This window comes from Urocitellus parryii, chromosome 10 (genome assembly GCF_045843805.1).
Source record: "Urocitellus parryii isolate mUroPar1 chromosome 10, mUroPar1.hap1, whole genome shotgun sequence".
NCBI classification, from domain to species: domain Eukaryota; kingdom Metazoa; phylum Chordata; class Mammalia; order Rodentia; family Sciuridae; genus Urocitellus; species Urocitellus parryii.
In genome coordinates, this window is record NC_135540.1 from 72,560,099 (window position 1) to 72,704,277 (window position 144,179).

The window sequence follows — 144,179 nt, forward strand, 5'->3', positions numbered from 1 at the left end:
AGTCACGCTGCTTTCTTTGCTGTTCTAACGTGGTTACATTTTTCTTCATTATGCATGTGTCAAATGATGCCTGACAAAAGGAATTTCATTTCAAAATGTTTTTTTTCCTATCATCTATTTGTCAAATCTTCCATTTACCACTGTTTTTCTTTTCCTTTGCTTGTAAGATAAAAGAAGTCATAAACCAACATGAATTTCTACATTTAGGGCAGTGTATAACTTTATTCATCTATCTAAAATGTTTTTATCAAAATTTGCTTTTAGCACAAACTCTAGAATCACCAATATCATTTCTAGGAGGTAACAACATGTCGTTTTAATTGAACATTTACTAAGTTCCAGGCACTGGGCAAAGCTTTATATGTATGAGCTCATTTTATCTTCCCAACAGTATTCTGATGGAGGTGTTATTTCTGTTTCTATTTTATAATAAAGATTAAGTAATATGTTTAAATCACCTCTGATGAGAAAAAAACATGCAGCCTAATCTGAAAGCCTTTCCCCCTGATAGCAATGTTAAGTAGCCATCGCTTGGTATGCATAGGCATTGGCCTCAGGACCCCATATGGATAACAAAATATATGGATGCTCAAAATGTTTTTTTTGTTGTTGGTGATGTTTGTTTTAGTACAGGGGATTGAACTCAGAGGCCCTCCGTCACTGAGCCACATCCCCATCCCTTTTTTTTTTTTGTATTTTATTTAGAGGAAGGGTCTCACTGAGTTTCTTAACTCCTCACTAAGTTGCTGAGGATGCCTTTGAACTCATGATCCTCCCCCACCAGCCTCCTGAGCTGCTGGGATTACAAACATGTGCCACCGTAGCTGGCATGGATGTTCAATCTCTTATATAAAATAACAGAGCATTTGTGTATAACCTAGCATATCCTTCCATATACTTTAAATTATCACTGAATTATTTAACATACCTAACACAATACAAATCCTGAATATGTACAGACAATTTTTTTTCCAAACATATTTAGTACACAATTGGTTGAATCCATGAATACAGAACCTAAGGGTTGGAAGGCCTGCTATACTGTGTAGCAGTAATGTCTAGGGACGTTTAAGAAAGGCCTTGTCTTCTTTTCCTTTGATGCCAGAAAGCAGTGACTTATGTAAATTTGAATTTAAGGTTTGACCTTGCCTAACAGATCCTCCAACAAGGCTGTTAACAGAGTGATAATAAATACCCTTACTTAGGGTGCTGCTCTCTACACCTACCCAATCCAAGACCACACAACTGCCTTCTCCCCTCTGTCAGGTTTGTGTTATTGTTGACTGTCTGTCAAGCTCATTTTTTTCACTAGAGAATATTTCCTCTCTTTTGTTGGCAAGCAAGAGTTCACTAAGGAGTTGTGATTAGTAACATTTTCAACACACATCACAATCAGCATTTCATATATTTATTAATGGCTTATGGATTTATGCAAATTTATGAACTATATTAATGAACTTCTGGTTATAAGCAATATGTTTGAGAAAACAGATTTTTTTATCCTCTTTGCTCAAGGATACTGTTCCTGTCAAAAAATACATTTTTATTACCCAAATCTACATTGTATTTTTGTGTTCTTTCCCTATCATTTAACTCATATTCCTCCATTTCCTTGTATCTTTCTTTAATTTATCTTCACTTATGCATTCATTTTAAGAATTATTGATATAGAAGTGGTAGCAATTTTTCTTCTTAAAAAAGCAAGTTATCTGTGTTCACTGAGAAAATGAAGAAAAACTTGGCATTTCAGCATCATGCTCCACCAGCCAAACATTCCCAGGAATCTGGAAAACACTGAACAGTCTCTATTCCTAGATATAAAGAAAGCACTACTACTAAAGAAACAATTATCAATGTGTTGATTTTAAATTACCTGAAAAGCATATCAAATAGAGGAATACAGATCTTTGATTTCTTGATATTTTCCTAAAAATTACTATTCTCCTTGTATCAATCAAAGTCAAACTAGGAAATTAGGAATCATTTTAAGTACATACAACAAACGGGTGTGGTGCACATGCCTATAATTGCAGAGACTTGGGAGGCAGAAGCAGGAGGATCACCAAGTTTGAGACCAGCCTCTGCAACCTACCAAGAGGCTCAGCAACTTGATAGATCCTGTCTCAAAATAATATAAGAAAAAGGGCTAAGCATGTGCTCAGTGAGAAAATGAAGCGCTCCTAAGTTAAATCTCCCCTACAACAACAAAACAAAACAAGAAACCAGTACACAGGACAGAAAAGAATCTAACAAGGTACTGACATCATGGAAGTTGAAAGATCTGAGATACCAAACAGGCTTAATGAGCAACAACATCATGGAGCCACTGTCATCCCTAAGCCAGGGGAGGGAAATGTAATAGAGCTCAATCCTGGGGTCACTGAATGAAAGCTGGAGCCTTGAAAAAGATACAGGCCTGGTGAGAGATGCTGATAGATGTGATAGATGCACAGAAAGGGTAGGAGCAATATCATGCTTTTTTTTCTTTCTTTCTGCCCAACTATTTCCTGTCAATACCAATTCATTGATTGAAATCAATCAAAAGCAAGATGGCCTGGATGTTAGGGAAATATAGCCTGAAAGGTCATTGCTTCTGATCTAGAGTCAAGCGGGGCGGATGCAAGGGCTGGATTGGCTGGGTTGAGAACCATCCAGCCCTGATTGGTACATTCTCACTCTCTCTTCCACTTTCTGTGGCCTCATAGTCGTTCTTTCCCTGTCACAGAGCTATGACTCCGTGTGAACATCAGGAATTTAAAAACTCACCCAGTGACTGGTCACTTATCTTATGATGGCACATCATGGGTATAAGTTTCCAGGAATAATGTGTTTTAAACTGCTAAAGAAAATCTACTAAAGAAATGTGTGAAGGACTTTGACACAAAGATTCATGCTCTGTTACTCTTATTGAAATTTAGTTGTGGCCTATTTCCTTATTGAGTTTTAGTTTTCCGCTTTCCTGGAATATAGTCATAAAAAACAAATTTGGCAAATTTATACTAGTAAATCACATTCTACCAAATCATGTTATTTCTTTATACTTCCACAGAGATATTTCAGTGACTATTTCAGAATAATAGAAAAGATGATGAGGACTCAAAAACTTAATGTTTTAACTCCAGTATTTTTTAAATTTTCAATTATAAAAAAATTGTCTCTTAAGCATTCATTATATCTTGTTATTTTTAAATATGAATATGTGTTTAAACAGACTTGCCCCCCAAAAAAACTACAAGTCTGGGAATATCACTTAGTTGGTAGAGTGCTTTCTTCATTGCAAAAGGTCATGGGTTCAATCCCTAGCACCTCAAACAAACAAACAAACAAACAAATAAAAAAACCACAAAATTTGGAAGCTAAGAAGCATTTCCAACAATCTTATTTGTTTGTATCAGCTTTGGTCCTTTCCTATATTTAACCACCCCCCCCCCAAAAAAAAATCCTAAAATAAGACCCAACAAAAATATTTTCTTCTTCTTGAATGTGAGGCAGGGATCTTTTGATTTTGCATCTTAACCACCTGGCACAGTACCTCACACCAAACAGGCATTCATAAATATTTTGAATTGTTTAGTCCTTGAATTGGAAAGGTAAGAATGAGGATCTTGGATCATCATATAAACTAATGAGGGGCTGATAATACTTAGTTGTTATTACATAATCCTCCTGCTCAAAACACCTGCACTGCTCTTTTCAATATCTACAGAATAGAGCTTTCCAGATAGAATAAGAGCACCTAGTTACATGTGGGTTTCAGATAAATAACCATTTTATAGTATAAGTATATCCCAAATATTGTTTGCATAGGATAATATGTATATTGAAGACATAGTAAAACATTGTTCCTCATATAACTTAAATTCCTATTTATTCAGACCTCTTCTGTTTTTATTTTCTAAATCCAACTGGAAATCTTATATTTTTATTTGCTAAATGAAGCCCTACTGTCTTATCCATTTGCACTGCTATATCAAAACACTGGAAACTGAGTAATTTATAAAGAACACAAGTTTTATTTTCTTACAATATGAAGGATAGGAAGCCCCCAAACAAGACACCAGCAGGTTTAGCATCTGGTGGCAGCTGTCTTGTTTCTAGGATGGCAGCTTATTGCTGCATCCCCAGGAGGGGAAGGATGCTCACATGATGGAAGGTAGAAGAGCAAACAAGGAGCAAACTCCCTCCAACACAATCTTTTATTTGGGCACATAATCCCCTTGTTGAGGGCAGATCCCACATTTCACATATTGCACTGAGACTTGCATTTTTATTTAAAAGTCTAGATCTTTAAAAGCATTTTTACTTATTTAATTTTACTAAATAGGTAATACATACATTTCGTGGTGTGCTGACTCTTAAATAGCCCCTGTGGTCTCGGTCTCTAAGACTTGATGTTTATGCTTTTGTGTACTTCCCTCCCTTTGAGTATGAGATATTTTTTTTTTGAGTGTGGGATTTTTTAACAACTTGTTAAAAGGAACAGATGATAATAAAGGTGATGGAATGATACTTCCATCTGATTAGTTTACATAACATTTTGAGTTCTATTTTTGCAGTCAGACTTCCCCTTATGACTGTTACACTTTGATGAAGCAAACTGTCCTGTCAGAGAAGGAAGGGTTCCAGCCAACAGACAGCTACGAACTGAAGCCATCAGTTCAATAGTCCTCAAGGAACCAAACCCTGCTGCCAACCATGTATACTTGGAAGAAATCCTTCCACAGTCAAGACTAGATGAAACTCTAGCCCCAGGTGAAAATTTAACCTGATCTTGTGAGAGATTCTGATACAGAAATTGATCCACAGAAACAGATAATATATATATGTGTTTTATAAGCTGGTAATCTTGTGGCAGACATTTGGTAATAGATAGCTAGTGCATACAAGATACAAAAGTTAAATGCTATAAAATTTATTTTTCTAAAAATTGAGTCTCTATCCCTTTCTTTTCTCAAAACAATCAGGTCCCTTTCTAAGCAGCAACCCTGTTACAAACATTAAATCACAAAGTCAATCTGAATCCCCTTAAATTTTAAAAGAACAATATATCAGAAAGATATTGATGTCTTTATTTATGAAAACATTTTCAGATTTACAAGTGATAGGGAAATATTTGAATTAGTGAAAGGGAGAGAAACAGAGACAAAAGCACTATCTCATAAGGGACTCTAAGGAAAAGGAAGGAAAAGGGACAGATAAGTGTCAGATGACTTGCATGTCACATCTAAGTAGGGTTATTTACATCTGGTATAATAACCAAGTGTGTTAACAAGATTTTGTGTAATGTGCTATTCCTGATAACCAGAAAGAGATTGAAGGATCATTAAATACCTATTCCTTAATATCTTTAATTCAGTATCCTAAGCAGACTGTGATGTGAATGAATGAAAACCAAACAGAAAGCTTTGTATTGCATGGTTGAAATTAGTCCCATGCATCTGACACAGCACATAGAATACTGTCCATCATACTTCAAAAATTAATTGAAATAACTAGAAGTGATGGGATCAGGCAAAACTAAAGTGAAGGACTGACTCATATACATGAGTTTAATAACAGACTGAAATAAACATATTTCACATGAAACAAAAGTAAGCAAATTTTTTTATAAAGAGCCAGATAATAAATATTTTGGTCTTTGCCTGGTATATGGTACCTGTTGCAGCTACTCAATTCCACTGCTATTGTACTAAAACAGCCAAAGACACTGTGTAAATGAAAGATGGAGCCATGTTCTCGTAAATGTTTGCTGTGGTTTAGACTTTGTTCCAAGGAGCCCATGCGTTAGAAACTTGGTCTCCAGTGTGTCAGTGTTGATGTGGTGGACCTTTAAGAGGTAGGACCTAATGGGAGGTCTTTAGGTCATTAAGTATAATTTCTTGCTCTCGCACATATTTCTTCCATTGCTGTCCACCATGATGTATAACAGCCAAATGAGCCCTCACCATAACTGAGCTGATCAGGTACCGTGATCTTGAACCTCTAAAACTATACACTAAGTAAAATTTTTAATTAAAAGATTTAGGCTATCTCAGGTATTTTGTTGTGGTAACAACAACAGCAACAACAAAAATACTGGCCAATACATACTTTATTTTTGAAAATAGGCTATAGATGAATCTTGCTTAAGGATTGCCTGGTTCCTGATCCAGAAAGGTAAAGATACAAGATGCATTAATCTGAAACCTTTCAGTTTGGCACTTGATTAAAAGATTAAAGATATTAGAAAAAAAAACCTAGATGCTAAGATGAGACCCTCTAGGTTATAATGATAATTCTAGTATTGCTTTCTGAGTAAACTGAATTAACTACCACTGAGGACTTCCTTTTTTATTTGAACCAAAGTTTCTGCTCTAATCTCCATTTTTTTGTGATTTTTTGACTCTCCAGAACTTGTTGTCTTAGAATTAAAATGGAGCATGAAGTCAAGAGCTACCCATTTTTTCCTCAATGCTCTACTTGGTTGTTGTCCCTCCTTCCAACTGAGAGATTCTAGTTGAAGAATCATTGTAAGAAATTAGAAAGTGCTGTTTTTAATAGAGGTCTCCTCTTCTTTTTTTCAAAGATGACTTTTCAATACCCGAATAGATACAAAAATTTATACCTTTAAATTATAACAACTTAAAATGGTGTTTTTAATAATTTGATACCAAAAAATTATAGTCCCAAAGCAACTAAAATTAATATTTAGAAGCCAATATACAGAAGTAGGTGTTTCATATGTTTATGAAATGTTTATTACAACATATACATTTTTATTGATTTTTTTTAGTTTTTCCCCTCAAATTTCTCAGATACTTATTGTATACTTTTATGTTTCATGAGCTTTTATGAAGAGACTCAAATCCTTTGGCTGAAAGATCTCTAGACAGGTAAGCATATGTTCACTCATTACTGGACAAGTAGAATAAAAATTCCATTGATTTTTATTTTCTGATCCTAGTTCTCCTGCCCACCAGGTTAATACTTAGCATGGAATGGAAGATAAGACCCCAAGAAATAAATCAGTTGTTCAAATTTATAAAAATACTATGAAAGTTAAGTATGTTCCAAGAAAATAGATTTACATATGTATGATTTTATTATTATTATTAAAAACAAGAATGTGAAATGTTTTTCATGTATTTGCACACTAAACAGTCAAGGATTACAAGACTTAAATAAAAATATGTCATTATTTTCCTTCTAAATTCAGAATATCATTATCTGTAAGCTACAAACTGGATTCTTAACAGACTAAGCTTGATGAAACAAGCCATATGTTTGAAATCTTAGGCGCGTTTAAAACACCATAATTTTACTTGTGTCTGAACCAATTCCACATAAACAAAAATAAAACTGAAACCCCAGTCTGAGATGCTTTGAAAATGTCTGAAAGCAGAAAAAGGCCACTTTCTGACCCCAGCCTGCACTTCCTCCCTAACCCAGACAAGTGGGCGTAGGTACCAGCTCTGCTGATAAGCCACACAAAACTTCTTTGCTGCTTCACCAAGAACTCTGGCTCACCCCCTGATCCACAGACCAAAAGACCACTAAGAGTTAGGGAATATCAATAAAATATACAGGAAAAAGTCAAAACTTTAGTTCCCAACAATAAACAGTCTCTATCATGACCTACGGTTTCCTCTAATTATGGTTATCCACACATTAGGATGGCAACTGTTTTTAAATTCTTCAAGTTTCCTAGAATTTACCACCCACACAATATTTGACCTATTGGGAGGCAAGTGAGACTAAAATTAATCTGTAAATATACTTATACTAGTGAACAGACGTCATCTAAAACCTGCAGAGTACATGACATTCAAGTTCTCAAATAAAACTAGATAGATTGATTTTAACTTCATCCCTACCTATCTCTATCTGCTACTTGGTAAGCAGGCCAAAAAGCAAACAATATCAAAATATAGGTAGCCTAACTAAGAAATAAAAATAAATTATTTTGTGAGAACAATTTGCATCAATTTCAAGATCAATTTAATATTTAGTGGGTCATAGCTATAGCCTCTCTCTTCTCAGAGGCAAGCTAAATTAATAAATATTTAATTGAGTTTTTGATACAGGCAATATAAAAGTCAAGTTCTGTTTGCCAACATTGAACACTAACAACTATAACCTACACCAAACTGATTCACCCCTGATAAAAGAGGGAACATCAAAACCAGAATCAAGTGAAAACTCCTATCTGGATTACTAATCGTATCTACTGATTCTGCATACCTTCCTCATTTGGAGTTAAATGTGTCATGTCTTTATTGCATTAAATAATCAACTCCAAATAAACATTAGTAACTTCACATGGACTTATTCTGGGTTTTAGAAATGGGGAAGTACAAATTAATTGTCAGTATATATATGTATAAAATTATGGCACCTAACTTAAATAGTTTTGTGAGTCTAGTGATCTGGAGCAGATGCTAAAGCTAAAACCCTGTATAGTATTGTATGAAGTAATCTAATATCTGCTATTGTAACAGATATCAGGTATTTAATATTTTAATTCAATAGAAACATATTTATTATTCATATAATATCTAATACTAGGGTTTCTGATTAGCAGACAACTCAAACTCTGATGTCCTTGGGGCGCTGCCCTTTAAAAATGGTTGAGTTCTCTCCATCTGGCCATACCGTGAGGAAAAGAATCATGGAGGCACTTCAGCCTTGAACTGGAATACATCACTTTAGTTTACATTTCCTATTTACAGGACCACATCTAAATACAAGGGAGTCTGGGAGATCTAGTCTCACCTTGGAAGCTGCTCCCCAGCAACAAGTCTGAAGACAATGAATCTTTTATATATAACTGGTAAAATCTACCACAATTATTGTGGTAGATAATATAGGGAATTCAAATGTAGTAAGATGAAAGGCTATGCCTTTCTCTAAATACATGGTACCTGTTAAGATATAAGAAATTCACTTAAAGTTTAAAGAATCAAGACAACTATCTTTTAAGGTCATTGTATGTCATGCATTCAGTATGAAGCTAATGACATTATTCCACAATTAATAGAATAGTTCTTCAAATTGGTGATGCGCAACAATTTGAGATTAATAGAGATGTATTGATATTCTCTCACAACATCTCCTGAACTTAAATGACATTAGATGAGTGGGTGGCATATATGGAAAAATAAAGCTTTACATTTTTATTAGATTTGAACTTTCTAGATGAAAGATTATTCACTTTTTACAATATTTCTCTCATTGATACCATTGTAATTGAAAGCTTTTGTTGCATGTTTGCTTGAGTTTTTTTTGTTTGTTTCAACCAAGTTTGGTCAAAGTTAGATGCTTATAATTTTGACTTATAGCTTAAAAGTTAGACTTTTACCAACCTTGGTTGATAGTAATAGCAATAATTATATTTTTGTGAAATACCTATAATTCACAAAATTTAAAAATATGCATTATGTCCAATATTCCCAAAAGGTTTTTGACTTGGGTATTATGACAATCCTCAACTGAAATTATATCTCACATCCTTTTAGAAGATTTTCCTAACCTCATGAGTAGGGTAGAACTAACCATTTCCTCCTCTGGGCCCACTGACCCTGCAAATACACCCTTGAATATTTTTATAAGGAGTGAATAAAATAAGGTAAATAAACATGACTGGCACGGTAAATGGCTTCTAATTATGATTATCTGAAAAACTTGAATTTATAATCTCAAACTTACATTTTGTTAGGAATATTAGTCATAATGTCTATTTTAAAATCATTATGGTTGTTCCATAAATATACAAGTGCTATTATTGTTAGTTTTCTTATTTTAAATATATCCCAGTTAATAAGCAAAGAGAAATTTGGGGCTTGCTCTTTGTTACCACAGAAAATGTATATTTTGAGTGCATAATTATTGTAGGGAAGTATTTATTATAGAAAAAAAGCAATGAAAATTGTGTTAATCATGAAATGCATGATAAGATGGCAGAAATTGGTCACAAACGTGGGTTCTGGATAACTCTCAATTTCATTGGATATAAAGTGAAATTACAAGGTTGTTTATACCAGCGGCATTCAGAAATGCTTGGAAATGAAGGGAATGTGAATGTGGGAAAGAAAAATCTAAAATCATCTCCAGATTATGGGCAGACCTGATATGCCTGGTCTGTTTGGCAATGAAACTGCCCTCTAAAACCACAGGAGTTGTTTTCCAGGAAAGAGACCGCCAACCTCTTCAGTTTCTCCTCAGTCTCTCACTCTTAGTGCAACAGAATCTGACTTATTTTGAGAAAAACGCCTCCAGAAAATTTATATTGTGGGAGGTAGTGATAAATATTCACCATACATGAAGGATTGATTTACTAAAGTCATAAATTGGGAGGAATTTCCTTGCTTTAAAAAAAGAGGGCTTTACTTATACTCATATTATTATAATGCTTATTAATTTTATCTATGATTAAATGATAGCAAAATACATCTGATATTTCACATAAATTCATCTTAACTATTGAACTTTCCCCAGTCTATGGTCATTAGAGATACTTTGTGTCAAACCTTCCCTTCTTATTAACTTGAACTCTTTTTGCACCCTGGATGCCATCTATATTTCTACAACCTATTTGCTCTTACTGTCATAATGTCATTATTTTATTCCTCAGGAACATAAAATAAAAACCATAAAATTACAGAATTTTAGAGCTAAAACTAGCCTTAAGAATAATCTAGGTTAACTCTATCAAGGAACCCAAGGTTCAGACAAGTGAAAGTGTTTATCAGTACCCCACAGAAAAGGGGAGTGCTGAGAGGAAGAAAATGCAGGCTCTTCAAATTCTGCAGCAGCATTTTAAAAAGGTTTGTATACATAATTTTAAGAACCCAGCAGTAGCTCCAGCTCCTTGGAGTTGATACTAAATGCAAATATTACATGTAGCACCCACAAAACTAAGCGTTATTTAAATAATGCTCCTTCATTCACTTGTTTCCCCAAACATTGAGTGCCTCACGGTCACTGAATTTATGAACAAAAATAAGTTTCATGCCTGTAGGTAGTTTACTTTTTGGTGCAATGATATAAACATATAAGACAAAAAAAAAGTATTCTAGGTGCTGTACTAGAGCAAATGCAGGATATACAAGAGGCAAAAGATGGAGTGTTATTTTTATTTAGGTCAGAAAAGGATTTATAGGACGTATTTTGATGCTTGATGTGAATTCAGTCTGGAAAGATACGCAAACATGTCAGAAGTAGTTGGGGGCATATTCTAGGTGTGAGGACAACATGGTATGAACAAAGGTATGGAGACCTGAAGTGGGATAGCACATTCGGCAATCCCAAATGGCACTGCATGCTCATTTTAGGGAGTACAAGGAAAGGATTTGGTGAAAAACAAGATCAAGAGAGAAGGATGCCACACTCCAGAGGAACTCATGCTATATAAGAAATAGCATTCACCTGATCAGTCCTATTTAGGTACAGAACTCTTGCCTGAAGTTCTTAGGTGCAATTCATGCAGCCCAAGATCTATATCTAATGGGATCTAGAGATATTTACTTTGGGGTTCTATGAAAGCAATGAAAAATAATCATCAGAAATGAGTCAAATTACATAGGAATTATATATATTTTATGACAGTTAAATATATTTATTCACAGAATAAATATATGTTGGCATATAAACTATTTTGGGATAGGTACAATATGGAACTTTCAAAGATAAAAGGAAATTCAAATATTAAAGAAGAATAAAATTTTAATTATAAGTTATTTTAAATTACATATTTTAAAACAGAAATACTATGCTATAAGATTGGGACATTAATGTAATTTATTTCTTAACAGGAATTGGCAAAAGAAACAAAAAAAACTTTGGTCAAGTGTAGTGAGAAAAATATCTCATATATCTGCTTCTTTTATTGGCTAGTTTTTGTCTTCTTTCTTCTGATTTTTCTGTTCTGTATCAAACCCATAACCTTTTCCTATCAGTCTTGTAAATTTTTTTAGTTGTAGATGGACACAATATCTTTATTTATTTATTTTCTTTTATGTGGCACTGAGGCTTGAACCCAGTGCCTCACATGTGCTAGGCAAGCACTCTACCACGGAGCTACAACCCCCACCCCTCATATCAGTTTTATAATGGATTCTCTGCCAAAAGTTACCCTAACATCAGATTTTCAATGAGAAATCTCATGTATTTATTTCTAAGAATATTTCTCTCTCCTCAAATACATTCTTCAAAATACCTATCATTGCTTATTGCCACAAAGTGTTCTTTCTATGAAAACAAGGTCCCACAGCTGCTAGATTTTCTGTTTGCTTTTTGCTACAGCTTTCTACCTCCCTCTTTGGGCCTTCTTTGATTATCAGCTCCTGTTTCACAGATTGTGGTGAGTGTAGAATTCTATCTGGCTGTGATGGATATTGGATTAGAAGAAAGACTTCCTCTTTGAGTCCAATCCCATAATGCTTTTCAACTCCTAGACACAGGACCTCTACCACGTGCTTTCTCTATCTAGCCCTCCCATTTTCCCACATACCTCCTTAACTTCACTGGCTACACAATTTCCAAATTTCTTAGTTGTTTTCATTAACAAGTGGTCTCTATGAGGATAAGAATGGAGTCACTTAAGGAAAATATTAGTAATTAAAAATATTAGTAATTTAAGCCCACTTTAAAAAACCTACAATTTAAAGTGTATTAGAATGCCTTCAGAGTTAGTAGTAATATTTTAATTAAAAAAATACTAGGAGCTAGAAGTGTATCTTAGTGGTAGAGTTTGAGCATGCACAAGGCCATTATTTCATCCTCAGAATGACTGTGTTAGTAAGTTTTTCATTACTGTTACCAAAATACTTGACAGAAACAACTTATAGGAGGAAAAGATTATTATGAACTCACAGTTTCAGAGATTTCATCCATGATTATTCAACTCCATTGCTCTGGTCCCAAGGTGAGGCAGAACATCATGGCAGAAGGGTGTGGTAGAGGAAAAATGCTCCACTCATGGCAGCCAGAAAGCAGACAGAGGGTAATAGGTAATAGGGAAGATGAACTCAATGGGAATGCCCCCCTAATGACCCACCTGTTCTAGCCATGCTCCCCTTGCCTTGCCTATGATTATCATCAAATTATTTCATTCAAGCTAGGATGAACTGATTAGATTATGGCTCTCAAAATCTAATCATTTCCCCTCCTGCATTAACACACCTCAATCTAAACCATAACATTCTATCTTTGGCCTCCCAAAGCTCATGTACAACTTTCAATGCAAAATGCATTTAGTGAATCTCCAAGAGTCTCCATAGTCTTAACAGTTCAGCAATGCCCAAAGTCCAAGTCCAAAGTCTCATCAGAGACTCAAAGCAAATTCTTAGCCATGAGACCCTGTAAAGATTAAGAGCAAGTTAAATGCATGCAAGATATAATGACACAAAGTAAACATTCCCATTATACAAGGGAGGAATCAGGGCACTGAACGAAGGAATGGAACCAAAGCAACACTGAAAGCCAGCTGGGCAAACAAGACCTATATCTCTTTGTCTCGCATGTGGGGCACATTATGATGAGATGTTCTCTCTAAAGGATTTGGGAAGTCCAACCTTTTTGGCCTTCCTTTTTGAGCACTCATGGCCTCTCTCTTGGCCCAGGTCTCAGCAGTCAGCATTTTTTTTTTCAGCAGACAGTTCTTGTGATGGGCCTCTCTCAACTTCTAGGGTCTCCATTCTAGCTTCAGTTTTACCCTCATAGCTTCACATTTTGCCCACTCATAAAAATCCTGCAGAGATTCCAACCCTACTACACTTTGCTTGATCTTCTAGATCACTCTTTGAAATCTCTATGGAAAGCTTCATGACCCCCTAACTCTAGCATCTTGCATTCCTGCAGAACCAATACCACATGATTGACACCAAGATCTGCTGTCATCTCAAACAATAGCCAGGCCTCCTTCAACCATGGGTGCAATGGCTTCTGAGTAGGGTGGAAAAAACTTGCTAGGTCCTCTGAGAGTACAGAGTGCCTCAGTGTTCTATTAAATGAATTTTCAATTTAAACCAGTGAGCCTGTAATGGGTATATTCTTGCTGATTCCTGAGATGCCCTCAGGTATCTTTCCTAACTTCTCTGTGCAAAGTATTTACCATCTCTTTAGCAGGTATAGTCTCTTTAACAATCATACCTTCCTTGGCCCCAGTTTTACAAGCACTTCTGTGATCAAAATGGAAGTTTAAAAATTGTTTTGCTCTGCTAACTTCTGCTTCACAGTAAACCTAGCTGAAACCTGATAGCAATATTTATGCTTCTGCCTGAATCCTATGCTGTATTGAAATTTCCTCCACTAGATCAATTAGTCCATCCTTTTAAAATTCAGATTCACACCAAAGTCTCTGCACACAAGAAAATGTTAACAAGTTCTTTGCCAGAATTTAACACAAATGGCCTCTAGTCCAGTTCCCAATGGAGTCCTCTTTTCCCTATAAAACCTCTCAAAAATAGTACTTATCTCATTCCAAAAGGCATTCTTGGTCTTTTGAGCTCCCACCAGAATTTCCTATTAAGCCCTGCTTAGAAGACTCTAAGTTTTCTTCAGGCTGCATCTCCAAACTTTTTCACACTCCTCCTACAAATCAGTTTCGAAGACTTCTGAAGCATGTGGTCAGGTATGACACAGCAATGACTGCACTCTGGATACCAATTTCTGTTAGTCAGTTTTTCATAGATATGACCAAAATATCTGATAAGAACAATTTAGAACATTAAAAGTTTATTTTGACCTCATGTTTTCAGAAATTTAGTCCACAGTTGGCTGACTGCATTGCTCTAGGCCCAAGTTGAGGCAGAACATTATGGAGGAAGGGCATAGTGGAGGGAAGCTGCTCATTCATGATAATCAGAGAAAACTCACAAAACAAAACAAACATGGAGGGAGGAAAAGAGGCCAAAGAGGCCACAGTGAAGAGTGACCCTTCCAGGATAAACCCCCAGTCACGAACCACCACCAGCCATGACCAACCTGCATATGTTTACCACCGAGTTCTTCTATTCGAACTAGGCTGAACTAATTTGGTTATGGTTCTCCTAATCTAATCATTTCATCTCCTGCATTAATAAAGGAGCCTGTGGGAAACTCTTCATATCTAAATCAAACAACTGCCAAAAAAAGGAAAAAAAAGAAGTGCTACATTCTTGAATTGGCAAATATCAGATTTCAATACTTGAGATATACTGTGGATTCAATCACAGTTCCTATATACTATATTCATAAGCAAAAATATATGTTCAGAATTTATTGTTATAGGTGGAGTAGGTAATTGACAATTTATTGAGCACTCACTTTGCAGCATTTCTTTTCATCTAAAGTGAGACTTTTATTTTCATTTATTTCACGTTAAAAACCAACATTTACCAATAATAAAACCATATTTTTCAGGTGCTGAATTTTGTTGCCTATGTTATTGAGCAATTAAATAGATGCTTTTAGATGTTTCTTATTTGTATTTCTGAAAAGTTCTGATTTCATTTCTGAAATTGAAATACTGCTCTCTGATCTTCTACCTTTCCTTCCCTCCCTCTGGTCAATAATGCCCATTTTCCCTAGACTACATATGATGGACATTACACTAGGCTTCTAGTATAATGGGAATTAGCTTTAATTCCCAACATTTTTTTATGACAGATTGGTGGTGTTACCAAGATAATCCGAGTCAAATCTATACCTTGAGGGGTAAATATAATTACTTACAGAAATGAAAAAGTTGAAATAGCTACATGTACTATAATTAGAAACTAAATAAACTAGAAGTGAATAAATATAGTTGGCCACCAATTTAAATGATATTTGGACACTTAAATTGTTCTATGATATGGGAACTTTCATGCAATTCAAGGAGAAAACAATGTATTTTATGTTTTCATGTGTCTTCTTATAGTGGCTATATTTTAAGATCAAAAATGACTCTTTCCATTTCATTATAAAAGCATTTTAATTCCAGTTTTTAAGTGTTTTCCTTTCCACATATAAGATTTATAAGGAAGTTGGGCATTGGGCCTTTTGATTCTAACAGTCAACCATTTGCCTAATCAAAAATGGAAACTGGAAACAGAACAGATCATACCTCTCTGTTTTACATTGTTGAACAATGTTAATTCTGACAATTGAAAAATCATACTCAGGAAAAGTGTCAGTAGCTTGTTTCAGCATAAAATGCAAGAAACACAGACCTCCTCAAAAGTTTGAATGACATACTGTCTATTCCATGGGTTGCAGAATTGTCTCCCTTTACAAATCACTTTATCTTCTCAACTCTGACTCACCCCAGACACATTCCTTAACCATAAATTCACAATGTTGACTCTGAGTGAGACCTTGGGATTAGTAGCCTTCTGAGTGAGTGTAGGAATGGGGAAGGAGACAAGAATGTCAACTTGGGATTGCTAAGGGCATCAATGGAGCAGAACAAGAACATGTTGGTTCTCTTTGTCTTTGTCCCTGATTGCATAGCGAGTCATTGTTGAGAAATGTTTCCTCACCTAACATTCCAAGAAATGGAACTCTACCACTGAGTTGTAGTTTTGCCATTAAAAACATGGACATTCTATCTCCCTGGAATAAGAAAGTTTCTAGAACCAGAATGTGTTCTGAAATCCTTTTCAGAAATGCTGCCATCAAGTGGTACTTTGGAGCCATGACCAGAAAGGAGATTCCTGTGAAGGGTCATGTGGTTCATCTCAGGATGGCTGGGCTCCAACAAAATCTATTCCTATAACTCTCTAAATTCACATTTGAATCATTACTGTGGGCACAGAGCAAACTACAGTGAAAGCTGTGGAAATCTTGTTGTTTTTAGAATTTGCAGACTTCCCTTCACTAAATTGAAAACATGACAAGCTTCTATGGGTCATGTGCTTAAAGGGGAAAAAAAGAAAGTGGTTTTAAAAGCAAGAGTAAGAGATGTTGTTTTTCAACTTTACAACCTGCATGCTTTATATTTTGTCAATATAGGTACCATCTCAATTATTAAAGTGTGCTACTAACCTACAAACCAATGGTAAATATTCATTTGGAATATGTCCAACTCAAAAGAGACATATTTTACCCCCACCAAATGTCCATGAAATCTATGGATTAGTTATACTACTACTAACCCTGCAGGAAATTTTGTAATCTACATATTAAAAGAAATATTTGGCAAATAGGACTGACACTTCAGAGCTAATATAATAATAGAATCATTTATTTGTAATCTCAATTTACACATAATTCTTTTCATGGAGGTGTAAGATAATAATAGTGTGATCTCCATTTCACAACTGAGAAAGGAGAATGAGGAGGATAGTAATCTCGACAACATGAAATATTTAAAATGGGCCCAGAGCTCTGCTACCCTGACTTCTGCTACAATATTCTGTCGTCATCTGTAATTTTCTCTCTCCAACTCCTTTTAAATACTCAAGAAAGTTTTTTAAAATATATTCATTAATTTTTTTTTCTTATCAAGTAGCCAATATTCCTGGGAGAAAAACTAGAAAAAGAAATATGATCTGTTTCTTTAGAAGTGTGCAAATTACTCTTTAATGTACACAATTTAAATATCTCACCTTACTGCCCATCCTGATGACATATTCCACTGAAAGGCATGACAAAGCACTACAACCTCCTCCTGTTATAAATTTCATTAATAGTTAACACACTAATGATCCTTAAAATATGCAGGGCATTTGCATCTAGTGTGTGCCAGGCATTGTTAGTTTTACAAATGGAATTCACTTGAACTTCTCAACAGTCCTGTGAGCTAGATAATAGCATCTGCAATTTATATGTGAGGAAACTGCATAGGTAGCTAAGGGATTTGCCCAAGGCCACACAGGTCATTAGTGACACAGTGGGATTGCAAGTCACAGTCTGGCTCCTGAAGCTTCACTTTCCAGCTCTCAGTCTAAAACAGCTTTACTTCTGGAACATCCAGGGTACATTCCCCCTCTTCTATTTATATAGTCATATAGCTATTAGACTCCTCACCTCTAAACAATTCAGCACAAGATCCATGTCTTTGAAAGGTCACTTGGAAGTCCAACTTGAAGGGCATGAACAAGAATTTCAATGTCGCTAATGTCATTTATCTAGTGACAAGCTGCTGCAAACTTGAAATCACAAAATTGAGCTATTGGGTAGTAATGGAGAGAGAAATGTTTCTGAACTCTTTGTCTGCCTGAACAATAGCCTTCTAACCTAATCAAAGTATAATGGTAGAGACAAATGTGCTTGGAGATATGCCTTATCTATAAATGAAACCAAAAATAAAATCCATCCTATTTCATTTCATTTAGGATTTATTTACATTAATCTTTTTTATCCTACTCATTTGAGAAACTATAAAATAAAATCTTTGTAAGAACTATTTACTTTTTTCTTTTTTATGGAACCCCTAATTGCTCTTCCAGGAGGCTGAGTGCCAATTCCCTAAATGAAAAATCTAGTTAATGATATTGTACATAAGTAATGTTTTAACTGTACGTGTGTGTGTGTGTGTGTGTGTGTGGTTTTTTTTTTTTTTCAACCACAAAACCAGAGGGGGAAGTGTGGGAGCAGGTGGGCTGGGCAGTGGCAAAAACCTCATGACACATTTCTCCGCCTCCCGGAGTTGGTGGAGAACGTCTGGAGCAGCATTTAAATACTGGGAGGTTAGGGTTGTCAGCAGCAGGAAGAGGAGCCAGAGAGCACAGCATCTTCTGGCACTGGTCTCTCAGGTCACTCTCAGCCTTCTCCACCAGACACCAGCCAAGGTAAGCCTGCAGCTGGCTGCTGCGCCGTGGGGTGTGCGTTCAGTTGAATTTCATAGGGAAGTCCAAGTTGTAAGGAAAATAGTATTAACTGTAAGGCTGTAAATCAGACTTTTATTGTTCTAGTCTTTTGAATAAGCAGGTCAGATGTATGACAGGTCTCCTGGATCAAAGGTTTCCAGGTATTTTGAAAGCCGGTCATATTTAAAACTAAAAAATACTTCCAGGGGTTCTCAAAGGACGTGAAATCAATGCTTCCATTCAGAAGGTAAAATTTTACATCCCTTTGGGATAAGTATGGCTACATCACTATAAGGGACCAGATGATCATGGAGGAAATTAAAACAAGAAGAATCTTTCATGCTAATATAAACTACTGATGAGGCTGTTTTAAAAACTATTTATCTCATTTTTAATGAAAAATAAAACCCTTTCTGAATATCTTACTTTTGCATGTTAAAATTTTCATCAACTGTAGACTCGTGATCCCAAACAGAAAATCTGTTAACTGTTTTCAATGTTTCTTTGCTCATTTAAAATTTCTAGAGTACCTTATTAAATAACTTCAAAGATAGTTCATGGCAACTAAGCAACACCTTAATAATGTAAATTAAAATTCACATTTGAAATACATGTTGGGAAAATGGAGAAAGCAATTTTTCTTTTATACTTTTATTTTCTCTTTGTGTTTTTCTTCCCTGAAAATAAGTATTCCATACCCTAGTTTATTTTTTTAATTATTAAAATTGTTGATCTGAGATTTAGATAGATGAACATATCAGCTAGTTGTTGTATAATCTCTGGAACTCTAAATTAAAAAGTTGAATAAATATAGAGTTGTAAAATTTCTCTCTCCCTTGCTAGTGGTGAGAAATGGAGAAAAGGGGTGGCAATACAAATATTAACTCAAAGGATTTGAATATTAAAAAGAAAAGTTTTCTAGAAGCAATAGAAAATATTCTGTAGGATATATTTTATTTGTGATTATTCTGTAAAGTGGCAGCATCTAAAAGTATGTCTTAACCTATGAAAATAGTAAATCCTCCTTACAAATGTTTTGCAGGAAAGGTCACTACCATGAGATTTGCAGTGATTTTCTTTTGCCTAGTAGGCATCGCCTACTCCTTCCCAGTGAGTACAGCTGAATCTTAAAATTCTTGAGAACAAATAAATCATGTGCTTCCCTGTACCAGGAACACTTTCACACTGCAATTTCTTTTCCATCTTTTCTCTCTGAAAGGTTAAACAGGCTGATTCTGGCAGCTCTGAAGAAAGGCAGGTAAGCACGTTTTAGGTTTATCATGTAGTTAAATTATGCAACTTTTGCGAGAGGTGCTGTAAACATATTTGTTGCAATTTTATCTTCATATTCAATCCTATGAATTTGTAAGTATTTATGACTGCTTGCTATAGATCTAAGCCAGTAGCAAGCATGGTATACTTTTTAATGAGTATTCTCATAAAACTAGATGTTTTCATATAATAACATAATGCTCTGGGCCATTGTTACTTATACAAAATTGGTTCTGTAAAATTCTATGAGTTTTTTTTTTTTTCCTACGAGTCAACATGCTGTTGGAGAAACAGAAAATTCCATCCTTTGCTTTATTTTGTGAAAAGATGGGTTTAAAATTTACCTCAGATGTTAGAACTGTTGGTATGACCATAATAGTCACAGCATTGCCTAAGATTTTAATAAGAAGCCCATTGTGAAAGTCTATTTATGCTGTTTTTATCTATTGTGTTCATCAGCTGACTTTAGATCACATTTTCTAACCGAGCATAAGACCAAACCAAATGCTTTCTTACAATTATTTGACCACGATGGCAGAGGTACCTGCCCCTCCACAATAGATGAAACTGTGCCAGAGGAATAACAAGTGGGCCTTGTCCAGAGGATTTTGGACAAAAAGGCACACAGAGTTCAAATCCAGATGAACAGAATAGAGGCTAGTGTAGAGTTGCCTGGGGTCATGGCAGTTAGATTGCTTAATGAAGACAGCAGAGAGGTGTTCTTTCTTAGTCTGTGTGTGATTCAGCTGTGTGTGGTGTGTGAGTGTGTGCAGGTATGTCAGGATGCATGTTTAAAGGACACATGAAGTCATGGTAGTGTATCATTAAATAGTCAGGTAAGTGAAGAGCTCAATGCTCAGCCTTCCAGAATCCCAGACATTTAGAGGAGCTGGTAGGAAATACAAGAAAGTCTGTAAGGATTCAGTCCTGAAGATGAGCACTGGGAGTGTTTCTCTGGGAGTGTGAGGATCACTGATTTTTTTTTAAAGTTTTAAATTTAATTTTATTTTTTATTATTGGGGAAGGAACCTAGAGGGACTTTACCCTGAGCTATATCCTCAGTCTGTTAATTTTTTAAATTTCGAGATAGGGCCTTGCTAAGTTGCTGTGGGTGTCACTAAGTTGCTGAGGCTGGCCTCAAAACTTGCAGTTCTCCTGCCTCAGCCTCCAGAATTGCTGGGATTACAGATGTGCCATCACGCCTGGGCTCTGAATGTTTCTTAGTCTGTTAATTTTGTTTATATTTTCTTCATGTGACTTTTTGAATTATAGATTTAACTTATAGTCTACCTGGGCCTGTATTCATATGCCATCAAGAAAAAACAATATATATCACAGTAAGTTTTGCATCTTTTTCAGGCCACCAACCTCTTCTTTCAGCAAAATCTTCAGAGAAGCCCAATATTAAGCTGCTCTGTTTAGAGTCAGCCATGAGAGAAATCCTAAGTCTTACTGTCTAGTTCCTTCCCTGCTCACCTGTCCTCCATGTGGCTGTGGATGGGACTGTGTGGCACCCCCAGGGTTTTCATTTTCAAATGACAGAGCTGTGAAGTGATTGGGCCAGGGCAATACAGCCTGTCAGATGACACTCACCAGAGCAATTTCTACTTCTCTGCATTGATCTATTGTTACTTTCCAGATAGATTAATTTGGCTAAAGGAAAGCCCATTCCACTTACATTTTTGTCACATTAGAGCAATAGAACTTATGTGCAATGTTGTTTTTGTTATATTTCTCACTACCTAGACACAGGTGGCTATTAATAATTCAAAATGTGGCTCGTGCAACTGAGGAAGTAAAATTTTTAAATATTTAAAAATTGTAATTAACCTAGATTTAAATAACCACATGTGGTTAAATATACTATAAGAGACAGCATTGCCTTAGAGAGTTTATCTTTGTTCTGAAAAGAAAAGAACAGTGAAGATGAATGGAAATTAAGTGCATCTCTGCTCCAGGGATGCTTTATCAGAGAGAGAAATTCATCCAGCAGAGATAGAACAGCAAAGTGTAGTGTTAAAATCAGTTTTGAGGGCTAGTAAGCCTGAATTTGAACTCTGAATCTGCCTTTTATTATCAGTTAACCACATTGTGACTGAGTTTCCTTATTTGTAAGATGGGGAAACTAGTGGTAAACATTCTCATAGTGTATTAAAGGAATCAAGCAAATTAATATTTGTAAAACACTTTGAAAGAATGCTTGGCCACTAGTAGGTTCTATTAAGTTTAATAAATGAATCTACAAGTAAAAGTAAGTTATAAAAAGGGTATCTAAAATATGTTTAGATGAATGCATATTATGTTTATCCATCAGGATTAGTATAGTTGTTTTTCAATAGTTGGATATAGTTGTATAAAATTTTGATATTCTTGGGTTTCTTTTTTTCTTTTTCTTTTTAAAATATTGATAAATATGCACCTTTTCATAGCTTTACAACAAACACCCAGATGCTGTGGCCACATGGCTAAAGCCTGATCCATCACAGAAGCAGAATCTCCTAGCCCCACAGGTATTCCTAAATTTCTCCAAACTAAAACAATAGTGATAGCTACCACTCAGGTCATTCAGGCTGGTAAAATGGTCCTTCCAACCTGTTGGGAAATGCATGCTTGGGACACCAATTGGTCAGCATGTTGGCCTTTTCCACTCTAAGACATCGACCACTGAGGCTGAAAAATACGACCTTCTTTGGATTGAAAAAATTAATTTTGAACCAAAACAACTGAGCATGTATGATGTACACTAACATGTTACCTCCTCCTCCAGAATGCTGTGTCCTCTGAAGAAAGGGATGACTTTAAACAAGAGGTAAATTCTCACTTTTATCAAAGACCCATCACTTGAGAAATGGAAGAAGCTGTTACCTAGAATCTCTTCTGATGAAATTCCATTAGCAAGTTTCCTAGTAAATCAGCAGTCTAAAACTTGCTCAGTAAAATAATATGTATTCACTAACTGTCAGAACTATAGGTTTCCTCAGATAAGTGTAGTGTTGCAGAAAATGCCTACTAATGCCTATTACTTGAAACATTAAGCTTCTTGCCATTTATTTAAGGTTTTTCAAAGATGTCTTATACAGTATCTGATAAACATGGGATTAATGTTTACCAAAGTAAAGGTTTTTTGCCTTTAGAATATTTTTGTTCTTAACATAATAGTTGGTTTGATAACTATTCTTTTTATTAAGACTATTAATGTATTTTTTGAGCAAGGAGATAAATCTATTTTCCATTAAAATTCAACTTGTATATGCTAAAAATCACTAATAAGGAAAGTTAGATGAATGATACATTATTGGCTGATTAGAATTTTAATAGATATTTAATGATTAATTCAGTGGACATATTTAAGCTGTGGTTTATACACATATGCGTAACAGAGTCATCTTTTTATTATACATGATAATAGGGATGTGGTTATAGGTTTTGTATACACATTAAAATATGAATTCTCTGATAGCTTCAGAATTTTCATTTCAAATAGAAAAATCAACCTTACAATTATGTGTCTATTTCTACTACATCATTTAACTTGTAAAATAAATAATGTCTAACATGTATAGACAAAGAAATGTTGTAATATGAACATTATACTCAAATATTTGTCTTAGAAATATCTATGAAAATAATTTTTTTACTGGAAAGTAAGAAAAGTACCCTAGAGCATATTTCACTTATCATTGTGTTAAAAGAGACATTGGAAGACACTCACTTCATAGAGTATATTGTAATTGCAAAGATTGTGAAACTAAATAAAAGAAAAATTAAAAACTAATGCACAATAAAAGCTGAGGGAAAATAAAAACCAGAGACACTAATTTGTTCTACTGTCTTGACTTTCAGACCCTTCCAAGTAAGTCCAATGAAAGCCATGACCACATGGACGATGTGGATGATGACGATGATGGAGACCACGTGAACAACCAGGACTCTACTGACTCAGATGACTCTGATGAGGATGATTCTCACCATTCCGATGAGTCTCACCATTCTGATGAATCAGATGAAGTGGTCACTGAATCTCCCACTGATGGTCCAGACACCCCGGTTTTCACTCAGATTGTCCCCACAGTAGAAACCTATGATGGCCGAGGAGATAGCGTAGATTATGGAGTAAGGTCAAAGTCTAAGAAGTTCTACATTTCTGAAGTCCAGGTAAATCCTTTAAAAGACACATCCAATGGTAATGAAGAGAGTTCAGTTCTAGGAAACCAGAGTCTGAATACTTCTTTATCATTCATCAAGCAAGCAAACATTTATTAATAATCTACTTTATGATCATTAAATACAAAACTTTTTCCACTTGGTGGTTTTTAAGTTCACACAATTTCTTCCAAATTTTTCCACTCCAACACAATTCTATGTGTCCAAATTCTGTCTCCAAAGCATTTGATATAATTACTTTTTTAGATTAAAAAAAGACTTCAGAAAACAATGATTATTTGCAAAATATGGTATTTCACATCTTTATAACTAAGAGGAATTTTAGAGTCACTAACTGTATTGAACCCAGAGGCAAAGGATCAAGATATGGCCTAGCTTCACACTTAGTATTCTTTTCATAATTTAACTCTCAGAGTTGTGTTCTCTTTATGTAAATTGGAGATAATGAGACTACCTCAAAGGTTTCATTATATAGGTAAATGATGTACCTATTAACTCAAGGATGTGACTTATGTGAAAGGGGCTGATAAAGTACTTAGCAACATGCTAGAATTCTGATTTCCTTCAACCAAATTTAGACAATGTTTAGAATAATTTGTCCTAAATATTACAGAGAGCTAAAAAGAATTCTAATGTTCCCATCCTTGACTGTTCATATCATTCTTCTTTTGTCTGTGCTCTGGTTCAGTATCCTGATGCTACAGACGAGGACCTCACCTCACACATGGAGAGCTCAGAGCTGAATGACGCTCACAAGGCCATCCCTGTTGCCCACCGCCTGAAGGTGCCCTCTGATTGGGACAGCCATGGGAAGGACAGTCATGAAGCCAGTCAGCTGGATGACCACAGTGTGGAAACCCACAGCCAAGAGCAGACCAGGGAATACAAGAGGAATGCCCGTGATAACAGCAGTGAGCACTCTGATGTGATTGACAGTCAGGAAAGTTCCAGAGTCAGTCAGGAATTCCAAAGCCACGAATCTCATAGTAAGGAAGACAAGCTGGTCCTAGACCCTAAGAGTAAGGAAGAAGATAAACACCTGATATTTCGTGTTTCTCATGAAATAGAGAGTGCATCCTCTGAGGTCAATTAAAAAGAGAAGGGAAAAAAATGTACAATTTCATACTTTACTCTTAGTAAAAAGAAAACATACATTATAGAGATTGAAAGACAATACTCAATGCTTATTTCTCTGTTTAGTGGGTGAATGGATATGTGGATCAGGAAATAGATAATGTTTTTGATCATTAGCTTGTAACTTTGTCATGGTAACACCCTTGTAACCTAAAAGCTTCAGCATGTTGTCTACATCTTTTCTATTGAAAAAATGCAAACTATCACTGTATTTTAATATTTGTTATTCTTTTATGAATAGAAAGGTATATAGAAGCAAAAGATACTTATACACACTTAAGAGAATATAACATTTTATGTCACTTTAATCTTTTGTTTTTTTAAATGAGTGTATATTTTGTTGTGATTATTTTTGTTGGTGTGAATAAATCTTGTATCTGAATGTAATGAATATGGTGGAGTCAATTGTTTATTTGCTTTCCCACAGTAGTCTTGGAATTAGTAACATGTAACCATTTTAATGAATCTGCTGAATTTCATAGAGATCCTGCTGGGGTCAGAGACAGGATCCACTAACCATTTTCTGGCTGAGCTTAAGTTCCTAGCCAATGAAACCAGGGTCTGGGAGCTGATACTCAGCTATAATGCCTCCAGCCACGCCAAAAAAGTCTTTTTACTAATTTTAACATAGCTGATACAGAAACTAACAAAAGCCTAGATGCAATCACAAATCCGTTGTATTTTTTCTCATCACAACTCATTAAATTTGGTCAGTTAACTTTTTTATTTCCTGCCTTTGATGAAACCTTGTGCAGGTCTGATAGCTATTCTGATCACTCTTAGATAAGAAAGAGACAGACCCTTTGTAACAGAAACATTTTAAATGCTGTTTCAAGTATAATCAGAATTCAAATTTTTATCAAAACTAAAAACTTATGGAAGACCGAGTAGAGCAGGCTTCTTCAATTCCATGTTTTGCTCTTCTGCTGTTTCTGAAACCTGATTTCCATTTAGAAATTCAAAAATTGCCTATTTTCCCTTGGCACAAAAGAGGAAAAAATTAAAACTGTAGAATATTTTAAAAAGAAACATTGAAGACAAAAATCAATAAAATACAGTTAATCCAATAATCACAGGAATACTGATAGCTTTACATCCTTGCAACAAAACAAAAAGAATAAAAATAAGTGAATTGAGCTCTAGTCTTAAAAATTAGAAAAGAGCTACAAAACAAAGCAAAAGAAAGAAATGATAATATGAGAAGTAAAAGTAATGAGATAGAGAACCAGATAAAAAGAAACTAATAAATCAAAACACTAGGACTTTGGGGAAAAAAATCAACAACATAGATAAACCACTAGCCAACCCAATAATGAAAAAAAAGGCAGAAATCACAAATAAGAAATAAAAACAAGGAGATAGCCAATTAAACTTAGAACACCTCAAAAATAAAAAGAAACTATTTGTCACAACTGTATTCAAATCAAAAGGTAAACCTAGATGACTTAGATCTTTTTCTTGGAAAACAACACAGGTGCTTGTTGACTTCTGATGGAGTTACATTCTGATAAACCCACTGAACCTTTGAAATATTATAAGTCAAAACTGTACTCAATGAACAAAATGTCAAATATCACAGCTTAGCAACACTGTATACTGTGCAGCATCAGCTGCTTCCCCTCCTGATCACATGGATGACTGGTTCCTATGGCTCACTGCCACTATCCAGCATCATGAGAGATCATCATACTGTATATCATCACCATGGGAATTCATATTGTGAGTTCTACTGAACGTGTGTAATTTTCATACTGTTATAAGTTGAAAAATCTTAAGTCAAACCATCAGGAGGCATCTCTATACCAAAATCAACCCTGGAATGTTCAGAAATAAACATACAAATTTCCATTGAGGAAAGAGAAAAAGTTAACTATAAAAAAATATAAAGAATTAACTATAAAAAAACTAATTCCAAATAATTTGACAGGAGAATTCTATCAAATTGTGGAAAACTAGATAGTCCTAATGCCACTCAAATTGTAGTAGAAAATAAAATAAAAACATCTCTCAAATGATCTTTATTCCACTATTATAATCAATTCTGAAAAAGATTGCATGCAGATATGCATGTACACACACACACACACAACTACAGACCAGTCTCATTAATGACTAGCACTGGAAAACTCCTAAATAAAATGTCAGCAAGCAGAATGTAAAATCAAGCTCAAAGAACCCCTCAAAATCAAAGAAAATTTATTCTAGCGCAATGGTGCTTCAATATAAGTAAGGTCATTCCTATAATTCACCATATGTTTGTGTCTAAGGAGAAAAATGTCATGTGATTAGATGTATAGATGATAAAAAAGACTTTATATTTGTAAGCTCTTTCAGTGGCAATAATGAGCAGGATACACTCTCAGGGCTTTGCCACAGCTACTATTTACTTTTCTTCTTCCCCAGTTTGTAGTTGACCAGAGTGGTGGTGCTTGAGGGTGCAGGATGGATTTAGTTGTGCTCCACCTCTCTCTCAGTCTGGGAACAGCAACCGTCCCAAGGCAAGTCCTGATGGAAGGAGCAGAAACATAAGAGGAGTGAGCAGAAACATGATGTGTTGCACTCAGAACTGAAACACTACTGTCTTTAATCAAATTTCATTGTTCAAAGCATGTCACATGGTTAAAGCCAGTATCAATGGACAAGTAAGCCATACTTCCCTCACAGTGAATTGGAATAAATGAAGAGAAAAATGAATTAATAGTGAGCAAGTAATAACACGTTATACATTTATTTGTTAACATATTTGACATTCATTCCTAATTTTGTAGCACAAAAGTTAAGGGATTCTTTCTTAATATGATGAAATATTTTATGCCTCAGCCCCCAACCAGTATCATCCTCAATGGAGAAACATTAGAGGCATTCCCATTTTAAGATCAAGGACAAAGCAAATATGCCCCCTATCTCCACCACTGTTCAGCACCATATTGAGATACAAATTTATGATATTAAGCATGAGAATTGGGCAAATTATATTTCTATGTAGGTAAGAATCAATACTGAATATGGTAACTAATAAATTATGTAAGTTTGTATGATATAAAATTGACCTAAAACATGTCCCCCAAATACAAACACTAACCATTTAGAAGATATGTCATTAATATAGAAAAAAAAGATAAAATACTTAACAGAAAATGTATAAACAATGATATTATCAAACTAAAACACTCCTAAAAGCCAAAGAAGAAGACTTGAACAAATGGAAAGATAGCATTTATTTTTTGTATTGCACTATTCAACACCATAAAAATGTCAGTTCTCTGCAAGTAATATACACATGTAATTTGATTCCAATAAACAATGAAAGTAAAAAATTTTCCTGGAGCTATGCAAGCTGCTTCTAAAGTTTATATGGAAAAATAAGCATAAAAATATGAAGACAGATTCTAAAAAATTACAGCAACAAGGGAGTTCTAACCAATATTAATACACACTATAAAGACTCTAAAAGAAATGTTGTGGTACTGGCACATGAATAGACAGATCTGTGGAAGGGAACAGTAAGTTCAGAAACAGATCCAAGCACATGTGGGATATTAATATATGAAAAAGGTGGCATCCAAGACCACTTAGGAAAAGATGGACTTTTCAATATATGAGTTTGAGTGGCTTGATATCCATTTGGACAAAGATAAAATTGGAACCATATCTTACCCATATATCAAAATCAAAACAATATCCAAATACACCAGAGATTTAAATTTAAAAGGAAGCCATTAAAACATTAGACAAATAGATGACTGGGTTCCATTAAATCTGGGTATCAGAAAACCTTTTCTACTATGACAAGGCAATCCCATACCACAGTCCTGGTAGGCATCATTAGTCAAGTGCCCCAGCCTTTTGGGCCCCCAATGTACTTGCTTCAGTTGGCACTTCATCACAATTAACTGCAGCTGATAGCCTAGTAATTGTGTAATCCATACATGCCAGAGAATGCAAGCATCTCATTTCGTATCAGGAACACTGCTCAGCACTGTGCTCAAATCCTAGGGCATCACCAAGTTTATCCCGAAATCACATCTTTCAGTAGTGGTACCAAACACCAGTCTCTGGAACACTTCTTTATCAGTCAAGGTTCAGACAACAGAAAATTCACCAGTAATTTGAACAGGGAAACTTGAACATAAAAAATTATTAACTAGAAATAAGAGGTTAACCAGAGAGGATAAAAGACAAATTTGGTGAGGGCATAGGGATGAGATAAGGAACAATTTAAGCAGAGACTCATGCCTATTGGAAAAGGTGCAGCGACAGCCCAGGAGATGGTAGAGTAGTTTGTTGTGTCAGGTCCACAGCGGGTGGGCTGAAGTTGGTAAACAGGATACTGACCACAAGCGGCTAGAAAACCTAGGCTGGCGAGTAGGAAATCATGGCGCAGGGCTGCTGAGCAGGAAGCTGGAGAGTTAGCACCACAGCTGGCAGCTGCGCCTTAGAAGCAAGAAGAGCAAGGACACCCGGAACCCCTGAGAGGGCCAGTTCTTCAATGTCCCTCCAGCGCCCTCTACTGACAAAGCTCGGCATTGTGCAGCAAGATAAGGAAGCATGTTTGCAGGGTCCAACTCTAGAATCATAAAGCAGAAGAGAGGCAATGGATTTGGAGCAGAATGGTAGTAAACTAACTGTTAGTTGGACAGGCTTATTAGAAAAAAGCCTAATTCCTGGTAAGAAGAGTACAAAGTAAGCCTGGGACATCTTTTTATGATAGAATGAAAACAAGCACTCAAAGACAACCTGGACTCCTATTCATGGTACTAAAGAGCAGAGACTCTCCATTGACCAACACCAGCTATTGGAATAAGTAGTAAAAAGGAAAATGTAGTAATGGATTGTAACGAATTGAATTTTAAAATTCCTTTCTTATATATAGTGATGGGTAGAGAGAGGTTAGGAGGAGAACATTTCTTTACAGACAAATGCAGACTAATAATAAATGCAGAAGAAATGATAAAATTAGAAAATAATTTCACAAGCCACAATGTAATAATTGATTTAGGAAGTTACCACTAGTGAATGTTAAAATCAGTGCATAAAATGTGACTGGGAACAGGTATTCATTGGGTCTCAATATATTACCCCACAAATTACTCAAAAATTTCAAAAGGAGGAAGGTGTTTTTAACTAGAATGATTTGGTAGTAAACATTTTAATCCAGTATTGAACTTAGTTTACCAATGAGACCATTAGATATGTCTCCTAGAATGTGATGAAATCAGAAGCATGCAACATCACCTATGAAATATTTCTCTGAATAATATTAGTGGGATCAGATCACTGAAAAATAGGTAAATACAGAATTTGAACTATTTTATAAAACATCCACCATGGACTTTCCAAAAAGAAGAGCTATCAAATAAAATATAGACTGTCCAGTTAAGTTTGAATTTCAGAACAACAAATCATCCTTTAGTATAGACATAGTACATATTAAACTGAAAGATAATCTATTGTTTATCTGACATCCAAATTAACTGAGCATCCTTAATTTTTATTTTCTAAATCTGTTAATCCTTTAAAAAGGGAGTTGATGTAATGAGACATAAAAGACATGAAGATTCAAAGTCTAAAAGACACAACCAAGGGTATAAGCCAACCAATGATTGTTTATTGGTTCCTGGATTTAAAAAATACATAGAGTTATAAAAAATGTAGAGATAATGGTGATGATCTGTTTGTGCACAATATGAGAGATGATTTTGTAGAATTATTGTATATTTTTCAGGTGATAGTATTACATTGTTTATGAAAGCAAATGTCCTTATTCTTAAGAAAACTATGATGAATATTTATGTATGAAGGTTCTTATAATTTTCTTTCTAATGGTTCAAAAAGGGGAAATACAGTACTAGCAGGAAATGGGAAGAGGCAGGTAAGAAGATACAAAGTAACAGATACAGAGGATGAATAAGTCTAGAGATTCAATGTACAATAATATGAGGGCTACAATTAATACCATTATACTATGTATGAGATCCCTACTAAATGAGATTTTAATCCTTCCTGCCACAAGACAAAACAAGAAAGGATAAAAATGTGAGATCATGGATATGTTAATTTTCTTCATTATAGTAAACTTTTTGAAATATATATGTATGTGTGTATGTGTGTGTGTATCCCATAATATGTTGTATACCTTCAATATACAAAATAAAATTTATTTTAAAAAAATAAGTCAGTAAAGTGGCATACAGAAAGAGAACGTGAGTATGGCAAAATGTCTTATTCTTTCAAAATTGCACAAGGTTTGAAAATGTTCTGAAAATTAGGAGGAGAAGGAAAGAGTAGGCAGAATAAAAATGAGTGTATAATGAATAAAGTCCATAAAAGAATATCTCAAATATCATTGATATAAAAGTGTCAGAACAGTTTCTTCATTGTTCAGCTCATGAAATTATGGAAACAGCATTCATAAATTATTATAAATTATAAAACAATGTTTAAACCAATGTCCCATCACCTTCCATATCTCCATAGTAGATACTCACTTTGGAGTAGTTCTTCTTTAGTCTGAGAATCTATTCATCATTCTCTTATGGCAACTGTATGACCTCATTGTGATTCAAACTCTTTTTTTCTGGTTCCTGGCAAGGCCTCTTCCCTCAGCCACTCCGATTTTCTACACTCCTAGTAACAGTTTCTCCAAATACTGTTTGATTGCAATTGCAGCATTAAGAGCCAAGTCTCCTAAGATGCTCAGTCTAGCCTGTGGAGTCAGACACAGACAAAGAACAGTAATGAGCAATTCTGATATTGATATGTGCCAAGCATGCAAACAGGACTTTAAAAACATCATTGTGGAGATTGAGGAAAAGGCTATTTTCTACTTTGAAAATTCACAACGCAATTTTCTGTACCTCGCAAATTCATACACTAAAGCATAATTATATTCTTCACTTGAAACACCCATTCCCAAATCATAAATTCTCTGCAACATTGCAAATTCAACTTCAGTGTTATTTTTAAACACTTTCTTCACCTTTCCTATTTTTTCCAAATACCATAGTGGCTCATGTCTGATTAATATGATATGGTTATTTTAATCCAACTAGAAGCTAAATATTGTCATTAGACCTAAATCTCTAATAATAAACCTCCTAAGGTGAAATTAATCCTAGAATATGTTCAGCTTGTCACATTAAAAGAAGCATAAGGTAGCCACCAAAGAGATAAAAGATCAGTTTTCTCTGAGGTTCTATAATAAGAATGTGAGGCAGTCCTAAAGAGAAATCCGAAAGTAGGATCCTAAAGTGTTCTATCACCAATGTTGCTCATAACATATCAAGGCGATACTTGAAGTTATTATTTTAATATTATTGAAAAAAGTACTGATGTTTTGCTTTTGGAAGGCAGGGAAAAGTAATACAGGCCTTCCTCTAGGTGCAGCTCAAACACTGGACATGCACCATTTTCCTCTTTGTTCATGAGAGGAATAAAGAGAGGAAGGGGCTTAAGTGCTGATTTGATGCAGTATTTCCTAGACCCCTCATATGGGAAAAACAACCATCTAAGATCCCAGCCCAAGAAATTAGAAAAAGAAGAGCAAAACAAGTCCAGAGCAGGCAGATAAAAGGAATAATAAGGAGAAGAATAGAGATCAATGAAACTGAAAACAAAGAAAATTAAACAAAGTGCTCATTCTTTAAAAAATAAGTAAATTCAAAATATTCTAGCAAGATGGATAAACAAGAAGTTAAAAGACACAAATGTTCACATCAGGAAATAAAGGTAAAAGACCACACAGATCCTGTAGCCATTAAAGGTAATTAGGGAATGATAGTATTATGAGCTGAATGTATTCCCTTAAAAAAGAGATATCAAAGACTTAACATCCAGTATTTCAGTAAGCGACCTTATTTGGAAAGACTCGTTGCAGAGCTAATTAATTTAGTTCAAATGAAGTCATACTGGAGCACAGTGTGCTCCTAAAGCAATATGATAGATATCCTGATACGAAGAAGGCTATGTGCAAATAGAGATGCGCTCAGGGAGAGATGGATGGTACACTGCTGCGAGCCAAGGAACACCACATACTTTGGAAACGACCAGAAGCTAGAAAGAGACAAGGGAGGATTCTCCAATAGAGGTTTCATCATTCTTAGGGATAAATACTTAGGCTAAGTGCCTTTCCTCTAAGAGGGAGGGAAAAAAGCATGGATGTCCACTCTCATAACTCCAATTCAACATAGAACTGGATGCAATATAGAACTGGATAGAACTCACTGCAATCAGACAAGATAAACAAATAAAAGGCACATACATTAGGAGAGAAGAAAAGGCACTGTTTCTATTTTTAGAAACATCATTATGTTGAAAATCTACACAGACACTCCCAGAACTTATAAATGAGTTCAGCAAAACTACAGGATACAGAATTAACTAAAAAATCAATTAAATTCCTGTATTCTGTCAACAAGCAAATGGAAACCCAGAGCACACATCACACAAAGGACTTACATCAAGATTATAAATGTCCCAATTCCCTAGCCACTGATAGGAGTCCGACCATTCAATTCAAGTCTGACACTAAGTACTCAAGAGTCAGTGTAGGCTTCAAAAGCTAAAGGGATCAGTCTCATAAGACTGAACTCACTTCACATACCAGTTGCAAGACTTAGGTCCCCAGGACACCCACACTGATGTCCAGTGTGGCTACAAAATCAGGATTTCCATGACTCTCTTCAGGTTTAATAGCTCATTGGAACAATACACAAAACTCAGAAACATATTTGCCTGTGTTTACTGGTTTGTTATAAAGAGTACAACTTAGGGAAAGCTGAATAGAATGGATGAATCAGGCAAGGCAGGGAGAGGGGGTGTGCAGAACTTCCATGCTTTTTCCAAATGTGCTGCCCTCTGAGGTCCTCTGTGTGATCACCAATTTGGAATTCCTGGAAACTCATGTTTTAGGGGGTTTTAGTGGAGGTTTTATTATGTAAGGCATGATTGATTAGATCATTTGCCAATGGTGATTAAACTGGGTTGCCAGCCCCTCTGCCCTCCACAGAGGTTAGGGAGTGGGGCTGAAAAGTTCCAACCCTCTCATTATGGCTTGCTCTTTCTGGCAACCAGCCCCCTCTTGAAGCTATTCAGGGACCCAGCCACCACTCATATATTTAACACAAGAAAGGCAGTAGTCACTCCTGAGAATCTGAGTATTTTAGGAGCTATGTGCTGGGAACCAGAAACTCGGATTAACTTTTTCAATTATTATTATATCATAATAAGGAGCTCTCAAAAGTTGAAATTTAAAAATCAAACAATGCAACTGAAAAATAGACAAAAGATGTTCCCTGACATTTCACTGAAGAGGAAGTACAGATGGCAAATAAACACATTAAAGAAAAAAAAGTGATGTCAACACTGAGGAAGATTTGGTGTAAGGTACACAGGACTTCCTTGTATATTTCTTTGATCTTGCTATGGATCTATAATTATTCCAAAATTAAAAGTTTGATTACAAAGCAAGATAGATGGCCTGTCTTTTTTGATAGTACCTTTTCTAGTTCTCACTAAAATACCAATGAAGACAAAGAATAAAATGGATATTCACACAACTATGCAGCATGTAACTAATTTGAGTATAACCTCTCCTAAACATAAGATAGGGAAGCATGAATATTTTTCCCTCCAGACTTCCTCAGACTTTACCTCAGGTAACAGAGATCAACGAGGAGGAAGAGGAGGGGAAGTGGGAGGAAGAGAACCAAAGGGAAGAGGAGACAAAAGAAGAGGAAAGGGGAGGACATAATTGCTTATACCTGTGGACATACCTGCCCACTGTCTGGTGGCGAATTCAGAGTCAAAGAACTTGTACGAATCAGAAAGAGGTCCAGTAATTCCTCCATCTTCTACTGATGATTTGAAAGAGAGTACCATTCTGTTTTGTGCCTTTTCCCAGATATCTTAATCTATCAGAGAAGAGAGTTCATTAGCAGAGAGCAATGAATATATTTAAGTATAAAGAAAATTTATTATATTATTGTTTTACAACAAAATGAAAGTGTATAGACTTTGGTGATGTAATATTATTATTTATTTTAAAATGTATTTGTTAGTAGAAAGTATATATTTGATAATATCTTAAGTCAAAACCTTCAGTAAAAGGGGAAACTTAAAAAAATAATACAGACAAGCCAGACTGAAGGAAAATATTTGCAAAAGATGTATCTGGCAAAGGACTATTATCCAAAATACACATCTCTTAAAACTCATCAACAAGAAAATAACCAATCTGGTTTTAAATGGGCCAAATACTTGAATAGACACCTCACTAAGGGAGCTGTATATGGCAAATAAGCATATGAAAAGATGCTTCACATTATATGTCATCAAGGAATTGCAAATGAGATATTACTGCTGAAGTATTAGAATAATCAAAATCCAAACACTGACAACTTCACAGCTGGGGAGGACATGAAGCAAGTGGAACTCTCACTCATTACAGGTGATAAAGCACTTTAAGGTAAGTGACTTGCATGCTTCTATCAAATGATCCAGCAACTGTGTCCCCAAAGCAATTGAAAACTTGGGTTCATACAAAAACTTGCACATGGATATTTATAGCAGCTTTATTTATAATTGCCAAATTATAATTTACTAGATGTCCTTTGTAGGGGTCGCCCTGAACAGGAGCTGAGCATGTCCCCTTAGCCTTGAGTAACAGGGTATGGAACTTGCATTACACGCAATGCGAAACAAGTGGGCCTTATCTTCACTTGGCAAGAAAGTGCAGCTCTGGGGTTGGGCGTCACCCAATGGGACTGGGCTATACCCCCTGTTTGTTGTAAGACAATCCCTTGCCTTATTTGGGTGGAATATTCTATGGAATGTCTTTCCCCTAGTAAAAACAGGGGTTCCCGTGCCAGCCCAGTTCACCTGTAGTGACCCTGATTCTGCTGATGCAGGACGTGGGCTAGAGTTCTTCAGTAGGCAAAGAGATCAAACTGTGCTCCGTATAAACAATGGAATATTATTCAGCACTAAAAGCAAATGAACTATCGAATGTGGTGGCTCACATCTCTAAGCCCTGTGGCTCTGGAGCTTGAGACAGGAGGATCACAATTTCAAAGCCAACCTCAGCAACTTAGGGAGACCCTAAGAAACTTAGGGAGACCCTATTCAAAACAAAAAATTAAAAGGGCTGGGGATGCAGCTCAGTGGTTAAGCTCCTCTGGGTGCAATCCCCAGTACAAAAGAAGAAAGAAAAAGAAAAGAAAAGAAAGAATCATTTGGCCATGAAAAAGTGTAGAGGAAATTCAAATGAACCCTACTGTGTTAGTTTTTTGTCACTGTGACAAAATACCTAGGATAATCAACTTATAAGGAGGAAAGGTTTATTTGGGCTTGTAATTTCTGAATTTTCATTCCTTGGTCACTGGGCCCTATTGTTTTGGGCCTGTAGCAGCAGGACAATATGGTGGAAACACAGAAGCATTGCTCACCTCATGGTGGCCAGGAAGAAAACACAGAGAGGAAGGAGCAGGGTCACAATATCTCATTCAAGGACACACTACCAATGATCTAACCTCCCTTCCACCAGGATCTACCTCCTAAAGATTCTATCACCTTCCTGGCTGGGGATGTGGCTCAAGCGGTAGCGCGCTCGCCTGGCATGCGTGCAGCCCGGGTTCGATCCTCAGCACCACATACAAAGATGCTGTGTCTGCCAAATACTAAAAAATAAATATTAAAAAAATTCTCTCTCTCTCTCTCTCTCTCTCTCTCTCTCTCTCTCTCTTTAAAAAAAAAAAAAAGATTCTATCACCTTCCAATAGTGCCATAAGCTGGGGGTTCATGGGGTTTGAGGGACACTCCAGATCCAAACTATAACAATTTCAAAGAGAAAGAAACCAACCTATATGATTCTAACAGTCTGACATTCTGGAAAAGGCAAACATTAGAGACAGGAAAAATATCAATGGTTTCCAGGAGTTAGTGGAGAAAAAAGGATGAATAGGAAAAGCGTAGAAGATTTTTGATGAGTGATACTATTTATTCTGTATGGGATTGTAATGGTTGACAGATGTCATTACAAATTTGATCATTAGAATATACAACACTAAGAGGGAATCCTAAAATGTCAACTATTGACCCTCAGTGATAATACTCTGTCAATGTAGGTTTATCAATTGTAATAAATGTAGTACTTTGATGAGGCATATTGATAACGGGGTAAGCTGTGTGTGTATGGGGATAAGGGTTGTATGGGAAATCTCTGTATATTCTACTTAATTTTGCTATGAATCTAAAACTAACTTAACAAATAAAGCCTACTTTAAACATTTTTTGTTAACTGATGATTAATATTAAAATTTGCATTTGTAAGTGACTTCTAAATATCATTCAAACAGAAACCCAATATAGCTTACGAATGCTTGCTGATAAACTAATGAGTAGCACTTGGGTCACATCAAAGTAAGGGCTGTGATCACAAAGAATCATTAAATAAAATGACGCCATTGAAATTTACAAATTTAAAATATCTTATGGAGCCAGTAAGCAGCAGTATGAGAAAAGCTACTTTAACCAAGCTGGGATGATGTTAGTAAAAGGCTAAACACATACATCAGAGAACAGAATAGAATATACAGAAATAGACTTACTTGTATATATGTGGCCAATTTAATTTCAACAATGGTATAAAGATGATTCTAGTCTTTTCAACAAAGAGTTCTGGAATTATCTGATATTCATATACCAAATGACCAAACAAATCAAAACAAACCAAAAAAACCTTCATCCATACCTCATATCATATACAAAATTATCAAAAATGGGCCATATGCTTAAATGTGAAACCTAAAATTATAACACTTCCAAAAGAAAATATGGACAAAAATACTTGTGACTTCAGATGAAGCAAAGATTTCTAAGACATGACACCAAAAATAAAACCATTAAATAAAAAAAATTCATAAATTGAACTTTATCAAAGTGACAAGCTTCAGAAAATAATGTCAAGAGAATGAAAAGGCACTTTTAGAAGGTTCTTTGGAATATTAATATAGCAAAGATTTCAAAGTTTCAATTTAATGACATTTAAAAAGAAAAAGTAGAGGTCAGTGTCCCCAAAGTCCCTAACTTCCTCACCTGGTAGAGTGGGAGCCAAGCCAGCCACCTCAATTCCTTCTTTAGCCCCCTCAGCTCAGACAAGGGGCCCAATGACGTGTTTGTATAGCTTTTTATGCATATGTCTAATGTGACTTTTACCAGTCTATAGGATTCACTTCTGTTCAAATATATTATTTAGTGTAATTTTATTTGCAATTAACAGAAATCCTAACCTTAATAAATCAACCAAAAAGGAAATGTTCCAGCTCATGAAATCCAAAGTTCTAACTTTAATTAGTACTTGATTTGGAGGCTCAAACATCATTAAAACATGGTCTTGCTCCAACTCTTTGCTCTCCTCTTTTAAAATACAGATTGCTAAAACGTACCTAAGACATAATAAATCAGGACCCCTAGGGATTAGAGCCTATAATCTGTATTTAAGATAAAAAAAAATTCTACAACAATACCTTTCCAGAAGAGTGTCACAAAGCCCTTGCTGGTTAAATGTTTTATCTGTGTATAGCAAGTTTCTTGCAGTATGCAGGATGAATGGGCAGGTATTCTATAAAGTCTGGAATATCTGGGAATTCTAAAAGCCTCATTTATGTTGGCTTCAAGAAGCATTTGAAAAAAATCTGATAAGCTTTTGGAAAAGTCTATGCTAGTGGTAGTACAGTTGGATTCCGTTTTTAAACAAATACACTCATAGGGTATTAATGACTAAATTAGAGTTGGTGAAGAGAAGAGCTTCACACAGTGTTCCAAGGAGCTCTGTTCTTGGCCCTACCTAGTTCAAAATTCTTTGGAGCTTGAAAAAGACAGATGATAAATAAAATATCTACATCTCATTAAACCAGGTGATGGCACATGATAAAAATGTATATTGTAATGTTCCTGTCTATCATGGCTACCCAAATATTAGTTCAATTTTGATATTCTTCCAGTCTTCACATTGCATGCACTTTATTGTGTATGTGCTCCTGGCTCCATTTTTTGGAGTGTGAACATTTTGGCTGCCAGCTCGTCTGGGCTTACATCCTTACAACTTCAAATCTAATGGTAAGAAAAGCTTTTCTTTTCCAACAACTGGGAAATATCTCTGGCCTGGTTTTCACTGAATCATTTTCATTTTCATTGTTGAATACCATTCAGAGGGGCCAAGGGAACTCGATGTTCCAGCCACGCCTGAGTTCCATGCTCACCACTTGGGAGCTTAATGGTGGTGCAGCCTCACCTGAATCACAGACTTGGTTATTTTATCACTGTAAAGGAGACTTGCTTCTGAGCTGCTCAGCAACAATTAAATAAGTCAGAGTCTCTACTCTATGAGTTTTCACAATTCTTAAGATGATGACAATGTGAAAAAATACTCCTAATATAGGATGCAAATGTTTAGATAAAGGTTTGCTGGACATACGTGCAAGTAAGTTTGGGGCTGGGAACCAAGATCAGGTCAGTTGTTGATGTCTGAATCTAGAAAGATTCACAAGTCTATGTAGGATAGAAGAGGGAATGAGAGAAACATAAGGATGTTTCCCTGCAGTCTTTTGATTCCTCCTGAAGGTAGGCAATCATGTATTATCTTTGTCTCTCCCAAGTCCAACATGGTGTATGGCATCTAGTGGACACTGAATAAATGTTTGATGAACTTATTTTTTCTTGATTAATCTTCAGCAAAAATTCCACAGGGGATTTGAGCAAATATTTAACCTCATTGTTTAGAGAAGAAAACTAAGGAAGAGAGGGTAGGTCCTCAAGACCACAGTGCCAGCCAGCGATGACGCCAAGATAATCCCATAGAGACAGAAACACACAATGGCAAATCCAAACCAAACCCAGACATGAAGAAGAATACCACAAAGCCTAGCCTGCCTTATTAGAGCAGAAAAATGAGAAATAAAATAAAGTCTAAGTTTTACTATGCAGAGCAGTTCTTATAAAGTCCCAAACACCAAATTTTCTTCTAATGATTTCAGATGTCAAGTGGTAAAAAATTTATTTTATGATGTTCTTGAATAAATAAGGACTGAGAAAAAATGTGGGGGAAACATGTTTGTTTGGGTGAATTGCTAAGCAACACCACACATGCCAGAAACTCCTTTTGGATTTCCTTTTAAAGGTGGAGACGGCGAGACTAACGGGTACTTCAGCTCATGTCTGTCTCATCAGTTCTCACTGGAAAATAAAAGCAAACCAGGAAATAAACAGGCAATTCTAACAATAAATAAGTTAGAGATGGGGAGATGATGATGTATCCATTCATCTGAAGTCTTTTTACTGTTGTCTTTTAAAAATGTCCTCTCTAGCACTAAGACTAAGAATGGGGTCTGCACATCACGTCCCCCAGAAACCTACTACACAGATAAAATAAAACTAAATAGCATCCAGGCCAGGTTATCTGTCCCACCCCATATTCCAGACTTCTGGGATTATTAATACTGGTAATATCACAACAGGACTGTGACTGTCAGATGAAGAAAAATGCAACTTTGTGAACTGTGCTTATGTAATAAGAGAAAACTTCTAATGAGAAGTAGAGTTTTAAGATGGATATTAAAGGAAGGAATTCTATGGATAGGGAGAGAAATTTACAGCCTTGGAGATAAGTGAAAGGTAGATAGTTTGCAGGGGTAAACTATTTTAAAGTAAAAGCACAAATGGGGACATTAGTAAGCCAGAAAGAATGGATAAATATTTGGATGACAGGTTTTGGGTTTACGATGCTAAGAGAAACTCTTGGAGTGTAAGATTTAATTAAGATGCAGTGGGCCAAATGCTATTCAAGTTATATGATACAAGAATTGCTGACAGTTTTTTTTTTTAAATTACATTTCTTTTGTGATAATTTGTAAACCAAATTGTGGGTAAACACACATTGAACTCTAAATTATGTATGTGTAGACACATTTTCAAGCAAGATGATTAAATTTTTTTTGAATTTATTCTATCTAGTTGTACATGACAGCAGAATGCATTTCAATTCCAAGATGAATTATTTTAAGGGTGATGTGATAGAATCAGGAAGAATGTGTCTGATTTTCTTTTAAATAATTTACACTGTTAAAAACCCCAGACCTATTAATATTTACTGCATAATAAAATCTGATCTGGCCCTAGTATCTTCCCTCCCACTTCAGCCTGGTAATCTCTTCTCTAAACCCCTTCTTGTGTGTCTCTCAAATAAGAACACAATTCCCCAAAGGATCTATCTAAATAGTATTTTTGTTCTGTTCCTCCTAAATCAAATAATGTTTTTATATGCATAGTAAAAGTATGAAATTTAAACCCAATATATAGATAAAAATTGAATTAATTTGCTTAATCTACTGCCCCTGGATATGATTATTTTCCTATCACTTCTCTCTTCCTTGTGTCACTAGACTGAAGACCCTCTATCTGACTAGATTCATTCATTCACTCAGAAAATACCCGAGGAATGTAAGTCCTCCCCTGTAAGGGCTAGGCTTTTAGCCTATTTTCTTGATTATTCTCTTGCTCATAGTGTTGGGCTTGGTACATAGTGGTACTCAGTAAGTGTTTCCTATAAAATCCTGTGCTTGGCATGGAGCCCCTGTGCTCAAGAAGGTCACAGTCCAATTGGGACAAAGATGACCAAATAAGCAATTATAGCAGTTGAAAATAATTATTGAAGATAGACAAGTTAATACAACCCTAGCACTGCTAGCATTTACCATTGCCAGACAGTGTTCCACATGCCTTACTGCTCTAGTCTGAATGTTAATATTTTCTTAAATTTGTATACTGAAATCCAAACTCACACAGAGATGCTATTATGCAGTGGTGTCTTTGAGAGATGAAAAGGTGGTGGGAATGAGGCCCTTATAAAAAGGATTACTGCCCTTATTTTAAAAGGTCCAAAGGGGCTGTGTTAGTCAGTTTTTTATTGCTGTGACAAATTCCTGAGATAAATAAAGTTACAAGAAGAATAAGTTATTTTTGATAACAAATGTTTCAGTCCATGGCTGATTGGCTCTATTGCCATTGGACCTGTGGTAAGGGAGACCATTATGACCAAAAGTGTGTGGTGGAGCAAACCTGCTGACTTCATGGAAGCCAAGAAGCAAAGAAAGAGAGGAAGGGAACTGGTTCTAACATTCCCTTCAAGGCTATGTCCCAAACAACCTAACTACCTCACTCTAGGTCTCAATGCAGAAAGCTGCCTCCTAGCAGGGCCACAGGCTGACAACCAAACCTTTAACACATAAACCTCTGGAGGACATTAAAGATCCAAACCATAACAGAGTTCTTTTGTCCCTTTCACCTTACAAGTCTACAGCTAGAAGGTTTCCTACGAATCAGAAACGGAAACTTCACCAGACACCAAACCTGCTGGCACCACTATCTTGGACTTCCCAGCTTCCAGAACTGTAATAATTAGATGTTGTTTATAAGCCACTCCTGTTTGGTAATTTTATTATAGCATCCTACGCAGATGGACTAAGATACTTATGTGTATTAATTCACCTAATCCACACAACACTGTGAAATGTGCATTCTCATCATTTCCATTTTTACAGACACAGTCAAGTGACATAACTTGTCCATGGTAACACAGCTCAGAAGTAGAGAGCAATATATAAACCCAGGCAGTCTGCCTCCTGGGTAGAGCACTGCAGTCACAAACCAAAGAATCAGACTGACTTAAAAACCACTGAAGTTTCTTCTAGGACTGAGATTCTAGATGATGGCATCGGTGGTAATAATGAAGCATAGGACAATGGAAAACACATTTATGAAAGCCTTTCCATTTGGAACATATTGTTGCTTCTCAAACTTAGGGTGCTCCAGAATTCAGAAGATTTAGAATTCCAGGTCTGAGGTCCTGGAATTTCTGAACCAATGAAGTTGGAGTGTGGACTTGGAATCTATATTTTTAACAAATCCTTCAAGTGATACTGGAAGTCAAAGTCATATTTAAAAAGCATTGCACTAGATCTTGTTATCTCTTTCATTCCTGGCTCTCCTCTTTTTTTTTTTTTTTTGTAACTGGAATTGAACTCAGGGGCACTCAACCACTGAGCCACACCCCCAGCCCTATTTTGTACTTTATTCAGAGACAGGATCTCACTGAGTTGCTTAGCACCTCACCATTGCTGAGGCTGGCTTTGAATTTGCCATCCTCCTGCCTCAGCCTCCAGAGCCCCTGGGATTACAGGCATGTGCCACTGCACCCAGCTCTCCTCTTATCTCTTAATTCAAAACTGAATTAACATTGCAGTACAGGTGCTGCTGCTCAGGGCACTCCATCTTTAGAAGCCTCTTGAATGACAGGGTTCATAGAATCTGTTCAGGATGGAAATCTCTGTTTTTGGTTTTGGTTGATGTGTCTCTTCTGGAAGCCGAGAACTATATCACACTCTGTTTAATGTGCTTAGATCCTTTCTTGGAACACAGGAAATGTCTTATCTACAGAAGGAACTGATGAATAGCAGGAGTCAGGCTTGTGCTCTGGACCAGTCACCAGTCCTGCCTTTGAGAAGCTTACAATCAGGAGAAGGACACAGACACCTAGATCAGGTGATGGGTAGCCATAACTTTCTAAATATGATCAGCATGTTTGAGTGCATAGGAACCAACAAATAATACTGAATAGACAAATGTACAGAATGGGAAACCATATTAGAAAAGTACCTTAGAGGCTGTAACCAGCTGAATTGTGTCCTCCCATAAATCGATACATTGAAGGTCTAAATCTAGTATTTCAGAATATGGGTACACTTGGAGATAGGCTTTAAGTGAACTTATTAGGGAAGTCCCTAATCCAATATGACTGGTGTCTTTGTAGGAAAATAAGATTAGAGAAAAGATGAGCCATTTTCACGCCAACATCTTGAAAGAAAATAAATTTCCATTGTTCCACCCTGACCTTGGTAGTTTGTTATGGTAGCTCTGTGTTAGCAGAGTAATACAGGAGTAGACCATGAAAATTTACTAAAGCAAACTACAGAAATTAAATGTTATTTAAACTGCTGGAAGTCCACAGAGATGTCTAAGCATCAATATGATAAATTAGCAGCTTTGATTCTGTAATATAATTTGCAAACAGTGGAACACTGACAAGGAGAAAAGAAGTGGAATTGAAGGGAGGTCATTTGATCCAATGTAGAATAACAAGATGTAAATCAAGGCTAGTGGGAACGAAAAGCAGAAATTTCATCAGAGAGACATTTGGGGGCAGAAATAATAAGATTCAGAGAACAAGAGGTGCAGGAGGTGAAGAGCAGACAGATAAGAGTATTATGTAGAAAAGTAGCTTGGGAAGTCAGGAAGGCAGTGCTGATGAATAAACCCTCAACTGAGGGTGTGGGCGAAGCAGTTTTAGAAGTGGAGAAAGGATTAAAAGTTGAATTTGGGGTAGATTTGAGTTTGAACGTCCAGTCGGCTGTATGAGCTGAACAGAAATACAGTTCTAGACTTCTGGCCTAATGTAGGATTCTGTTACTCAGAGGCTAGTGCTGGCTAAGGGGAGAAATAAAGTCACCTTGGAAGCACTAGTGATCTGAGATCCAAGCCCCAATCCTTGGGATCCCCACAATGTGTGGAGAAACCAACTAAAGACTGAAGAAACCACCAAACAGCAAAATCAGGGAGAGGAAGGTGGCAGAAGGCAAAGCAAGTCAGTCTTAGTAGTTTGCTGGTGGTCTCTAAAGAGGGAAAGTTTTCTTTGCTCCTGCTGAGACTTCAGTTTTGGCTGGATTTTACTAATTTACGCTATCCTACCAAAGAGTTTCGATATTTCTCTCTCTCTCTCTCTCTCTCTCTCTCTCTCTCTCTCTCTCTGTGTGTGTGTGTGTGTGTGTGTTAAACGCTTCCATAAATCAAGGCAATAGTGGCTAGCAGTTAAACAGCACCATTATTTGGAGGTCTCCCCGCAGTCGGGCGGATCAGCTACTCCCTCCCTTACTGAGCCTCTATCCGAATGGAACGTGGGCGCCCGCAGGGGCGCCAGCTCCTACTCCACTTGGAACGCGGGCCGGGGCTCAGCAGGGCGCGCGCTGGCCGTGGGGGAAATCTCCTTGCGCCTCCCCAAGCAGCGCGCCACGGCTTCTGGGCAAGGCGAGGCGAGGCTAGGGGAGGCGGGCCGAGGGGGAGGGCGAGGGACGCGGGACTGCGGGGCGGTCGGGGGCGGGGAGCGGGCGGCGGCGGCCCCGGGAAGAAAAGAACATGGCTCCTGCGGCGGGCAGGACCGAGGGCGGCGCAGCGCATCCGCGCGCCGGGCGCCAGTGACCACGATGGTGAACTCCAGCCGCGTGCAGCCGCAGCAGCCCGGGGACGTGAAGCGGCAGCCCCCGCCCCGAGCTCCCGGCCCGGGCCGGCTGATGGCGGGCGGCGCGGGCCTCGCAGCCCCGGGCGGCCTCCGGGAGCAGCGGGGCCTGGAGATCGAGATGGAGCGCATCCGGCAGGCTGCCGCACGGGACCCTCCAGCGGGAGCCTCGGCCTCCCCCTCTCCTCCGCTCTCGTCCTGCTCCAGGCAGGCGTGGAGCCGCGATAACCCGGGCTTCGAGGCTGAGGAAGACGACGACGAAGAGGAGGTGGAAGGAGAAGAAGGGGGAATGGTGGTGGAGATGGACGTGGAGTGGCGCCCGGGCAGCCGGAGGTCAGCAGTCTCCTCCACTGTGAGCTCTGTGGGCGCCCGCGGCCGGGGGCTGAGTAGCTACCACGGTTCTGGCCACCCGAACGGGAGGCGGCGCCGACGAGAGGACCAGGGTCCGCCGTGCCCTAGCCCGGTCGGCGGCGGGGACCCACTGCATCGCCACCTCCCCCTGGACGGGCAGCCGCCCCGCGTGGCCTGGGCTGAGAGGCTGTTTCGAGGGCTGCGAGGTAAGACTGCGACCCGCAGTGGCTGATGCACAAACCAGAGTTGCCACTAGTGGCCGGAGCTCTCGCCCTTGGCGGATAGCTGTCCAGGCCTCCACCTCGCGTTCCCCTCTAGGTCCCCGCCTCCTTTGGAAGCGCCTTCCCCACCTCTGCTAATTCTGCTTTATTTCCGGTACCCTTAGTGCAATTCCACTGAGCCCGTGCTGGTCAGAATTTATTGGGTTCCTCCCTCTTTAGGATATGTCCGCATGAGACATATCCTAAACAAGTGAGAACAAGTGAAAGACAAATTGGGTTTTCGTGGGGGGGGTGTGTGTGTGTGTGAAGATTCCAGTATAACTGGTGATGGTTGCAATTTCATGTTTTCTTAATGTCACAAAATCCAGAACAAAATAAACTAGCTCCCTTGCCTGCTGTTCCTCCGGCGTTGATGTTCCATTATCCCCCCATTCCGTTCTGGAAAGAAAACAACACAGTGTTATCCAAATTATGGGAGGGGTGTCATTAGGTTGTCATCGATGTTGTTTTGATGATGTGTGTATCACAATTTGGGGAGGAGTTGTTGAGAACACCATAAATAGAATAAAAATAATGTCTATGATAGTAGATGTTTGGGCCATTTCTAGTTCTAGTCATTTTTCTAAAACAGTTGCAAAGAACAGATTACATTGCTTAAAAAAAGTGTTTTTAAATAACAATGTTCCTTGGAATTCCAACAAAATGATGAAATCTTCAGATGCCACTTGATAAATGTGTCTGACTTGGGTGCACTCAAAAGGCAGGAGAGGAGTTTTCAAATTATCTGGTGCCTACTAAGAGGACACAGATTTTTTTTTTTTTTTTTTTAAAGAGAGAGTGAGAGAGGGGAGAGAGAGGAGAGAGAGAGAGAGAGAGAGAGAGAGAGAGAGAGAGAGAGAATTTTTAATATTTATTTTACTTTGTTTGTATGTGGTGCTGAGGATCGAACCCGGGTCGCACGCATGCCAGGCGAGCGCGCTACCGCTTGAGCCACATCCCCAGCCCACAGATTTTTATAGTAGCAAGTGAGATCCTGTTTTATAAGTTTTTGTAAGACACATCCTTGGAAAAGCGTTGCATTGACTCTTACCACCAAATTATTTTAATATCCATCTTTACAAGTTTCCAAATTCTCAGTTTTTTGGAAACCCTCCCTACATTTCCCTGTCAATTTTGGAAATGGTTCACAAAAGCTCTACAGATATTGTTATAGCAGTGTAATTAAGACAGGTCAGGCCTACATTGGAGTCCCAGTTCTGCTACTTGTTGTCTATATGACCTTGAACAAGTTTGACCTCTTTGACCCTTAAATTTTGCATCTGTTAAAAAAGAAAAGAGATAATCATAGTACTTCTTGATTTGTTGTAAGAATTAAATGAGATATCCAAAATGGGAAGGAAGCCTTTGCCATGTTGTGAGTGCTTTATAAATATTATAAATTGTGTTTCCTTTTACATGTGTGCTTGTACTAGTTTATTTGATTTAGGATATTTGATTGAGGGTATTTGGTTAAGGATATGATGGAGAACAAAAGATACTTTTTGATAACCTAAATGAGCATGTTAGTAAAGCACTAATAGTTTTTAAGGATCAAAAATATATCAAAATTAATTAGATATTATTTTATACTATGTAAAATGTGATTTTAAAAAGTCAGTGAAGTGAGAGAGAAGTTTCTTTTAAGTTAATAAATACTAATAAGTCACATGATCTTTTAAAACTCAGATTATTTAATAAAACAACCTTTCACTAAACTCAATAATGGAATATAATAAAATGAAATATGTATTTTTATTTGAGGATATATACACATTTATTTCTTTTGAAGAAAAATTTGAGGGCTATTACAGTGAATACTAGTCAAACCATTTCAGTGGGAACTTCCACATAGCTGAACACATGGGACTTCCAGAGTGTGGTGTTCCTGGAAAGGACATGGAGGCTGTGCACCCCTTCCCAGTGGTAGGCCCTGTGAATATGTTCATGTGTTTCCTTGGTAATATCAGTTATATTTAATTGATAAATATAAGAAGGAAAAAATCCATCAGTGGTCTAACTTATAGGAGAGGAGACTCAAACATAATTATTAATTATAGAAAATGTTTTAAATTTTGTTTTATTTCTGTTAGGGAGAGATATAGTTGGCATTCTTGTTGCTTACTAGATAAACAACTTGATAAATATCACCTAGTATGTATATGTAGTTAATCATGTGCTAGCAGCTAGGAAAGGAAATAAACCAGAGTGGTACATCACCATTTTCTTATGGAGAGAACCAAGAAATGCAAAATTAACAACCATAAATGGATTCCATTATTTTCCCCTCTCAGGATATGGATGATGGAAATCTTTTTCGTAATATGTAAGCAGTGCCCCAAGATCAGAAGAAAGTAACTTTCTGATTTTTAAAGGTAGGAGAAATTACTGGAGCTTGGAGTGGTCAGGAGATTGTCTGGAGTTTTCCCGCCTTTGTGACTTTAAACAAGCTTCAGCATACTTGGTTGTTGTTTAATGACATGAATCTGAGATGGACAGCAAATCATCCTTCCTGCTCCTTGGACAATAGATAGATCTGTCTTTCTAGCAGAAGATGGTGAGCAAAGAAGTGCTGAGAGCTGGTTGTGGAATACATTATATCTAAACAAGTCTTCTTAAATATTAAGAAGCAACTGAAGGTTTCTGAGTAGGAGCAGAACATGCTGATAGGAGCTAGGAGTCAGCAGCTTGGAGAGCAGGAGAACTTGTATTTCAGGAGAACTTGAAAAGGGAGATACCAATTGAGGAGACTGAGTAGGAAGTAGCCAGAGTGAAAGCGCTGAAAATGTGGACCAGAGGCAGCAAAGGATGGCTGGAAGATACAGGCAGTGCCCCAGACTAAGAGAGATTCCCAACAATCTTCTTTACTCTTTATTTATATATTTTAAAACTTTCCTTAGTATAAATGTGAAATGTGGCACTCAATAGTTATCATATAGTCTGAATTTCTAAAGTCGAGAATGATTTATGATTGTATCAACTTGCTAAAGTCAGTTTTTTCTTGTTCTTTTAAATATGTATTCTTGGGCTATTTTGGTTCCTAAGAAATTACAAAATATATGTTAAATATTTCTTATCTGAAATACTTGGACTAAGAAGTATTTTAGATTCTGGATTTTTTTTTTCAGATTTTGAAATATTTACATATACAATGAGATATCTTGGGGCAGGACCCCAAGACTAAAGATGACATATATGTTCCATATATACCTTATACGCATAGTCTGTAAGTAATTTTATACAATATGTTAGTGCACTTGCATTTTAACTATGATATATCAAATGAATTCAGGAGTAGAGTTTTCCATTTGAGGGATCAAGGTGGTCCTCAAAGGGTTTCAGATTTTGGAACATTTTGAATTTCAAATTTTTGCATTACGAATGTTCAACTAGTCACATTGGTCAGGGTGAGCTAAGTTACTATAAGGAATAAACACCTTTTTTCCCATTTGGTGGCCTGAAGAACTAAAGTTGATTTCTTATCCTCATTACATTCTAAGGAGGGTGTCCAGGTTAGTGGCAGCTCTCCTCCATGGGGTTATTCAGGGACGTAGGCTCCTTCTTTCATGTGGCTTTGCCAGGGCCCTCTCATGGTATCCATGACCAAAGCTGGATATCCAGGTTCTTGTGACAAGAGCATAAAGATGGCTTGTCACTGCTGTTGACTTAAAGGGTTCATCCTGGAAATGGCCCCCATAATCCCCACTTACACTCCATTGACAAAGTTCATAATCACATAGCAAAGGATACCAGCAAGAGAGGTTGGGAAGTATGATAACAGCCACATGTCTAGAGGGAAGAAATGGATTTGGTTAGACAGCTAGCAGTCTCTGCTATATTGGTGCTAGGGCTCAAGTGAAATATTAGGTGTACTCTTCTAAAGGAATCAGACCCTGATATTGAAATTGGTCTGCTATTTGTATTTGATAAGTGACTTTGCTGTACTCTTATGAGTACTCTTGATTTTCCCTGCCTTTCCATTTGATATCTTTAGGGGAGAATATTCACAGTGATTAAGACTTAAAAAAGATCTGAACTTGGCTGTAGCTGATGGTACTAAACCAGAACGATAAACATAGAACCCACCATTCTTTGTTGCATTTCATGAGAATTCATCTAATTTTCTTAAGGCTTCAGAATTCAGTCTTATTTCATCAACAGCAGTGCATTGTTCTAAATTGGAAGCCTTTAACCTTCAGCCTGGGTTCAAGGGCAGTTTTGTCCTTCAGGGGTCTTTGGCAGGTTCCCAGTACAATTTTTGTTTTTTTGAATCAGGGTGTGAGGTGTGTGTTTGTGAGGGGCACTCCTGGTATCTCTGGGTAGAGGGCAAAGATTCTACTTAACATTCTACAATGCACATATGGTCCCCCGCTCCTACCACAGTGCATTATCTCCTGCCCCAAATGTCAAGAGCGTAGAGGTTGAGAAGCCTTGCTGAAAGTTGATAAATTGAATAATAATAATCTATTCTTCACCGTGTTCCAGGTACTGTGTTGAACTCTTTATTATGTACATACTTTGATTTTATCCTCAGGACAACCCTGTGAAGCAAGTTCTATCATCACTACCATTTTACAGATGAGGTTAGACCACTTGCCCAGTGTCACAACTATTAAATGCTTGAATCAGGATTTAATTCCAAGCATTGGACCCCAAAGGTGTTATTATCCACTATAGTATATTCTTGGAATGCCTGAATGTAACTTCAGCCAGCCATTCTCCTTACAAATATGAATTCATTAGAATATTCCAGATAAATTTGCATATCCAAATTCTTGATCTAGAGAGTAAGAGAGCCTGCCTTTCTTTAAAAAAAAATGGCATATATAACAGAAAAATATTGTTTAAACCATTTTTAAGGCATTTTATTTTATTTTTGTATTTGTAGTTGCTAATGGACCTTTATTTTTTATTCATATGAGGTGCTGAGAATTGAACCCAGTACCTCACACATGCTAGGCAAGCCCTTTGCCACTGAGCCACAACTCCAGCCGCTGTTTTAACCATTTTTGAGTGTATAATTCTGTGGCATTTAAGTAAATTCATAACATAGTGAATGTACTTTACTTTTATTATTTCCAGAACTTTGTCATCATCCCACAGAACCCTTGTATTCATTTAACACTGATTCCCTAATCCTGCTTACCCCAAATTCTGGTAGCCTCTATTCTATTTTCTGCCTCTATGAAATTCTCAATCCGTGGCTATCTAATATAATAAGTGAAATCAAACAATATTTGTCCTTTGCATTGGCTTATTTCACTTAGCATTAATGTTCTCAAGGTTCATCCATGTAGCAGCAGGCCCTTCATTCCTTGTTATGAATGAATTGTGTCCCATTGTATGTCTGTACCATGTTTTGTTTATCCTTTCCTTAGTTAGTAAACATGGTTCCCCTCCAACCCCCACCCTTTGGCTACTGTTACTTTCCCTTATTTTTAACCCAAACTTTATCGCTTCCTTTTCCTTTTTTGTTTGCACCATGATTTTGAACAAATGAGGGTTTGTATTTTCATTACCTGGGGGGGATTCTTTTGAGGGAAGTTTGCTCCCCTTTGGAGATTGTTAAGGTTATGCTAGTAACAGAATTCATGCAATCAATGGTCATATTTTGAGAATCCCTTTTATGGTAGGTCTTAGGGATACAGAAAAAATAACACCAGGACCCAACTTTTTAAAAGGTCAGAGTTGAGTAGGGGTAGTAGAGGTGATAGTAGGTCCCAGGGATAGAAGGAACCCAAAGAAGAGGGGGCTAGTTCTGCCTGAGGAGGTCAGAGACTTCCAGAAGCACGTCAAATTTGAGCTACATTTTAAAAGTATGAGGTGGAAATTCAGGGAGGGAACCACCGAGGGAGCAGGACCAAGCAAACCTGCAGCTAACATTATGGAATTGGAACTTTTTCCAGTAGGCAGTTGGAAGACAGAGAGGATGGGGTGAGGTGGATGGTTCTGAACCCCAGGTCAGGAGCAGGCTGATAGGGAGGGGTGACCAAGGCCACAACCAGACACATGAGGATGGAAGAAAGAGGTTGTCAGGATTGTGGAACCAGCTCCATGTGAGGGCTAAGAGGAGGGCCTATTTCTGACTTGATGCAATTAACCCAGACAGGAAAACTAGTCTTCTAGAGAAAGAAAAGAAAAATCTTTTGGGCCATAAAAGTCTGAGCCACCTATGGAATGTACAATTCAAGTACCCCTATTTTGGATAAGAGTTACATACTTAACTGTTCTTACTTTATCAGTGATATTAAACAAGAGAAATAGTTGACTGCAGGACAGTTATTTTACCCATCAGAATGTAAATAAGTCCTTGTCTCTCAAGGTAGATCCTATATGTATGTACACACACACACACACACACACACACACACACACTGAGTGGGAAAATGGAATGAAAATGTTAAAAACCCATAAATATTTGAGGAGGTAGGTAGAATAGTTTAGAAAAAGTAAAACACTTAATAATTGATCATATAAAAATATAAGTAAGGAGACTTGTTTCTTTCTTAGAAATGCCTCATTTAAGGGCCAGAATTAAATTGCCATAGGTTATTGCAAAATTAGCTTGAATAAAATTTGATAGAAATCTGTTTTTTTTCCATTTAAAGGCCAACAACACCATCTGTGAATATTAAGAATGATTCCTATTGTTTACATGTGGTTATCTGTCAACCATGGGAAAGAATGAAATCCCTGACCAAGTAGGGCAAGGTAACAGCCCTTCCTGATGCCAAGGAGACTACAGTCTTTACTCACATGACTATTTTAGACTGGGGCTCCAAAAGAAGTCTACCAAAAGAAATGGTGTGGTTGTATCCGGGACTACTGAGCTTAATCCTTGGCTGCTTCTGTTATTCCAAGTTGTAATTTTCCATGTCATTTAAATTTGTAATAATTCTTTAATATGATAGAGTTTCAATGAACAAACATTCTGCTTGCTGCATTTCTTTTGAGTGAGTAATTTCTGACGACTACCAGATCTTGGCAGAAGCAAACCTGGTCATAAGTTATGCTCCATTTTCAGAGTGGTAAAACCTGTGATGTGTAACACAGTGTCTTTCAACTCAGATGCTGATTTTCCTAAAGGAAATTGGGGAGAAAGAAAGGAAGGGAAAGGAAAGCATATACTCAAATTTAAGAGTACAACTAATGTATTATCCTAAGATAATACTAATTATGAAGTCATTTCTTCACAGTGAAAGATTCTATACAAAATTTCCCTCTGTTCTGAATGGCTTGATTGTAGTTTAAGTGCCATGTGAATTTCAATTATTGAAGGGGGTAAGATCTGTAGAATAAAAGCATGAAGGGGACATGTAAGGATTATTAACAGCCAATCTAATTCATCAGAAAGGATTGAGAAGTTTGTCTTTTCTGGAAAACATTAAGGTTCTTCCAAGAAACTAGTAATGTGACTCGACCACACTGTTCATTAACAGGGGTTTGGATGGCCACCATGTCTGTCTGCTGGCAGAATCCAAAACTGTGGTAACTCTCTCCAGCAAGCTCACGGAGGGTTATGTCATCTTTACGTAGCCAGCCCAACACTTTTTCCATCTGCTAAAATGTAGAACATAATTGCTGATTTTACTTTTTCTTCAGTGGGGCGGGTAGGGGATGAACTGTTGCTTTTAATTTAAAAAGCATATGTTAATTGGCATTTTAAAAATCTGCTAAGCTAATCAGGCACCATGGAGTTTCTTAAAGGACAATGATGAGCACAGAGTAGCTTTTCTGCCAGCGCCTTAGATGCTTGATGGGTGTTTCCAACTTGAATTGATGTACCAACCAGAAATTCTTTTCACTGGGGTGACCTGAAAAGTCATTAGCAATGCAGTCCTTTATCTACTTAGCTGGGTTTAGTAGTCAGATACCAGGTTGTATTTTTTTCTCAAATAGAAAGAGCTGTGAGTTGTGCACAATTGCTTAATCTCCTCTTTGAAATTACCCTCGTTTCCTGTCTTAAATTTTTACTAAAATATTTGCTAATGGTCTTGGGAGTTGAGAAGATGATTGGATTGTTGCCTCATGTTTTGCACATTCAGGGGAACAGGAGAGCATGAGAAATAAAAGCTACTCCTGCTAACCCCAGCTTCCTAATCACATTCAGAGATTGCTAAAGTGTTCATATTTATAAATGAGAACTCCCCGTACAGATTATACTATTTATTTCATGTTTTTCCCTTTTGTCATTCATAACATTTCTTAAATAAAATGACATCTTCTTTTTTCCATTATTATTTTAAAGGTCTCTGGGGAACAAGACTCATGGAGGAAAGCAACACTAACCGAGAGAAATACCTTAAAAGTGTTTTACGGGAACTGGTCACATACCTCCTTTTTCTCATAGTCTTGTGCATCTGTAAGTAGTCTCTTAGCTTCCACTAATGGAAAAGTTTTGAAAATGTTTGACCTGTCAAAATTAATTAAAAAAAGTATGTAGGCACTGGAAGCATGTTGGCTGGAGCCAAGAGTTCTCATTTGCTTTGTTTTCAATACTGATTTAGAATTGGGTAAACTCTTTTCTATCCTCTAGAAAGCACAGATTAAAAATCAGCATATCTGACTGGCCAGTTCATTGTCAGTTGTGGTCTTTTTTTTTTTTTTTTTAATGAGAAGCATGGAGGAGTCACTTGCCAAACCTGAAGAACCCAAGTTAAATGGTTTTAACATTAGATTTCATAGCAATGAATATAGTGTCATCACTATTAGGAGATCAGTGAATATGAAGTCTTCTGTTTCAGAAGAACGACTTTCCAAGTTTAACTTTCAGGAAACGCAAATAATATTACCTGGTATTATTTTGATATACATTTAAAAGTCCCTTCTTTTGGATTTGGATATGCCATGTCAGTGTTTCATACCAATTCTTTATTTTTTTCCAAATCTTCAATAATTGCTCCACTTTAGCTCAAGGAAACTAGTGCAGGCCCCTCCCACTCTCCCCACTACCATAATTCTGTTTCCATGATTTCAGCTATGTTAGATTTCTCATGTAAGAAATATGAGATTATTGTATAAAACATCCTAGAAATAAAAGCCAAAAACTCAAATAATCTATATATTACATTAAAAATTGCAAAGCAAGAGATGACATCTTAAACTTTTATGTCCCAAGCTGCTAGAAACTTTTATGTTCTAAGCTGTTTTTTACTAGGACTAGTAATCGTCTAACAAGTTTTACCAGGGAATGTCTTCTTTTTATATTTCCTAAGACTTTGCCTACCCAAGTGGAAATTTAAGAAAGAAATGAAGTTTTTTTAAGCTAAAACCTCTGTATATATGAAAAACATAATCTTCTTGGTTTTTTCACACTAAGTTTCTGAAGTTTAGTTTTAAAATATTTGTTTAGGAAGAAATGTCTCATGCTTTTAAAAATGATTTTAGTCCTTTTTTTTGTTTTTAAAGAAACTCATGATACTTTATTTTTTTAAGAAAAAAGCTTTATTGAAGTATAATTTACAAAGCTTTATTGAAGTATAATTTAACTCATCCATTTAAATATCAAATGCATGTATTTCTTTTTATAAATGTACAGAGTTGTGCAACCCTCAAATTCAATTTTAGAACATTTCCATCATCTCAAAAATATCCTCCAAACTTCCCTCTGTTGGTTGCATTTGGCAGAAAGCCCCTTTATCCTTCAAATGCTTCTGCTAACCATTACTTAGTTTTTGATTTGCAGCATTCTACTGACTTTATTTCTTAATTTTTTGAGGGGGTTTTGAAAGGACTTGTTTGGTTTTTATGTCTTTGACTCATTACTCTACTCCCTTAATTCTGTTGCATGAATTTGGCCATGTTAGATTCCTCATGTAAGTGATATGAGATTATTTTATAAAACATGTTATCTAAGAAATAAATGCTAAGATGCTAGAATAATCTATATATTACATTAAACATTGCAAAATAAGAGAAGACATCTTTTAAACTCTTGTGTTCTAAGCCAGTAGAGCTTAGAGTACTGAGGTTGAATTTGTTTCCTGCATGGAAATGATGTTTAAATACTAAACTGCAGTAGCCTATTAACAGGTTGATTAGAACTATTAAACTTTTTCAAGCATTACCTATGCACACATATTTCTTAAGCAAAATAGGCCTTCCATTTAAGCAAATCTAGAATTATAGAAACTGCCTAAACATCAGAACTGCCAAGAAAATTAAAAAAAAAAAAAAAGAAAGAAAGAAATTACAGTTGGCCAAGATCCACTAACCCACCTTCCAAGATATGAGTTTTCAGATGCATCAGTAAGTTTGGGAAATAGGTCAGATAAGTAAACAGAAGAGTTTAGAAAACCTGCCTGCAGTCACATAACAAATTAGTGTTTTTTACTTATTTTAGAATTTTTATATTCTTAGTTTGTTCTTTTTTACCCTAAATATACTTTTCCTTAGTTCAGAATCTACATATTTTAATATGCATAGTTTAATTTTTAGAATATTTTATCATCTCTGGTTAAGATCAAATGTTAGTAGCCATATGGTCAAACTTCCATTGAATGTTAAAATTTCCCCTGCACCATCCCTTCTGAATGGCCATCATCCTGCCTCTGATTGAGGAAGAGGCCAGGTTAAAAGACGGACATTTTGGAACTAGTTTATTTTTTTGTGGCTAAGTTACGGAGTTCTTCCTTCTATCAAGCCAAAGACTTTCCTCTGTGACTCCTTCTCCTAGTTCTACCCTCCAAACTCACTGATGCCAAATACCTTTTCTATGTCTCTTCCAATCTAGCCCTTTCGATGTCTGCAGGCAGACATCCAATCTCTCTAAAGTCTTCTCCAGGATTAAACTTTCTGGTTTGTTCAACTATTGATCCTGTGATTGTATACATGCTTTTGAGGAACTCACACCATGCTAACTCCTAGTAGCACGTGTTCTGTTCTTCAGAGTCCCTCACTATGGATATTGGGGCCGTGAGCTTCTTTCTCCAGATACTGCACTGCCTTCATGCACCCTACCATCCTATTTAGAAGGTTGCTTCATCAATGATTCCCTAGTCTCTTCATCCCAAATCATAAAGTTCTATGTCTTCTGATTAGTATTTGAGGGTTTCCCTTTCAGCTTTTTTTTTTTTAATCTCATTAGATTCTGCTCATCATTCCAGTTTTTTGGAATTATTTAGATTTATTCATCTCACATATCAGCTTTATTTCAGCTTCACAGTATTAGCCGAGTTATCCTTCATGTTCTTATACTTGTAGTTGAGAAGTCAAAAAAGATTGACCTATGAACATCAGTCCATTAATCAACACCCTTTAGATGAAGTTCACTCATTGCATTATCATACAGCTCCGTATTCATGGAAGGTTAATGGTTTATGACTTCTTAATGCCTATCTGAATAACTCCACCATTCCTCTGATCTATCAGCTATTGACTAAATTGAAAAATGAGGATTACCAGGCATGATTCAGTCCTAATAAAGCCTTCTGTCTTCTAATGATGGAATTCTTCAGAAACCATCTTTTTAATCACTAATCCTAAAATTTCGCCATCAATATCAAATGATTATGAATTTTCAAAGTCATTACTCTGTGTGCAAATGAGATCATATGCTTAACCCTATGTATGTCTGCATATTTGCATGTTCAAAGCTCTTTTGTTTCATAAAGATCTGAGTTCCAGTTCTACCACTGAGATGCTAGGTAAACTTGAGTGAATTATTTAATCTTTCTGAACATTTGTTTTTTTCATCTGTAAAATACTTGTTTTGAAGATTAGAAGTAATACATGAAAAGTTACCAGGATACTATCTCTCATACAACAGCAATGATAAGTAAATCTCTAAATCATTAAAAACATCAGAATGACCAAATTAGTGAGTTCTAAGAACTATAAGGTGTTATTATTTGAACCCAGATTCCCAATTCTTTTGGAGTAGCTAAATGCCCATTAAGAGCTTATTTTTCACCTTAACATTGTTAGTTCTGTTTCCTGTTTTAAAAAAAACAGCCTACTTTGTTTGCCAAGAGGATAGAAATAACAAGTAAATTAAGTACGCCTATTTTCTATTTTAGGATTTATTCTTAGTTGAAACCTGAGGTTGATATTAATTCACTATCAAAGTACTTATCAATATATATGGGTTACTATTTTAAATAATAATGGTATCTCACTTATGTGAGTTAGATGCTGGCTGAAATTATAGGAAGGAATAAGGAGTATTTCCACAGATTTTTGCAAAAATCTTTTTTCTTTTCAGCCTCTATGATAAAAATACATCTGTCTTTTCCTTTTTCTATTCTCTTTACTCATCTACAAAGTTGTTCAACCTCTTAACTGTGGATATAATGAAAATTAAAAATCTAGTTGAATCAGTACCATAGAAATACAGTATTTCTGAAAGTCAAAGAAATTAAAATGCAGAAAAATTGCAAAGACCAAGTACAAGGAATATAACAAACTATTAATATTTTAATAAATTTTAAAGTCAGAAACCACTGGGGTGGTTCTGTAAACATTTGCAGGAGAGAAAACGTAACTTTTTTCACAGAGTGGAATATGTAATCCATTTATGTGGGAAGTCTTTGACTTTAAACCCACTGGTATGCAAAGAAGAAATAAAAATGAAAGAATGAGCAACAAAAGTCACAGTAAAATCTGATAGGTCCTAGGAAAGGAGGAGCTCTTTTAAGAAGAAATATGTCTCTCCATTTTTTTTATATTAGAATGTGACTTTCCTTTCCTTCTTAAAAGAAAAAAAAAGGCATATTTCATTTTACTTGTAAAGGACTGCAAGGATGCTATAGATAGTTGCCTGATTAGCAGCAAGTCCACACAGATTGAATTGCTGATAACTATGTTCATTGAAGTCCAGGTCAGTGGTTTATGGCCATACCAGTGGGACACCGCTTCCATTTCTGGTGACAAACATTCTAATAGCTTTCCATGTCGTTTTCCAAAATGGAAACATCACAGGTCACAGTCCCTAGGAAGTAACTGTTAAAGCCTTTGATGGTGGCTGGAAAACTTCTTGTCCTTTCTGGTAAATGACTAGACAAAAATTCAACTTTACAATGACAAGAAAGCAAAGATGTATAGAAATGACTTTAATCATGACCTTTTTTTCCACTTGGCATACTTTTTCATCTTTCTGATGATGCACATTGTAAATTTTCCTCTTGTTTTGAAACAGAACAAGCAAAATGCTAGTCTAGCACTGATGTTCACAAAAGCTTCTGTGTCAACATCTTCTATCCCTTAAATATTTCCATTAGAACTTGTTATTTACCATTTTCTTTGAAATTTTAGCCCAAACTGGATTAAACATGGGAATTTGAATAACTTTATTTCATGAACTCTCTTGTTGATTCTCTCTTCCACCTCTTAAAAGCCCTGAGCCAAGGTCACTGGGGATCTATTTATTGCCAAATTCCATGGGATCTTTTCAGCCTTTCTGGGATTTGGTCCCTTGACATTTAGCATTCTGGAATCTTCCTTCCCTTTTTGACTTCTATAACTTCCTCTCTTCCAGTACTCCTCCTTGTCTTATTTACTTTCTTAGTTTTCTTTGTTCCGAAACCTGTAGGCAGAGTATTCTCTGTGACTAGTTTTCTCTTAGATGAATTTTCCCAAAGTAAAGCTTCAACTAGTACTGTTATATGGTGACTCTCAAGTCCTTCTATCCAGCTCCAGACCTCTCTAATGAGCTACTCATCTTGTGCCATATTCTACTAGACATCCCAATGGCATTTCTCACAGGCATCTTATCCCTAATAGTCCTAAACCTGTCTCATCACACCGCCCTTTCAAGCATGTTTCAGTCACGTCGACTACCCAAGTGAACATTACTATCCTCTGTGAACACCTTAGCCAAAGCTCAAGAGGCATCTGAGACACCTGCCCTTACCTCTTCAGTATCTCTCAAATATGTCTTCTTTTAAACATCAATCTTGTTCCTCTTTTAACCCTCTCTCCTGAATTATTCATGTTTCATTCATATGACTGTTTACTAAATTACAAACAGATTTAGGTTCTGCCCTTAAGTGTTGAGAGCCATCCATGGTTTGGAAGTGTGTCACTGTGCATGGAGCCTTCCTCATGGATAGAGACATCTGGTATCTGGGAATGATGCTCTAAAAATGCACTTTATCTGGTCAGTTGCCCAGGGAAAATGTGAATCTCTTTCCTGCTCTGCCATGGTCCACACAGTACCAGAGACAGGTGTGGCCTGCCAACATGTCAATCAACCTGCTGACTGCAAGACATCTGGAAGCAAGACTCCACCCTTTAAACATATGCCTGCCTTTCATGTACACTTTAAATAAACCACCAGAGCCATTTTCCCTTTTTCTAGTTCCAGAACCCATGTGGACTAGATCTGGCCATAGACTCACCAATACTTAAGTTTAGTGATACGAAAGTTTAAAACTGGGAAAGAGGGTTCACCTACAGGGAAGGCCTTTCTGAAGATTGAAGCAAGAGTGTGAGCCACCCAGATAAAGAGAGAACTTCATGAAGGTTCTGAAGCAGGAAAAGACTCAGAGCATTCCAGAAGTTGAATAAAGCCAGTTACTGGACAATGCCATCTAATGAAGATGGAAAAGTGATCATGGCCCAGACTCTATAAATTTCGTGGGCTTTCATTAGGGGCTAACAGTTTGAAGCCAGGACTTTAAAAGAGTTATGCAGTTCATTTAAGTTTTAAGAAGATGACTGGATGCCAGGTAGAAGACAGTTTGGATGCATACCACTCTCCCTCTGTCTTGACTTTTAGGATTACCATGCCCTGCCTCCAGGCATTAGAGCTTCTAAAACAGATTAATGCAGTTCGATTTCCCAAGGGACAAGGTGTAATCACCTCTTCTTTAAGATAAAATTTTAAATATTTAGATAATGGACCAGCATTTTACTCTATGGTCTTTGCTTACTTTTTTAGAAATTCCATTTCCTATAAATAATGGCACTTCAACCTCCTCAAGATTTGAGAGTCAAATTTTGACTCTCAAAAGGGTCTCCAGGTGTAAGTTTCCCTTCCTGTCAATCTAATTGCTGCTGTTAAAGAAAAACGATGCAGTATTTATCAAGACATAGTAAGGTAGACAGGACCATCATGGTGGGTATAGGAAAGGATGCTCTAAATGCAGCATGGGCACGTGGAATTTATAGCCAAGGAGCAGGGTGGGGAGTGAGGGAATAAAAAGTTCCTAAGAGGAAATAGCAGCTTAAGGAGGATTCTGGCAAATGATGGGCCAGAGTGACCAACTGGGGGAGCTGTAGGATGAGGAACCTGATCAGATACGGAGGATGAAAGTCTTGCTAAACAAATTTAGCAAATTTCTTTGCTGAAGCTGGACTTAACAAGGAAGTACGTAGATGAGCCTAAGAGAAGGGTCAGGATCTTGACTGTAGTTTGACCAAGCAAAAAGTCTTTGTCAATCCATACTCTTCAAGATCAGCTCAGGAGCCAGATCCAGAGAGAAGCCCTGGGCCACCTCTGTCATGCATCCTCAAATGGATTGGCAGACTGGCTCATGGTCCCTCACCCTCACAGGGAGGGAGGAAGCACACTGCAGTGCTGGCATGAAGGCTTCTCACTTACTGTTGACAGCTTTCCCATTTCCATTCTCCCTTTTGTTCACTAGTGCTTCTCATTCACTGATGCACAGAATATTCCCTACAAGTTGATGACAACTAAATCAGTTTAAGCCTAATAATTCTTTGATTTATGTACAGTGCTTGGCATTTCTTTATGATGGATTTAGTTTCTAGAGTGCCTTCAAATATATGTTTTTATTATATCTTCAACATATCCCTATAAGAAGATGGTACAATATGAAGTTAGCGAAAAAGTTAAGCTTCCTGTGCAAAGTGGCCCCTTCACTTTGTGACACATGGCCTGGAATCCAGGACCAATATATCTTAGTTCTACCATCTTTATATCTGGGACAGTTACATTTTTATGGTATTTTGATTTCCTCTTTGGCCCACAACTAATTAAGGGAAAGAAACTTTTTAAATTGTTTCGTGACATAATATTATATGTTCATGCTATATGCATCCTTTTGTTCATTTTCATAATTTATGGTTTAAAAAATGTTGGCTTATTATGTTTTTCTGTTTGTTGTGAGGAGTTCATTTGTCTTGTGTTTTTCCTTAAAACTATAGAAATTTATTGCCTCAAGAGTTCTGAGGCAAAAAGTCTGGAATCAAAGTGTGGACAGGGCTCCCTCTGAACTGTGGTGTCTTTTCTTGTCTCTTGTAGCCTTTGTGGTTGCTGCAGCTCTTGGCCTCCTAGGTATAGCTGCATTGCTCCAACCCTCCATCTCCATGTGGCATTCTCCCTTTCTCTCTGTCTAAACACGTCAGTGTCTTCAGAAGTGTGCCCAGTTGATTTTTAATTTGGGAGATTTACTGATGTTCTTTTTGTGGCCTAGCATATTACCAAGTTTGTAAATGTTCCACAAATACTTGAGGAACAATGGGAGTGATCTCTTTTGATTATACTTGGGTAACTCTTATCCAAAATACTTAGGACTAGAAGTGTTTGGGATTTGGGAGTAGATGTTGGTATATTTGCCTATATGTCATGAGTCATTTTGAGGATGGGACCCATGTTTATATGTACCTTATACACATACCCTGAAGGTAATTTTATACAATATTTGTAATAATTCTGTTCATGAAATAAAGGTTCATAGCATGGAATTTTCCACTTGTAACATCATATCAAGCCCTCAAAAACTTACAGATTTTGGAACAAATTTAGATTTCAAATTTTTGAGTTAGGGTTACTGTATGAAGTTTTATATTTGTATAGTGAGTCATGTGTTCAGTTCAGACACTCCATGTGCCTAGATAATTTTCATCTACTTTCTCTGTCAAAGATTGAAAGATGTAAGGTTAAGTTTCTATGATTTTTGCTAATTCTTACACTACTTGCAAGTATTAGTTTGTATTTGTTGATGATTTGTTATTCAATACACATGAATTCATGATACTTAAATTATTGTGTATGGTACCATTTTCAATATACAATAACTTTATATGACTCAGTGTTTTCCTTATAATCTTTTTTGTCATATTCTTAATCCACTTAATAACTTTAATAATATTTTGTCCCTTTTTTCTTTTCAACTCTACATTGAATGTTTCTTATAAAAACACTAAATATGCCTTTTTTCCTTTTTTAACCAATTATTTAAAACCTTGTTGTCTAGTAGGGGTTTAACCTATTTCAAAATTATTAGTTGTCCAAGATTCTAAGACACCAAGACCCATAGTCATGGTCCCTAGAGCCAGATATTCAGAATGGAACATAGCTAAAATCCTGATTCAAATCATCTGAATCCAAATTCAAGGGTTGTTGAGCAGCCACCAACATGGACTTAAGGCTGTGGCTCACTCCTGGAGTGTGTAAAACTGCCACTCAAAGACATCACATGACAGCTGGGTGTGGTGGTGCATGCCTGCAATCCCAGCTACTCAGGAGGCTGAGGCAGGAGCATTGTAAGTTAGAGATTGGGCTCAGCAACTTAGAAATACCCTGTATCAAAAAGTAAAGAGAGCTGTGGGTGTAGCTCAGTGGTAGAGCAACCCTAGCTCCAATCCCCAGGACAGGGAGTTTTTTTTTTTTTTTTTTTTTTTTTTTTTAAAAAAAAAAAAAAGGAATATGTAGTAGTTCATTCTAGGGCCTGGTGCAAAAAAGGGGCTGACCTGATGAAAGGTCTGTTAAAATAATCATCCTTCAAAGTGAGAATGTGCTGTTTTCCTGGCTGTCCAGCAGTTGGTGCTACACAAGCAGGAGAAGCTTGCTTCCCTTTGAGTGAAGGTGTGGATGCCAATATAAATCCTGAGAATTTAAAAGGCAAAACTCAATATTGGGTCTTATATACATGAGGAAAATGAAAGATAGGCATATTTAAAATCACTGGCTAAAATACTTAAATTTATACATAAAACAGGATCATATTTAGAATTCAGAAGGTATAAGCTATCAAAATTCATTTTTAAAAGCAACGACAAACCCATAGGCCAAAAAAAAAAAAACTCTTTCACAATATTCTTTATTCACACATCCAAAGGAATTATAATTTCATGTTAGCTAAATGATTAATCAAGTTAATCATTTAGTTGGCTTTAGGAGCCTTCATTACTTACTCTTTCATGTTATCTTTGCCCCATTAATTGGCTCTGGATCCGTAGAAGGCCTCTGCAGAGTGTATTGTACCTGTGTCCACCTCTTGGTGGTATCTGGGCAGACAGCACATCCCCTGAAATGCTATAAACTCCTCTCCTGGAGGAAGAGGTCACCTGTTTGTCTTCATGTTTAGTACCTGTTCTGTCAATGTTAATAGGTTAGAATTATAAACCTTTAACGAGGATCCAGTACATTTTGAAAGGTAGCAACTCGGATAACACTCGGAGAAGACTGTTCTTGTCATTAGTACTTCAGGTCATAGGATGACAGGTGAGGGAGCCTGACCAAGGGTCAGGAAATTATTCATACTTCTTTGATGTATTTTTTAATTGTCCATATGTGTATATTTCTTGCTGATTGCTTGGGATGAGCTTGATTGTACTGAATCACTATTATCAATTCCTCTTGTTTAATAATCTGCATTTTTATATGCTGAAAAGGTGAAGAGGGCTATAGGAGAGATTGACTAAATAACACTGAATCCCAACATAATGTAAGTTTTATATACATTTTGTGAAGCCTGAAGATTATTATAAAGTCAGGTAAGTGTTAATCATCTGCTGGGTGTTCAGAGCTGTGTTCAAAAGAAATATAACACATATTTTGTCCCCTTGAGGCTTTTTGTGAGCAAATTATGGGAAGTGTACCATATTGCACTTATAATAATTAGAACCCAGTGTGAGACAATATTTCTTAAATTGCTGAAATTTGCAATAGATAGATTGTAGCAACCCAGCAGGGAGGAAGAATCACCATGATTGGACATTTGTTAGTGTCAGGCATGTAGTGCTAGATAAATCTTATTTTTGTGTAACTATCAGAAACTCTCATGGAATAGCTAATTATCCCATCATACAGAAGAGAAAACTGAAGCTCATGAAGTTTAAGCCACCTGCTCAGTGTGGGTAGTAAGGAGCATGGCCAAGAGTCAAACCCTGATTTACATTGATCTCACAAGTTTATAAATTATTTTCCCACCTTTTCTAGACCATTCAGTGTGATCAGTGAGTGTTCATGGGTTAGGATAGGTCTGTAACAGTGGGCCTCCAGGGAGAGAGATGGTGAAACAAGGTGATAATTCAAGTTGAATGAAGAGGCTCTTTGAAGAGTTATGGCAGCAGTAAGCACTGGAGATGAGGCTCTCCGGGGAAGGTTACCAACTCCAGGATGGAAGAGACTCTGGGAGGGAATGGCCTGGCAAAAACACAGTGTATCTGTGGGAGAAGATTCCTCCAGAAGCTATGGCCAAGATACAGGATCTTTTGCTAAACTGTATCAGATGGTCAGAATGGAGCATATGAGTAGAGGGAAAAACCCAGACCTCTGTCTCCTCTGACCTACCTGGTCAGATGCAAAGGCTCACAGGTGATCCAGTTCACAGTGGTCACCCTCAGGAACTGAGCAGGGAAACAGAAATGGAAAGTTCATCTGAGGGAGCCAGAGAAGGGCCTGTTCATGTTATCCCCATAGCATGGACACAGCCATAGCTTGAGGAGCTTGGCACTGCTCCTTTTGAACCTGTGCACATCAGACTCACCAGCCCGTGGTCTGACACAGGACCACTCTATGGGAGATGACAAACTGCCACATTGGAAACCATCAAGTAAAATGATCTGATCTTAACGTGATGCTCAATGATAAACCAATTTTGTTTCACAGTGGTCAATGTTAATGTTTAATGTGTTTTATAAGCCAAAGATGTAGACATGTCCTAGAAGAATGATGTAGGAAGAAAGGCAAGTGTAAAAAAGACCTAACATAGATGTTTGTCCATTCAAAATGTTCATCAACCAGGCATATTCCACCTGTGGAAGCTGTAAGCTGTGCAAATGTGTGTGCAGGTTGCATTGTGGAGCTCATTTGGCTCTTTCTGTGTTCCAGTGACCTATGGCATGATGAGCTCCAATGTATACTACTATACCCGGATAATGTCGCAGCTCTTCCTAGACACCCCATTGTCTAAAACAGAGAAAACGAACTTTAAAACTCTTTCTTCAATGGAGGACTTCTGGAAGGTATTTTCAAATAACTTTGAAAGTACATATTTATGCCTTAACTTTGTTTATTTGGCCTCAGAATTTCACTGCATGTGTTTCTTCAGGGCCTGCTGAGTGTTTACTACTTTGTGAGATGTTGTAAGTCATGGTGAGTTCTTCAAATCTACTGCTGCTACCTTCAAAGAAGGATAAAGTTAAGATTTATTGAGATCTTTGCAGATGCCTTATGCCACACTGGGTATTTCATACCTTCCCCATTTAATCCCCATGGTAATTTACAAGGTCAATACTGCTGCTGTCCCCAGTTTGCAAATGAGATTCAGGTGTTTAAATGTGCAAGGTCACTTGGCTGGGGAATAAGAGACTTGTTCCTACTATGACAGCCACTTTTCTGCGCCAGTTTATTATTCATTCAGCCATTCATGGTTCAGTAAACATTGAGAATCAGGAGAGCATTTTGGTTGCTCTGTGTTGCTTGGATTTTGTGTTTTGTCTTTGTTGGTGATGACATGTATCCCCAGCTCTTGGGATGATGTTTAATACAAGGGAAGCATATTCTTTCAAAGGTTTGCCAATGTAAAATTCAACCCAGCCCCTTTCCCAGTGTCAAAAATTCAACCATAGTAGCAGAGCATAAGCAAAAAGTTATATAGAACAAATTTTAAGCCAATCTGGGCAATATGGTGCTCAGTGTCTAAGAAAATCTGATGGAAATGGAAAGAAAATGATTGATTCTCCATGGTGAGATACTTTGTAAAATTCTGACTAACCTCTGGGTAAAAACTGTTGATTTTAAGCATAAAAAAAAACTGAGTCATGGGAATCTATTAATAAATAACAGTACTTGGCATCAAAAGCACATTTGTATAATATTAACATTTGCCCCCTCAGTGGAACTGGTTGCTATCTCTGCTGATCATCTGATAAAGATTATATGCTGAGAAGTGGCTAGATCTCTCTTCTCTTGGGGTGTAGCTCGTTGTACAAACTAACAAGAGATTTCTCACACATATACAGTTCTGTGATAATAAATTCCAAGCTCTAAAGAGGAGGAGATATGTTGAAAGGCTCCCGTAGAGCAGGAGTTCAGACATTAAAAAAAAAAAATCCACCAGATGATAGGCTGACAATTGACACTCTTACCTTTTAGCTCAGAGCAATGATTATGTGGAATGCTGTTTTCATGAGGAAGAGTAGAATTGATTGTGGCTGTGGACTCACACAACACTCTCACCTGACTGCCTTTAGTCCCAGAACAGAAATCAGAGTGGCCACTTATTAAGCACCCATCCTGTGCCAAGTGTACTGACAACAGAACCCCCTCTTACTGCTCTACCTTGTTCAGAGTAGCCAAAACCCTGGTAATGCAAATATTTCAGGCAGAGGCAAGACAGTGACTTGGAGATTTTTTTTTTAAAAACCATGCCATTGTGCCGGGGCTGTGGCTCAGTGGAAGGGTGCTTGGCTGGCATTTGTGAAGTTCTGGGTGTGATCTAGCACCAAATAATTATTAAAAAAATAAATAAATAATGATGAAAAAAGGCAAAAGAAGAAAAAAAAAGTTGTCTTTGCTTTTAGTTTGCAGAAGGCCCCTTACTGGATGGGCTGTACTGGAAGGTGCAGCCCAGCAACCAAACAGAAGCTGACAACCGAAGTTTCATTTTCTACGAGAATCTGCTGTTAGGGGTTCCACGCATACGACAAGTCAAAGTCAGAAATGGATCCTGTTCCATCCCCCAGGACTTGAGAGAGGAAATTAAAGAGTGCTATGATGTTTACTCTGTCAGTAGCGAAGACAGGGCTCCATTTGGGCCACGAAATGGAACTGCGTAAGTATCTGGGACTGTGGCCACTAAGTGACATTGACTCATTGACTCATTCTCTGACCTCCCACTGACATTCCATCATTTATTCTCTGATGGTTTTAGCAATTAGAAGATGCCTTCAGTGAGTCCTCAAAGCTTGTTTTAAAGCTTGGGCCAAAGTGACATCTGGTGTCTTTTAAGTTTTCTCTACTTTTCAATTCCCTTCTAGTTTCTCTATGCATATTTCCAAAAGGCTAAATTGTTGATTGTATGATCCACAAAAAACAAATTACCTGAGTCTTTAAAGTTTTATTTAAGATGTTTTGATCCTTTTTTAAATCAGTGCATTATAGTTATACGTAATATTGGGGTTTATTTTGATAAAATTATACAAGCATGGAATATAATTTAATTCAGTACCCAGTACTTCCCCCCTTTACCTTCCTACTCCCTCCTCCCTTTTCCCTTTCTTTGACCCTACTGGCCTTTCTTCTGTTTACTTATAGTTTTTTTTTTTAAATCACTGTGTAATGGATATATATATATATATATATATATATATATATATATAGTGAATTCACTTGTCATATTCATGTATGTACATAGCATAGTTTGGTTAGTTCCATTCCACTGTTTCTCCCTTTTCCCAGCCCTCCTTCCTGCTTAGTCCATTTTCTCTCCTTTACTGGTTTCTTCTCTGTTTTCATGGGATTCTCCCTCAGCTCCTTATTTTGGTCTAGCTGTTGCATATAAGAGAAAACATTTGACCTTGACTTTCCAGGTCTGTTGGCCATGTATATATTGTCTCCTAGGTTATTCAGTAGGAACTTTTCTGATGTAGAAATTCCTTTATTTTTAATATTTCTTATAAATAGCTTTTTGTTTACAGTGCAGTTATTTGAAGTGTAACTTATTTGAAAGTTTTTGAAAGTTGTACATATTTATGGTGCAGTACAATAATCTGACACAGGTTTACAATAAGTAATGATCGAATCAGAGTAATTAATATTTCCATCTCCTCAATCATTCCTCTGTGTTGGGAAACTTTGGCTACTTCTTGTTATTTGGAGATATAGCATGAGTCATTACAGACCCTACTTGCCCCTGTGGTGTGGAATATCAGAAGTATTTCTTCCTATCTGACTGGGGTTTTGTGCCCTGGATCTGGCATCTTTTGTCCCCATTCCATGCTCTCTCCTAAACTCTAGTGACTACTATTCTGTGCTTGTATTTTATGAGATTGATTTTACAACTTTCACATATGGACATAAACATGTAATATTTACCTTGTTCCTGTCTTCTTTCACCTACATCACATCATGTCCTCCAGGTCCATTCACTTTTACACAAATGGCAGGATTGCATGCATTGTTTGTTCTTTCTTTCTTTCTCTTTCTTTCTTTCTTTCTTTCTTTCTTTTTTTCTTTCTTCCTTTCTCTCTCTCTCTCTCTTTCTCTCTCTCTCTCTTTCTTTCTTATTGCTGAACAATATTCCTCTGTGTGTGTGTGTGTGTGTGTGTGATTTTTTAATCCATTCTTCAGTTGATAGACACTTCTTTTGATTCTGTATCTTAGCTAAAGTGAATAGTACTGCAATAAACATGGGGATGCAGAGGTCCCTTCGAAATGCTGATTTAATTTCCTTTGGATGAATACCCACTAGTGAGACTGCTGGCTTATATGCTACTTCTACTTTTAGTTTTTCAGGGAATCTCCATGAAAAGTGTAGTTTTTTAAAGTATGAGCTGGTAAGGCAGCATTTTCTTTCTTTCTTTCTTTTTGTCTGACTTAAAGCCCCTGGTTTAAAATGTATGTTTATAATCCTAAGTATACATTTGTACATGTGCACCTTTGCAGGAGTTTTAGTATACTTTAGCACCCATGCTTCAAATATTTCTGCGTTCTAAACTTCCTAGGTTTAGAATTATTGTAGTTATGCCAGATAAATGGGCAAAGCTCTCAGGCTGTCTCAGGGTGGGCCTCCTGAGGTGGCTGCCCCAGGGTAAGTCACTATGGCAGAGCCACCTTCTAAGCAATGCTGAATGACTAATGTCTGGTCATCTGCATAATTTTCTTGAGAACGGAGTCACCCAGAATCCACATTTGTTATGTTCAATGGGACAAATACCTTTTTCAATGACAAGATAATTTACCTACAATTCAGTGTACACTGTATTTAGTACCAAGGCTCAAAAGTCACAAATTTAGTAGAAATCGGGAGATTAGACCAAAGGTACTAAATAATCTGAAAAGATTTTTTCCAGGTTATGAAAGTGATTATACTTTCTAATGCTCCTTTTTCTAAGTCCTGCAGAATAATATATTTAATCAGTGGCACCTTTTCAAATATTTTACTGTATCTCACATCATTAATAAGAAATTTTTCCAGCCCCTACTCTGTGTGAGATTCTTTTTATAGATGTATTATTTTATCTCTCACAAAATATATGCATCTCTATATAGGCATCATGTGTATTTTATATGGAAAAAATGGAGACCACATAGCAAGACACAGGATGGACTTGTCCCCTTTTATCTGTGATTTTCACTGGGGACTTGGAGTCATGTAGTCCTTGAGTATAGACAATCATCAGGGAAAGTAGCAATGGGAACTCGGGACTGATGGCAGAGGCTCTGTGGACAGACAGCCCCGTGTGTATTCTCAACTCTACCATCAAAAACTTTGGGACTAAATTGATCTCAGTAATCCTTAGGACCCTCAATGCCTTACTGGGGCTAAAAACTGTATGACAATTCAGTAACACTAATGAAGTACCACATCAAGTGTATTACTCAGTATAATAAGACTTATTTCTTTTTTTAAAAAAAATTATTTGTTCTACTTAGTTGTACATGACAACAGAATGCATTTCCAATTCATTGTACACAAATGGAGTGCCATATTTCAATTCTGTGGTTGTGCACAGTGTAGAGACGCACCATTCATGCAATCATACATGTACCTAGGGTAATGATGTCCATCTCACTCCACCATCTTTCCTATCCTTATCTTACCAGGAACCTTGTAACTGCCATTGGTATTTTACTGATTTTACCTGTTTGTTTTTGTTTTTTAAATTAGTTGGATCTACACAAGTGAAAAAGACTTGAATGGGAGTAGCCACTGGGGAATAATTGCATCTTACAGTGGAGCTGGCTATTACCTGGATTTGTCAAGAACCAGAGAGGAAACAGCTGCCCAGATTACTAGCCTCAGGAAAAATGTCTGGTTGGACCGAGGAACCAGGGCAACTTTTATTGACTTCTCAGTGTACAATGCCAACATTAACCTGTTCTGTGTGGTCAGGTGTGTACTGAGGGCACATACTGCTCCCAATTCTGGGGAGTGCCTATATATCCTATTCTGGAGATAGGCCAAACAACTCTTGCTTGTAGCCGTATAAATGAGGATCCAGGTCAATAACAAGGCAGGGGTGAAAACTGAAGTCTTAGTGGGACATGGAAATTTCAGGAAGGGATTTATGATCCTAGAATATTATGATTTGGAAAGAACCTTAAATCTAGTCCAAGTTCATGCCAGTTCAGACCCTTTTCAGAAAAAGCATCTGATTTTCTAACACCTATCCTCAGCCATTATGAGGATGATCAGAGCTACGTGCTCCATTACATGTTCCAAGGCTGTCAAACATAGACTCCCTTCCCTGACCTTCCCACTCTCAGATGATGCCCAAGCTATTAGTGCATAGTCAGTGTCAGGGGCTATACCTTATGGATTCCTGCTCATGCTTAAGTCTCACCAAAGGTACCTGAGGTGAACTTTCCCTTAATGATTCTAAGAGAATTAGAAGAGGATAAAAATAGGCAAGCAGCCAACATTTAAGTCAATGTCTATCTATAAAAACTCTAGCTCTATCTCTCACTTAGTCTTAGTATGTCCTTCCCAGACTTTAAGGGTGATGACCATCAAAGCCAGTTACTCCGTTTTCCTATATAGTTTTCTAATTTTCTGGAAGTGGTTGTCAAGTACAGAGCCAGAGTCAGTCAGAGAGACATGGCTTGACACAGAGCCTCTTCCTTCCCCTTACAGTTGACTCTGAGGCTGTCACCAGGCTCTGCTCTCCATATTGCTCTCTCGAAATTGTGGTCCTCATGGCTACTCTCTAGTCCTACCTGTACCAGAGGAGATAGCAATGCCTAGTAGCTTCCCAAGGGCTTTTAAATGTCTGAAATCATGGAGTTAAAGATTCTGTTTCTAATTTGATAGGAAAATGGTACCATTAAGTGAATCATTTAACTTACTTAATGTTAGAACTGTAAAATGGGAATTTTAGTTCAATCATAGGAAAGCACTGATTATCAGTGCCATTAGTATGAATGAAAACATGTTACTGCTTCAGACAATAGGCCCTGATTGAGAGCCTGTGAACCCCAAAGCACTGGGGAGGGGAAAGAAAGTACCCTGGAGGAAAGTATCTGGTGCTAATTAGGCATTAACTAGTAAATGAATGAATGAATGTGATGCTCAGGCCTATCTTCACATATTGCAAAATATATACCCTACTTCTCAACCCTATCATATGTTTTGGTGCATATTTTGTATTTGGGTATTTTTCATGCTACCTAGTAAAATGACTTGCACCTAATAGTAGCATTAGAAAGATTTCTTTGTTGAGTAACTATCCATTTTAAAAAAATTGTTCAGTATTTTAAACAGTACAAATGCCAGAAAATATAAAGGGAAGCCTGAAGAGAAAGGAATCCTTTGGATGAAGGTCTTGGGAATTCTGGTTCCTTTTTTTGTACAAGATTCTACAAGTGTGTTGGTATTGGCGATAATAAAAATGATTTGCCACTAGCTTGGGTGAGCTATGGTAGCAGATTTATTACGTTGTAATTCAGAGAAGGAAGAAACACCCTTCTGGCTATAACCCTGTGCTGTAGTTGTTTTAATTGTTCTTATTGCTATGCAGGTTATTGGTTGAATTCCCAGCAACAGGCGGTGTGGTTCCCTCTTGGCAATTTCAACCTGTAAAGCTGATTCGATACGTCACCACTTTTGATTTCTTCCTGGCAGCCTGTGAGATTATCTTTTGTTTCTTTATCCTTTATTATGTCGTGGAAGAGATATTGGAAATTCGCATTCACAAACTACAATATTTCAGGAGTTTCTGGAATTGTCTGGATGTTGTGATCATTGTGGTAGGTTGAAAAGCAATACCAATTTCCCTACCTTATCCCAAAAGCATATTAATTACAGTCTTTGATCTCCTCAGAACTGTGGATCTTGATATTTCCAGAAGAAAATCTAAAATGTCCTCTCTCTGTTACATCCACTTCTGCATTACAAATTATTTTGCATGTGAGACCTTACTAATTATGGTGTAGAGGGGCATTTACAGTGAGCTCTCAAATAACCACACTAATCATGAGAATAACTCAGCAATTACTATTTGACTGTGGCCAGCCATATGAGATATAGGAGATAAAATTATTTATTTGGGGTTCAACGTCTATTAAAAAATTATTTACCGTTGCCAACAAAATTGGGATCATCTAAACAAAGTCCAGCTGTCTAATTCTAAATATACTTTCTTTTTTCCAACATAAAAAAAAAAAAAAAAAATTATTTACATTTTTCTGCGTATGTGTCAAGTTATGGCAAGAAGGAACATCCTGAAAATATTTTGAGTGACATAGTAAACCTTCTTAGGTTAAGAATTCCTATGTATAGTCCACAGAGAACAAAATTTAAGTCATGCCCATCAAAGTTCTCTGTATAAGGTACAAGAAATCATGAAGCACAGTTACATAGTCAAGACTAAAACAACTTTTAGATGTTGTGCCTGCCCTTGACTGTATTTTAACTTCTAACAGTTGTTCAGTTTGTTTTCCCTTCGTTGGAGTCAATTAATTAATCACTTCCTTCCAGAGGCCTCAGTGTAAAAATGAATTGTCAAACTTGTGTCTTCCTTCAGCAAAAATAGTCAGCCTTTGCCTAAGTTTTGTTACACATTTAACCATGTAATAATGCATCTAATTATTATGTGCTTAAAATTTTGAATAGCACACTGATGTCATACTTTTCTGTTTATATATTGTTCTATGCCCACTGCCTAGCATAGAAATGAACCTCAGAAATCTCAGGAAATGATTCATTATCCTGTTGGCACTCACTCTTGTCTTAGCCTTCTTGGTGACAGTTATTCTTTCCTTTGCTCCTCTCCCAAAAATTTATTTGGCTTTTGTGAAGCATTTACATCAAGTCAGTATTAAATCATGTCTTATTAGTATTAGTTAAGAAAACATGTCACTCAGTGAAAGGACACTTTAGGCATAAGTAAAACTGCCCAGGTATGTGTTTCATGGTAATGAACAATATTAGTACCAATCATTATAATAACAACAGTCTGCTTGTTAGAAGCTACTGTGTTATGAGCATTTCCAAGTGCTTTCATACACAAAAGCTTAGTTAACTTTTCCATTAATCCTCTTAACCACTCTGCACCTGCTTCTGGAGCCATGTACATTTGTGCTACAGAAAAAGGTCATACTTAGAAAAAAATTCATGCAGAATAGCTACAGTCTGGAACCTAGTGCAGTCAAAACCGCCTCCTTCTTTTATGATGGCTGTGTAACATCACACAGCCCACACAAATCAAGGTAACAGGAGTTGTCCCCCACATTTCCAATGTATTAATAATGAGCAGAGTTACAAAAGAATTTCAGTACTTAAGGAAGTAGGAGAAGCAACAATTCTGGAAATAATTTTTCAAAATATTCTCTACTAAGGGAGGGCAGAGTACAGACCCTATACAGTAAGAATTATTTTGGAACACAGTTATTGTTTGTAACCCTTAAGGATTGAAACTCTCTTTTTGGACTTATATAAATTTATTTGTTATTGAGAATAATGGCAAAAAGGTTAAGTGTGATGTTATACTAACATAACAGATTTCTTTTAACCAGATGACTTCAGTATTGATGAAAGACTAGTTGGTAGGATTCATTGTTTTTTAACTTGTATTTCTATCAGTGAAAACTTTGACTGAATACTATAGTATATTGTGTGTGTGTGTGTGTGTGTGTGTGTGTGTGTGTGTCGAGCGTATTGGGAGAATTTAGAAGAGTAATATAAAAATTAATACAAAGAGAATTTGAGCACTTTCTTCTTACAGGTTTTTATGCCACACTCCAGTGAGTTGCCTTGTACCTACTATGGACATCCCTGGGAAAATAGATGGGGAGATGTGGGTCAAAGATTATTTCTGTATCTTAGCAGTCACAGCATTTTGCAAGTATCTTTTCAAAACTTTTTTCCTGCTTTCCTTTGTTTTGGTTTAACTCTGAGTAGTGCCATGACACAGTTGAGACTATACTTCATATAGAACAGGGAAGGACAATTGCAATTCACCTTCTTATTGAAAATTTTTTTCACCATCTAGAAGTAAGGACATGCTTCCTACTCATCCCCAAATGTACCCTGAGCCAAGGATTTCTGTCATCTAGCCTAAATTTGTTTGAGTTCACCTTAAAACCTGAAAAAAAAATTACATTTTAAGGATCACATCTCGCTGTTACTTTGAAATTGTTTTCACTCTTTTCTCATTCTGTTTCTGCAGCAAATACTCTGAAGTCTACAGGTTTATGTCAGTCAGTCAATTGTCCTAGGCTACAGTATTTTGTAGCTAGCAGAAATATTGAAAAAAGATAATTTACAGGACTAAATTAAAATAATGTTGATTGCTGTGTCGCAGAGCAAAGATGTTTAGTTATTCAACAGATATTTTCCAAGCATCTACTATGTATAGCACTTTTCCAGGCACTGGAGATACAGAGTCAGATAAAATAACTAAATCCTCTGCCCTTATAATGCTGACATTCTAATATGGAGAGAAAGGTCTTTTGTAGATGTGGGTGAGAATCCCAGAGATAATCAGGAGTAACCTAACAACCCACATGCTCACAAACCTCTTTCTCACCTCTCTTCTTTTATTCACTATTTTGGAGGAAGTGTTCCAAGGAAAATTAATATAACATGATATTGATGTTGTATAAACAACCACCACTTCCATGTGTTTATGAACATTTCTCCTGTGTGGAGTAAAAACATCTGGACTAGGTAGCAAATTGTACCATGTGAGAATTGTGTAGAGGGTTATTGTTGGATTTGTTCAACCAACCCCAGCATCTTTATCCCTCTCAGATGAGTCAATGTACAAGAACATTTTCAGAGAGCTCTAAGAAAATGTTCCTACCATCAGCACAAAAGTTCAAGATTGTATCTGGAAATCCTTCACTGATAAGAAAAGAAAGTAAGGTTGGCTTTTTAGCTGTGATTGTCAGCCAGGTGGGTCTTTTCTATGAAAATCACCTGGTCTGGATTATTCTCTCAGGAAGGTCTAATGAAGTGATCTTTGGCCATCATTCAAAAGTAGAGGGAAAGAACAAAGAAGGTCAAAGAACCTGTCACAGCCCACGTAGTGCAGACTCAGATCCCACAGAAAGGCACAGATACTACAGTGAACTGTTCACATAATACACATTAATCCAGTGGTGGTGGGTGGCAAGAAGGGGCCATTGTTCCCTCTGATCTTGTATAGCTCAGACCCAAGAAAAATGTGAAAAGTTGTATGTTATAAATGCAGAGATAGCCATGATTAAGAAGGAACCAGTTTGTTCACATACTTCACTGCAAGTTTCCTTTAGCCTCTCTGACCTTCATTCCCACCATATTCTAGACCAAGCACATTCTGTCCTCTTTTGTGCACTCCTTTTCAGTGTGTCTGGTTTCGGCTTCACCTCATGTTGTGTGATGCCAACTCTTTAGGAACTTTTTGTATTATTTAGCTTTGTGTGTTTATCTTGTCTTGAATTAAGAGTGTGAGTTTTTGGGGAGTGGAGCTTACCACAAGTTCACTTCCATGTGTTCTTCCTGGCCCAGACACTGTTGTATATGTGCATATCTGAAGAGAAAGAATGGATGGCTAGAAACTGGAGAATGAAGAGGCACACAAGAAAATTTAAAAAAATAAAAAATAAAATTAAAACCAGAAAAATCAGGGAAAGAGAGGAGAGGGGTAGAAAATGATTTATATGTGGGTGGCAAAATGATCAGAAGGCCTTCCTTCTCAAGTTTGGGTTTGTTATAGTGACATCTCGGGTGCATCTGTGGGTACTCATTGTATGCACAGGCCCATGGACACATGCACTTACTGGATTTCTGTTCCTAAGTAAGGAAATGCAAGCAATATATATTGTGTATGTCTTTTATGGCAGTGCCAAGCATTGCCATTTGAGTGTGTGACTTTTATGAATGCCATTGGGTGTGCATATTGGCCAGATGTGGCATTTATACATGGTGAAGAAAAATAAACAACTCATTATAAGGTAAGCTTCTTTGAAAGCAGTATAATAAAATAACAAGCCTTTTGTTTTCCAGCTCTCGGTGATGGCTATAGGAATTAGCTTATATCGAACATCAAATGTGGAGGGTCTACTCCACTTTCTGGAAGACCAGAATACTTTCCCCAACTTTGAGCATCTGGCATATTGGCAAATACAATTCAACAATATAGCTGCTGTCACAGTATTTTTTGTGTGGATTAAGGTAATTGATTCCGAACATGTTCTGGGTTTTTAGTACTATTTTTTCTTCCTTTAATTAACATGAGTCACGCAAAATTTTAAAGGACTTGAACTTGCCTTTTTTTGGGCAAATTCTGTGGCCAGCTGCTCCATAATTTATATCAAGAAAAACTAGTGGGACTCATGGGATGGTTCCTCTCATTATGGATGATGCTACTTCTGCTGCCAGAATTCTTTCAAGATCAGATCCTGTAGATGTCATTTAACACAAACAAAAGAGGCCTTTTCAGTGTTAGTTGGGCCTGGGGGACCAGGTTACCCTAACACTGGGGCAGATCTGAGTTTTAACTTATGTAATGTGACCAGGGGAGGAAAAGGATCTGAGAGAGGGGATCATTTGTAGGAATTGGAGAGATGCTGCACCTGGAAATGCTTATTAGAACAATCTGCTCTGTTCCAGGAGGCCAGAGGGAAGCTTTACCCAGAACATCAGCTGGGACAGACCTTTCCTCCAAGGAGGACCTAATTTACTCATTTCCCTCTTTCACAAAATGTAATGTGTATTTTCAGGTGTGTGAAAGGTTAGGACATTTTTATGTACAGTGAGCCTCATTTTTGGCGATGCAGGAAATTTCATTAATTTTGAAGCAGCCACCAACCTGTGTGACCAGCTCAAGTTCTGATTATGCTGTACAGATAATAACTGCTGGCTACAGGTGGCTATTTACATTTCACTTTCAATTAATTAAGGTTACATGTAATAAAAATTTCAGTTCCTCAGTCCCACTAACCACATTTTAAATGCTTACTGTCTCTATGTTAATAGTGTATACTGTTTTAGGAAATGGAACTAGTAGAACATTTCTACCATCACAGAAGTTTCTCTTGAACAGCTGTTGAGGAAGGTGCTTACCAGGAGCTGTGTGCTTTCCTGAATTTATATTTATCCCTGGAAGCACTGAGGTTTAACACAGGGCATAGACCTCACCTTGTGTTTCTCAGGCTGCTTACTCAGCTATATGAGAAAACCATTGCCACATAATTGATGCCCAAATAAAAGATAGCTACTGATACACAAATAGTATTTCCTGAAATGTTTTGTGGTGTTTATTTGTTAGAGATTTTTCTTTTACATTTTAATCCTTTTTTGAGGAAAAATATCACTAGTCATTGAAACTGTGAGGAAGCCCTTTTCCATGATATGTTAATCATCCTGGAAAATGTGACCACATGAGGCTGCAGCTGTGTTCTGTTCCCTGCTTCCAACTCCAAGAACAGATCCTGTCATGGGTTAGGGACTTAGCAGACCCTTTTGGAATAAAAGAATAGAAGAGCTGGTTTTGGAAAACAATAAAACCAAGTCCTTTCGGTCCTCTCTCTTTTGGTCTTACTGTGGTTAAAACACATAACACAGAACTTGTCATTGTCACATTTTAAAATGTGGAGTGCTGTGGCATGAAGGACATGCACAGTGTGGGGCCACCATCACTGCTGTGCACTACCAGAGCCGTATCACCCTAAGGTGCACATCAGCACTAACTTCTCATCTCCCCCTCACCTCAGCCCCTGGTAACGTACTTTCTGCTTTCTATTTATTTTACCAATCTAAGTGCCTCATATATGTGCAATGGTACAGTTCTGGCCTTTCATGACACATAGTTTCCCTGGGAATGATGTTTTCAAGGTGTGCATGGTAATATGTACCCAAATCCCATTCCGTTTTGTGCCAGAATAATATTCTATTGTATGTATGTGCCACATTGTGTTTATCTATTCACCTGTCACTGTCTTTCCTCTTTTACAGCTCTTCAAATTCATCAATTTTAACAGGACGATGAGCCAACTGTCTACAACCATGTCTCGGTGTGCCAAAGACCTCTTTGGCTTTGCCATTATGTTCTTCATTATATTCTTAGCATATGCTCAGTTGGCGTACCTCGTCTTTGGTGCTCAGGTTGATGACTTCAGTTCTTTCCAAGAATGTATGTAAGTATATATGAAATTAAGAAGAAAAATATAATCAGAGATGTTACTGCCTTCTCAAGCATTAAGAAATCTTCACAGTTGCTATTTGAGTACTATGGAAGAGTTAAAAATGTTTATTCAAAATAAAAATGAGTCACTTTTTCCAGAAACATTTACCTACCAATGCAAAGTTGTTAATACCTTCTGAAATGCTGATGCTTAAGATAGCTGCTCTCAGGTACTGAGATAAAGTGGATCAGCCACAGAAAACCACTATTCCAGTCTTCCTGGCTCTCAGAGTATATGGGAGTCTTTTAAAAGGCCATTTTTGTATATTTTCATTCTTGGTAAATAGGTTGCCATACATTTTGAATTTCCAGTTATTTTATAAGTAGAATAATATATATTTCTAATATTCTAGGAGAAAATTCAGAGTGCAGAAATTTTCAGTCTTTTTCCAGAGTTCCCAGGTACAGGAAAAACAAAACCAACAAAAGAGTCGGTATAAGATTCCTGTGCCATTTACAAAGGGATTAGTAGTTAGGAAAGGAGAGGAATAACATGACATTGAAGTTGATAGGGCTTTGTGCATGGGGAGTCCTAATTCACCTGCTGTTTGATAAAAGTCAGTGAAGGAAATGATTTTACTAAAACCTAGCACCCAAAATGTCCAGTCACTTTCCCTTCATTTTGAATTAATTTGAGATTGTTGAATCTTTGAACACATGTAATCTAGCCATCCTTTAAAAAATCTTTTCTTTTTTTCTCTTAAGAGATATTGTCTTCAGGTTCAGAATGACCATTGTGGAGATATAGAAAGGCCATAATTTAGCCAGATTATGTTTTAGATTGTTAAATCCAGTTGCTATACAAGTTACCTAATAATAATTACATTTAATATTAACCAGATGTAAATAATATGTAGCACGAAAGCATATTATTATTCCAGAACACTTCCATTGCTGACATAAGCAGCAAGATTTTTCTAAAGGACTTGAATTTTTAATTATTTGGGAGCTATCCACACTTCCACAATAATCCTAAAATGTGAAATCATCTTTAATAAATGTTGCATCAGTTGTGGGACATTCTTTGTTTCTGTATTGTGGTGTTGTGTTTTGTTTTGTTTTGTTTTTATAGCGTCACTCAATTCCGTATCATTTTGGGTGATATCAACTTTGCAGAGATTGAGGAAGCTAATCGAGTTTTGGGACCACTGTATTTCACTACCTTTGTGTTCTTTATGTTCTTCATTCTTTTGGTATGTACACTTTTGTTTATAGTGAGGGGATTTAGATTTAATGTTCAAGAATCACCATCTTCTTTTTTTTTTCATGCTCTATTCTTCATTATTTTAAATAGAGACCAGGAAGTAGAACAAAATGTTGATTTGGCGAAATTTTTTTATATTTCATTCATTCAAAGTTTTAAGTCTTAACAAAATATTTATTTTCATTGCCTTTCATTTATTCATATGTGTTTCTACTCAAAGAAAAAAAAGGTTAAAACTTAAGTGCAAATTTATTATATTACTTAAGACAGTACTTTGCCTCTAAAGTAGAATATGCTCACTCACACTTTTTTTTTTTTTAACACAAATGTCAACACTTCATAGTCACTTGCTAGCATTACTTTTAATCTTACTCTTCTTTAAAAATAGTAAAATAAAAGGAAGGGACAAAGAAAGCTAGATCCAGGATATCACGAGTAGTATTTGAGTGAATTATTGCATTCCAAGATTAAGATTTTCTGTTTTAACTTATTCATATTTAACACTTTGTAGACACCTAGTGACTAATATGAGGACTATTACCTGTGAAACTCAATCCAACAACGAGTGTAAATTGCTTTAAAATTATTTTTAGGTCACTTTTTGAGTTTTTTTATTTGCTACAAATTAAATTTTACCACTTTCAATCTAATAAGGTAGTTTTAAAGGTTTTTTGTGTGTTTTGTCTTAACATTTATATATTCACTTAGTCTATTGAAAAATATTATTAAAGTAACTCAGCTTAACTTAGGCACTGGGTATTTTTCATATAACACTCAGATTTAATGATTGCCTTAAGAGTCATCTTAAGAAAAGAAGTCATTTCCATTTTCAGTAAATTTTATAAAGATCCTTTGTAGAAGGTTGAATGATGACATTTGCAGTAATTGAGGGTAGCATTCTGAAGGTGGGCCCAGGTATTCCTGGTTAGGAGATGACATTCACTGATGGAGTCATGATGCTCTTGAACAGGCCCTGAAGGTGCAGCAGTTTCAAGCAAGTCCATTTGTATCTTGCTGTGTGCAAGCATCCTGGCTAGGTTGTGAACTGAATCCTCCCAAGTGCCTTCTTCTTGTTATAAATAAATTAGCAGAAGCTTAAGCCTTTGTCACCCTCTCACATTGGTGGTGCTTTGGATTCTGGGGCACCTGAATGTCTCCTCTGATAACAGACCAGGAATTTAGAGTCCTGCAGTAGATCCTTCGGTTGACCTCAGGCCACCTAGTGTTCTCAGTGTTCAGTCTGCCAAATGAGGGACAAAACTATGATGATACGAACTGCTCAGATGAGGACTCATTTCAATATTGTACTTCAAAAGGCAGCACCTTGAGATCAGTCAGTCATTTTATTGGATCAATCTGCAGAGCAGGAAAACAAGCTCTTAGTTTTTGTATTTGTATTGAAATATAACTTTTTCAGTGCTACATTAGCAGGAACTGTTTTCCCTGTATCTCATAGACATACGTAGATGGGTAAATGGATAGGTAATAGACAGGAGTCTACTTTTAATACAAACTTGTCTGCTGAGCAAATAACAAGCTAACTGTAGTATTGGCTCTCTTTGCAAGCTGACTGCCTGGTATTAATTCATTGCCTCTGTTTAAAAATAATTCACATTGGTGTGAAAAGGCTTATTTGAGTCAGAACCAGAATAACTCTCCCACATCCCCCTACTCACAGGGAATGATCTCCTAGTACAGAGGCCCATCTGACAGCTAGGTGACCCTGCTAAGACTGGAAGGGGAGGAAGAAAGTGAACCTCATCTCCCACCCTTTCAGGAACCTTACTCTGCTACTGTACTTTTCAAAATGTCTACGGAGGAACCCCCGCCCCTTGAACCCATTTTAAATAAGACATTTGCAAGCATCATGTAGCCACTGGAAAGCCAGAATACAATGGTAGATGCCTGGGTTGGAAAGAAGAAGGTGGAGGACATTCTGACTGAAATTACCCTCCCTTCAAATGGAGCCTTTAGCAAGGAATTTATTTGTATTCTATATTCTGTTCTCACAGCTTCAGAACACTAGTATTCTTTCTGATGGAGAATCAGTAGCCTTCTAAAATGAGAGCCCTGTTTTGTTCATGTATCAATGAGTCAATAAATATTGACTCCATCACTTTATCCCTATAATATTACATATAGTGTATAGAATATATAATGTATATTGCACAGTAGAAGGCATATGGGTGATACCAAGGATGTCATGGTAAGGCAAGCAGAGCCTGACTCTGCCCTGATGAAGAGTTCATGGACTTTTATGTGGGGAAACAGAAAAAATTACACATACCACTCTATCCTTGCAAACCGAAGTTAGGTACAAAGAGGAAGAACGTATGAAAGACCTATGGTTTGCAGTGCTTGGAGATAGTTAATTGCAATCATATGCTGTGACTAGAAAGCATTACCACTGGGGAAGGAAAACTCAGGAGAGTGGACAAAGTAGCAGCCACTGAATAATAATAATAGGTGCAAATAATTTAGCCCTTGCCTTGCAGTAGGACACATCCTAAGCATTTTGCATAGTGTTGCATTGTCCCATACTACTAATCTGTAAAGGGAAAAACTGTAACTTGCCATTACATAAATGCAAAACATATCCTAAAAATGAGACTTAAAAAAGTTGAACCATATAGTCTTAGCAGTTGCAAAACTGAAAACCAATTTTACTTGACTATAAAGTCTATATCTTTTTGCAAAGTTTTCTTCTTTATTTTTCTTAACTCTGTCTACTGAGTCTATTATATTCCTATTTGCAGAGATTTTTTTCCATATTTTTATTGGTGCATTATTGTTGTGCATAATGTTGGAATTTGTTATTACATATTTATACATGCACATAATATAATAATTAATTTGGCCTGTTATTTGCCATGATCTTTTTAACTCTTTAAAATATATTGTATAAATCTCAAATATGATCATGCAAAAAATTTGATATAAGAATAGAATTCTACTTGTTTGTATTGACTTTTGATATTTGAAGAGCTTTTTACAGATCCACACCCATAATAGTTTATGTGACTTTTTTACATGTATGGAACAAAACAAGCAATTTAAAATAATCCACTCTTCCTAGGTAAAGATATTAATATTTTTCTGCCATTTTCCTGTCTCTTTTTGTAAAACATATCAAAATACATGGTTTTATAACTAATAAAATATAGTGTATTTTCCTTTGCCATGACTTAATGGGGAAATTTTTTGAAGAAGAAGATGATAGCGAAACTACTTATGACTTCATAAAGTCTTCTAATTGAGGGAAAAAATGTGAACAAAAAAGCATGTGTCATATTGAATTAATGTTTACAAAATATGTTTAGGCTTCGTCTCTTAACCTCTACCTTTCTTTGATTTACAAACAGAACATGTTTCTGGCCATCATCAATGATACCTACTCTGAAGTGAAATCTGATTTTGCCCAGCAGAAAGCTGAAATGGAGCTCTCAGACCTCATCAGAAAGGTAAGATATTCCTAAATTCTCTGAATTTTAAAATTTACTACTTAAAATAATAATTGTCTCAAATTTTTCTAATCAATAATGATCCATTGAAATTATTTCAAATAAGGAGTATATTACTATATCTTAGAACTAATTTAAATATTCTCTATCTTGGAGGCTTGAAAGCTGTGCTGCTGGCTTGAAAATCAGGGAGTCTTTTTATGTCCTGAATTCAACTCTTTTTTTTTTTTTTTTTTTTTTGAGAGAGAGAGAGAGAAAGAATTTTTTTAATATTTATTTTTTAGTTTTTGGCGGACACAACATCTTTATTTTATGTGGTGCTGAGGATCGAACCCAGGCCGCACGCATGCCAGGCGAGCGAGCTACCCCTTGAGCCACATCCCCAGCCCCTGAATTCAACTCTTTATTACCTTGTTGACTCTTAGGGTCTGAGCTCCTTTGTATGTTCAGACATTTCCTTTAGTCCACTGTCACTTCCAGATTCTGAGCTCAGAATAAACTGGAAGGCAAGATTATATAAACCCATTTCCAGCTTTTCTATATTAATTATCATATTAAAAAAGAAAAGGTTTTAGATGCCAGTATTTAGTGCCTTTTCCTTTACCCTTGACCTTCTAAGAACAGTTGTAAAATGGTCAAAGGAAAAGGTCCTTGGATATAGGCCACAGCCTGGTGCCTGAGGACTTCCACTTCCTTAGCTTCTCAGGCAGGGTTAGATGTTGAAGAGAGGGCAGGACAAGGAGTGGGGCAGCTTCATTCTTCTACACGTGACTTCTTTATTTGGTGGAAAATAAAGTTTCACAATAACAAAGTCTTTTGTAGTATAAAAGCGTGTTGTCCAACATCATGCTTGTAAATACAAGGGCTCCTTGACCCTGTTTTCTGTTGGGTCAAGCCCTGGGACCATATTAACTGTGGATCATGATGTAAGGGAAAATTCCAGCTTCTTACAAGTCCCTTGCATGAAACCTAAAATCCCTGTTATCTTAAATTTAGCATCATGGTTGCCTACATTTTAGCATACCTCCATCATGTACAGAAACTCTCCACATTGTGCACAGTTTTGATAACACACAATGTTCAGGTACTACACTTTTGTTACATAACACCAAATCCTTAAAAATCTGGTTCAAGTTTGCATTATCACTGCTCATTAACAGTGAGTAAGAGCACAAAGTATGAACTCCACTGCTGCCTCTTTAATCCCCACATTAATTCCTAAATAGCAGATGTTCCTCATGCTTGGGGACCTTTGGTGACACTGCTTCCTGTCTGCTGCTGATTGGTCACTGGAAATCTGCTGTTGGGTTCATGCAGTGACAAAGTGTGTAGTGTTGCTTTCTTGTCCTCGGTGATGAATCTATGCGACATTTACAGACATGATAATAGAAAAAAGTGAATAGGCCAGAAAGATGAAACGCAGGAAAGAAAGGAAATACACAAACCTGAAAGTGAAATCTAAACAAATGCCATGGTTTTCCAAGAAGTAGCTGAGCACGGGGATGTTGACACTGCCAACACTGGAGAGATCCAGATGGACACCCAGAAGAACAGTTTTTCAACATCAATAAGAAAAGAATGAAGCTGTCTTGGAGGAGGGGATGCCAGCAGAAATCTTCAAGTAAAAAGAAGAGTTTGTAGAGATATTTCATAACAGTGGAAGGGCAAAGAACATTGTCAGAAGGTGATCCATAATTAGAAAGCAATATGACAATCCACTGATGTACAGAAAACACATTCAGTTCACATTGTAGGGGATAATATTATAAAATATATGAGAAGGTGACGACAAGCACAGTTTAAACTGCCCTGAATCCTTTTTTTTTTTTTACAAAGAATTATAACAATTTACTTTTCAATATTTCTAGTGTTTTAAATTTCAATGCACTAATATTCTATTTTTAATGAATTTATAGCTGACACTAAGAGAGTTTGAATGTTTCATCAAAATATCTTAAAGTTCTCAGAACAATTAAAATTCCTGCTATTAATTATTTGGTTCACTTTTCACAATTTCAATCTTCAAGGTCACTTTTACAGACCTGTATTACCATGCAAAGCAACCTCTGACTATAATTTATTGTTTGTTTGTTTGACTCTTTGGTGTTGGGGATCAACCTGGGGCCTCACACATGCTAGGCCAGCATGCTACCATTCACTACACCCTAGCCTCAACTCTATATGTTAGTGAAAAATCCTCATCCATATTTCACTGGGATTTTTTTTTTTTTTGTATATCTAACATATATAAAGAAATTACTTACTGTGAGACAAGGAAAAGATAATTAATCCATGACTCAGATTTCTTGGTATTATTTTTTTAATTAATTTTTTAATTTATATATAATAGCAGAATACATTTCAATTTTTTTTTAGAGAGAGAGAGAATTTTAATATTTATTTTTTAATTTTCGGCAGACACAACATCTTTGTTTGTATGTGGTGCTGAGGATCGAACCCGGGCCAGCCACAACATTTCAATTCTTATTACACATATAGAGCACAATTTTTCATATCTCTGGTTGTATACAAAATATACTCACACCAATTCGTGTCTTCATACATGTAGTTTGGATAATAATGACCGTCACATTTCACCATCATTTCTAACTGCATGCCCCCTCCATTCCCCTCCAACCCTTCTGCCCTATCTAGAGTTCATCTATTCCTCCCATGCTCCTTCTCCCTACCCCACTATGAATCAGCCTTCTTATAGCAGAGAAAACATTTGGCATTTGTTTTTTGGGGGATTGACTAACTTCACTTAGCATTATCTTCTCTAACTCTATCCATTTACCTGCAAATGCCATGACTTTATTCTCTTTTATTGCCGAGTAATATTCCATTGTGTATATATGCCACATTTTTTTATCCATTCATCTACTGAAGGGCATCTAGGTTGGTTCCACAATTTAGCTATTGTGAATTGTGCTGCTGTAAACATTGATGTGGCTGTGTCCCTGTAGTATGCTGTTTTGAAGTCCTTTGGGTATAGACCAAGGAGAGGGATAGCTGGGTCAAATGGTGGTTCTATTCCCAATTTTTCAAGAAGTCTCCATACTGCTTTCCATATTGGCTGCACCAATTTGCAGGCTGACCACCAGTGTATGAGTATACCTTTTCCCCCTACATCCTCGCCAATACTTATAGTTGTTTGTCTTCATAATACCTGTCATTCTGACTGGTGTGAGATGAAATCTTAGAGTGATTTTGATTTGCATTTCTCTAATTGCTAGCAATGATGAATATTTTTTCATATATTTGTTGATTGATTGTATATCATCTTCTGAGAAGTGTCTGTTCAGGTCCTTGGCCCATTTATTGATTGGGTTTTTTGTTTTTTTGGTGTTTAGCTTTTTGAGTTCTTTATATACCCTAGAGATTAGTGCTCTATCTGATGCGTGAGGGGTAAAGATTTGCTCCCAAGAGGTATGCTCTCTATTCACCTCACAGATTGTTTCTTTAAGAACTGTTGCATATACCTATATATTTGGGAGCTGATAGCTATAGAATATGTAGTGATTTTTATTTGTCAACCAATCCAAAAACACATGTGAAGGAAAGGACCTCAGTCCTTGGTTTATTGAAAACTTCTTACCTTTTCCGTATGTCTTCTACAGGACTTTCATATTATTCATTCATTATTCATTCATTTAGCACACACTTCAGTGACCAAGTTCCACCAGGCAATGGTTTATGTTTGTTGATGCTACAAATGAGAGTTAAAGCAAATGCAAAAGCAGAAAAAAACTAAACAGATGTTCTGCTTTGTTTCCCCAATAGGGATACCATAAAGCTTTGGTCAAACTAAAACTGAAAAAAAATACTGTGGATGACATTTCAGAGAGTCTGCGGCAAGGAGGAGGCAAGTTAAACTTTGACGAACTTCGACAAGATCTCAAAGGGTAAGAGTGACACATCCTGGGTCACTAGGAAGTTCCTGCTGCTAAAAATCAATTCTTGGCGAGAATATTTATGGCCCAAATTTTCATAGAGAAGCACAGTTATTTCATAGGCAGCTGTCTTTCTGGAATATGCTCTGAGGAGAGGCTAGGCCCCCATTTGGTGATTTCTCTTTCCTCTTGCATTTTGATTTTTTGGTGTTGGGGTTGGACCATGTACAAGAATGAATTCATCTGTATCCTCTCAATTTCAGGAAGGGCCATACTGATGCAGAGATTGAGGCAATATTCACCAAGTATGACCAAGATGGAGACCAGGAGCTCACTGAACATGAACATCAGCAGATGAGAGATGACTTGGAAAAAGAGAGGGTGGGTCTAGGTTAAGAGACCATGATCTGTTTCAGCACCCACCACCAGTCAAACACTGCACTAAGTGGTGGGTGACTGGGAATCTGTCTTTCTCTCTCTCTCTCAACATATGTATTAGTGCTCTGTTTATCCCCAAAGGAGTATATAAACAGTAATATATAAGGTGCAATAAAATAGATGAACGCCAGAAAACTAGAAACAAGGGTGCAAAATTACATTATGGATAAAGCTAATAAAAACTTATTGTATAACTAGGCATATGCTTATAAACGTTGGAAAATGGTCTTGGTCTTTTGGGCCCTAAGCTTTCTGGTAGTCAGCTTGAAAGAGGAGCTTGATTACTTGAATATTTCTTTATGTCCAAGAGAGTGAGAAAAAAAAAAAAGTTACCAGAAGATAAAAATTTCTCTGGTTAATTAGTTGCTCTTTTAATTATTAACTTTTATAGCAAAATAAAATTATTATGTGTCTTTCATTTGGATATTTACTACAGAGTAATAGAAAGTAAAATTAACTGTTGGGCATGGTGGTACCCACATAATCCCAGCTACTCAGGAGACTGATGTGGAGGGTACTTTGAACCCAAGTGTTGGAGACCAGCCTGGGCAACATAGAACCCATCTCAAGTAACAAGTAATAAATAATAATTAAATAAAATTGTAAATGAGCTTATGTAATTTAAGAAGAATGAACAGTTTTACCATTAACTTTCAAATATAAATGTTTTAACAACAACAACAAGAAATTAAGGTATAGAGAACACAGATGAAATGCTAATATACAAAGCCACTTTCCTCCAAGGAAAAGTCTAGAATAATTGTTACTAAACAGTGCTCCAGACAAGTTTGTCCAAAGGTTACAAACTTCAACATTCATTGTGAAATGTAAGCACAAAGACAGTAAATGAAATTTTCTTGCGTCAGTATTTAGTCAAAAATCTGAGATTATATCCTTCCTGCTTTAGAGTTATTGAATTTGTTCTTTTATGAAAAGAAGGTGATAAGGGTATTCTTTTATTTACTTTTTTTCTTTCTTATGTTTTTAATGTTCTTTCTTGTCCAAACAAAAGCTTAGCAACTCCTATTTAATAGTTAAAATCTGTCTGAAAATGTGTGCATTCCACAATATAGAAAAATGTGGCTATCCTGGTCTGGCTGACACCCATTTCCTACTTGCCCAAGACCTTGCTAAATTCTGTGTGAGGTCTTGGTGCCTCTCTTCACTGGGCGACCCCTTGTCCTGCAGGAGGACCTGGACTTGGACCATAGCTCTTTGCCTCGTCCCATGAGCAGCCGCAGTTTCCCAAGAAGCCTGGATGACTCTGAGGAGGATGACGACGAAGACAGTGGACACAGCTCCAGAAGGAGGGGAAGCATCTCCAGTGGGGTTTCTTATGAAGAGTTTCAAGTGTGAGTATAAAGGAATTGGCTGAATTTTGGTGCACCAGAGTCTAAACGAGATGTGGCTGTCTCCCATTTTTTCTTTCTTTTCTTTTTTTGGTTTTTGTAATTAGTAAAGATACTGAATCTTTATTTTTTTAAATCTTCACCATGTACTTTATTTTTGTTTGTTTCTTTTTAGTTACACATGGCAACAGTATTTATTTTGACATAATTACGAAAGCATAAAATATGATTTGTTCTAATTGAGTCCCTGGTACTTCCCCTCCCCTCTTCTTTCTGGAATAGTTGCACCAATTTGAAGTCCCACCAACAATGAATGCATGTACCCTTTTCCCCACATCCTTTCCAATATCCTTTCCCCTGTTCTCATCCCTCTACTCTACTGGTTTTTCTGCTGTTCACTTAGAGTTATTATTTTTTTTAAATTAGTGTCCTGTTGATGTACATAGTAGTGAGATTCACTGTGGTATATATATATATATATATATATATATATATATATATATATATATATATATATATATATATATATATATAATGTTATATAGAATTAATTCCACTGTCTTTCTTGTTCCCATCCCTCCTCCTTTTCCTTCACTTGCCTTTGTGTACTCCACTAATCTTTCTTCTATTCTCTCTCTCTCTCTCTCTCTCTCTCTCTCTCTCTCTTAACTTCCCCCCCCTTATTTTTGATAGTTTCTTCATATCAGAGAAACCATTAAACCTTTGGCTTTTAGCGATGGGCTTATTTCACTTAGCATGATAGTCTCCAGACTCATCCATTTACTGGCACATGCCATAAAGTTATTCTTCTTAATGGTTCATCCATGTGTATACATACCACATTTTCTTTATCCATTCATCAGTTAAAGGGCACCTAGGTAGGCTCCACAGCTTAGCTATGGTGAATTGTGCTGCCATAAACATTGATGTAACTGTGTCACTATAGTATGCTAATTTTAAATCCTTTGGATATATTCCAAGGAGTGGGATAACAGGGTCAAATGATGCTTCCATTTCTAAATTTTTGGGGAACCGTTATACTGCTTTCTGGAATAGTTGCACCAGTTTGCAGTCCCACCAACAATGAATGCGTGTACCCTTTTCCCCACATCCTTTCCAACATTTATTGTTAACTTGTATTCTTGATAATTGCCACTCTGACTGGAGTGAGATGAAATCTCATTGTAGTTTTAATTTGCATTTATCTTATTGCTAGAGATATTGAACATTTTTTTGTGTATTTGTTGATCATTCATATTTCTTCTTTTGAGTAGTGTCTTTTTAGTTCCTTTGCCCATTTATTGATTGGGTTATTTGCTTTTTGGTGTTAAGTTTTCTGAGTTCTTTGAATATCCTGGATATTATTGCCCTGAAGAGCAGGTATCAAAGATTGTCTCCCATTCTCTATGCTCTCTCTTCATGTTCTTGATTGTTTCCTTTGCTCTGAAGAAGCTTTTTAAATTTGATTCCATCCCATTTATTGATCTTTTATTTTAATTCTTGCACTTTAGGAGTCTTGTTAAGGAAGTCAGTTTCTGAGCCAGCATGTTAGAATGCTGGGCCCTCATTTTTGTGTAGCAGGTGCAGGGTTTCTGTCTAATTCCTAGGTCTTTGATACACATTGAGTTGAGTTTTATACAGGGAGATAGGGTTAAATTTCATTCTACTTCATTTGGATTTCCAGTTTCCCCAGCACTATTTGTTGAAGAGGCTATCTTTTCTCCAATGTGTTTTTGGCACACTTGTCTAGTATGAGATAACTGTATTTATGTGGGTTTGTCTCTGTGTCTTCTATTGTATTCTGTTGGTTTTTGTGCCTGTTGTGGTGCCAGTATCATGCTGTTTTTGTTACTGCTCTGTAGTATAATTTGAGTTCTGATACTGTGATGCCTTTTGCTTTGTGTTTTTTTTTTTTTTCCACTGAGGAGTGCTTTGGCTATTCTTCCAGCTTTTTCTATTTCTGTGAATACTATATACAAAAACCCAAGGCCAACATTATTCTGTATAGAGAAAAACTGAAAGGATTTCCTTTAAAATCTGGGACAAGAAAAGGATATCTATTTTCACCACTTCTATTTAATATATTGTTAGAAATTCTAGCCAGAACAATATAGGCAAGCAAAAGATATTAAATGGATACAAATAGGAAACGAAGAGCTCAAATTATCTCTGTTTGCTGACCTAAATGCTCCATAAAGACTTCTAGAACTCACAAATGAATTAAGCAAAGTACCAAGAATCAACATCTAAAAACTGCCCTGCTGCCCCTGAAAAATAAAATACTTGGGAATCAATCTAACAAAAGAGGTGAAAGACCTCTGTAACAAAAATGACTGAACACTAAAGAAAGGAATTGAAGAAGTCCTTAGAATATGGAAAGACCTCCTGTATTGTTAGGCAGAACTAACATTTCTAAATGGCCGTACTACCAAAAGTGCTCTACAGATTCAATGCAATTTCCATCAAAAATTCCCTGCATTTCTTAATCCATTCTTTTCCATTGTTAACTATCAATTCTCTTTTGTGACTTTCATTCATGCATTTTGTCTTTAGAAAGGTGAAGTGTTTATTATAGGAAAAAATGGATAATATAGAAAAAAGAAAAAAACATAAATATCTCCTATATTTCTACCAATGAAAATTTCTATTAATATTTTATTATCTGTGGTTCCATTTACATGTATTTAACGATATTTTTACAGATTTTCTTAGACTAACATATACTTTATTGTGGAGGTTTCCAAGTGCACGTAAAAAGAATGTATATTATGCTACTTTTTTTTAACTAGAGTCATATATATATAATAATAGTTGGGCTCATTTTGACAAATTCATACATATATGGAATTTGATTTACTCCCATTTCAGTCCCCTGTGCCTCCCCATTTCCCTTCTCTCTCCACAGTCCCCTTTCTCTGCTCATCTTCCTTTCACTCATTTATTTATTTTTGATTGGTGTTTATACATGTACGTAAAAGTGGAATTCACTGTGTTATATTTATACATGCACACAATGTGATTTTGTTAAATTCATTTTGCATTTTCTCCCCTTTCCCATCCCTCCTCCCTCCCTATCTCCTCCTCCCTCTACTCTGCTGATCTTCCCTGTATCTTAATGAGTCCCCTCGATCCCCATTTATTCTGCTTTATTTTGCTATAGCTTCCACATATGAAAGAAGAAAACTTCAGCCTTTGTTTTTAACAGTCTGGTTTATTTATTATGCCATTTTGAGTGGAATGATTTCCAGAGGTCTGATATGTCTAGTGGCTTTATGGTGTTATTTGAGTCTCCTATTTCTCTATTGTTCTTCTGTGTAGTTGTTCTAATTGTGAAAGTGTGCTATTAAAGTCTCCAACTGTTTTATTCAGTTGTCTATTTATCACTTTAATTCTGTAAGATTTAGTTTCATTTATTTTGAGGCAGTGTTGTTAGGTGCACATTTGTAATTAGTATATGTTCCTAATTAATGACCCTGCTTTCATTATAAGATGTCTCACTCCATCTTAGTAAATTTTTTTCACAGAAATAACTGTTGCCACTCCAGCTTTCTTATAGTTGCCCTTTGCATGACATATTTTTGCATCTTTGAATCTAAAATATGTCTCATGTAGACAGCATACGTTTAGATCTTGCCTTTTTTTATTTGTCAATCTCTGCCTTTTGTTTGGATTGTTTGAGCCATTTACATTTAAGGTTATCATTGACATAGTTGGATTTATTTCTAACATTTTACATTGTATTTTCTAATGTCTCTTTTGTTCCTCCATTCCTTCCATATTTTTTTTCTTTTTCACTAAGTGAATATTTTATAGTGTAATAATTTGGTTCTTTTACTAATTTTTTTTCACTATTTTTAGGACTTTTTTTGTTTGTGGTTGCTTTGGGATGTAACATATATAAATCAGTTAGTGAGAAACTACTTAGGTTTTAAATTAAATTAGTCCAGAAAGCTAAGGAAATGTTATTTCTAAATAGCTCTTTTTCTTCTTTCCACTTTCTGTGGCCACTCTATGTGTGTGTATACATGTGTATCTCTGTGTGTGTGTGTGTGTGTGTGTGTGTGTATTATCTCCACATGATACTGATCTACATAAAATGTACAAACTCAATATTACATTGAAGTAGTTATCTCAATATATAATTTTATGTCTCTTAACAAAGCTGAAAGAAGAATCAGAAGTATATATTTATAGCATTTGCTAAATTAACCTTCTCATCTTATTAACCTTACCACATCTGATTCTCTTCTGTTCTCTATATTCATGGTGCCATCTGATGTTACTTTCTTGCTCCAATAAAACTTTGCTCCTACCTATACTGTAAACATTATTTAATTAAATATTCTGTCACAGTATAACTTCTACTGTCACCTGGTCATTGTTAAGTGTATTGTATTTATATATGTTTATAGGACCAATAATCCAATTATGTACAGATCTCACACAGTTGATTTTAAATTAGTTAAGAAAAATAGGAGGAAATGTGAATTTCTACTGTATTTTATATTTACATAATGACTTCTACCAATGTACTGTTTTTTCATGAGGATTATAATTGCTGTGATTTTATTTCAACCTGAAGAATTTCTGTTAGTATTTATTGTAAAGCAGATCTTCTAGCAAAAACTCTGTTCTTGTTTATCTGAGTATATTTTGTTTTGTCTTCATTTTTTCTGGCCTCCAATGTTTCTGATAAGACAGATGTTAATCTTACTAAAGTTCCCTGCTACATGTCTCTAAATATTTGTACTTAGTATGTCTGGGTGTGCGTCTCCAAGACTATCCAAGACTATCCCAAAAAACTTGCAGTTTTTTTTTTTTTTTTTTTTTTTTTTTTGTGTGTGTGTGCTTCCTTGATAGGTAATGTTTTTCAAAATATTTGGGAGGCATTCAAGCATTATTTCTTCAAATATTTTTTAAAATGCTTCAGACTCTAATTCTTATAGAAAAATAGCAGATTTCTTTGAATAAATGTCTTTTCATTTGTTGTATGACCTTAAGAAAATTTCTCATGCATTTGAATGTTGGAGTTTTTAAAAACAATTTTCAACATTTATAGTCATTTCACTGAGGAGAGAATCTACAGAACTCTCATGTGCCATCATTCTAGAAGTTGTCTCAAGTTACCCTATTTTAAGACATTTAAATAATATTTTAAAATTGAGACCCCCAGGGATGATGAGTGAGCATACGGTTTTCTCCACTGATTTATTTACTCAGTATACTGTGAACATTATTTAATTAAATATTTTCTCACAGTATAACTTCTGGTGTCACCTAAGAGTTCCATTGTATAGATAGACAGTGATGTATTTAAACAATCTCTGATTGGCTAATGTAGCTATTTCAACGTTATGCTAATAAGAAGCAGCATTGTAGTAAAAAATTATAATATAAAATATTTCTTTAGAAAAAGTTCTAAAACTAGAACATCCAAAAGAAGGATTAGGCATCGTTCTAAGATTTAAAATACAATGGCAACTCTCTGGAGATGTGAGCCAGCTAGGAATCCCACCAGCAGCCTATGAAAGTTTGTCCCTAGAGCTTGAGACCACTAGAAAAGGGTTCGGGGCTGGAGATGTGGCTCAGTGATAGAACACCTGCCTAAGGACCTGGGTTCCATCCCCAGCCTTGCCAAAATAATTTAAAAATAGAAAGTATTTCAGGTTATGATTGTTTAAAAAAAATCTTAGCATTTCTGTTTGAAAAGCCAATGGAGCTGAAAAGATAATGCGGCTTTTCCCTCTTAACTGTGGTTACCTGCAGCCTGGTGAGGCGCGTGGACCGCATGGAGCACTCCATCGGCAGCATTGTGTCCAAGATCGATGCTGTGATCGTCAAGTTAGAGACCATGGAGCGGACCAAAGTGAAGAGACGGGAGGTGCTAGGGAGGCTGCTGGATGGGGTGGCTGAGGTAAGAAGTCATGGGCTGGAGAATGATGAACAAAGGATTCATTTCCATGTACAAGAACATGCATCGCCTCACCAGTAACACCTTGGTTTCTTTTCTCTTGTTAGGATGAAAGACTGGGTCGTGACAGTGAAATCCACAGGGAACAGATGGAGCAGTTAGTGCGGGAAGAGCTGGAGCGCTGGGAATCTGATGACGCAGTTTCCCAGATAAGTCACCGGCTAGGCACACCTGTGGGACTCAATGGTCAGCCTCGCCCCAGAGGATCCCGTCCTTCCTCCTCCCAGTCCACAGAGGGCGCAGAAGGTGGAGGTGGAAATGGGAGTGCCAATATGCACGTGTGAGGAGTGTTGTTGTGTATGTTCCTGATAGGCGAGAAGGTGCTGTCTCAATCGCCATAACAAGTATACTATTTATATGCCCTGATTACCATAGGATGCTGGCCTATGTGACTGATTGTTAATCTTCTGCACTTTAACTTATTTTATATAAATGTTACCCGTGGATCCAAGTGGGTTTTTTTGTTTGTTTGTTTGTTTGTTTGCTTTGGTTTGGTTTGGTTTTTTTGGTTTTTGAGGGGTTTTTTTCCCCCCTCATATGAGAAATCTAGATGTAAATATTGAGTTCAGGGAAAATCTTTGAAAAGTATGTGGAGTGTATGGTCGGTTGCCACCATGCCTGCATCTTCCCAGTTGACAGTGAAGTAGCCTTTATAGCTAGAAGAGAACAGTCAAAGGTCTTCTGAGTTTACTTCCATTCACAAAAATCAGTATTGCCACTTTTGTCCAGTGTATGAAAGCAAGTAGGACATTCCTCTCCACTTGGGGAGTAACTCATGAGCTCAGTGCATGGCTTTCTTTTTAAAAAGGATTCTTTTTTTTTTTTTTTCCAACTACCTTACTGGAGTGAACTTTTCTAAAAGACTAGGTAGAAAAGAACTCCAGACCACAGAATGGGTATGTAGTCACTATGCTAGAATTTGTATGAGTGGTTAAGATAAATGTTAAATACTGTGCTTTTATTGTTTGTTTATATCTAAAATCTGTGAGACTATCATTTCATTTTTATATTATATTAGCTTTGAATTTGAAATAGCCAAGAAAACCACCAAAGACCAATTTGAAGAGGAAATGGTAATTTCAAACTTTAGTTTTGAGATTCATTAAACCACCAACAAAACTAAAGTTTCAGTTTAATACTCTCAAGAATATAGCTCTCAAATATTCCTGATTCAGTATTTATAATGTAAATGATGCTCAATTTAATAAAAAGGAGGCATTGGTATTCAAAGTTCATCCTTTGTCAGAAAGTACCAGCCACATTTTGAGTTAGCAGCAGTTGTTTTCAATAGGAAAGGGTCTTGCAAAATTTATGGGAGAAAAACCTATTTCTCAAAAAAAAAGCAAATTATTTTTCAAAAGTATGGGAAATGTGGCCTTTTGATAGCTAATAGGACCAGCAAGGGTAATGTAATATTGGTGAGCATCTCTCAGTTGGATAACAGAAGGGAGTCCTGCTTTTTAATGTTGCATCTTAAGTAGTTCATTCCATTGGTGGAGTGTGTCAGTCAAATCTCTAATGAAAAGAGAAGACAGGCCTTTCTGCCTTAGTGTCTATAGAAATAAAACATATTGAATGTCTTTAACAGTCATTCCCCATGGATTCATCTCTATCTGTCTTTACTTTAACATGCTACACCAATTCTTTATTCCTAGGTACTGAAGTTTGCATTCCAGGGGTATGGAGTGTACATATTTATGTTTGTGTACCTTGTTGTTACATGTAAACAAACTTCAATTTGAAGTGCAACTATTATGTGGTATCCATGTATATTGACCCGGTGCCGTAGGTTGATTATGGTCACTAGAAACTCTTTTTATGGTACTTATCATTGTACTGTTTTTCATTTCACTTGTAAAACGTGGTGAAATTCTTTTCTTATTATCCATAAGTTCCATAGATTTTTATTCTTTAGTCATGGAGCATTCAGTCCCAGCCCTTTCCTTATCACCTTCCCACCTCTGTATGACAGGAATAATTATGATGTTACATATGCCAGTCTCAACAATCAAGAATTTTATATTTGTGTAATACTGAGCACTTTACTTCTTAATAAAGACTTAATAAAATATCAGATGTAAGAACTATGTGTTTCCCATGTAGAAAACAGTTGGGTAATTTGCCTTTTATCAGGAGATAGTTAATAAGGGCTTAGACTTCAAAAAAGACACGTTTTCCATGTTCAAAAACAAGATATTTAATACATTTTCTTATTTATTACACCACATAAACATTTCCGGTAACCATTAAAACTTTACATACAGGGCTGTCATGCATGGTGTCTAATTTTTAGTTCCCTGAGGATTATAGCCCAAGACAAGGATTCCAGGAGTTCAGGCAGGTGGCTTTATTTGGGAAATGGAAGTGATAGAGTGGGGAGAACAGGAGAGGGAAGATGTTAGGAAAGGGCAGGCTATCACGCTGACCCACACCACAGGCTACTGAAGCCCCAACTCTGGGAAACAGAAAGATACAAACAATTCAGACTCATCTAATCTTGAGATGTAGGACTTTGGATGAAAAGCTATTCGAGGAGACTGAGTAATTCTTTAGTTCTTCCTGTAGACACAGCAGTCCTTACTGGCTTCTGAGTCAGGAAAAACCTGCAGGCACAGGTAACTGGGAATGGGTAGGCACACACTGAAGTGCTATGACACAAAGAACGTGGGCAAGGTGCCTGCAGTACCCACTAGATGGATTCACCCAAAATTCAACTCCAAGGAATTCCATTCACTTATGACACAGGTAGATAAAACCCTGTGGAGATATGTCCCAAGCTTTCTTTGTAGACCACCCCATGACACAGGGAGAAGCTGTAAATATAGCACTAGGTTAAGATTCTGGTCCTCACTAGACATGTGATCCTACGAAGACTCCTAGTGACTGAGTCTACTTTTCTGAAGACTTCCAATTTCTCATTTATAAATTAAGAAATTGAATGCCTAACTTGTGTCCCTTAGAATATTCTCTTACAGTGGAGAAAATAAGGATGTGTAAGTACAAAAGCACATTAAAGTTGAAATTTCCCTTTGAAATGAAAAGAGGCTGTGTGGTACCTAGCACAGGGACTTGTTCAACAAATAATGATTGGTGGAATCAGCAAAAGTGAAAGCATTTCTCAAAAATTTAAAATTGGAAATCTAAAATAGAGTGACTGATGGTGACAAATGATAATTGGAAACTCTTAAAAGTCTTCTATAAGCTTTCACTGTAAATATACTTAAAACTATTTGTCAATTACAAAATTTAATAGCTTTCCTGTATACCAATAAAGAAATCATGAAAACCATGTCATTCACATTAACATAGGGAGAAAACAGAAAGAAGAAAAAGAAAACCCTAGGAATAAATCTAACCAAGGAGTTGAAAGACCTCTACAATGAAAAAAAAATGAATATTGAAAAAGATAGAAGATGAAAAGACCTCTCATGTTCATGGATAAGCAGAATTAACATGGATAAAGTTGCCACACTATTAAAAGTAATTACAAATTCAATACAATCCCCATCAAAATACCAATGACATTGTTTAAAGAGTTGGAAGGAACAGTCCTAACATTCATTTGAGAGAATTAAAGATTGAGAATAGCCAAAGCAATTCTAAGTCAAAAAAGCCATGCTGGAAGCTTCACGATACCTGACTTCAAATTACACAGCAGAGCTGCAGTAATAACTTCATGGTACCAGCACAAAAACAGACACATAGACCAAAGGTACAGAATAGAAGACACAGAGACAAATCCACTTAAATGTAGTCATATTTGACTTCTGACAGGTGCCAAACACAAACATTAGAGAAAAGACAGACTTTTTCATTTACATGGTGTTGGAAAACTTCTTATCCATATGTAGAAGAACGATACTAGACTCTATAATCTCTTACCCTAAATAAAAAAGAACTCAAAATGGATCAAATACCTAGGAATTAGATTAGACACTATGCAACTTCTAGAAGAAAACGTAAGGTCAACACTTCAAAATACATGCACAGGAAATGAATTTCTCAATAGGACTCTTTATTTTTAATTGATTTTATTTTTTAAATACATGGCAGCAGAATGCATTACAATTCTTATTATACATATAGAGCACAATTTTTCATATCTTTGTATAAAAATATATTCATGCCAATTCATGTCTTTATACATGTACTTTGCTTTTTTGCATTACAATTCTTATTACACATATATACAACAATTTTTCATATCTCTGTTTGTATATAAAGTATGTTGACACCCAATTCACATCTTCATACATGTACTTGTATAATGATGTCCAATACATTCCACCATCCTTGCTAATCCCCTGCCCCCTCCCTTTCCCTCCCACCCCTCTTCCCTATCTAGAATTCATCTATTCCTCCCATGCTCCCCCTCCCTACCACACTATGAGTCAGCCTCCTTATATCAGAAAACATTTGGCATTTGTTTTTTTGGGGATTGGCTAACTTCACTTAGCATTATCTTCTCCAACGCCATCCATTTACCTGCAAATGCCATGACTCTTAACGCTCAGGAAATAATGCCAAGAGTTAATAAATAGGATGGGATAGAATTAAAAGCATCTGCACAGCAAAAGAAACAAGAATGTGAAGAGAGAAGTTAGAGAAAGGAAGAAAAATCTTTGCTAGCTGCTCTTCTGATAGAGTATTAATGTCCATGATATTTAAAGCATTCAAAATCAACACCAGAAAAACAAATAACCTAGTTAATAAATGGAGTAACAAACTGAATATATCTCAAAAGAAGAAATAAAAATGTTAAGCAAATATATGGGAAAAAATGTCCAGCATCATTAGCAATTAGAGAAATGAAAATTTAAAAAAAGTTTTACTGAGATGTCATCTGCAGTTAAAATGTCAATCATCAAAATTACAAACCATTTTAACTGTTTAGGACAATGTGGAGAAAAGGAGCACTTTTACACTGCTTGTAGGATTGTCAACTAGTACAACCACTGTGGAAATCAGTGTGGAGGTTCCTCAAAAATCTAAGCATGGAACTGCCATCTAAGCCAGCTCTACCACCCCCTTAATATTTATCCTAAAGGATTAAAGTCATCATATTATAGTGATACCTGCATACCCATGTTTATGGCAGCACAATTCACAATAGCTAGACTGAGGAACAAGCCTAGGTGTCCATCCACAGATGAATGGATAAAGAAAATGTGACATATATACACAATAGAGTTTTATTCAGCCATAAAGAAAAAAATAAATTACAGGAAAATGGATGGAACTTGAGACCATTATTTTTAGTGAAATAAGCCAAACTCAGAAGATCAAGGGTCATATATTTTCTCTCACCTGTGGAAGCTAGAAAGGGAAAAGGAAAAGTAAGGTGGGAAGAATCTCAAGAAAATAAAAGGGATATCTGTACAGGAAAGTGACTGGGGGGAGAGGGAAGGGGTAAAAGGGGACATACTAGGGAATGATAAGCTATATTGTTATATATGCATGCCCAAATATGTAACAACAGATCCCACCCTATGTACATTTAAAATGTACATAAAAATAGTGATGGAAAAAGTACTATTTCTACATTTTACTGCCTTTTCACTTCATATTAAACATGTCCTGAAATCCTGATTTTGTTATGGTGACAGAGTATGTTACTATAAATTATTTTACATATTGCATGGATATATATGTATATCTCTATATAAAATAATGTTATGAATTTATAATTTATACCAAATAACCAAAACATATTAACCTCATTCCTGCTATTGATGAACATTTATATTTTTCCATTTTTTAATGATTTCCTATGAGACTATAACTAATATAACCTCTTTTTTATTATTTCTTTATAGAATTTTCACAAAAATTATGAGAATATAGTCTTGATGCAATTTTCCAAGCAATTCTTTAAGATGTTTGTACCAATTTATACAAAAGCCAAAACAATATAAGCCCATTTGCCTAATTGCAAACACAATTTTTTGAACCAATTATTGATTTTTAGTTAATTGAAACAAAAATTTATTCATGAAATGGAATAAGTTATTGAACTTCAAAGGTTGCCTCCAAAAGACAGGATTTCCTAAAACTTCCTCCAGAGTTTAAAAGAAACACATTCAAAACTTTAAGATAGAGATTTCTCAGCATGTGTAGGTTTGTTTCAAGAGAGTAAAACACACCCAAGATTTTTAATTGAAATCACAAGCCATCGCTGATCTTGGAAAGGAAAAAAAAAAAAACCTTTGACTGAAAAAAATATTAATTTTTGCTAATTGAATAAGTCAAAATGGCATCATTTTATAATTTCTTAAGGTTTGATTTTTTTCATTTTAATCATTTATGTTTTCATTGTATGAACTACTGATTCTTTTATTGGCTACAGGAAATATTTACTACTATGGAGGAAAGGGTATGCCCAAGACATAATTGGGTATGCACAATCTCCCAAGAAAACAGAAGGATCATGGTAAGAGCTGTATTGAAAAAATGAACTGTTTTATTTACCAGTGAAGGTTAAAAACTATCAAGTAGCCTGGAAAACAAAATGGCTTTGAAAAATGCAACATATATTAAACACTGGAGGCAGCCAGTGTCCCCCCAAATCCAAATGCACATGAACTTTATCTCATATTGAATGATTATGAAATAAATTCTATTAACACAAATTTTATTATTTATCCAGATCAATCTCTTAGTTTATCAAACAAATCTGAGCATATCATGAAATCCAATGTGCAGTTGCAAATATAGAAAAATTCTTAGGTTGTCAATTTATCTGTGAGTCCAGACTGAACTCAAAATAAATAAATAAATGGCAGTAGAAGAGGAGACAGGAAAGGGGGAAAGGCCAATACACAATTATGCTGTTAAAATTGCCTCAGTAGGCAAAAGGCTGGATTCCTCCTCTGATAGCACAAAGGAATGTGTCCCAAAATTTCCTGTCTGAAAAGCATCATGCTGGGACATTTCTCTCTGACCCTGTCCCTGTTTGTTACAGGTGCTCATGGGATATTAACCTTGGTCTTGCCCACCACACTTGCACACAATCTGACCTTCTTGTAACTTAGAAACAGGCCTAAGAGCAGTCCTAAGTGGAGAGAGGTGTGGTGCAGGCTGGAGGAGGGATGTTGTTGGAATGAGCTCAGCTCACAAGGAATTGTCCACCACAGCAGCAACCAAAAGTGGAGGTGCACAGAGGAGGTGTGACAGCACCAACAGCACCCAATTCAGCCCACCCCTCCCACCATACAGATCCACTCATAAACATCTCAAGTTCACTCTGGACAGATTGAGGGAGAGGCTAGTAGCAATATCTAGAAAACACAATACGGGAGGGTCAATGGAACTAGCTGGTCCCCATTGCTGCTATTTCCCACAGGCCACAAGCACCATTTTTTATTTCTCTCTTCTAGCGTCCTTTCTAGAACTTCCTTATTCTTGGCCATTACTTCAGCTGTACTAAGCTGCTTGCCAGGTGACAGCCCAGCTCTTATGAGATCCATTGACAGCCTCCATCTCTGTCCCCTTGACAATTCTTTTCTAAAGCCCATTGGATATGCACTGGAGTAGGAAAAAGACATCTCACAAGTCAGTATTGTTATTGTTCAAATATGTATACGTGCAGTAGATGTTAATGAAATTCAAATCTAAGGTTCAAGAGGATGGCTTCAAAGACAGAGAAGAGATATGTACACTTCCTCTTTAATCTTTTTCTCCAAATTACCTGCTTTTTCTCCTCTTTCTTATTCCATCCCCAACATATCAGCCTTCTGTAGCAGCATTCTTGCAGTTTTTGCCATCCCAAGAAAGCAACTGGAGTATAATTATCAGATGATGCTTAATTTGCTCTTTGCTTTCTTTTATTTTAAACCAAATCAACCAGTCCCCTCCATTATAGATTAGTTCTGACATCCAACGAAATAACAACAAATTACATGAGAGTACATACATGTTCTTAAATAAATTTCTGCAAACAAACATTTTTCCAACTTACTTTTTAAAATGTTCCTCAAAAGGGGATTGTTGAAAGCCATCTCTGGGCTGTGTGTTAGACTATATCATACATCACAGCCAGTGAATAGAAGAATCTGGTGTCTGGGAACTTCCAGTAGACATTTCCTCTGGCAGACTTCCCATATACGCTGTGAGCCTTATTCAACATCTGCCAAAGGTCCCACACAGTACTGGAGTTGGGGTGACCTGCTGTAGCTGCACAGCCCCCCCCCCTGAGATGGGTGTGACCTGCCAAGACAGGAATCAACCTGCTGACTGCAAGACATCAGGAAGAAAGACTCCTCCCCTCAAACCTTATCCCTGCCTTTGATGTACCCCCTTAAATAAACCACAGGAGTTATTTTATAATTCTCTAGTTCCAGCTCCTGTGTAGACTAGACCTATCAGGGGCTCCATATTTTGAAAATATCTTTCTGACTTTGTCTTTTGTTCTTCACTAATTATTGTAGACTTTAATTTCATAGGTGGCTTAAACCTTCCTGAGCAGGAAGTACTGGCAAATACTTCCCTATTAGAGGTAAAGTTAGAATAAAGAGAGTATATAAAAATAAATGAGGTATACAAATGATGGGGCATCCTGTGAGGGGAAAGATAGAACAGCTATTAGACCATAAGTCTAAAATTTTTAGAGCTGAAAGGACCCTAGAAATGATGAAACCCAGCCCTGGCAAATTTCTTCTTGGAGGTGGCTCTATAGGTACTGCTGTGGTGGGACAGGAGGGCCAGACAATTATGCCTCCCCATAGTGGATAAATTGATAAATTTTATTATGTGTTTCTTACCACAATAAAATATATAAAAAAGTGATTATAATATAAAAGGATAAACAAACTAGGGTTTATTTAAATTAGGAATAATCTAAAAAGAAGATATTTATAATTTTAGCTGTTTTTTAATATTTTTGGTCTATATTGTACATAAAGTATGGATAAATATTTTCATATGTGTAATGAAATATACATGTAGGGAACTGTAAAGCACAGTTACAGAAAAAGCAGAATACTTCCAAAAATGGGAAAAACACTTTGACTTTGATATTTACATAATAACCAGGTAAAGCAGAATACTTCCAAAAATGGGAAAAACACTTTGACTTTGATATTTACATAATAACCAGGTAAAGCAGATGTTAGGATATGATGCATTAATGAAATGTTGTAAAAAGAAATAAATGTTAAAGTTTAAAGATAAAAATTTAAAGTCATGTCTCTACTCTGATATTGCAGGCATATGGCAGGGCACCCACTGGAGGGTAAATGACATTCCAAGATGACCACATCAAGTCTACATCTGGTCATCCCCTGGACTCTTTAATTCCTGTAAGTATTTCTGTCTAAACAAGAGGAGCTATATGTGATATGATGTCTTGAAACAGACCCCAAAACAATAAAAGAACTAGACAAAAAGTGGTGGGATCGGAACTGGAGCTTGGTATGTAAAATGTGAATATTAAGGAAAGCTGGGCAAAGGGAACTTGGGAAATTTCCACACTACCTTTGCAGCTTTTTTGTAAATATAAATTGTTTAAGTACTAAAAGCTTATTAAAAGTGGAAGAGGTACTTAAGCATGTATTTGTGCACATAACCCCACAAACCTGAGCTGCAGTGATGATCTGATAAACAGGAACTGAGAGGAATACACATGGAGCATTTCAAAAGCAACCCATGGAGAGAGGAAGAAGCAGTGATTGCAGAGGGCCTATGGGGCACCTGTGTGCTGGTCACATTCTACCTCTTGACCTAGACTGGTGGCTGCAATATGTCTTCAATATATGATACTTCGCTTTACCGTGCTTTTGGTTACATTGCCAAAAGAGAAGTTTTTCCTTGGAAATATTTTGTCTGAATTACTAGCCAGGAGGTTCTTGCCAAGTTTTATATTTACTTTTATAGTATACTTCATGGTGGGTAAGTAACAAGACAAAGGGGATGTGTCTCTAGCCTTGAATATGTGGAGATGTTAACTTCTCATTGCAAACATGCTTTTGGTTCCCAAAACTATAAAACAAGCTATAAGGAATCATGTATTGATCGTATATTCTCTAAATTAGCTGGTTAATGTGGACACTTTTTCTAGACTTTTTCCCAACAGAACTTGAAAATGTATTTACGGAACTATATTTTTCTGAAGGATGCCATATATCATACTCAAACACGGAAAGCATTTGTCGAATTATTTGAGACTGTGCTAGAGAAGCTGGGATATTTTTTTTCCCACCACAGTGCTAGGACTGAAATTAGAGCCTCATACAACAGCCAAAACCAAGCCACATCTAAATATTCCACAGAAACTCAATGATTGATAATAAAAATAATACCCCCCCAAAACAAGCTAAATTGATAAACTACCTGAGAGTGAACGAGTTTTTTGTGTGATATAGGGCCATGAATAAATCAAAAAATGGGCTGGCTTTGTAGCTCAGGGATACGGCAATTGTTTAGTATGTATGAGGCTCTAAATTCAGTCCTAGCACTGTGGTAGGAAAAAAAAAAAAAAAAAAAAAAAAAAAAAAAAAAAAAAAAAAAACCTTAGAAGTGATCATCAACAACTACTACAGAGCCAGTAAAAGGAAAAAAAGAACACCATCACACCTTATATAAAGGAGTTAAGCAGACATGAATAGCCTTGTTTAGTCTGGTTATTTCCTGTGCATAAACTGCACATTCTTTGAGACATCTATGGCTTTACCAGGATTAGAATCTCTTAACGAGGAGGGTCCATTATAAAGAACAGCATTCTGCCTACAGTCTCTTCCCTCAGACAGTGCACAGAACAAACTATCGTCAGGAATAGTCAATAAGACTAGGTTCCTTCAACATCTGATATCAAGAGCAAACCAACCATAGTCCATCTATCTTCTTCCCTCTCCCTTCCCCTTTTGTATTTTCTTTCTCTTTAAGACCTCTTCATAGTCCCTTCTACCATATGGCATGCTATGAATTTTCTGTTTTCAGATATCATGTCTCTGCCCTCATAAGAAAATAAAATCTATGGCAGTACAGGTTTTAATTTTTACCCATTTCATTCACCAGTATAGTAGAGTATCAAAATGGAACACATAACTCTTGAGTTGAACTTTTCGAATGAATTAATAAATGATAGTGGACAGCTACTAGAAAATACTGTATTTAGTTGATATTTTCTTTTCTTGACACTTTTTAAAAAATATAATTTTGTTGAAGATTTTCCATTAAAATTTGTCTACATCATCAAAATTTTGAGTTATATAGTCCAGGAAAACACTTTAAAAAGCATTGCAAAGGTAGAAATGTAATTGTGTCTTACCTGATGTGTTATTCAGCTTTTTATCATTGTGGAAAAAAAAATACCTAAGAAAATCAACTTAAAGGAGATATTATAACTTTCATATGAGGTGTCCCCTGAAAACTTATTTGATAATGCAGCAATATTCAGAGGTGAAATGATTGAATTGTGAGAGCTGTAATCTAACCCGTCCATCCATTACTATGGAATGTCTGAGTAGTAACTGCAGACACATGGGGTGTGGTGGGAGGAGGTGGGTCACTGGGGAGCATGCCCAGAAAGTATTGTTCTTCCTGAGGCCCCTTCTCACTCTCACTCTCTGCTTCTGAGCATTTACACTTATTTGTATAAGTGCTACCTCCCCTTGGGCCCAGAACAATGGAGTCAGTCCTCTATGAACTGAGACTTTCTGAAACAATGAGACTCAAATTACCTTTTCCTCCAGAGGTTGTTTTCTGCTATTTTGGTCACAGAAAACAGGACACTGACAGGAGATAAGATTTATTTTGGTTCACAGTTTCAGAGGTTTCAGTCCATGGTCTATTAGCTGAATTGTTTTGGGCCTGAGGTGAGGCAGAACATCATGGCAGGAGGGCATGATGAAGAAATGCTGCTTACCTCATGGCAGCCAGGAAGCAGAGAGAGCAAAGGAGGAACCACAGACAAGATAATCCCTTCCAGGGCAACCCCCACCACCCCAGAGACCACTTATTCCAATTAGGCCTTACCTCCTACTTTCCCAACCTCCCAATACTGCCACCAAACTATAAATCCCTCCATCCTTTGATGAGGTCAGATGATCCAACCACTTTCCAAGAGCCTCACCTCTGAATACTGTTCTATGGGGACTATGCCTTCAACACATGAGTCCTTGGGGGAAGACTTACATCATTTCCAAACTATTACACTGGTTCAATTGACTCTTCCTATATCTCAAATAGAATAGGAATGACAAATAAATGGGAGGATGGGTAGAAGATAAAACAATCCTGGAGCAGTCCATATCAGAACAAATAGCTCTCACATGATTATTTCAGAGCATAATTAGAAGAATCTGTCAGTTACCTGAACTATCCAGGGCCGGGGACGACCCACCAAGTTTTGGAATGAACGCCAGGTGATGCCTATGAGCTGATGACCAAAAGAGGTAACATAGGTGATCTCCTCCCTGAATAAGCTCTTCTTGTTCTGATCATTTGAGAGTCCTTCTAGTTCAGATTTTGTTTCTCCACAGATGGGGGATTTTTCATAAAAATCAGCTAATGCTTCTATGATTGACTCTTCATTATCTAAAGGCATTTCAGTGTTGTTGGCTGGAATAAAAGTGGATAACAGGCCTCAGATTACTACCTCATTAGTAACAGATTACTACTAGTTTTACCAGGTTTTCTGTGAACTCTTATTTGTATAACTCCTAAATTCTGAAACTTGAGTACAAAAAAACCAACATAATCACTTGTAAATTAGATAAAAATACTCACAGTATTCACTGACAACTAAATTTATTTGGTTACCACATTAATATGTAAATTCACTAGGCTGTGTTTTAATGAGCTACTGCATTGCTAAACCTTAACCAACTTAATTTGGCAAAAATATGGAAATGTTAGAAATTCACATACCTTCTGACTTTTGCTTTATTATACCATTAATGACATCAAAGAAGACTTCAGCAGGATTGGCATAGTGCTCACAGCTGTAACCTAGAAAAGATACCAGCAAGAACTCCACATAGGTTTTGGAAAATAGAGCAGACTCAGTAAGTCTGATGGAGGTAAGGCTAGGGAAGACTGACTCAATAACTTCTTTCTCCTTGCTCTCTTTTCGTCTCACTATTTTATCCTTTCCTCTTATACATTTAGTCCTACAATATTTCATACACTCTGTCCCCAACTTAAAAAGAAATATTCCAAAACATTTTTGAAATCTATAGACCATCTTATATTAATCCTTACTTCTCATAAATCTTTGAACCCCAAGTAGCTTTCAATATGTCTTGGTGCTTATTAGTATTTCTTCATAAATCTAAATATAGGTCCAAGAAAAAATATTAAGTTTCTTGTGAACTTTCAGTTCATGTAAAGAATGCTGAAACATCAATATGCATATCAGCAAGGACTGCTTGGCTACCTATTAAATCCAGAGATCCAAAAAATCACCTCTCAAGCTGCCATAATCCCAGATAGACAAGAAATTCCCATAAGAAGCACTATCAACAGAATGTGACCAGCACAGCACATATGAGCTCTCACCTCAACTTCCTGTGGCACAATCATCTAAACTTGGCCTGAGCTCTGACTTTTCAGTTCATTTTCCCTGGATTCCCCAGATTCACATGTGTTTGATTATTTTTAAACAACAAAGATTTAATAAAAACAAATTGAGAAAGATAATATTAACAATTTGATTTAGGGTCATGGAGAAACATCTATAATAATACCCAAAAACTTCTAAAAAGAAGAAGATGGATAAGCCACTAAAGAAATCATAATATTTAATCTGAAATAGAACCAAGCAGCCTGGAATGTTTGGTCCATTAATGTCAGATTCAGGGCCAGCCATTCCACTCAAGACCACATCACTCAAGACCTTCAAACTAAAGTTACTAGAAAATGCAGTAGCATCTCATGAACCCTCAGGAAGGCAGAGCAAGATCATGTGTCAGGGGAAATACTGGACAACAACATGGTCCAAAGGCAATGATTTGGGACTTTTAAAAAATGCTCAACAGACAAAATAACTAGCTGTAAATTCAACATGTTAATTACTTAACTGTAAGGGAAATGTCACCACAACTGGGAATAGAACAGGAAATGAATTGCCCATGAGAAATATACATATTCCCCCGCCTCCCCCCCCCCACACACACTATGCATACTCACATAGGAGAAGAGAAAGAGAGAGCCCTGAACAATAAGCAAGTGCTGCAAAATGAGGGAACACTCTGGCACCAAACTGATCGAAAATGTTTTAGGGTGGTGAAAATCCAGTTAGGTCTATGCAAAGATCAAGGAGCACTGTTGCTACCCCCTCTGCTCTCCCCTGGAGTCTATGAATGAAGGATCATGCATGAAAAGGTCAACTACACCTCCTGATTTGAAGTACTCCAAAGCCATCTTGGCAGGATCATGGTACATTAGTTTTCCTGAGGCCAATATGGTGAGGCTGTCAAATAGCTGGACGATGGAATGCTGAGGCTGATGAAAGGCTAAGTGAAAAAGGGAAAATAATGAATTATTAAACTTCCAAACCTTGCACTTCTTGGTAAAATACTTTATTCCTGTCAGTAGAGCATTTTCTCTCAGTTCAACTTGATCTCGTCCCACAAACTTCTCATTTCAATTCATATTATATACTTGGTGTTAGCACAAAAGGACAAGGCTGGGTGCAAACTTCATGGATCATTTCAGCCTTTTATTCCAGAAGGGGATTACATTCACAGGAATGGACCCACTCTTCTAGTGGAATTTGAGCCCCAGGACAAAGGAGGCTTCTGGGCTTATATAAGCTATACTGAGAGGTGACTTAATTAATGATCTTATTAGTTTGGGGCACTTAGGAATTTGGGGTATGACATACTGGGTGAAATGGGAGAGATCTAGGGTCAGTGGTCAGTTTGGGCACTCAGGAAATAGGTTTGTGAGAATTTGAAAATTTGTTTTACTGGGAAATATTTTTACTTGGGGAAGAATGGAGGGTCTGGGGTCAGCGTACAGTGCTTGTCTCTTTCCCTTCAGGGTCCTACTGTACTGCCACTGGGAAAGGGTTTATTTGGGGAAGGATTAATGCTTTGGCTTCCTTTCTAGGGATTGTTCTGTCACTGGGAAGAATGAACTGGGAAAGGATCAATGCCGTTAATGTGCTGATTTTCTTTTTACATCCTCTGTCCAAGCCATACTATTTTAGGGTTTGTCATATTCCATATCTCATACTTAGAAACTGGGGAACCTAAATTTAATGCTTTTTTAAAGAAGATAAAGATTCTTAAAATTTGATGCATCAACAGTCTAGAATTGGCTAGAATTTTAGTGAAAATGCAGGTTCCTATATAGTCTTCCCAGTGAATTATAATATCTGGATTTATGTATAGGGAATCTGTATTATTAATAAGCATCACAGATAATCTGAGGAGTATTTATGGACCAATGATTAAAAGAATATCATATAACTAATTCTCATTGATCATTTAACTATTCTGGCTCATTAGGAATTGGTTTTCACTTCTATCCTCATGATATATTATTACTAAGCACTCAGAATATCTTCACTAAATGCTTTAGAGTTAAACTCATTTCCATTTACAAAATGTTGTTATAAGGCAGTTCTAATATTACCATTTCCCTCCAATTTACAGATAAGGCTTAAAGGTCAAGCAACTGAACAGGGACTCACAGTTACTAAGGGGCAAGTTTGGGATCTGAGCTCTGAACTAATGCTAAGCTAGGAACACTGCTAAACTATCTTTTATAGAAGTTATTACTTATGGGAAGAAGAAACAAAGGCCACAATCACTATTCAAAACAGTTATTTAAATTATTTTAAGAGAAGAATCATTTTAATTTAAAAATTTGATAAGCACCTTGTGCATCTAGCAATGTATCCAAGAATGTTCTGATTCAATGAGAAACACAAGATAGGAATCTGTAATTTCAATATGATGATTAGAAGTAGCTAATGGTTCCTTGTAAACAAACAGAGGGTTACAACCCAGTCTTAAAATAATATAAGTAGAATATTGAAAGCACTAACAGGAGTGAGTTAAGAAAAGAGATACTCACAGTTAAAGAACAAGGTGAACAAAGAGTAAACTGAACAGGTCTATTCTGAAAGTACCAGAAGCTGTTCTGTGTCACACGATAAGCAGTGCTTATGTGTGTGCTTGTCGTGGTGTTGTGTTGGGCGAAAAAGATAACTAAAGTGAGGAGCAAAACAAACTCATGATGAACCCTTCACTTAGAAACTGGAACTTTAAAGGCCATAATGAGTTGGGAAATGTCTGGAAGATGGAAATGGGATTGTCTGGGAGCAATGAGTGCTGAGTGTAAATAGACGGTATGGAGAAGCGGTGAAATCTGAATAGCCCTGGATTGAATCCTGGCAAGCCATGCTTATTGACTGGGGAGTGCAGGCAGTGGTGTGGCCTCCCTCATTGGAGTCTGGAGTAGGTAGTATTTGGAGCGGAAGGGCATGATGGCAGAAAAAAAAAAAAAAAACAAAACTATGTAGGGAGTACCAGAGAGAGCAGGAGGGGCTATAGACGCAGTGAAGTATGACAGTGAGGAATCCAGGTGAGAAGAGCAGGATTTCATCTGTATTATATTTGCATCCTTTCTGTCGGTATGAAATATTTTTCTATATTTTTTAATGATGTCTAAATCTCAGCTATTGAAAATTTTCTTATAAGTGATCCCTCATAGTTTTCTTTCTTGATAAGAGGAAAATCATTTCTTTCATCTCATTCTTCCACATCTTCAAGCCCCAAATCTCAGCAGTTTGTCTCCATCCTCCCATCCCAAGTCTAATCCTGAGCTGATCCTGTTGAGTCCCTTGAAAACAGACCCAGAAACTGCCCAATTCTCACCACGATTAGCATAGTCAAAGCTCCATCCTCCCTTAGCAACTCCTTCAAGGGGTCCTCCCTCACCCTTGCCCAACTGAACAGTATTCTCCACAGTCATTGCTCTGCTTTAAACTCTCAAACCATCCCCATGTCCCCTAGTGACAGGAAAAGCACACATCTGATATGGCCTATGAGATCTATGCAATCTGCCAAGAGCCCAACTCCACCTCATATCCTAATCCACCTGTGATGGTCTGAACTGGGTCCCCCCCAAACTCAGGTGTTGAATCCATATCCCCTAGTGCCACAAAATGTGGCCACATTGGACACAGCACCTTTGAAGATGTTATTAAAGTTAAATGTGGTCTTCGAAAGTTGCTCATCTGCCTTTCCAATTAGGAGCAAATTAGGACAAAGACACACAATGAAGTTGATGGCCATCTACAAGCCAAGGAGAGAGGCTAAGGAAGAAACAACCCCGAGGATGCATCAATGTCAAATTTCTACCTCCAGAGCCATAAGAAAATTATTTTTTTGTTAAGCCCCCAGCCAACTTCCACTACCTTTAGTCCATGGGTCTGTCCCTCTGGCCTCTCTGATGTCCACACACCAGATATGATCTGCCTAAGAGCCACTACCTGCTTCTTACAACCAGAACTCTCTTCTGAATTTACAGAACCTCCCTCTCTCTCTCTCTCTCTCTCTCTCTCTCTCTCTCTCTCTCTCTCTCTCTCTCCTCATGTGTCACATGCTTGTGGTCTTACCTGACCTTTCTGCTATTTTAAAAGCTTCCCAACTTCACATGAACTTCCTTCCCTATGCTCTTGTTTCATCTTTCTTGAACTGCTTCTTGTTTATTGACTGTATTCCACTAACCAAGAGGAGTACTTTTTTAGATTCTGAATCCTCTGCACCAAGAATACCAGGTGAACAGATAGTAAATAAATTAAAAAACAACGTTGCCATAGCATTTACCTTTTCAAGAGTTTAATGACCTTATATGCTGTGTTCCAGTCTAAACCAGTTGTGGGCTCATCCAGGAACAAGATGGAAGGATCAAGGATCAGCTCCATTCCTATACTAATCATTTTTCTTTCTCCTTTAGATTTCACCTAAAACACAAATGATTATCATCATCCACATGAATGAATATAGTCACTGTCCTTTGATGAATTAAACTGTACCATTCTTCATAGAGACATGTTATCTCATTATGTTGATTATTTTGTATGTTAAGTAAATGACACCTGGGAGAAGAAGAGGTTTCTCTTATCATATGCATAAGGTGAGGCCCAGAGCAAAGTTATCAAGTGACTGCACCTGATATGATATAAAATTAACTAGAGTGATAGTAGTGGTAATATCATGTATTATTAAAGCTCAGGCTCTAATAGTTCTGTATGTTCCTCACCAAGTCAAGTATTTAGTTTTAAGAGAGAAAGTTACAACACTAAAAAAAATATGACTCTGACATAAAAAAAATCCCTACTAAGATAGAAGAGCAAACTATCTTTAGCGATGTTTCAGTGTTTACTCACCACCTCCCACTGACACACTGCCTCCACAAAACAATCCCAAGTGGATTGGATAAAGAGAGTCAAGTTGGAGCCAGGAATGTACATTTTTTACTATACCATTTTAGCATCTTTTCAATTTCATAATTTTTTCCTCAAAATGTTGTTTTCTATACCTTAACTTACCTTGGAATTCCTGATTGATTTTTTCAGAAAAATCCAGAAAAGCGATTTATTCCACAGGGCAACTGGCCCAGTCTTTGCAATGAGTAAATATATATGGAGGGGAGAAAGAAGGTTTTGGGGAGGTAGGAAGTAGAAAACACATCTGGAATTTGGAGTCTCCAAACAGATGATATCCAAATGCTACTCATGGCCCTTGATTGGGTATTATTAACAAATGAACTATAAAAGACTTTTGGGTACCTTTATCAAAATGTCATATGCTTGTACAAATATGCCACAATGGAATCTATTATTCTGTATGATTATTATAAACTAATAAAAATACTTGAATATAAATATAGAGTTGGTGCTTAATATTAAAAGTGCTACACAAATACATGATATTGCCACTACTATCACTCTAGTTAATTTTATATATCTCCCTAAATAGATAAAAACCTTCGAAAGAAAAGTATACTAAAAATGTAATTGCTTGGAGTTTTAGGAAACCTTTCCCTATAGGAGATTTTCCTTAAATTTTTTCTCTACTTTAAGTAACAAATTACGACCAATGTCGTGGAATCTTATGGAATTCAACTTTTGACAAGCTAATCAGTACTGAAGGGGGGAATACAATGAATAATTTACAAAGGAAAAAGTCAACAAGATACTGAATGTCAAATGTCTGTCCTATTTTTTCATCCTCCCTTTATATCCATGTTGATCTACTTACTGGTAAAACGAAACAAAACAAAAAGGATTTTTAAGATTAAGAAAACCTTAAAAATTGGGAACTTAAAAAAATGATTTGTATTAAATCTTCATCAATCACGAGTCTAAAGCAATTATATATTGTATACCATGATTGTGACAAAAAAATATGGACTTAAAACAGCTGATCATACAGAGACATTTTTTGGAGACATTTTTTGATTGATAATGTGTTGATAAGGTAAGTAAATGTACTTATTTCCTTTTGTAATTGTGTGAGAAGAGGTAAACAAATGAGAAATCAAAGAGTGATGTAAGAGTCTGGAAATAAAAACAACAACAAAAAAAGAGGATGAGAAAAGAAAACTGTGAAAGAAAGAAGAAAGGCTTTACAAAATAACTTTATCACTACACAAATTAGAAGTAACTCCCCAGGTAAACAAATATCATTTGGAAGCCCAATTACAACAAAGTGAATCACAGCACAAGAATTATCGAGTCCCAATCAGCTCACACAGAAGGAGGTAGTGAAGGAAAAGCAGAATTAAGATTTGGGTGACAAAACAAATGCTTTAAGATGCAATATTACAAAGTTTAAGACCTAGAGAGACTTGATGATAGGTTACCAGAGTAGAAAAAGAGCACAGAGTCCCCTAACCCTAAAACTGAACCAGATAGGTAAAGTGGGACGGGGTAACAAAGAGAGAAAGGAGGGAGCAGAAAAACTCTTAAGCTCACCCACTTAAAAACAAGTAGAAAGGCAGACAAAATTTAAAGTGTGACAAGAACAGCAGGGTTCTTAGAACAAATAGCTTAAAACCAAGTCTGAAAAGAAAACTGAACTGCAGTCCACAGTCCTTCCACCCCTTAAAGTTATCCCTTAAATCACCATGGCCATTTCCCATACCTAGACAGCTGCATCAAAGAACACAGAGTTCCTGTGCTCATAGAGTTGCTGCACTCAGTCAGTCACCAGGATCCTCACCACCACTAAAAGGATCTGATAGAGGGTAAGAGGTACACAGTGACCCATGGCACTCATAGGGACACTCCAGATTCTGCATCCTGAACCCCTAGGCACAATAAAAACAACCAACATACAACACTGCACCCTCTAAGCAGACAGCTTCAAGCCCCTGACCTGACAAACTGGAACTGCCAGGTGGAGGTTCACAGCAACTTGCAAATTGGCTCCTACGCCCCTGTAATATGAACAGATCCACAGCCAAAGAATGATGGTAATCTCCTAAATGTCCAAACCCCACTGAAATCTAAATCAAAATTCAACAAGGTTTTTCTTTGCCTCGGCATGGTTTACTATAAACAACTCTAATATCAACTTTGATAATATATAAAACTCTTTAACTTGAATGATAGTTGTTACCCAATAACTAACATTGTACCCTCAACCCATTTGAAACTATTTCATCCAATGGTTTAAAGCATTAATTGGAATCAATCCTATCTTTGCTTTTCTAGTTCTAGCTGATAAATGTTCCTCTTACCCCTAATTCATCTTCTTGCCTTATCTGCTACCATTTCAAATATACAACATCTATCTATTTCTCTCTATATCTGGGTCTGAATTACCCTTTTATAACTTAACTCTCTTTTTCTTATTTTCAGTATCTCTTTTCCCTCTCCATTTGCCCAATCTTTCTCCTTTCCCCCATTTAGCCCTCATTTAAGTATAGTAATTTTACTAAATTAAATACCCATTTTTTGGCCTGTTACAGAAGTTTATTCCAAGTTTACACTGGATTTGAGGAACCATAAAAAACAAATAGCAAGAAGTTTTAGTTTCTCATAAGGTTGAACAGCATGAGGCTTGGCTCACAAGCAATTATAATAAAGAGGGTGGCACCTCTAAAAGTAGTGCTGATATTGCAATAAGTAGAAGTCAAACATGGTATAAAAAATAAAAAATCAATATGTGGATATTCAACCTACCCAGGACTCTTAAGAGAAAGAAACTCACAAAATAATTCCGCTCTTAAAAGAAGAAGTGAGAACTATACCCATACAAGGGTAGACATACAAACAGTATGAAAAGGCAAGAGAATGAACTACCCCAAATTTCCCATAATGCTTCAACTGACTTCGTCAACAATATAGCAGAGGAAATGTCAGAGAAAGAATTTAGAAAGTTCATAGTTAAAATGTTCTATTACCTAAAGGAAGATGTAAGAAGTGAAATTGAAAGAAAATACAGGAAGTAAAGATTATTTCAATAAAGATAAAAAAATTCTGAAAAGGCATCAAATGGAAATGTTAGATATAAAAGACTAAAAAAAAAACAAATTAAAAAGTTAAATGAAAGCATCACCAATGGATTAAACTACTTCAAAGATAGATTTTCAGGCCTCAAAGACAAAGTATATAATCTTGAAAATAAAGCTGACCATAAAGAAAAGAGGTTAAGAGACCATAAATAAAATATTTTTTATTAGTTGCTCAAAACATTCCAATGATCTTGACATATCATACATTTGATTCAAATGGGGTATGAATTCTTATTTTTCCACGTGTACAGATTGCAGGATCACATTGGTTATACAGCCACATTTATACATACTGCCATACTAGTGTCTGTTGTATTCTGCTGCCCTTCCTATCCCCCACTCCGTCCCCTCCCCTCCCCTCCCATTAAATATTTTTAAAAATGTGATAATATTAAATGACCAAATTTAAGATTCATTGGGATACATGAAGGCTCTGAAATTTGAGCTAAAGAGATGCACAGTCTTGAATAAAATAATACTAGAAAAATTCCCAAACCTTAAGAATGAGATAGAAATTCAAATAAAAGAGGCATAAGAATTCCAATTATAGAAAAATCACAATAGATCCACTCTAAGATACATTATAATGAAAATGCCTAACATACAAAATAAGGATACAATTGTAAAAACTGCAAGAGAAAAATGGTTGGTCACATTTAAAACTAAGCCAATCCAAATTTCAATTCATTTCTCAACCCAGACCCTGAAAGTCAGGAGGACTTGGAATAATAGATACCAAGCTCTGAAATAAAATTGATGCCAACCAATAATTCCATAGCCAGCAAAATTAAACTTCAGAATTGAAATTGAAATACAAACCTTCCATGATAAACAGAGCCAGTTGAATTTATTCCTAGAAAGCCTGACCTACAAGATACACTCATGGGAAAATTTTATGAAAATGAAATGAAGAATAAAAATGATAAGCAACATAGGAATGAAGTGTACTAGTAGAATAGTCAAAGGAGAATCAAGTCCACTTTAAACATTAGAAGTAAAACAAAATGTCAGAGAATAAAAATCATCTCTAAATAACAACTTTGAAGGTAAGTGGTCTAAAATCTTTAATCAAAAGACATCACCATTTGACCCAGCTATTCCCCTTCTTGGACTATACCCAAAGGACCTAAAAAGAGCATACTACAGGGACATAGCTACATCAATGTTCACAAGCAGCACAATTCACAATAGCTAGACTGTGGAACCAACCCAGATGCCCTTCAACAGATGAATGGATTTAAAATGTGGCATTTATACACAATGGAATATTACTCAGCATTAAAAAATAACAAAATCATGGCATTTGCAGGGAAATGGATGGCACTAGAGCAAATTATGCTAAGCGAAGTTAGCCAATCCCTAAAAAACAAATGTCGAATGTCTTCACTGATATAAGGGTGATGACTCAAAACAGAGTAGGAAGGAAGAGCATGAGAAGAAGATTACCATGAAATAAGGAGAAGAGGAGGGAGGGAAAGGGAGGGAAAAGGGGAAATGCACGGAAGACAGAAGGAGACCCTCATGGGTTCTCAAAATACATATACGATGGTGTGAGGGGGAAGGGAAGGGAAAAAAAGAGAGAGAGAGAGATAAGTGTCACAGTAGAATGGGTAGACAATAGGGATGGGAGGGGAGGGGAGGGGAGGGGGGATAGGGAGGGCAGTAGAATACAACTGACACTAGGATTGCTGTATGTATACACATGGATATATAACCAATGTGATCCTGCAATCTGTAGATGTGGAAAAATGAGAATTTATACCCTATTTGAATCAAATGTATGATATGTCAAGATCACTGTATTGTCTTGAACAACTAATAAAAAATAGAAACAAATAAAAAAATAAAAAATAAAATAATAAGGAAATAAAATATTTCTTTTTTTTTAAAAAAAGGAGGGCTTTATTATTTCTTTTCCTGGCAATTTTAAAATGTAAGATATTACTGGTTTCAGGAAATTATAGATTTCTGAACATCAGATTATAAGTAAAATGGTTTTCTTTTTTAAAAAAATAACTTTTGTATAGCTTTTCAAACAAGTTAGAAGGTGGCAATATGTTTGCTACAATAGTTTGGAGGACTAGAGGGCTGATGTATAAAAGGGTTGTTTTTGTTATGTAAGTAGATTTTAGGTAGTCCAGGGTATACATCCATTCCTAAAATAACGCCTGTTGAGGCTAGACACCTAAAGCAACTCTTAGCTCCAGGAATGAGTATCTTCCATCTCCATTGGAATCAAATGCTCTCAAGCTCTCTGGATCTGGCAAGGTAGAACCTAGAGAGTTCCAGATTTCCTGGTAGGTCAGCTTCCCATCCACATCCTGGCCAGTCTTGTGGAATAAATCCTGAAGATCTTCAATGCTAGAAATTCCTGGTAGGGAGACAGGCCTTAGTTGGGCAGGTTTCTCAATTTGGTCTCCAAGAAATTGTGAGAATTTTGGCAATGTTGATGGCTTTGATGTGAAACTCTGTACTTGTTCTTCGTCTGCAATCTCTGGAGGCCTGTTGCTCTCAGGTTTGTTTGTGAGAGCACTGATCAGCTGCAGTTTCTCTCGCAGCTTGGATACCTGAGAATTTAGACTATCTTCCTTCTTTATGTTTTGGGTTTTTATGATATCAGTTCTGTTGGCCCCTTGATCCAAAGACTCTCTTTTCAGAATGGCAGCTCTATCACTCATCATGCTGGAGGTCAGGTTTGTTGTGTTTTCTACTTCACTCAGAGTAAAAACCACATTGCTTTCTATCAGGTTGGTTCTCTGAATGAGATTACTGAGTGTCTCATTCATCCCCTCGAGTTTAAGATCATTCTGTCTCTGGTATGCTACTAGGGTACTGTTTACCGCCTCTAAAGAGTTATGAAGGTAGAGGATATCCTGTTTCAAATTCTCACTGTGGGTTTTATTATCAAGTTCTGATGTAGCTGAGGGTGCTGGAATGATTTTGTTGCTTCCATTGGTCCAATTCGAGAAGTGCCAATTCATATCACTTTGCAGCAATTCCAAGGTTTTCTTGTGTTCATCCACAGTTTTCTGTATTGCCTCCATAGCTAGATGGACACTGTTTAAAGTATTGCCAATGGAAGCTACACTTTTCTGAAGTCCTTCTACAGTGGTAGGCAGGCTAATTAAGTCTGCAGCTGACTTAACATTGGCTTTAAGGTGGATTACTGCAGAAGTCAACAGAGAAATCTGCTTATTCATTTCTGTGATGTTGAGCCAGACATCATTCAAGCCCAGCTCTCCAGACTCAATCTTCTCAAGTTGTTTCTGTTCACTGGGTAGTTCTTCATTAAGTTTGGGTATTTCCTGGAATGAGCTTTTCTGATTAGATTCCATTGTTCTAAATCTTTCCTTGAGAATATCCAGATCCTCCTTCAGAGCAACTTGCATCCACACCAAGCCAACACAGGCCACAACACAGGCTGCGAGGATGACAAAAGCACAGAGAGGATAACAGATCTTGCAGCATCCTAAGTAGTCTCCCTTGACAAAGCGAGAGCGATTTCCAACTACACCAAATTCCTCTTCCTCCTCTGAGCTGGAATCAGAGTCTGAGTAAGGAGGTTCAGTGCGAAGCAGACGGTGGCTGCTTGAGCCTTTCTTGGGCTTCTTTCTCCGGCTGTCCCCAGACAAACCGATCAATGCATTAAGCTCTCTGCGCTTTTTCATCTTCTTGTGTGGGGTGGGTGGTGCACCCACTCCTGAGCTGCCAGGTTCGTACCTGACGCCCAATTCTCTTGCTGCTTTGGAGCTACTACCTTCCAGGGTGGGAAATCCTGGGCCAGAGCCCCCTGGTCACTCCCACCCAGGGGCGGGACTGACCAGATCCGCTGGGGGCTGGAGAATGGAGCCCAGAGGACACTGGAACTCAAATGGATGGGGGAAGTCACATAGAGATGGCCGAGGCGCTGATGATCCAAATGGCTAAAGCCCGGGTCATGAAGTGTCTGTCGGGTAAGAGAGTGGAAAGGGGGCAACCTTTATCTCCCAAAGGGGAGAAAAGCTACGTCAAGAATGAGAGATTCTCAGCCCTGGGAAATAGGCAATATTTCTAAGAGTGCTCCAAGAGCTGGGGCAGGACGCCCAGAATAGATACTTTGAACGTCTGGGACAGGACTTGTTCTTGAACAGGGTGGAGAAGAGGCGATGCAGAGCAAGACAGTGGGAACTCGCTGGTTGGAGAGGTGGCGGCAGGAGGGGGTTTGCCCCCGCCGCACTACAACCCGGAACTCTGCCCGGGCGACGGGAAAAAGCTCCGGCCGGGAAGGCGGGGGGCCATTCTCTGGCCTCCGTCCTGAGTTTGAAGGGAGTCCGGGTCGGAGGGCCTGGCGCGACAGCAGCTAGTCCGGTGCCTGGGAGACCCCAGCCCTGCTGTCTGGGCCGGGGGGCGGGGGGCAGTACTCAGGGGGCGACCGTCGCTCCCCCCACCTGAAGCGCTGCGGCTGAGTTTGAGGTGTTGCGACACGGGCGACTTCAGCTACTCACACACGCCGCTCCCACTCCAGCCGCGACTTCGGCCCCCATTCTGGCTGGGGCCGCGGCTGCTCCCGACGCGCTGGTGGCGACGGCAGCGGCGGCCGCGGGCACCAAACCAGGGCCATCGCTCCAGCCTCAGCTCACTTCCCCTTTGGCAGTGGCCTAAAATATTTCTTAACCACATTGAGTGCTTAAGAACTTTATGATAATAAAGGTACAATATGGAATGTAAAAAAAAAAAAAAAAGACACAGGTTGGCAGATTGGATTAAAAAGCAGGACCCAACATTATGCTGTCTCCAAGAGACTCAACTTACAGGCAAAGACATCCACAGACTGAAGGTAAAAGGATGAAAAAGACATACCATTCAAACTGTACTCATGAACAATCAGGGGCAGCTCTTCTCATATCAGATAATGTGGACATTAAGACATAATAAATCAGAAGAGAAAAAGAAGGTCACTTCATGCTGCTTAAGGGAGCATATCAAAAACATAATGATTGTAAATATTAGTCCCCCAAACAAAAGAGCATCTACATACATCCAACAAACAAAATTTTTAATTTAAAAAATGAAATCAATATTTTATATCAACAAAACACTAATACTAGGTGATTTTAACACACCTTTATCATCACTGTATAGATCCTTCAAACATAAACTAAATAAGGATTTTACAGAATTAAAAAATAAAATTTATAAGTGGAACTAATAGTCATCCATGAAATATTTCATCAATCAATGACTTGTTTCACTTTCTTATTCTTAACAGCAAGTGGAAAATTTTCTAAAATAGACCATGTTTTAGGTCATAAAGCAAATCTTTGCAAAATAGAGAAAATACCTTGCATTCTATCAGATCATAAAGGAATGAAGTTAGAAATCAATGATAATATTTTTTTTAAAAACCCACTTTAACACCAGGAGATTAAATACTACACATTTGAATGATGAATGCACAGTAGAAGAAATCAGAAGAGAAATAAAAAAAATTACAAGTAAATGAGAATAGTAATACAACATATCAAAATCTCTAAGTTCATAGCATTGAGCTCATATAGTATAATAATAGAAAGATACCAAATAAATAATCAAACATTACATCTCAAGGTCATAGAAAAACAAGAACAAATACACCAATACCAAAATCAGAAGAAGATAGGAAATAATTAAAACCAGAGCAGAAATCAATGAAATTGAGAATAAAAAAAAAAAGATCGGAGAGATCAACATAAGAAAGAATTGGTTTTTTGAAAGGATAAACAAGATTGATAAACACTAACAAAAAGAAAGAAGGCAAAAAAAAATTCAGGATGAAAAAGGAAAAATCACCACAGAATCTATTTTGAAAATTTATATCCCAATAAGCTAGAAAATCTTGACAATGTTGACAAAAACATATTAAAAAGTGCATCAAGATCAAGTGGGTATTATCCCAGAGACGTAAGTTTGGCTCAACATACAGAAATTGATAAATATAATTTGCTATAAAAATAGACTTAAGGACAAGAATCACATGATAATATCAATAGTTGCAGATAAACCATTTGACAAAGTACAGCACCCATTTATTTTGAAAAACTACAGACAGAAGAAATTTAACTGAACATTAAAATGCTATATATGACAAACCCAATGCCAACATTGTACTGAATGGAGTAAAACTGAAATCACTTCCTCTAAAAACAGAAACAAGGCAAGCATGCCCACTTTCACAAGTCCTTTTCAAAATAGTCCTTGAAATTCTAGCCAGAGCACTCAGGCAAGAGAAGGAATCTGTAGAAATGCAAATGTGAAAAGAAGAATTCAAATTATCTCTGTATGCTGATGATATGATACTACTATATTTAGAAGACTCAAATAACTCCAGCAGGAGACTTTGAGAACTCAGAAGTGAATTCAGTAATGTAACAGGATACAATATCAACACTTGTAAATCAATCGTATTCCTATACTCTAATGATGAATCAACTAAAAAATAAATTAGAAAGACTATTCTATTCACAATAGTCTCAAAAATACTTGGAAATAAATCTAACAAAAGTGTTGAAGGATCTCTACAATAAGAAATATAGAACTCTTAAGAAAATAGCTGGGTTCGGTGGTGCATGCCTGTAATCCCGGTGGCTTGGGAGGCTGAGGCAGGAGGATTGTGAGTTCAAAGCCAGTCTCAGCAAAAGTGAGGCAGTAAGCAACTCAGTAAGACCCTGTCTTTAAAAAAGAATACAAGTAACCATGAATGTTGATTAGGATGTGGAAAAAGGTACATTCATACATTGTTGGTGGGACTAAAAATTAGTGCAACCACTCTGGAAAGCAGTGTGGCTATCCCTTTAAATACTAGAAATGAAAGCACCCTTTCACCCAGTTAGCCCACTCCTTGATATATCCAAAACATTTAAAATCATACTATAGTGATAAAGTCACATCAATGTTTAAAGCAGCACAATTCACAATAGCCAAGTTATGGAATCAAACTAGGTGCCCATCAAGAGATAAATTGGGCAGAAAAAATAATGTGGTACAAATATGAAATGGAGTTTTACTAAACCATAAAGAATGACATTATGCCATTTGCCAGTAAATGGATGGAACAGAAGTCTATCACGCTAAATGAAAGTAACCTGTTCCACAAAGCTTAGGTTCAAATGTTTTCTCTGATATGTGGAAGCTAATCTAAAATAAGAAAACTAGAAGAAAGTTCAGTGAGATAGACAAAGGAGGATGAAGAGGAGAAGGAGGGATGAGATAAAGAGAGACAGTGGAATGAGTCTGACCAAACTTTCCTATGTGCCTATATGAATAAACAACAGGGAATCTTCCCATCATGTAAATCCAAAAGACATTAATTTTAAAAAAAACTATAAGTAAATAGCTGAAGTTTCAGTAGAGTAGAGGGAAGGATACAGGGCAGGGAGGTTAGAAAGGGAAGCAAAAGCATTGGGGACTGAACCAGAACAAACTATATTCCATGCTTTTCTAATTATGTCAAAATGAATCATAGTGTTATGTGCAACTAAAAAGAACCCATTTAAAAAATCCTTGAATTCTTGTCATTTATGAAACACAGAAGTGTATTTCAGAAAACAATACAACAATGTCCCCCAGAAGAAGAGAGGGAGAAGAAAAGTAAAAAAGGAAAGAAATAAACAACAACAAGAAAAGTGCAAAGACATCAAATGATCTGTGTCTTGAGCAATGAGGGTGGGCTGTTTGGGGCTGTTTCCACATAGACCAACTCCACCCCAGGATTAGATCACGGTTAAGATTATTTCTTCACTTAATTTACCCTTTTAAAGTAGGAATCTGGACACTTCTTTTTATCACTACAGAAAGCAGCCAGTTTTGACCATACACATCTTAGGAAACTTCTGATTAAGGTCATATTGTCCACATAGGGAAGTCCTCTTTCCTGGTTATGACTCTGTCAGGAATTTTCACATTAACTTGGAATCTGCCACTTCACAGAGACCTAACTTTTCAATGACCTTTTTGATTCACTCATTTTTTTTCCTTCTTTGACATAGTTGTTGGAAGCCGAAGAGAAGCTGAAAACCACATGTTTTCTCTCACTGTCAGGGTGCTCATCACGACATCATCCTGAAGGGAAATGTGCTTTCAATGAGTCATACTGAGTCTTTTCTAAGACCATCACTCCAGCGAATGTTTAAGTTTATTCACAGAAATAACAAACCCATGGAAAATTTCTAGGTAATGGTGACCTTTCAACTCAAACATTTCAGTGACTCCACAGAGCTTCAGAGCCCAGGGAATAATTTTCCTTCCCTATCTTCACACCCAGATGGAGCACAGGTGATTATGGTGACTTCTAAGCACTTCCAGAATACTTTATATGAGGATTTGACAGGGCATCTTTTAGGAGAAAAAGAGAAGTGAAGGAAGGGCAAAAGGGCAACAGTAGACCCTTTGGAAATGATTCAGAGTTCGAATTGTTACCATTGCCTACAGGTTCATATTCCAGATCCTTTCTTCCTCTCCTTTTAACCTCTTTGTCAGTCTTAAGGGAGATTATGTAAATTCAGTGTAAATAAGATTGGTTCCTTGAGCATGTTCAATTGGAAGCATGGTATACTACAGGCCAAGGCTCTTGCCCATATAGAAACAGGGGAAACCTAAAAGGAAAACCCACCCATGCTTACCTGTACCACATATCCTGAATTGCATTGGAAATTGTCAGGGTGAGGTACTTCATGTACCCAAACATTTTCATATAATACTCTTGGTTCTCTCCTTGCAGCTAAGATATCTAATAACCTATAAAAGGACACACATGTTGTGAGATTTTTCCTTACTACAAAGGTCACATCTCTCACCTATTCTGAATCCAAATTCTGTTCAGGTTAGAAAGTGAACTAGCCAAAATATTCTGTGGTTTAACATATGCATGTACATGCATGCAGACACACAAATTCTTACTTTTCTTTATCATGTGGTATAAGAAAGCCAAAAAAACATTAAAGCAAGATATCATTGGCTTATCCAGTACAGATCTTCCAAGTGACCCTCACCTTTATGGATCCAACCCAAGCAATAGGAGCCTTTACCTTTGAGGTATGTCCCACTGAGACCTTCAGTTCCTTATCTACACTTTTAATATTATTCCTTTATTTTCCTTTCTCATTATCTCATAACAAGGTCAACTGCTTTGTGCTAATTACTTTATCATGCTGTGTTTGTAATGCTGAATTTAATAAGAATTTCTGGTCCTAGGATTAAAACCATAAAATAGTCCAAATGCACATTATCCACAGGAAAAAGGCCCAGATAAGACATGAAAAGAAAATGCATGTGATTTGTAAAAGCACACAGAAACAGCACCAAAAGACTTATTTGTGCTTTCTGTTATACTCACAATGATTTGCCTCCACCTTGGGGTCCCACAATGGCATTATGTTTTTGTGTAAACACAAAAACATACTGATTTATTATTTCACTTTTTAAAGAGTTCTATAGGTTTAGGGGCTACACTGAATATATTATTGAAGGCTAATGAAATTGCAACATCTAACAATAACCAAATTTTAAGGATAAAATCATTGGTTAAAAATAGTCTAGTATACATAGGATATGAATCACTAGTCAAGACCTATGAGAGAAAAGCCTCAGATCCTTGAAAATGCCTTTCATTTATTCATGAAGCCACTAATCCCTAAATGGAAATGACACATTCTATATTTTAAAATATAAGAACCTATTATACTTATAAGCTCAGAAGAGGAGGGCTCAGAATTTGAAATGTTTACAAAGACATAATATATCTTAGTCTCAGGAGATGTGTGTGGCCTTTCTCACACAGTTTTGAAAAATTAAGATTAGAATTTGGTTCATTGTGTGCCAATCTAGTGATTTTTATGGATAAGACTGTGGAAGTAGAACTTTCATTATTAATTGTCATTTTCTAAATTCCATTTGAGTCCTTGAATTTGTCCAGGCTACTCTTTCACTGAATGTTTTCCACTTTTTATGCTGAACTTTTGAATTCTTAGAAACAAATTTATGGCGAGTGGATTCTGAGGCAGAGCCGGATGCGGGAGGCGCTGTGGCAGCCCCGGCTCTAGGAATGGGAGGAGCCCCGGCCGCTTGTGCTAGTGGCCACCGCCGCTGCCCAAGCCGGAGACCCAGCTGCCGCCTTAGTTCCCGCGCGTCGCTGCTTTCCAGAGCGGCGGAATGCTGGGGAAAGGGGTAGTCGGCGGTGGCGGTGGCACCAAAGCGCCAAAGTCCTCCTTCGTGTGGTACGTGCGCCCGGAGGAAATTCACACAAACGAAAAGGAAGTAACAGAGAAGGAAGTAACTCTTCACTTGTTGCCAGTGTGCAGCCAGAACAAGGTGGTCATGCTGTGGAAGGCTGCAGTGCCTCTTGTGTCTGAGGAAATCCTGGAGCTCTCACAGGAAAAGGGAGTGGGACCTGCATCCAGGCATGCCAGCGAGCTGCTCCAGTCTTTGCTCACTTAGGGTGAACACCTGCTTTGTGAAGCCAACACTGTCCTGAAGTATGTGCAGGAAGATTCCTGTCAGCGTGGAGTCTACGGGAGACTTGTTTGCACAGACTTCAAGATTGCCTTCTTAGGCGATGATGAATCTGCATTGGATAATGGTGAAACTCAGTTTAAGAATAAGGTTATGGGAGAAAATGACATTACACTCCACTGTGTTGATCAGATTTATGGAGTGTTTGATGAGAAAAAAAAAAATTCTCTCTGGACAACTGAAGAAATACCCTGAGAAACTTATCATCCACTGCAAAGACCTCCGAGTGTTTCACTTTTGTCTGAGATACACAAAAGAAGAGGAAGTCAAAAGGATTGTCTGTGGCATAATTCATCATACCCAGACCTCTATACTTCTTAAGAGATTATTTCTGTTTTCCTATGCAACTGCTGCACAAAACAATACAGCTACTGATCCCAAGAACCAGACAGTAATGTTTGAAACACTTAAGGACTGGTGCTGGGAGTTGGAACGGACAAAAGGCAATGTGAAGTACAAAGCAGTGAGTGTCAATGAAGGCTATAGAATCTCTGAGAGGTTGCCAGCATACTTTGTTGTCCCTACCCCTCTTCTTGAAGAGGATATGCAACGCTTTCAGGGTCACAACATACCAATATGGTGTTGGTCCTGCCACAATGGAAGTGCCCTTTTGAAAATGTCAGCACTGCCCAAAGAACAGGATGATGGTGTTTTGCAAATCCAGAAGAGTGCTTTGGATGGAATTTACAAGATCATCCACAGGCCACCCTATGAAATTGTTAAAACTGAAGATCTATCAAGCAACTTCATATCCTTGCAGGAAATCCAGACGGCATACTCTAAATTTAAACAGCTATTTCTGATAGATAACAGTACTGAATTTTGGGACACAGACATAAAATGGTTTTCGCTCTTGGAAAATAGCAGCTGGCTTGACATAATCAGACGTTGCCTGAAAAAAGCAATAGAGATCATAGAATGTATGGAAGCACAAAACATGAACGTTCTTCTTTTAGAGGAAAATGCCTCCGACTTCTGCTGCCTCCTTTCCTCTCTGGTGCAAGTGATGATGGACCCCCACTGCCGAACCAAGATTGGTTTCCAGAGCCTCATCCAAAAGGAGTGGGTCATGGGTGGCCACTGTTTCTTGGATCGCTGCAACCATCTCCGCCAGAGTGACAAAGAGGAGGTTCCTGTGTTCCTGCTTTTCTTAGATTGTGTCTGGCAGCTGGTACACCAGCATTCCCCAGCATTTGAATTCACAGAGACTTACCTGACGGTGTTGTCAGATAGCCTCTACATACCTATTTTTAGCACCTTCTTCTTCAATTCACCTCATCAAAAAGATACTAATATGGGTAGAGAAAGCCCAGATACACAAAGCAAGCCTTTGAATCTGCTCACCGTGTGGGATTGGTCTGTACAGGTTGAACCCAAAGCCCAGATGTTGCTCAAAAACCCTCTCTATGTGGAAAAGTCAAAACTGGACAAAGGCCAAAGGAAAGGAATGCGTTTTAAACACCAACGACAACTTTCTTTGCCACTCACCCAATCGAAGTCATCTCCCAAAAGAGGATTTTTCAGGGAAGAGACAGATCATTTAATTAAAAACCTTCTGGACAAGAGAATTAGTAAACTTATTAATTCTTCTGATGAGCTGCAAGACAACTTTCGAGAGTTTTATGACAGCTGGCATAGCAAGCCTACTGACTATCATGGATTGTTGTTGCCTCGCGTAGAGGGGCCAGAAATCAAAGTCTGGGCCAGCACTACTTGCGCTGGATTCCAGAAGCCCAAATCCCAGGTGGTGGCAGAGTGGCCACGATGAGCAAACTCTTGGAAATGATGGAGGAAGTCCAGAGCTTACAAGAGAAAATCGATGAGAGACACCACAGCCAGGAGGCCCTCCAGGCAGAGGCCCCCTGCCTGCTGAGGAACTCTGCCCGCCTGTCCTCTTTATTTCCTTTCGCTTTGCTCCAGTGACATTCATCTAAGCCGGTCTTGCCCACCAGTGGCTGGAAAGCTTTGGAAGATGAAGAAGATCTGGCCAAACGAGAAGATGAGTTTGTGGATCTAGGGGATGTGTGACTTGTGTGCACAATGATTGTGAAAATGACTTGTGGGAGAATGGGACAGTTGATCCCTGGGCTGGTCCTATGCTAAGGCTGGGAGGGTCATTAGCCTGGCGCTCTTGGAGAAAACTTGGGCCTTCAGGAAAAGATCGGGTTCTTATTTTTTTTTTTCATGGTTACAAAAGACTATGCAATTAAAATCATATCTTTAGTATTACTAATTGGAAGAAATTCCTACTTGACCCATCATAGGTTTGTGGCCATTTTCTGAGGTCTAAGCATCACATGCAACCTGCAAAGAACTTTGATAGGATGTGCTTGGACATGATACTTTCTTCCAATCCTTTCTGTGCCAATATAATTTATCCAGCCATTGAGAATGGGTTCTCTATAACCCATCTCAGTAAGGAGCAAGTTCAGTTTTTTGTGGTATTTACGAGTTGAAAGATTGAGATAAAAGTAGTAAGTCATATGACATGACTTTGCCAATAGCATTTTTCCTTTCTGTTGTCTCCTTCTCTGTAGAAAAGCTGAGCAATTCAGTGTGTCATTCATCCTGACATTTAGTCCGGTCTCCTTCCTTCCCAGATGTGTCCATTCCACCTTCCTGGATGTGTCATAGACTGTATCACATTGTATGTGAGGGTGGGTAGCCACCCACCCTCTTTCCTGTGCTGACAGCTCCAGGTCTTTCCTTTGCCTGCTCCATGCCACATGTCACTGTCCCTTCCCGCTGCCCACCTTGGTGCACATAGTCCAGTGTCTTGCTGCTCAACCTATCAGCTGACCTGGCAGAATCTCTTTGCGCAGAGGAACTTCTGTTCCTCAGGAGTCTCAGTGTCTACACAGTGTGTTTCACCCTCTGCTAATCATGTGCCAAGGGTTTGGAGCACCTATGACTGTATTTTTTTGCAGCAGCACCTCATCTACTCCCCCCTGCCCCACTTCAATATTACCTTCACAGGCTGCTGGCTGGGTCACTTTTGAATGTGGCTTTCATAGGAAAGCAGTGAAGCATGACGTCAGAAGTGATGATTATCACATGATACCTCAGTGATTTAAAAGCCATAAAGAAACTCAGCGATGCCTGGCCCCCTTGGGTCTGCTGTCTAAGCGATCTATATTCTAATGGAGGAAAGCGTACTTTGTAAGGACCAGTGTTTTCATGCTCACTGGAACCCTGTCAAATCCTACAAAAGAAGGAAAAAATCTACATTAGAATATTTTAAATTGAATGTTTGCCTTTTATATATATTTGCTCTCCAGGATAGATTACCATTTGAATGTTAGATGTTTAGAAAAAACTTTCAGTTGCTCAAGGGCAATAAGAAAATTTGAAACTATTGATAAAGAGAAGTTTCTAATTTGCACTGAATCGTTTTCTGTACTTACAATCATTTTGCTCATTTCACCTTAATGCACAAGCCAGGTTGGTCTGTTAAGATGACAGGTGAAGGGTAGGGCGACATCTGTTCATCTGGGGGCCAAACACACATGCAGTCTTGGTTGCCTTAAGAGTCTTGTGAATGAGCCGGGCATGGTGGTGCATGCCTGTAATCCCAGCAACTTGGGAGGCTGAGGCAGGAGGATTCAAGTTCAAAGCCAGACTCAACAATTTAACAAGGCCCTAAGCAACTTAGTGAGACCCTGTCTCAAAATAAAAAATAAAAAGGGCTGGGGATGTGGCTCAGTGGAAAGCACCACTAGGTTCAATCCCTAGTACCCAAAAAAAAGTCTTGTGAATGAGGTCAGTGTTAGGCTTGCAGTAGGGATTTTTAAAATACATTATTTCCTTAGCTACCACTTCTCGTTTGTTCTGTGGGCCTTTTTAAACCAGCACTAACCTCCACTCACGTATCTGCACCATTGCCTCCCAGCTACACTATGGAGCTAACTATTTTTGTTACCATATTATAACATGAATATTTATAGTCACCTATTCAGTCTTAGTAATTTTCATTCCAAAAATGCGTGGTGTGATGCTTTATACTCCACGAAGTATGGTTTAAAGGCACAAGGTCATGGCCCTTGTCATAGCAGTTGAATGTGCATCGAAATATGTTTCTATAATTTTTTAAAATTACAATAGAAAAATAAGTAGACAAGCAAGCTGTTATAACATGTAAGGTCATGATGATTTGTGTATTTATATTTGAAATCAATTTCTATAACTTGTATTTGTGTACAGAATTCTCAGTGGGTTTATATATTGTGAAATTTATATTTAAGGTTTAGATGTGGATCATGCTTAATAGTAAAAGCTGAAATGAGACCATTTACTTTGTTTAAAATGCTGCACTGTGCAAGTTTGGAATTGTACCTTAATAATTCACTGTATGTAATGTCTCAACTTTGTTTATACCTCCAGGTTTTTACACTGAAGATAAACTAGCTTTAATGAAAGTCAAAAAAAAAAAAAAAAAAGAAACAAATTGTTGCCTTTGGAAATCATGAGTTTCTTTGCAACTTTTATAAATGGGGCCAGAGGGATACTTCAATCCTGTTCTCTCCCTTCTTTTCCTTACTATATATACCAAAACTAAATTATTCTACCTAAACATTTCTATTAATGATTTGCAGGAAAGTTAGTCAGTGAATATGTGTCTGCAAGACTACTATAATTGATAAGAATTTCTCAAAGCAGAAGAAATTCTAATTTCTGGTACATTAATGTCACCACCAATATCTTTATTATGATTACCCAGCAAGAACAGGATGAAACCCTGTAACCCATCCCCTAAAAAATTTCTGTTTGGACATAAAGACTGATCACAACACCTGGCACGTGAGTGTATGGAAATGTTGATTGCTCACCCAGTGAGGCTTTCTGGGGAGAGCAGAGCAGGTTTTTTAGGGCAAGTCCAACAATGTTTGAAGACATTAGGGGAAGAGACTTGATTGAGGCTTCATGGTGGTTTAGGATGGATCTGGGGTAGGAGTTCCCACCCATGGACCAAGGCACGAACTGTTTAAAGTTCTAAGTAGGACCAAAGAGAGAACATACAGCTTCTCCTCAGTTTGGCCTGGAATGTAACAAAAGGGGAAAGGAGTGGTGGGGCTTGAAGATCTTCACTCAAACACCAACAGGGGAGTCAGACTCTTTACGGAAATTCTTTCTGAAACCTACTGAACTGTGGTTACTTAGGATAAAGGGCTCCTAACCTTGTTGTCAAGCCTTGTGTTCTGTGGTCCTATGTTTAACAAAGTAAAACTCCCTCCTTGAGGTCTTTTTACCAAGACCCTTCCAAGAAACTGGTTATGATCTCAAATATTCATGTGACCTGTGAACTGTATGCCAACTTCTCTTAGGGATTGTCCACTATTACCTGCAGTCCTCCAAATTGCTTTGTCCTCTCCTTCTTCCTTTGGAAAAAGCTAATGCACTTTCCTTTTTTTGAATTTCACCAGAAGAATATAAGAGGGACTGTCTCCATGCCTTGAATGTCAGGCAAACCAACCTCTCTGAGTCAAAAGAATACAATGTGCCTGCTTGGAGAAGGTAATGGACAGTACACCAATAACTTAATTGATTTTAAATTACAGTGCAAAAGCCCTTGGCATGGCCACACTCAAATTCTGTGGATCTCACTTTCTTCAGTGTGGTATAGGATAGGGTTCTCCCTTCTTGGTCCTCAGGGGTTCCCCTATAGAAAGTGAGGGAAGAATTTCCATTAGTGTTTTTCTCCTGGCTATTCTCAGTCACATGGTGTCTCATATGTTCTCCAAATTTTATCTTTGTCAGGGTGGTTATTCGCCACTCGTTCTGTGTGAACATGGAAGTTTCTTGTGCTATCACACCTATCTTTGTACCTGAATCTTTTGGTGTTTATTGCTAATTGTCATGGAGAAAACAACAGGGGTTAGGAAAAATAGACATAGGAAGAAGTTACCCAGATTACAATACTTTTATGGTGATTCTCATCTATATCTACTGAATCTCCTGTAGACATCTTAAGTTACTTCTCAGGTAGGGAGCTCACTAATTGCTCTGTACTCCCTCATCACTTTTAAGAATAAGTAGTTACTTATTTCACTCAAGGGTATTCCTACTATCTGAAGATTGAATTTATCTTTAAAAGTCAACAGGAATAAAGAAGAAAGGAATGGGAGAAGAAAGGAAGGAAGCGGGGCTGGATGGAAGAGAAGAAGCCAGCAGTCCCCTTTGCTGCATGTAGGCAATCTATAGCTCTTGGGTTGTATGATTTCATCACCCTTGGCTGGTTTGTGGTGTGAGTTCCTATATATATATTCTCACAGGTAGTTTAACTTACACCATCCTGCTGGCTTTTGGAAATCTATGATAAATGCATAAGAAATAGATATCACACTAAAATTATCTGTAAGGATTATTTTTGCAAATAAATAGAAATTTTAAGTTTGTTCTCATAGTTCATGCCTGTCACTTTGTTGTGTCATTTTGATTGTTAATTAATACTGTTCTTATTTATCAATGAATAGTCAAAAATAAGTGTCTATAAATTATAGCAGTCAGAAAGCACTTTTTTTTGCTGATAGTTTAAAAAGTTACTTATGTCCTATACAAGCTGTGTCATATTTGAAGATACATCACTCTCCCCTACTTTTGGCAAATATTCTGAAACCAGGGCCTCCAACTGTCAGTCTTGCTGCTTTTGTCTGTTCATTTTCACCAGATTATTGTGTTCCCTGAGAATACTGAGGACAGTTTAATTATAAAATGGAACAACTAAAGGAATGGGCTTTATTTGTGAAAATACACAAATTTGCTTTGGTTTGTTCATGTGAAGCCAGGAACAACATTAACCGCATACTTTTCAACTATGCTCATGTAGTTTTGAAACAAATGCTGGAAGTGACCAGACTTAGACTTAGAGGAATGTGATGTCATTGTCAACTTTTGAAATAATCACATTTTAACTGGTTTAAGGTTAAGAGGGACTCCTTCCACCAGAGGTAGAGTAGCCTCACAAAACTCCAGCAAGGAAAATATTACTAACTACCCATTCTTTTTCATAGTGTCAACCAATTATAATGTTAACATTCCATGATGGTAATATATCGTATCTAAAGGAGACAGGGCATAAGAAAACACACTCATCAAGTGGGAAAACAGAACTAAAGTTTTCAGTGCAGTAACAAGATCACTTTGATTGTTTGCTATATATTTACAACAGTGAAGGTACTTAAGGTTCTAGATTTGAAGCCACAAACAATATTAACCTCATATTTCAGAACTATGATGCCATGGAAATATGAACCAAAATGTAAAGGAGAATGAAGTTTTTATGGCACAACAAACAACTGGAGGAATTTCTACCATACAAGATTATGTGGTACTCTTAGTCAAATGATGAGGTCCTATCAGCAAAAATAGCACTATACTGTCCTCTCTCAGGTAGCATGGGCTTGTTCACCTACTCCACATGATCTGCCTATGAATAATTCTTCCGCAGCACTGGTGCAGCCTTCACAGTTTCCAGAAATACAATGGATCTGCTGATCAGCCTGGGAAAGAGGTGGGACTTTGCTAAATTCCTGGGTGAAATTAAAATGAAATAGCAGACTCTGGAAGGATAAAGTAGATGGGATGATTTGAAGTTTGCAGATGTGCATTTAATCCATTCTTTTGACCAAGAGATAAAATTACTTATTGCTTTCACACTAAATTCTGCAGTAGTAAACCCCATTCCTCATGCTAAATTAACTCAATAGTAGGATTAAGAGGGATTGTTCTTCAGGCAGATAGAATCAGACACAATAAAAGATGGTGAAACAGCTGATATTTATGCAGATTCAACATCTGACCCTCCACTTTAAGATCTAAGATTATAAATAAATATAAGATAAACTATGGTTGAATTTAAATGTTTAGCAACTAGTATGAAACAGGTATAAACTCTTAGAATGATCCTCAAGTCCCATAGAAAAGATGCTGGCCATGGTCATGGCACAGAGGGAAGGTCCTGTGTCTCCACCTGTCCCGCCCCCCTCCCCCCTTGATGGTTGCTTTGATCAGAGCTGAGTGGACCAGACTCCTCCTAAGTAATGCATAAAGGCAAAAAAGAAACAAGTCTCTCATTTAGTAGGATAACAGTTTAAACTCAGAATACCCAAGAAAAACACTTGAGGGAGAGGAGGGAAGAAATGACAACAGTAATAAGTGCTTGCAAGAAGATAGAATAAAGTAGAATTCCATGTAAGCCAGCAATAAAGAATATAAGTACTTGGACATCCTGGTATTGAATGCTTGTTTTTTAGCCAGTAGTAGATAGGGGATAAATGACATTTAAATGAGATTGAAGATCAGTTATCTGTCAATATTATGAAATCCAGTCTCATTCTGTCATGTGTTTGCAAAATATGAATGACTTCATAGCCTCTTACACTTCAATACTCATAGGACATCTGCATTTTTACTTTCACCTTCTTTTAAGTGTCCCAAGTCAAATTTTTATTTTTTTGTTTTCTATTATTTATTTTGATGCCATATCGATCACAGTCCAAATTACTTCCTTGTTGTTAATATGATAACTGCTTAAAAAATATTTTTTTACTTCTTTTATTCTGGAAAGTTTGGCTTTCAGCAGCTCACCGAGTCCTGCACAAATGTTGACTTGTATCACATTTCCCTGACCTCCTTTTCTGGCTTCACTATTTCTCTCAATTCCAAGGTTTCAAGGTCTTACTCACAAATCACCACTTTTGTGGGGCCTGCCTTGATTTCTGCAAGAGATGATTTCTACTGCAATTCTGCACCACTGAGCCCACAGCTTGTTACATTCCCCCAGAAAATTACAGCATTCTGCTTCCTAATGTACTGATTTGTGCCTTTCTTATTTCATGGACTAGAGAGCAGTTATTTAACAGCAAGTACTTGTTCATATTTCCACAGATAGCCTCATATTAGGGAATAAAGCAATAACATATTTATGTTCTATATAATGTTTTAAGAAAAGACATGCAAAATTTATCTAGGAAAAATTGAAACCTTTATCTCATATCAAATGCTAGTGGCTGGGAGTAATCATCTTCCCTCCTTTATTTCATTTTTTTGTCCTTGTTTTCCACCCACAAACTTGTGTTTCACACATCTGCTTAAACAAGTTGATGTTAGGTGACAGTTTTCTCTGATTTCCCTTGTTTTCATGGTTGACTTCATCTTCAAAGCATTAAAATCAGGCACTTTTTGAAAACAGTAATACCAAATAACCTTTATATCTTGTGTTTAAGTTGCTAACTCAAAATTAACAAATGATATTGATTGGAGTTTAATTATGCTTAGATCACTTGACAAAGTAATATGAGTTCTTATTCTCCAATTGCAAACCAAAATGATATGTGACTCAAGTGTCAAACCAAATTTAAGATTTTCCAAATTTCTTTTTTTTTTAAAGAGAGAGTGAGAGAGGAGAGAGAGAGAGAGAGAGAGAGAGAGAGAGAGAGAGAGAGAGAGAATTTTTAATATTTATTTTTTAGTTCTCGGCGGACACAACATCTTTGTTGGTATGTGGCGCTGAGGATCGAACCCGGGCCACACGCATGCCAGGCGAGCGCGTTACCACTTGAGCTACATCCCCAGCCCAGATTTTCCAAATTTCTGAGAACTTAGGGTGCTCTATTAATAATTAGGAGCATTATTATCAATATAGTTGTCCATGTAAAATATTTTAATGACTTATATACATTATATTTTAAAAAGTTTTATCATTATAAAGAACCATGAATAATTGACCTTTTTTTTCAATTTCTTTTTTCTGGAATTATCTTTGACATCTGCCAATTATCAAATTCTACCCCAAAGGGAAAGAATTTTGCAGCTTTATATTTTTTAATAAAATTTTTATGTTTTTATCATATAGGAAAGTATTCAAGTAAATTTGAAATTTTGTAACAATTGCAACAACAAAATAATAGTATTAATTGGTTTATATTTAGAAAGTTCAAGTAGGTTCCCCAGATAGGTAATATTTTGATTTTAATGTAGACAGAACTACAATATAGTAGAAGCCAGATTTCAGTTATTATCTTAATGAACAGTTATTTTCTAAGTTAACCAGTTGTTAAATTATTACTAGCTGTTATTCAAAGGATTGATATCATCCCCTTTTTAGGCATTATGGTTCTATGTAAATTTCAATTTCTTCACACCTGACCATTGTGTATGCTCAGATTGTTGGGAAATTAATGATGAGATTATACCACTTACCCATTTTCCTTTTCTTTTGAAGACTTCTGTTCAAAAGAGTCATTTAACACACATAATTATCAATAGGCAAATTGATAAAGCAGTGTAGATGGTGTTAGATGTGGAATCCTGTGTAAGATGAACTACCCCTTCATCACTGGATAGAGAATGACCAAGCGTCTGCTTTCCTTTACTCATATGGTGAAGCAGAATTTCATTGCAAGATGAAAATGAATACCTGTTTGTTATTGTTTTTGTTGTTGATCACAGTGACCTGACTATGAAGGTGGTAATAACAATGGTTAGGGGACATACACAAAGAATGGGGAGAGAGTCCTAAGACTTTATGTGAATGATGGGTGAAATTTTGCAGGAAAGTAGATGGGCATAGGAGCAGTCTGTCGTCAGCTGTAATTTTAAAGAGATGTAGAGCTTGATGAGTGCATGTTTTTGTCAGGAGGGCAAAGCTGTGTCATGTCAGACCAGAAGCTGGGAAGTGTTGGGGAAAATGAGGTGAGGGGAAGACCTGTGAAGAGAGAGCAGGTGATGAGGGTTGAGACCAGACTGCAGGACACACTGAGAAGAGCTTTGCATGTTGACAAAGAGACAACATCACACATTATCTGCCTTGTTACAATAAGTCAGTTTGCCCTGAAGTGCTGTTTTAGTCAGCGTTTTTATTGCTGTGACCAAAGAACCTGACAAGAACAATTTTAGGGTAGGAAAATTTATTTGGGATTCAAAGTTCAGAGGTCTCGGTGCACAGCCGGTTCCATTGCTCTGGACCTTTGGGAAGGCAGAACAACATGGTGGAAGAGTGTGGTGAAGGAAAGTGGCTCAGGACATGACAATCCAGAAGCAGAGGGAGAATCCTCACAAAGGACAAAATATACACCCTAAGGGAATACCTCAGTGATCCACTTCCTCCAGCTACATCCTACCTGCCTACAGTGACTACCCAGTTAATTCTTATCAGGAGATTAAGATTCTCATAACCCAGTCATTTCACCACTAAACTTTTTTGTATTTTCTCACAAATATGGGGACACCCCATGTCTAAAACATAAGAAGTGCTAATTATCATATTTTAAAATATTTCCACTTGCTCTTTCTAAAATACACAGGTAAATCCTAAAGGAATTGGACATACTTAAAAATGAAAGAAAAGCCAATCTACTTTTAAAAATATGAAATTAGAAAGAACCTATTTGAATACACTGAAGATTGTTCCACAGATGTTTCCATCATATAGTTTGAAAAGATTGTTAGGTATTAGTTATAACTAGTCTTCTACCACATTTGGTAAGGTGAAATGATAAATGAACCACTCACTAAGTACTATTTTTTACATAACAGAAATTAGCATGACTTTTATCCCTCCTGCTTCTGTTTTAGTTTTTGGTCCAAGCTTAGTATCTTTCATTCCTGTTTGTTTGTTGATTTCCTTTGATATTCTTGGTGATGAGGGACAGTCACTTGAGTCTCTCAGTTGTCATTTGCACAAATAAAACCTGACAAAGCTTTTATAAGATAATGTCAATACTATATCAATTTTTTTCTCAACATAGGCTCACACAGCTGCAATAACCAAGAGAGACAAAAACTGTGTTCAGCATTTATACAATCCTAAATAGAGCAAAATGTTCTCCTGATGAATAGCCTGGAACCCCTCTAAACAAGATGATATGTCACCAAATTTGTCATTCTTTGCTTCATTTCTCTTTTCTGAAGTCCCTTGAAAAGTTCTGTTCCTTTGTTACTTGTTGACTTTTTAACTCAACTTCTGGTTAGGTTGTTCTATAAAGGTAATATATATTTGTTAAGACATGCTCTTAAAAGCATGTGAACAGATGGAAGTTGATAAATATTTGGAAAGAAAAAAATGTGTTTATTTTTCTGTTGTTACAAAGAATATTCTGTATCAAAGCCAGCCCCAGCAACAGCAAGATGCTAAGCAACCAGTGAGACCCTCTCTCTAAATAAAATACAAAACAAGGCTGGGGATGTGGCTCAGTGGTTGAGTGCCCCTGAGTTCAATTCCTGATACCCTGTGCCTACCACCCCCACTCCCCCACCTCACCAAAGAAAAAAGAAAAAAAATATTTTATTATCATTTTAGGTTAAAAATATTACTAGCTATAGTTTATAATGTTCAAAAAAACATGAAGAGAAAATAAGAAATAAGGATAACATGGTGGAGAACCTCAAAGGAATTTAGGGAGCCCACTATTCAAAAGTGGTAGACTGTGCACTGATGCAAAGAGGTGAATTTAGTTCCTTTTACTCTTTTTATGTAGAGATTATTTGTGAGTCTAAGGTCATTTAGTTAACAAAGTGAGAAGCTGTGAACCTCGAATTCTTCTGAAATTTTGGGAGGAGTTGATCAGCCTGAACAAAGGAAACCAATAATAGGGGTATGTCTTCCGGATTAGAACTTCTAAGTATAACAGAAGAAGGAAGCAAAAAAGAGTCTTGCAATCCATTTATTGTTCACAGTGCAGCACATTAATGAATTCCAACACCTGATACAAATGTGGCGACATGATTTGAAGGAAATACAAGTGTACAGGTTGAATGTAAAAGAATAAAAATTAAGGTAGAGGATAAGGGCAATAGGATGTAAAAAAGTTTAAACCTGTTTGTGAATAAGAATTTGCCATAGAATGGTAGAAGTCAAAAGTGGTAAGTTCAAGAAGTGTCTTAAAAATTCACTTCCTAAATATTTATGAACTACTCTTCTTCTCCTAGTAGTTTCTGAAATACAAAAGTATTGCAAATATAAATTTAGAAAATGTTGGCTTTTAAACAAGTTAAACATGTTTTTCTTTTGCAAGACAAAACAGTGTCTTTAATGGTCTAATAGGAATTGTGAGTTTCCCAACAAATCAATAGCATAAAAACTTCTATAGTTCTATTTGCTACTGAGCCACTTTGTATAAATGTCTATGAAAATCTTTCACTATTAATCCACTACATACAATATGGGAGAATCTTGCATATAAAAATTATCTAGGTCCCAACTAATGTTTGGTTTAGCCAGCAGTCATTAAAAAATTGGGAGCAAATTGAGATAGAATTTTTCAAGACAGAATTTAACAAGATCTCACAAAGATCCCTAAATATCTTAGTATCTCTAACCTAGTAGATGTACATTTTCTTCTCAGGGGACACAATTCCTCCAAAGGGAAAGTGCATTGCTGAGGAAGGATCACAAACTTTAATTACAGAGCAAAATCAAAGGTAAGATGATTATTTTCTATAGGATCTCAAGAACTGAATAGAGTTCTGGGAAGACTGCAGTCCTGACTGATAGGCTCCTGACTTCCTTAAATAATAAATTGGGGGATAGAAGTGAAAGCAGCTCTGAATGCCCCCAATATTATTGGAGGTCTGGGTTTCCATTATGGAATGTTCTTTCTGGTTGGATCAAATAGAGGACTGAGGGATTGAGGTCTTGAGTCTTCTCCCAGACTGATTCTTGATCTGGCTGCTAGGGGACTTCAAAGAGAGAGAAATCAGTTTTTCAACACTGGAAAACTGAGATCAAAATAAATGGAAGGAGATTATATACATCTAGCATGAATATTAAAATTTCAGAAAAAGAAACATTTTGTAATAAAGAAGACTGCTGGATAGCCAAGCAAGGGTGCACCACCACACACAGCTTCTCCCTCAATGGAAACACTTCCACCTAAGGAGCTGCTCTGTCCAGCACAATACAAACAATGTCCTTTCTTGAGGTAAAAATAGATTTACAAGGTTCCCTTATGGGTACATGCTATATAGTGAGTCTTCATAGTCTTTGGAAGCAATGACATATACCTTCCTCTCTATCTACTTTATACAGAACATTATGAACATGGACAGAATTTTTTTAAAGCCTTATTATAAATGACTAAATATTTAAGTACAGAAGAACAATAGCTTGATCTCATTGTTTCCGGAATAACTAGCGAATATAAATACCATGCTTGTAATTTGTATGCTGATTCACATAAAGTTTTTGGTATCTCTCATTCATTTAACCTCTCTGTGTGTGTGTGTGTGTGTGTGTGTGTGTGTGTGTGTGTGTGATTTACACTTCATTAAACATTCTTCTTATCCTTCTTGACAGGATGTGGGTGCTGAATCCCGCTGTGTATCATCTATTAAGAACCTGAGTTTTCTGATAAAATGCCCTATCATTGTGTTCAAGAAAAGCTTTCTTTTTAATTGGTTTTGAAATAGTATTAACAATAATACCATTGTTAGGTCCGGAATGTTATAACAATAGGAATCAATTAATGATGGCAATGAATACAAGTAGTTGAATTTACTAGTATTAGAATTTAGATACTGTCAAACAGAAAAAAAATGTGACCATGGTTGTTTGTTTTGGCTTTTATTCTCAACTCATAGATCTGTTAATGAAGAATGTGAAAAAATATGAAGAATGTCCCTAGAAATGATTCCATTTAGAGCCCAATCCTGAAAAATGTAGTCAGAACTTTATACTTAGTTTAGGACCTTTTCTCTATTGTATTCACATAACACAAATTCCTCTAAGTAGAAGCACTATTAAAAGACAAAATCACAACAAGTCTAATTTGGGCTTTAATTGTGATCCAGCAGCTATCTGGACCAACAATGGTGTAGAATGCTCCCTCCACTGCCCGAGCAGGTAATATTTAATTTAGGTAGCATGCAGAAAACAGAAGTGAGGTACAGAGACAGCTTGACTGGTCATGGCTCAAATCTTATTTGAATTTAGTTTGAAAAGATGGCCTCTTGTGATTGGCTGAGAATGAGCTACTTGTTACAAGAATAGATTACAGTTCACTATGCAAAGGGAAACCCTTGATTCAAACTTAAAATGTAGGGAGACAGCTATAAGAAAAACTTAACAGAAGTCTTTCTCTCTTTTTTCAAACATTCCTTATGAACATTTTGATTTTTGAAGAAAAAAAAATAAGGGTCAATTGGGCATTATCTCCAGGTCAAATCCTGTGGAAGTTTTGAAGTGAGCAATAGTTTCACAAGCACAATGTTAACAAGAGAGTACTTGAACCATATCTACCCCTCTATAGGAAGGTTTGATAATAGGCTGCCTTTGGATATCAAAGACAATACTGACTCTGATGCCATTGCCAAGATGATATCTCCAAACAATAATGTCTTTACATTGTGAACAGGCCCTGAGAGACCACCTCCCTCTGTGCTTTAGAGAGCATGTTGTGATAGACTGTGGGGATCATAGGTTCTCAGTTGTTGAAAATGTCCTCAGACCACTATTTCAGATGAAAAATGGAAATGAAAGTAGGGCAATTACCAAAATTAACTGAGAAGACAAACATAAAAGAAAAACTTATATTCTTGTAATTTTCTTCCCAGGAAAGAATTAGGTGAAATGTTCTTTCCTTCATTCATCACATGCTACCTTCACTGATTACATGGGTAAGGATGTAACTGGAAATACCCCTCTATTACCTGAGTTGCAAAGACCTTTCTCAGTCAATTCTTGGAGACCCTGCTCTATGATGAAATAAAAAGTGCAGAAATTCAATATAGCTCTCTCTCCAAATCAGAGAAAAATCCAGTTGTCTTCAGTCCTACATCAGTTTTCTGACTGCAGCTGAGAACAGATAGATTGACATGCAGAATCCAGTACTCTGCCACTTGTAATAGCAGTTCACAGGCTTTAAATGCTTCCTACCAGAATTTCCCATAAAAGAAACTGAAGCATATAGAAAATAAGAAAATTGCACATTGTTTTAAAACTTAATGGGAGAGCCAAGATGATTATCAATTCGTTATTAATTATTATTTGGCTTTTTTTAGTGCCATCGATGAATGTGGGGGCCACAACTTGCCCAGCAGTCCCAGAGCTTCAATTTATGCTAATTCTCCCGTCTTGCTTTCAGGA

General features: G+C 37.0%; 2 protein-coding genes and 2 pseudogenes across 3 annotated transcripts; 3 read left to right on the top strand and 1 right to left on the bottom strand.

Annotated features, from left to right (window-relative positions):
- The first annotated feature begins 18,604 nt into the window (after positions 1-18,604).
- Spp1 (secreted phosphoprotein 1) lies at positions 18,605-25,616 on the top strand. Of its 2 annotated transcripts, XM_026379630.2 has the most exons (7): positions 18,605-18,731; positions 19,792-19,859; positions 19,969-20,007; positions 22,451-22,531; positions 22,789-22,830; positions 23,865-24,176; positions 24,874-25,616. In XM_026379630.2, exons 2-7 carry the CDS (start codon positions 19,806-19,808, stop codon positions 25,276-25,278), a joined length of 933 nt encoding a protein of 310 aa, XP_026235415.1. In that variant the 5' UTR covers positions 18,605-18,731; positions 19,792-19,805; the 3' UTR covers positions 25,279-25,616. The 2 variants fall into 2 exon arrangements, with proteins under 2 accessions (XP_026235415.1, XP_026235416.1); XM_026379631.2 differs by lacking the exon at positions 22,451-22,531.
- Positions 25,617-45,560: 19,944 nt separating this feature from the next.
- On the top strand, positions 45,561-98,155 carry Pkd2 (polycystin 2, transient receptor potential cation channel). The gene is made up of 15 exons (XM_077803151.1): positions 45,561-46,217; positions 54,517-54,630; positions 66,289-66,422; positions 67,983-68,233; positions 71,291-71,515; positions 73,140-73,368; positions 77,609-77,776; positions 79,559-79,740; positions 80,860-80,980; positions 84,354-84,452; positions 88,236-88,357; positions 88,609-88,726; positions 89,972-90,135; positions 95,899-96,046; positions 96,151-98,155. The coding sequence occupies exons 1-15, from the start codon at positions 45,629-45,631 to the stop codon at positions 96,385-96,387; spliced, it is 2,901 nt and encodes a 966-aa protein (XP_077659277.1). The 5' UTR covers positions 45,561-45,628; the 3' UTR covers positions 96,388-98,155.
- Positions 98,156-119,754: 21,599 nt separating this feature from the next.
- LOC144257293 (EF-hand calcium-binding domain-containing protein 14 pseudogene) lies at positions 119,755-121,437 on the bottom strand (annotated as a pseudogene).
- A 6,304-nt stretch (positions 121,438-127,741) lies between these two features.
- LOC144257292 (myotubularin-related protein 12-like) lies at positions 127,742-130,554 on the top strand (annotated as a pseudogene).
- Positions 130,555-144,179: the final 13,625 nt, after the last annotated feature.

Coding starts and splice junctions, on each gene's coding strand:
- Spp1 (XM_026379630.2), top strand. CDS start 19,806: ATGAGATTTGCAGTGATTTTCTTTTGCCTAGTAGGCATCGCCTACTCC. Junction 20,008..22,450: donor GCAGCTCTGAAGAAAGGCAG/GTAAGCACGTTT, acceptor ACCTTTTCATAG/CTTTACAACAAACACCCAGA. Junction 24,177..24,873: donor TCTACATTTCTGAAGTCCAG/GTAAATCCTTTA, acceptor GCTCTGGTTCAG/TATCCTGATGCTACAGACGA.
- Pkd2 (XM_077803151.1), top strand. CDS start 45,629: ATGGTGAACTCCAGCCGCGTGCAGCCGCAGCAGCCCGGGGACGTGAAG. Junction 54,631..66,288: donor TCTCATAGTCTTGTGCATCT/GTAAGTAGTCTC, acceptor TCTGTGTTCCAG/TGACCTATGGCATGATGAGC. Junction 73,369..77,608: donor TGGATGTTGTGATCATTGTG/GTAGGTTGAAAA, acceptor TTTGTTTTCCAG/CTCTCGGTGATGGCTATAGG.